Source organism: Abramis brama (assembly GCF_963993115.1).
Source record: "Abramis brama genome assembly, chromosome: 23".
NCBI classification, from domain to species: Eukaryota; Metazoa; Chordata; class Actinopteri; order Cypriniformes; family Leuciscidae; genus Abramis; species Abramis brama.
The window spans coordinates 27,800,121-27,944,299 of NC_139985.1; the positions used below are offsets into that span (position 1 = coordinate 27,800,121).

The 144,179-nt window shown below is 39.1% G+C and overlaps 4 protein-coding genes across 6 annotated transcripts; 1 reads left to right on the forward strand and 3 right to left on the reverse strand.

Annotated features, from left to right (window-relative positions):
- Positions 1-10,003: 10,003 nt before the first annotated feature.
- col2a1b (collagen, type II, alpha 1b) lies at positions 10,004-74,098 on the forward strand. The gene is made up of 54 exons (XM_084101216.1): positions 10,004-10,249; positions 14,634-14,840; positions 16,777-16,793; positions 17,483-17,515; positions 18,892-18,924; positions 19,002-19,055; positions 19,957-20,058; positions 20,909-20,986; positions 23,658-23,702; positions 24,914-24,967; positions 25,741-25,794; positions 26,992-27,045; positions 27,249-27,302; positions 29,476-29,529; positions 29,606-29,650; positions 30,635-30,688; positions 32,318-32,362; positions 32,473-32,526; positions 33,169-33,267; positions 35,980-36,024; positions 36,204-36,302; positions 38,212-38,265; positions 38,961-39,068; positions 39,233-39,286; positions 40,861-40,959; positions 41,047-41,100; positions 44,243-44,341; positions 44,749-44,802; positions 47,781-47,834; positions 47,925-47,978; positions 49,085-49,138; positions 49,239-49,283; positions 49,364-49,462; positions 51,245-51,352; positions 51,593-51,646; positions 53,174-53,227; positions 53,344-53,397; positions 55,568-55,621; positions 57,019-57,126; positions 57,504-57,557; positions 57,629-57,682; positions 59,141-59,302; positions 59,969-60,076; positions 60,538-60,645; positions 62,144-62,197; positions 62,281-62,388; positions 64,805-64,858; positions 65,048-65,155; positions 65,263-65,316; positions 66,323-66,430; positions 67,401-67,689; positions 68,734-68,921; positions 69,013-69,255; positions 72,268-74,098. Exons 1-54 carry the CDS (start codon positions 10,156-10,158, stop codon positions 72,412-72,414), a joined length of 4,473 nt encoding a protein of 1,490 aa, XP_083957342.1. The 5' UTR covers positions 10,004-10,155; the 3' UTR covers positions 72,415-74,098.
- Positions 74,099-77,048: 2,950 nt separating this feature from the next.
- Positions 77,049-89,582, reverse strand: myg1 (myg1 exonuclease). Its single transcript, XM_084101217.1, has 7 exons — positions 89,377-89,582; positions 87,522-87,634; positions 83,763-83,922; positions 82,760-82,909; positions 81,716-81,838; positions 79,658-79,839; positions 77,049-77,291 (listed from the first exon to the last, which is right to left on the reverse strand). Exons 1-7 carry the CDS (start codon positions 89,533-89,535, stop codon positions 77,108-77,110), a joined length of 1,071 nt encoding a protein of 356 aa, XP_083957343.1. The 5' UTR covers positions 89,536-89,582; the 3' UTR covers positions 77,049-77,107.
- A 6,149-nt stretch (positions 89,583-95,731) lies between these two features.
- prr13 (proline rich 13) lies at positions 95,732-103,332 on the reverse strand. 2 transcript variants are annotated; one of them, XM_084100125.1, is made up of 4 exons: positions 103,249-103,332; positions 100,902-100,937; positions 98,840-99,246; positions 95,732-96,585 (listed from the first exon to the last, which is right to left on the reverse strand). In XM_084100125.1, the coding sequence occupies exons 2-4, from the start codon at positions 100,915-100,917 to the stop codon at positions 96,544-96,546; spliced, it is 465 nt and encodes a 154-aa protein (XP_083956251.1). In that variant the 5' UTR covers positions 100,918-100,937; positions 103,249-103,332; the 3' UTR covers positions 95,732-96,543. The 2 variants fall into 2 exon arrangements, with proteins under 2 accessions (XP_083956251.1, XP_083956252.1); XM_084100126.1 differs by having other exon boundaries at positions 102,805-103,285.
- Positions 103,333-110,273: 6,941 nt separating this feature from the next.
- sp1 (sp1 transcription factor) lies at positions 110,274-131,285 on the reverse strand. Of its 2 annotated transcripts, XM_084100134.1 has the most exons (7): positions 131,185-131,285; positions 130,546-130,625; positions 125,748-125,792; positions 124,311-125,565; positions 120,705-120,846; positions 115,538-115,731; positions 110,274-111,879 (listed from the first exon to the last, which is right to left on the reverse strand). In XM_084100134.1, the coding sequence occupies exons 1-7, from the start codon at positions 131,234-131,236 to the stop codon at positions 111,572-111,574; spliced, it is 2,076 nt and encodes a 691-aa protein (XP_083956260.1). In that variant the 5' UTR covers positions 131,237-131,285; the 3' UTR covers positions 110,274-111,571. The 2 variants fall into 2 exon arrangements, with proteins under 2 accessions (XP_083956260.1, XP_083956261.1); XM_084100135.1 differs by lacking the exon at positions 125,748-125,792.
- Between the last annotated feature and the right edge of the window lie 12,894 nt (positions 131,286-144,179).

Consider the following 144,179-nt stretch of genomic DNA (forward strand, 5'->3'; position numbering starts at 1 on the left):
GCCTAACTCCGAGCTCGGAGCCCTCCCCCCGGACAGCACGCCAAATACGCATAAACTTATTGTACTAATTATATGTAGATGTGAACTCGTGAAATGACATTTAATGACTAGATGAATATTTTTTAACTGTCTTCATAGACTTTAACTCAACACACTATGGAAGTGGTATAAAAATAGTATTAAATAAAGAAATATTGGTAACACTTTACTTAAAGCCTTTATGTATGATGCATTATAAAGGTATTCATAATGTACGTTATTATGCATCATATCTTTTCATAAACAATTGTAACCAAATTTAAAATGCATTATAATATTTGCAGATTCCTTGAACTTGGTTGTTTGTCATGTGTTTTAATGCATTATACTTTCTAAAGCTGTAACAGTGAATAGATAAGTATTATAACTGTGGTCACAATTATTCATGAGAGCATACAATGCATTATAATGTGCATAATTAATGCATTAAAAATAATTTGATAATTTATTATATATTATTATATTATATACATTTTTTTTTTGACTGGAGTTTTTACAGTTTTATTTTCCATGACAGTTCTTGTGGATCTTAGAAGTTTAAAAATGAACTAAATTATTAAGGATAAGAAGTATTTGTCAGCAAATGCAGATCATGTGCAGCTGAACTGAAGATCCCATTGAATCTCTGCTGGATTTCAGAGATCTCAGCTTCATCTTCATCCATCGGTCCACAACAACATCGCGGTTCACTTGTGCACTAATGAGACCTGGAGTTGGTGTTTATGACCAGCTCAGATCCTCGCCCTGTGGAGAAGATAAGTGTTTAATGTTGTTTATATGTCTATGTGGTGTTTTTAATATGCTTTAAGACAAACCATGTGTAAATTCATAAGTCAACAGCATTAGTGAGTATTTTCCCTTTAAAACTGCAGTGAAGCAAACAGAGATTGACATTAGCAACACATTATTAGCTGTTTGATAATGTAGTCAAGCCAAAGGCTAATCATATTTACAGTCATGTGTCCGACGTTGCAATACATAAAACGCATTACCATTCTGATACATCGACTTCACTCTTTCTCTTCTTCTGAATCAGTTTCTGGTTCAAAGATATATGGCTGAATTAAACCAGTATTTCCACATGTCATCGTGTAGCGTTTACTACGGTAAAGTTGAGCGAGTGGATCGGGTAATTTGAGCTGCTGCAATTGAGAGGAGGCGGAGACTAATTTGCATATTAATGAATCCGCGTATACTAAATGAAGCAAGGGTGTCGAGTTACAGTCAAGCTTTTTGAGGGGATGCAAACTATTTTTAAAGGAAAAAATTGATGAGTAATAAAGATAAAATGATTGACTGCAGGAGGACTTTAATATAAAAACAACATTACTACTACTTTAATGCTACACCAGCAAATTCCTGACCATTACAACGTTTATTGCTTCAGTAAAATATTGCAAAAAACATAAAAAAGAGCAATGACACCACACAATGAATCTCTTTTTTCCCTTGTGTCTGCATGATCAGTACTCAGTACTACGGTATACTGAAGAAAGTATTGTTTTCACTTTATTTCATTTTATTTGTCCACTTTAGACATTCTACTAACTATAAGTTACTTTCCAACATGTCAATAGCAGTCATTAGAGTATTAATAGACTCTGTTTAATATCTGATAACGCTTCATTTTAATGTAAATCCTCAGCACACATTCTACTGACTAACTTTACAACTACGTCAACTCACCCGAAGCCGAACCTAACAGTCTACTAATACTCTAATGAGAGTTTGCTGACATGCAGTTGCAAATTAATGAGAGTTAGTTGAAGTAGTTGCACAGTTATTTAGACTATAGTAGAATGTCTAAAGTTAACTATAGAAATAAAGTGTAACCTATAATAATAATAATATAACTGTCTATAATGATGTGAGCGGCTCCAGCGATGGTTAAACACTCAATAATTCCTACTTATTTGCATCCAACATTAAGGGTTTGCTCCTTTACACACATCACATCATCTTTACAGCATCAGATGAGCTTCATTCCAGTAATACAGCGATCAGATCACACCCGAACACAACATGATGCACTGATTTATTGAGAGTGTCTTTCTGTTTGATGTTCATGATGTACATGATTCATGATTCATGATTGTCAGTAGATGTGCGAACTTCTGTCTCTCTTCCCGAGAGCCGACGATCAGCAGGAACTGATGTTTTCCTGATATCATTACTCAGTGTTTCGCAGTTCACCACCATTGCTTTTCCCCTGTGGACGAACTCACGACTGCAAGGAAAATGTGATTGAAACGGATGAATTTAGTGTTTCTAACAGCAATAACAGATAAGATTAAACATTAGAGCGAGTTTCCCAGCATTACTCCTGGATTATCCATCATTCTGAGAACAGATTCTCCTGCAAAGAGGACTCGGTTGAGACCACTACCATCATCATGAGCTGGTCACCAGTCAAACACTGATGGGCAACTGAAGTCAGGGCTGGGAAATAACCAAAGATCTGCTTCAGCTGAGGCCTGAGAGTGAAGTTAGCTAACAGAATCTTTATTAAAGATAAAGTTAAATTCAAAGGCATCCGTATAGGCAGTGTGTGAGCCAAGTAGTGTCTAAATTCACAGTACTCTCAGTATTCACAGTATTGAACTCTGGGCACATCAGATTGCAACATCGAGTTAAGAATGTTTACATAATACATTTCATTTGTATTTTCTGGGTAGTTTCAATAAAAAAAAAAAAGAATAAAAAAAAAAGTTTTCAACATTGCCTGACGGTGCAAACATGGTGTTCTACCAACATCTTTGCAACGTTGACTCAACAACATTACCATCTATCAGTTTTGTTAATTGTTTTTCAGTTAAACTGAGGGTGCAAAAGTCATTTTGAGTCAACATCATTTGCAACGCTGATTTAATGACATCGCTGATTTTCTGTTGTTGTTGAAATATCATTATTGTGAAAATATAGATCATAATAATAATGTTTTATGTTAATATTTTATAATTAAACACATTTTTTTTATAATACATGTGTTTTGCATTTATCACAGATAAATTAAACAGAGGCAATGCCTTCCAAACATCTTACCGTCTGTAGAGAAATATATAATTTATTAAATTATTCAGTTGCACCACAATGCATTTTGTTATGAAATGGCCAATTAGTCTTGAACAATTACACTTACGTAAATCATTGCATTTTTCTAATATTTGGAATGTCTGAGCAAAAGCTCCTAATCACAAAATCTGTGTTTTTGCACACCAGTGTACAGTAGTTTAATGTACAGTAGTTTAGTAGTTTAATGTCTAGCACACAGTAACTGAGAACATGTAATCTGGATTACATCATCAGATTCCAAAGCGCAAGTACTGTAATAGGATTTTATTTTGTTTTAAAATACTCGTAATACAGTTACTTTTTCTACAGTTACTCTTTTATTGATTACATGATTACATCTCACAATGGCAGTAAATTATTAATTATTCATAGGTTCTCCTTTTTATCTTTTACATTTTCCTTTCTAAAAAAGCTGCTTATATCTGTTCAGAAGCTCTTCCAGGTTTGTGGAATCACACACACACTCACACACTCATGCACACACAGACACACACACACACACACACACTCACTCACTCACACACACACACACACACACACAACACAAACTCACTCACTCACACACACTCACGCAGACACACACACGCACACAGACACACACACACGCACGTACAGACACACTCACACACACACTCACACACACACACACACTCACGCACACACAGACACACACACACTCACTCACTCACACACACACACACACAACACAAACTCACTCACACACACCTACGCAGACACACACACGCACACAGACACGCACGCACGTACAGACACACACTCACACACAGACACACACACACAGATACACACTCACTCACGCACACACAGACACGCACACACACACACAACACAAACTCACGCACACAGACACACACTCATGCAGACACACACGCACACAGACACGCACTCACACAGACACACACGCACGCACGTACAGACACACACTCACACACACTCACACACAGACACACACACACAGACACACACTCACGCGCACACACAACACAGACTCACTCACACACACACGCACACACAGACACACACACACTCACACACGCACGCACAGACACACACACACACACACACTCGTCACTGAAAACTGAGCAGATCACAGCACTGGATTTACACAAATCATTTAACTTTTAAAAGTGTTTTCTCAGCATTGCACATCAGATTCTCCTGATGAACACGAGTCATGACTGGACATTATCACTCATTCAACCACGCATTACTGTCTTTGTACGGCTTTGGTTTTAAACACGTTAAAATGTACAAATTCAAGTCATTTTATATTTACATGCAATACTCTTTGACCGAATATTTACTTCGAAGGACCTTCTAAGATTTTAAGTTAATAAGTTAAGTCAATGTTAAAATTAAGTCAATAATAATATATTAAGTTCATGGTCTCTGATGTCAGTTAATGGTCACATGACTTAAAATAGATAAAACATTTCTTTCTTTTTTTTTTTGTAAGTGTTTTATTTTGATTGTTTTTATTTTTAAATTAAATAGCTTCTCATTAAACTCATTAAACTGGGAAACCATGACATGTAATATTTAATGCACTTCATGTTTATACCATTATCCTATTCAAATCAAATGTGATAAATGAGTTAGGTCAAAAGTAATCTAAAAGATATATAAATAACCTTAAATGTGTAATGTAATATATACGTTACTGTCTGCATTTTCTATCGGAACCGACTGCATGTTTGTAAGTCGGTGTGATTTTCTCTGAAATCTTAGACTGGTCCCAGTTCCTGCTGGGATTGGGCGGAAGCGTGTTCCCCTCAAGCATTCCCTGAGCGCCGGATAACAAAGACACATCTTGTGTTCACCTCGCTCTCCAAACAACAACACTTATTCATTCATCCTTGCATTTCTTATACTTGTTTTCATCTGGATGCATGTCGTTCCCGTGGAACAGCTTTTCTTATAGAAATACAGCTTTCCTCTTTGACTAAATGCTGAGAGGTTCACATGGTTGTTAAATTAACAGTGATTTTAATGGATTTGGAGTCATCATTCAGTTTGGGTTGAATTCACTGGGTTTTGTCACATTTGTGTGTGGTGTTTCCAGTTATGATGCGCTCTAAAGCTGCTCCATGACATTTAAATTTTTTTATTCGGCAGATGCTTTTATAACCAGCCACTTACAAATGAGGAACATCACAAGTGATTTATCACACTGTAACAATTTTTTTCCTACATAAAAGGCTACATATTTTCCAGTTAATGCACACAAAGTTACAAATGCACACAAAATAGACAAACACAAATGGCTTGAAACTTCATAAAACCATCAGAGTGCATCCAAATGTTTTTACAATTATTCAAACACAAAGAATATCATAATGAACATAATTCCTGTATATTCCTAGCATGCATTGCAGCGTGAATAAATTCTGACTTTGTTTAAACTTTTTGTTGTTTTGCTTTAAGGACTTTTAGTTTGTATTTTCTTGTGTCCCTGTGTTCTGTTCCTGCTTCTTTTGTTCCCTAATGTAAGTTCCCAGAAGAGAAATCTAGACGCACGCTAGCGGCAGCAAATGTTACTTTGCAGCCAGTGTCGTCTAGCAACTCTCCGTTGGCTTACGAGCTGGAAAAACCAAACTCAAGTCAGGCCAATCACATCGTGTATAGAGTCGGTGGGCGATGATGGCGGCTGCTGCTGGCGAACAGCGGTCTTACAAATCGTCTTTGTCCGTGACTCTGGAGGACTTGGAGTTAAGCTTTTCTTTGAGAAAAGAACAAAGAACGGCACTGAAGTCATTCTTAAAAAAGGAAGATGTTTTAGGAGTTTTGCAGACCGGATACAGCAAAAGTTGAATCTATCAACTAATCTATCAACTCTGGTTGGTTGTAGCGATATCCTATTGCGTGCAGAGGGAATTTGAAAGACAGCCGTTTGTCCCGCCCCTCAGATTGAGCCGTGCCAATGGTGTGTTCCCAGACCCAACATCATGATGTGGGTCTGGCTTGTCAGGCTAGTAAGTTCCTGCTTCTTTCCCGTTTCCTATAGACGTTATGCACCAGAGAAACAAGCGCACAGCCATCTTTAGAATATTGTCTTTGAACTTCCGTTTTTGCAGTCGCTCTGTATATTTCTATGGCATTGCTGTCCAGGAGTAATTAGCTTTTGAAGTGGATTTACTTAATGTAAAGTTAACGAAAGTTATCATGAGGATTGTAATGTTTAAAGCAGATGTCTTAACAAATGTCAGTCGACCGGGAAGATTTTAAAACGAGCCGTTCATTCATAAATACGCAAGATCGCTGTGAAAATAAAACCGGAAGTCAAAAGACAACGAGCGCAGCGCTGAAAAGGAGCGGAGCTACATAAGGTCTATAGGTTACTGATTATGCCCTTGTTAGTTGCCATGGCTACTGATTGCTTTGTGTACCTGTTTCTTGTTCAGTTTGTTTTCTCATGTGTATTTTAGCTCTACTGTATTGTTTTTACTTTAGTGAAGCTGTGACATTGATTCCTGTCTTCTGGATTGCTGTCTAAACTGCTGTGATCGAGATCCTCTTCACTTGCCGGAACCATGACAGCTGTTTTGTCATTATTGTTAGTTATCTGTTGATTTATATTTGTTGATTGTCATTGTTAATGAGGTTTGTGCGTCGAGAGGTGAGGTCTGTGTACAAAAAATGTTAACAGTATTTCCCTCTGCTTTATAGGTTAATGGCTCCTTCAGAAAAAATATCACATAGTTCAGACTTAATTCAATTCAATTCAATTCAAATTTATTTGTATAGTGCTTTTCACAATACATTTTGTTTCAAAGCAGCTTTACAGAAACAAACCCTTTCTAGAACAAACCCTTTAAGTGCATTTACAGAAAGTGCATTTACATTTCTGAAATGCACTTTCTGTAAATGCACTTAAAGGGTTTGTTCTAGAGATGCGCGGATGGGCTATTATTTCATCCGCAACCGCATCACAAAACTCATCATCCGTCCGCCATCTATCCGCACCAACGTTTTTGACCAATTTTCAAAACCGCACCCGCCCGCCATCCGCTGATTGCTGTATACATAATATTTTTCATTTGATTGGTTCAACCGCCCGCCACCCGCCCGAATTGAATTAAAATATTATTTTTTGTCACGTCATCCGCCCGATCCGCGGTTTATCCACGGAGTCCGCGGCTGTAACCGCCAACCGCGCATCCCTAGTTTGTTCACCCAAAAAATTTAAATTGAGTAAATCGGGTCATAGTTCACTCTTTTGCTGGAACTAGACTCGCATATGGCAGTGATTATAGTTTATAAACTGGATAAAATGGGTAATTTTTGGATATTAATACAAACAATTTTTGGGCTTCAAAATCTCAGATACCATTCACTCCCATTATAAAGCTTGGAAGAGCCAGGATATTGTTTAATATAACTCTGATTGTGTTTGGCTGACAGAAGAAAGTCATATACACCTAAGATGACTTGAGGGTGAGTAAATTAAGGGATACTTTTCATTTTTGGGCGAACTATGCCTTTAAGAGTCCTAAAACAATATGCATGCTACCAAAATGCTAGAACATTTGTGTACATTTTCTTGCAATAATGGCAGCAGTAATTCATCAAAAGAGAAGGTTGTAAGAACCAAGGCAGTCACTGGCATCTCATTCCAAATGATATTTTATTTTTATTTATTGCAGACGTGTTAAACAGTGCAAATAAAGTTTCAGAGCTCCCAATAAATACCAGCCTGTTAATAAAAACCTCCAGTGCTCTGCTATATTAAAACTCCCCTGCATCAGCCAAGCATTCATTCCTCCATTCAAATAACGCCTAATTTAGGACATTTCCTAAAATCAAGGTTGACAACAGGTTACGCTTGCTAGAAACAACAAAACCCACATAGATACAAAACACATAATACAAAAGAACTGTATGAAGCCATGGTGATGATAAAAACACGTTAAACCACCAGCACTTTGATTTCGCCAGACCGTAGGATTTTAATATTTATGATTAGAGTTCACTAGACTTTTTTCATCAGTTTTTCTTTGTATCTGGTTTCTGAGTGTCTGAGGAGGTTATTGGTGAAGTGTGCAGCTGACTCCCTGTTTATGCTGTATTGGACGCCTTTATTGTCGATGTGTTGGTCTCTGGTCCCTGACCTGAATAAATGCCATTACATTTTCAAACACATTGCTTTAGGCATTTCTTTAGCATTTTATGATTGTTAAAGTGGTCTACTGGTACCACCTGGGCAAACAACTCGACAATACCAGAGTTAACATCTTTTGACCCTGTCTATCCCCTGTTCCAACAGTTCAGGCCATTCGTGACAAAAATATCCATCACAGCCCATTTCTTTCCCTGCACTTTGACCTTCTAAAACACCCTAAAGGAGCTTTACTCTTTACCACACACACACACACACACACACACTCCTGTCACTTCTTTGGGACCCTTTTGTTAACCAAATTGAATGATATGGCCTGTTTTCATCGGGGTGTCCAGTCCTGCAAGTGTCCTGAAGACCTTGGCTAGTTTGTTAATGTGTGTTTTAGTAGGGTTGGTGCTAAGTAGGGATAATCCATGGCTAGCTGTGCAATGTGCATTAAATCATTTTAATGTTTGTCGTGGAGGTAAATAACCACCCGATGCGAGTGATTTCAAATAGTTTAACGGCTAGCCGTGGATTGTCCAGCGTATACCATGGCCATTCGTCAGCATTGAGTTAAAGCTGTTATTGATGTTTGCAGCGCAATATTTGACCAGAAGTGTAAAGATTATGGTTGAGCTCGGTAAAGCCGTAGTTTCCTCCTAATCTCTAACTGTTTATCCTTTTTAGAATACAGCATTCTGTGCAGAATTCAAATGGGTCTGATACGTTTTCTGGTCTGCGGCGACTCGATCACATGATCCGTGTCTCTGGGCCGGAGCTGCGGCGGTTCACGTGAAACCAGACTTCATTTGCCCCAATGAAAAGCATATTTACACTCTCTGAATCATTCCCTGTGCACTATGGGCCATTCACTATGTAGAAAATAATAAACCTGTGAACAAGTGACCGATTTCAGCTGCAGCTTCAGCGTTTATTTATAATATAGGGGGCGGAGCTTCAGATTCTAGAGAGCATTTGATTGGACAGAAAATCTGTTGAGAAGCTGAAATGCAGAGTGATGTCATCAAAATCATCGATCCTAGGCGGAAGTGAGGGACTTGCAAGTTTTGAACACTAGCCTATCTTCTAAATATGAATTCTGTCATTTTTTTTGGAGCACTTGCTTATAGTTAACAGTCCCACTAACATATTCATACTAAAAGTAAAAAAAAACGTACATTTTGATTTCATGGGGACTTTGAAGCTTAATCAAAGTATTATTATACCGTGGTAAATGCTTTCTTGGTGTGTGTTAGTTGGCTCTGTGAGGGTCAAATGTTCTCAAACTGTGCACAATGAAACGTAGAATCGACAAAATAGCTTAAAACACATGCTAATGATGTCAAGTTTGATCAATAATCGTTAATGAATCATGTTCATATGACCACTGAAATCTCCAACAAATCAAGGTTCAATCCACATTATCATACTAGCCTATCTTTTTACATTTATTCATTATTATTTACATGTAGCTATTACATTTATTAATTAATCTATTAATAATCGATATGATAGCCTACATTAAAATGCACTCGAATAGGCTACAGCTTATTTTAAGGACTATGACTCGGCAGATTCAAGGTTTTTTTTTTCTGAAAGGATTATTTTTCTTGGCGTCGTTTCTCGGGAGGGCTCTTAAAGAATGGGTGCGAGAGGAGAGAGAAGGGCAACACTTCTCCAATTTCAGCTTCATGGGGGGTAAAGGGGTGGATTTTTATTTCCGAAAATACGGCTCTCCATTCAAAGCTGTATGGACTCAAACCCGCGGCCCCTGGATCAGTCCGCACGGAGAATCTGCAGGAGTTCGTGCTTCATCGTCTTCAATTCTGGACTAAATGCATCATTCCAGTCACTAGGAGAAACCAGTAAATCCCAGCGCTTTCTCTCCTGCTCCTGAAACGCCGCATGTCTGCAGTTTAGACATGATCCTGTCGGCGGATTCAAGGACTTTACTGCTATTTGTGGCAACACTAGTCGCATTTTTGGCCGTTGTCAAATGCCAAGACGAGAATGACCGTGAGTTTGCCCACCATTTTCTCATTTTACTCTCAAAAGTTTCAGAAAAGTGTTTTCTTAGACTTTAAACGCCAGTGCTTGAGTAAATAATGTATGGGCTTAATGAAAGGAAATACTGTACGCGCTGCCAGCTTTATTGAGATATTGTGGCAAATGTATTTGAAGTAGCCTAATAAAGCTTTTAATGCAAAACAAAGAAGCTAGAACAAGTGAATATTTTCAGGTAATATGAGTTTGAAAAAAAAAGAGAAAAGAATTTCTTCTCTTTTATTTAGCCTATTTTAGGGCATTTCTGAAGTGGAATCATTGTTGACTGGTCTGTGTTTATTCTGAGCCTGAAGGTATTCGGGGTATTTCATCCATCAGGTCACCTGCAGGACATTTCTAAAGCCTGCAAACACACACACACATGCACAGCACTGATTTATTTACTGAGTAAATGTTTTATTTGTGCAATTGTGCTGCTGTCTGTCTGAAGCCCTCCTGATGGCCCTGAGGCTCAGCTGGTCGGGCCCTAAAAGAGCACATTCCTCTGCTGTCAGGGGCCACCGGGGCAAATCCAGGCATGCACAAAACGCAGATGCTCCAAATGTCTTCGAATTGTCAGAATTCAGAGCTGGAGGGATTCAGAAAGCACTACTTTTACATTTCACTCATCCAGAGCGCAAGGATTCAGAGGTGCATCAGTAGTGGAGTTCAGAGACGGTGGGCCTCAGCCAGAGTTACTGTTACCCTTCCATACAGTTAAAGTGCTTCCATCTGTTTCCTAAATTACCCAGGGGCTACGATAGTCCAGGGAAAGAAGGAAAGACTGTCTGGCGAAAAGCTATTGGAAAAACATGAAAAGGACAGAAGCAGCTATTATAATTCAGCAAGGCACATTCCTTCGACCATATTTTTGAATTAAAGGGGAAATAAGCTCGCCAGTAAACAAATGAAAAGATATTTCAGTGAGTTTTGTTTTTAAAAGGCAGTAAAAAATGACAATAAAATACAGTTAAAACAAGGTTCATACAAAGTGCTTGAATAATTGAATTTAGCCCAGCACTTGAAGTCACTGTAAAAAAAAGGTTCTGTCTTAAAGTTTTAAGTGCAATCAACATCGATTTTTAAGTCATTTCAACTTAAATTGCAGTAAACTGACTTAAATGATTTGAATCTTGTATAACTATAATTTTTTTGGTTGAAAATTGCTCAACTTATCTTGATGAGTTAAAGCAATGTAAAAACATATGTTGTGATAACTTATTGATCATATAATTTTTTGCAGTTGGAAAACTCTTGAAAACAGCCATATTTATGAAAAATTACTTGAAAAGTGCTTGAATTATTGAAAGACAATATATGTTAAATTAGTGTTTAATTTTATTGATAAAACAATCTTTTCTCACAAAATGAACGCTGCAGCATGTCTGATGGATATAGAGCCATTTTGCATAGCTATGAGCTTGATATTGCTCTCATAAATATCCAAGATATATCTTTCATTCTTCAGCCCAATATATATTCATGGGAGAAAAATCAGTTTGAATAAGGAAAGCGATATCTTTATCATAGTATCCTTTCAATGGTTACATTTACCAGTCATTGCATGCGCTGCACCATTTTTTTATTAGTTTATTTTTATTTATCTATTAATTAGAATTTGATAGATAATAAATATATTGTATGAAAAGTGAGATTTCTGACTATAGTCCTTGAACCCCCCCCCCCCAAAAATAGCTTGAAAAGTCCTTGAAAGTCCTGGAATTTCATTTTATCTGTACGAACCCTGTTGAAAAGAAGCAATTATGCAGAGGAGAGAGAGAGAGAGAAATCTGAGCAAAAGCTAACAATTGGGTTATTGTAGCAGAGAGGCATATGAGTGTTTCCTCATAGAGAGCAGGTCATGGATCGGCTCGTCTGGGTCCATTTGTTAAACCATCAGTCATGGCATCGTTTTACATATTTCAGAGGTGTTCAGACGGCAGGCCTATGGGCTTCCTGACGTCATGACGTTAACCTGCACTAAGGTTTGAAAGAGAGAAAAGGAAAGACAACAATCCCTCCCCTCACCTGTGTCCAATTTGGAGTTGTCCTCCATTTTCCACTTCAAAAAAGAAAAAGGTGGCGCTAGAAAGAGAAAGGAAGGAAGGCTTTATTGAGGAAGGCCTGAAGCGTGTGTGTGTGTGTGTGTGTGTGTGTGTGTGTGAGTGAAAGCTGTCTGTTCTTCACTCTCTCTGGCATGTTTGAACTGGCAGCGGACAGAGCCTGCTGTTTAGATTAGGCGAAAGCTTGTGAATTGCTCAGTCTTTACTTTTCAGAAAGGCGTCATTCATCGCCATATGGGGTCTGTTGGAATTTACAGAAAATAAACAGCCTGTAAGGGAAACAAACAGCGCTTGTTTGATTACCCTCGGTCTCTCTCCATTGCGACATTTCCCCTGCAAATTCATGAGCTTGAGAGATTGACCTGCTACTGAAAGACTGAAAGAAAAGTCATTTCACTTTGAATTTGAGTTTACAAAGTGCTGTGTCGGATATAAAACGAACAGACTGCCTTTCATTTATTCTTTGAGTCGGTAGGTTTCATGTGGTATTTATGAGTAATCTGGACAGGTCACAGCGGGGGGGCAGAAGTCATCAGGACGGTTCGAACTGGATCAGATTTTGAAATGATTTTTAATTAGCCGGTTTCATTGATATCAGTTTTGTGCTGCCATCTTGTGGTTTGCATTTGAATGAGCTTGACGATGACAGCAAAGATGGATTATGCATTAATCCGGTGGTTCCTGTGCACAGAAAACCTCAAATTTAATGCTTTCTACTTGGGGTGGGCGATATCACCAAAACCTTTTATCACGATATGAGTATTTCTTTCAAATGTGTAAAAAACTGCATATGTTCACTGTGTAAATTAAATATACATTTATTATTTTCGAGCATTGAGATATTTTGAGATATCATAAAGGGTTAGTTCACCCAAAAATGAAAGCTCTGTCAGTAATTACTCTCCCTCATGTTGTTCCAACCCCGTAAGACTTTCGTTCATCTTCAGAACACAAATTAAGATATTTCTGATTAAATCTGAGAGCTGTCTCACTCCTCCATAGGCTTCTCTGTTATTGAAACTTGCCGGCCCAGAAAGTTAGTAAAGACATCATTAAAATAGTCCAAGTGACTACAGTGGCTCAACCTTAAGTTTATCAAGCGACGAGAATGCTTTTGTGCGGAAAACAAACAAAAATAACGACTTTATTCAACTCTTCATTTTCTTCTGTGTTTCTCTGAGTGAGTTCATGTAGTGTAACAGCGCAGCGCTTCTGGGTTGTACGTCAGAACGGAGGCTCGCTGTTACACTCTGTGAACTCGTTATTTTTGCGGGGTTTTGCACACAAAAAGTATTCTTGCCGCTTGATAAACTTAAGGTTGAGCCACTGTAGTCACTTGGACTATATTAACGAAGTCTTTACTAACTTTCTGGGCCGGCAAGTTTCAATAACAGAGAAGCCTATGGAGCAGTGAGCCAGCTCTCAGATTTAATCAGAAATATCTTCATTTGTGTTCTGAAGATGAACGAAAGTCTTACGGGGTTGGAACAACATGAGGGAGAGTAATTACTAACAGAACTTTCATTTTTGGGTGAACTAACCCTTTTAAGAAAATTTACTGGCCATAAATATATTTTACCAGCCATGAAACAGATTAATCCTTACTAAAATCACAAAAGTTATTCAGTCTAGAGCAGTGAGTGATTTTCTTTGTCTTTTGTTGTTTAATTAACATTAAGAACACAGACAGCAGCAACATTAGGCTGCTGTCACTTTAAGAGCTAATGCAATATACTGTTACACATGCGTTTCTTTCTCAACGGTTTACGTTCACTTAAAACATAACTGACTATGTTTACAAGGATATTTGCCAAGACTGGTTTGAATATGTCTGTTCAATCATAAGTAGACGTGAAAGAGAACTCAATTAAGTATCTGAGACGTGGATTTCACAAAACTTTCACTTTCAAAATGAGTTCTCTTTTTGCGTTTCAACAGTTTAAAATCACTTGTTTTTAAACTGCAATGCTTAAAAACGCATGCAAATGATATGCTTTCGTGACGGCACAGCACAGCAGCGTCACGTGAGCGTAACTGTGATAGAGACGAAAGACCAAAATCTCTACCGGTTGACACAGTTATACCCATTAATCGCGTCTACCGGTATATCGCCCACCCCTGCTTTCTACTGTATGCATCCCACTAATATGATTTATCATGTTACACTAATCATGAAGCATCTATGGCTTGGGATTTCAAATCCAAATCATAGAGTTTTAATGTCATTTTGACAGTATGAGCTTTAACTCCTCCACCTCCTGCTTCTCCTCTTCCTCTGCTCACGCTCCTCACAGAAGATCCAGGCAGCTGCACGCAGGACGGACAGTCCTATAGTGACAAGGACGTGTGGAAACCCGAGCCATGTCGCATTTGCGTGTGCGACACCGGCTCGGTCCTGTGCGACGAAATCATCTGCGAGGAGCTGAAAGACTGTTCCAAACCCGAGATCCCGTTCGGGGAGTGTTGTCCAGTCTGTGCCGCTGACCAGCCCTCCTCCCCTGGTCGTAATTTATTTATTTATCACTTTTATAAATAAATTACATGTGTATTCATATTTGTTTGATTAGATTTGGGTTTTTTAAAAGAAGCACCTTAAAATGTATGGATGCCTTTTTTAAAGTGAACCCAAACCAAACAATTTGAAAATGAGAGAAGACTAACAACTGAAGACTCAGGGCTCTATCACACACACGCCGCAATGCAGTGCCAGGCGCGACGCAAGTGTGTTTGGCTAGTTTCAGCCTGACACAGTTTTCATTTTCATGTCCTGTGCCACGTTGTTTAAATAGCAAATGTATCTATACCCATTTGTGCGCCCATGGGCGTGCTGGTCTGAGAACAAGTGTGTGTGTTCAGGCGCATTGTTGGAGCGTTGCTATTTTGAGGAACAGAAATAGACTGAGCCATTGACCAACTGAAACCTGGACTAACGTCAATGGCGCAGTATTTTTTTATTATTATTTAAAGAGCGCATTAGTAATGTGCGCCTATAGGCGGGTCCACAACGCGCTTATACACTCTGCTTATTACACACAGCGCAGCAGCACACAAATTTTTTTTATATATGAAAAATTATTTTCTTGCAAATTCCGCCATGTACAGTAAATAGCGAATCCACGCGAGCGCAACTGGCTTTTGAAGGGAATGGGAGATGAGACTCTGATTGGCTTATTGCACGTTACGCCCAAAACACACCCATTACTCATTAAGAGAATAGAGACGACCCTTTTAGACTATGCGCCGGGAGCGCCGACCATTTTTTCTAGCAAAAGTGTATTCGGACGCGCACTGAGTGCACTTGCGCTGTGTACTTTAGACCATGTGCTTAGATCGTTAAAATAGGGCTCCAAAAATGTATGGATGCCTTTTTTAAAGTCAGCCCAAACCAAACAATTTGAAAATGAGACTAACAACTAAAGATACAGTGTTGGCTTTGTCTGGAATGGATATCAGTGGCGGCAGGAGTGTGATGGACACATATGGGAATGATTAAGAGGGAAACTCACTTGAACAGAGACGGTATAGAGTTTCATCTCTGACTTAATGCCTCGAGAGGTTTCTCTTGCTCACCTTTACGAAAGTTTCACAAAGAAAGAAAACAACAAAGCGTATTTGTCTCCGTCGTCCTTCAGACGTTAGCATATGTGTTTCCCGAAAGCATCAGCTTAGACTGTTTGTGGGAAAGATCTGCTCTCTGAATACAGAAGCACGGAGCCGGTGCCTCAGCCTCCCGCCGCCGACATCTGCTTCAGATCAAAGCTCTCCGCGCGCGCAGTGTTTGCTAGCGTGTCCCGCGGTCAGATGTGAACGGCACACCAATCTCTGCCTGGCACGTTAGTGGCAAGTTGTAACTCGCCCTCAGTTCACATATGGGCAAACTGTGAACGATTTCGGATTATCTCTCGAATTAGATTTTTGATATATTAGTTTGTTCAGCATTATAATGTCAGATTTAATGTTTACGGCTGGACGCAGACAAGTGTACAAGACATATTTCAGATCTGTTATGAAATGCCATTAGGGTGAATGACAATCACATTTTATTTATGCTGAACCATTAACAAACATTACTTTACTGGATATCATTCATGTGCCTTGCAGACAGACTTTGTTTTTTTTTACATCAATACGTTTCTGACATCACAAAATGGACAAAGCTAAGCTCATAATAATCATTAAGTCATGCACAAATAATTGAACACACTCTTTTACTGTTGACTGTTGACCGAAATGAACAGGCCCAAAAAATGATGGAATGCCTGAATACACACATGGTGTTCAAGACTCTGCATGAAGATTCATTCGGATCTGAATGCACTGGATATGTGACCTGTAAAGTCATTTAGGCTCTGCCAACAAACACAGAGCTTAGGATTGCTTTCATGTGATGCTGTTTTAACACTCTGTTTTTTATCTTTCATGCCATGTTAATAACAGGCTTGCCAGGTGCCAAGGTGAGTCTGTGTTTAATGTCTGTTTGAAAATCTGACTGTGTTGTAGGTGATGATTAAGTGTCAGGTTCATCCTGTGTTTGGTCTGATATGTTAGTTAATGTGTGTATGAGTGTCAAGCAGACGTCAGTCACTCAAGGCATAATGTGTGTGTGCTGAACATGCCATTTACTGTGTAATGTGCCGGCTGTAGCATCCCAGATAACAGGGAACGTTCTCAGAACGTTCTGACAAGGTTCTCTCAAAGTTATAAACAAATGTTCATAATGTTTGTTCAAAGTATTCTGGACTTTAGCAAAGTTCTGAAAACATTACACATTTTCCTACTTAGTATTTTTGTCTTGTTTCCAGTCCAAATATCTCAAATTTCTTAAATCAAGAAGCATTTACTAGATAATTAAAATGACATAAGACAAAATAAATAAAATCATTGAGTTTTTGCTTAAAACAAGCAAAATTACTTGCCAAAGGGGTAAGAAAAATAATCTTGTTTTGAACATTCAGAATAACGTTCAGAATAACGTTTTCATTAATGTGAATGTTAGCAAAACATTCTTTGAACATCTTTTGTCAGCTTGCATAATCATTTAGAAGGAGTCAGTGTATGCTGTAGCCTTTTTCTTCTCTGTTAAGGAAATATTTGCTTTAATGTGTACTAATATCTTCTAATATTTCCCTCCATTGTGCAACAGGGACAAAAAGGGGAACCAGGAGACATAACAGATGTAAGCTTCAAACCATTATCATTGATGTCAGATTTGTGTGTGTGTGTCACCTTCAGGTGTGTGTCAGCTGCTTCACCCTGAGAGAGTGTGTGTCCACATTAGAGCTGCATGTTTCTGGATAAATTGAGAATCACATTTTTTTTTTTAAATTAGAGATTCTAATTTCTATTCGATTCTCCCACGATTATAAATAGACAACTAAACAAAACAGTCTATTTAAAAAAACAATATTTAGTTTGAATTATTATTTTTGAAATAATCTCTGTTTGAATGAATGATTCATTGACTCACTCGTAAAGACTTCACTTGTTTCATTACTGGATGAATCAGTGTTTTTGAACAAATCTCTTGAATGAATGATTCATTGACTCACTCGTAAAGACCTCGGCCTCGTCTGAAATCACATACTCTCTTGAGTAGGTACTTGTTTTGAATAAGTAAATACTTCACGACGGCTAAGAAAGCGTGTTCTATCTATATAGTTTGAATGTGTCTAGAATGAATGCGCACATACGCCATGTTGTCATCATCATGTGACCCACCAGCATCAGTTGCTTCACTGTCATTAATAAATCCTCTCCTGTGGCCTCATGGGATAGTAAAGTGTTCATCATATGCACACTTCAGAATCTCAGCGGAAGCAGTAGATCATCCGGGGACATGTTGCCTGCTCTTTTATGAGTACTGCTGAATTTGGACATACTTCTTTTGTCACACACTGTGTATGTGATTTCAGATGCAGCCTTCACTTGTTTCATGACTAGATGAATCAGCGTTTCTGAACAACTCTTTTTAATGAAAGATTCAATGACAAACACATTTTTTAATAGTCATTTGTCGCCACCTACTGGTGTAACAATGATTTTTATTTGAAGATTTAAGCATTAAAAGTCGATTTACTCGTTATTTCGTTCGCCACCGTAGACATCAGTGTTTATATCTGAACTATAAACTTTTATCCCAGTTCTTCTATGATTATCTGAATGATTGTAAGACAGAATTAATGAATCTGTGTGTTGAAAAGACAGTTGTGAAGCTGTTTCATGCCTAAACATGACAACTGCTCTCTCTGGATCAAAACACAGATCTGAACGTTTTCGCTGTGATCGTACTTTTTAAAGCTTTAATAGACATAGAGTCGATTCACTGACATTCAGGAATAAGATTGTATGGGTGTTTGAATCCAGATTGCCATATTTAATCATGCAGACCTAGTCCAGTTAAACACAACTGATGCAGTGATCCGGCAACATGGCACTAGTGAAGTCTGCCAGATTCTGTGTGGATTCTGTGCATCTTTATCTTCTTCTGCTGTTTGTTTGAAATGGTCAAGCCTCTCGCAGTCATTAACTGGCGCTCTGTTGATGTTCCCTCAGGTTGTGGGACCGAGGGGACCGAGCGGTCCGATGGTAGGAATACTTCTGGCATTCTTGGGATTCTCTGGTCTTGCTTGTTGCTTGTTAACTTCCCCTCCTTTACTACACAGGGACCACCAGGAGAACAAGGACCTCGTGGAGAGAGAGGAGAGAAGGGCGAGAAGGTGCGCATCACTTCCTGTCTGACTTCCTGTTGTGCTCCTGGCAGCCCATGTGATTGAAAGATACGATAACAAACAGAATAGGCTTGTACACGCAGACAAAAAGACATTTACAAGAGAAGAAACATATTTGTTATGCAAGTAATCTTCATGAATAAGTCTCAGGATCACAGTCTTCACTGCAAAAACAGATTTTCTTACTCAATATTTTTGTCTTGTTTTGCAGTAGAAATATCTAAACATTCTTGAATCAAGATACATTTACTTGAGAAGCAAAATAATATCTTGTTTTCTTAAAAAAGCATTAAATTGACGTGAGTTTAAAGACTTAAAACAAGAAAATATATCTGCCAATAGGTAAGAAAAATAAACTAAATTCAAAAGGAAAACAAGATGTTTTTCTTACTCTATTGGCAGATATTATTTTCATGTTTTAAGCATAGACTCACTCAATTTTGAGACATTAAGAAAACAATATCGTCTATCAATGTAAATGTATCTTGATTTAAAAATGTTTAGATATTTGTACTGGAAAACAAGACAAAAATACTTAGGAAGAACATCATTTTTTTGCAGTGCACAGAGTCCTACTATCACTTTAATTTGAGCAGGTAAATCAGGGTTTAAGTCAATTTTAATCAATGTTTATAGAATTGTAAAAAGAATTTCTTCTAAATTGTAAATAAATTGCATGCTTGCAAAAATGTTCAAAGTGGACCTGAAATCCCCTTTTATTATAGTCCTAAAAATAACACAGCAGTAATGTGTCATCTGACAGGCCATTTTGCTAATGGCCACGGCTAATGGGCCGTGAATGCATTATTATTGTTTGGCACACAGTTGGTACTGGATGTTCAGTGTTTCTTTCAGATGAATGACACTGACAAACACTACCCGTCTTTAGGGAAGTCCAGGTCCTCGTGGCAGAGATGGTGAGCCGGGAACCCCTGGAAACCCCGGCCCTCCGGGACCACCGGGCCCAAACGGACCCCCAGGCCTCGGTGGAGTAAGTGCTTTTAGCTTTACAGACACAGTCAGTCTCAGATATAAGACCTAAACACCCTAAATGAGACGCTACCGACTGAAATGCAATGAAGAAAAGAGAGAGATTGTTAGCTGTCAGATTGAGAGCGAGAGAAATGAAATGAAAACTAAAAGAGAGTGGAAACAGAAAGAGGAGTTTGTCGTTTACCTGCATTCAGCAGATCAGATCTCCAGAGCAAAGCTTTTCAAACTGTGTGGATTACAGATCTAAACACCCCTTTGCTATTTCTCTTATTATGCATATTAAAGAGGCCATATTATTTTTTACTAGAACAGGTTTTCCAGCTTGAATGTTGATTATTTTCCTCATATTCTCCATTGTTGCGGCTCCTCTCTTCCCAGTCTGTCAGTAACGCTCTGTTTAGTTCCTGTCTCTATGAAGCCCCTCCTTCTGAAAAGCACACTGTGCTCTGATTGGTCGGCTGGAGCAGTGTGTTGTGATTGGTCGAGAGCTTCGAGTGTGTTTGGGAAATGTCCCGCTCCTTCCCATAACCGCCAGTTTAACACACTACTAACTAACTCAACCAGGCCCCGCCCCTTTATTCTGCGCATTAATTCTGCGCATACGCGTTTTAGGAGTTCAGAAACACTGACTCTGATATAGAGAAGAACTGGAGCTTTTTCATGATCAACAGCAACATTACACACTAAACACAGATCAACATGGAGAAAAGCATGATAGGTGCTCTTTAAAGCGATCTCTGTCCAAGAGAACTCACGCAGACAGCAAGACAAATGTGTGTATTTTTCTCTCTCTCAAGGAATATGTGGACTGTATTGACGTTTTACAAGACGATTTTGCTCTTTTCCAGAACTTCGCCTCTCAGATGGCCGGTGGATTCGATGATAAAGCAGGAGGAGCTCAGATGGGAGTGATGCAAGGACCAATGGTGGGCGCTCCTCCTCACTTCATCATGTAGTGGAGATCTTGTGCGATTTAAAAGTGTCCAGAGCTGTGAATCTTCACTGGCCTCGTGTTTTCACTGCGTTTGCGTTTCAAAGTGTGACGATCTGATTCCAAAACCAGTGAAATGCAGCGATTCATGAAACCAGTTTCGATACCTTTATTTAAACTACTTAATTATATAGTACTTTTTAGGTTAATTACACAATAAAAATAAACAATTGTATACAGTATAGTTAAAAAATTTAACAAAATATAGCTTTGAAACTAGTCAATAATAAAGAAGAACAAATAAACACAATACAAGCAATAATCAAAGAATTTACACTGCAAAAAAAGAAAAAATTTTGTCTTGTTTTCCAGCACATAAAAATATTGTTTACTGAAAAATTGATCAATATTAAGTGACTTTTTTTGCTTAAAACAAGAACAAATAATCTTGTTTTCCCTTCAGTTTATTTTTATGACCCAATTAATAGATATTTGTTCTTATTTTAAGCATTAAGTCACTTTATTTTGTTGACTTTTTTCAGAGAAGAACTAGTCTTAATATCTTCAGTCATTTCACTTCTCCAGTTAATGTATCTTGATTTAAGATTGTTCAGATATTTGCACTGGTTTTCAGAAACAGAAACACTGAGGAAGAACATCATTTCTCTGCAGTGTAAGCGCAAAATCTGGCAAAAGTCCTGCTTTCTCACAGCAAATCCTGTGCAATAAAGCCCACGATTGCCCTAGTAATTTACTATATGTTAGTTTAAAGGGTTTTGTTGTGTGTGTGTGTGTGTGTGTGTGTGTGGAAGTGGCAGTTCAGAAGTTAAGCTAAATAATCAGTTCTGAGATCTTTAGAATTGATTGAGAATCTCTGAATGAAACAATTTTTCTATTAGTTGGTGATTTTCTGGTCATTAAAGTCATTAAAACTGATTTAATAACCACGTTCAACCTGTGAACCGTCACTCCTCTTTCTGAACACGGATCTGATCTTAAATAGTTGTAATCGATGAATGCTTTGGAATATAGACCTAATGCTGGTCTCTTTTTAAAGACGACACTCAGCAGATTATTGCAGAAAAGCACATGAAAGTCTACAAAAGAAAGTTTTTTTAAAGAAAGTTTAAGTTTACAGTGAGGCAAATGTGCTGAACTGAACATTTTTCTAATCATAGCCATGTGTCTAACCAAGCTGTGTTCCAGATTTTGAAGTTTATATTACACAAATTAATCACTCTAAAAGGATTAAAGGTACCGTTTTCATGTTAACCCAATGTCCAATTTCAAAACGATAATTTGTTAGTGTTTAAGCTTTCGAATGATACCTAATTTATGATTACTAAACAGTGACAGTTAACAGGCTAAAAATGGGTCAGTTTTTCAAATATTCAAGTAATTTACAAAGTGAAGTCAGGCTCTGGACTGAATCCAAATAGAGTGATTTGATGATCTTCAGCTAATCTAGATTTTCTTACAGTCCTGTTCCCCATGTACATACTGTATACCTATTATAGTAAGTAATTGTAATAACAGGGTAATAATTTTATACTACCCATAAACCGGTAACACAAAAAGGTTCATTAATTAACATTAGTTAACATGAGCTAAGAATGAACAATACTTCTTCAGCATTTATTAATCTTAGTTAATGTTAATTTCAACATTTACTAATACGTTATTAAAATCAAAGGTTGTATTTGTTAACATTAGTTAATGCACTGTGAACTAACATGAACTGTATTTTTATTAACTAACATTAACAAAGATTAATAAATACTGTAACAAATGTATTGCTCATTATTAGTTCATGTTAGGTAATACATTAATATTAACTAATGAACCTTACTGTAAAGTGTTACCCCTAAACCTAACCTTAACCCATGTAGTTACCTTATATTACGCAGTACTCACTTAGGCAAGTACACTATAAGTACACATACTGTAAAATCAAGTGCACCCTCATTTCCCCCAGCATGCAAACATCTGAAAGTATATATTTGTGTCCCGACTGACATGAGAAGACTCCACAAGCTCCTCGCAGGCTCAGTTATGTGACGTGCACGAACACATAGAGTGTTTTACCAGTTCTGGGAAACTCCCACTGCGCACACGTATATATCCGACTCTTTAAACACTAGGAGGCATTCAGGAGCTCGGACTCATTTCAGCACGCGTGGACCGTGGTTTTACTGTGGTTTTACTGTGGTGTCAGGAGATGATCCCTAAATATCCTACGTTTTCTTCACCTACCGCTCTTGTTAGTAACATGCGTCCAAATCGTTGTTTAAATAAAAGTCAACAGATATTACTAAAATGCAAAAGCACTGATTAATGTGGAAAATCAGTCAGGTTCAGAACCAGTATAATCATTACCTGTTTGAACACAGCTGATGTTTTATGATTATGATCGTGCGGTGGTTTAGGGCACCAGTTGTGGCTCTCAAACATTTAATTGCTGGTAAAGTCACACGGGTTCAAAGCGCTTACGCTGATGTGTGTGTGTGTGTGTGTGTGTGTGGAATCTCAGTGTTTCTGCTTCAGCGAGTCGCTCTGATGTCCTGAGGGAACGTTTCCCATGAAGACATTACCATATAACCCACAGCGTCTCATTATAGCCCTGTGAAGGCACTAATTGATTTCTGTTGTTATGTTTGTTCCTTCAGGGTCCGATGGGCCCACGAGGACCACCAGGCCCCAATGGATCTCCCGTGAGTGTATTCCTCAACAAACTCCTCATCTGTGTGACATATATATATATGTATATAATAAGTTATGATACGACTGTAATGTGAATGTGAAAGACAAGCAAAAATAGCATGTGTAAGATGATCCTTAGCTTCCTAAAGTTAATAATAACACCTCACACACACACACACACACACACACACACACACACACACACACACACACACACAGGTCAGCGAGTAGTCGTCATACTCTCTGTAAGCTGTACAATCTTAGAAAATACGGTTCTGTTTAGAGCTATAGGATTTTAAAGAACCCTTTATGCCAAAAAAAGTTCTATAAAAGGAGAAATTCCTAAAATTATTGCAAAATACTTTAATGTTTTCCAGGTTGTTTACATTTTTTTCTAGTGATAAAGTATGTTTGCGAGCTGTTTAATTCAATTAATATAATTAAAATTAAAATAAAAACTTATAATAATAAAATAAAATGATGGGAAAATATTCATAAAGTGTCTGATCGAACACTTTAAAGGTTCTACTGTATATAGTCTAATATATACTGACTAATTAGATGTGACGTGATAAAAGGATGTTAATGTTAATCAGAGTTTTTGTCCTAACCAGCCGTGACGGTGATACGCGACAATTCAGTTTTAGAAACTGTTTCTGGCAAACAGTGTTTCAGTCACTCAGTATGTATTTAATCATGTTAAAATGTAATATTTATGAATATGATTATGTACTTATCCATTTGGTTGTGAGTGCAGTGCACTTGCAGAGAGGCTCCGCCCACTCACTCTTCTGATTGGCTGTGATGTTTGATTGATTTTGTCGCATCTCATCTGATGTGGACAGACAAACAGCGTGTTGCTTGAATCTTATCACATCGTGCTCGGTTTGGACACGGTGTAAGAATGTAGGACTTCTTCCTACCATCACGCAAACAGATAATTAATCTCTTTCTTCTACACTGTTTTTCATATTCATTTCAAATTAAACGAAATAAAGTTTTCTTGTTAATAACTATACCATTTATATGAAGGGTTACGTTAAAACTAAGTGATATTCTTGGAAAAAGTAAGTCTCTATAGTAAACACACACGCGTCCTGTGTCCTCCGGCAGTCTAATAATACTTCTTCTCACTGTACACATACTGATCATATAAATATTGTTTCTGGCATGAGACTGGACTGAAAGTCTGTGATGTGAATTCAGTCTCTGTTTGCTGCAGGGTCCACAAGGATTTCAAGGCAACCACGGAGAAGCCGGAGAGCCCGGATCATCTGTACGTATCCAACAGAAAATCCCTCATTACTGACAATTACAGTCAAACTCCCAGTGTGCAAATGCCACTTCATTTAGCCGTAATGGTCCTAATCATAACAGAGATCTCGAGTTTAGGTCAGTGAGCTGGCTGAACGTTTATGAGCTTTTTTTGGTAACACTTTACAATAAGGTTCAATTTGTTAACATTAATTTTTATGCTTGAATGTTGAACAAACACATTATTTTCCCCATATTCTCCATTGTTGCGGCTCCTCTCTTCCCAGTCTGTCAGTAACGCTCTGTTTACTTCCTGTCTCTATGAAGCCCCTCCTTCTGAAAAGCACACTGTGCTCTGATTGGTCGGCTGGAGCAGTGTGTTGTGATTGGTCGAGCGCTTCGAGTGTGTTTGGGAAATGTCCCGCTCCTTCCCATAACCGCCAGTTTAACACACTACTAACTAACTCAACCAGGCCCCGCCCCTTTATTCTGCGCATTAATTATTATAATGAGGAATATTGTGACGTGTTCGTTCCCGGAAGAAACTCAAGACTACAATGGAGGCGTTTCAGGAGTTATTTTTAGCCAACTAACATTCACAAACATTAATAAACACTGTATTGAATGTATTGCTCATTGTTAGTTAATGCATTAAGACATTATTGTAAAGTGCTACCATTTTTTTAATGCACAAAGCACATATTAAGCACTGAATACATTGCTCTTAACAATCAGTGTTTTCACTCATATCTCAAATCGTTCACATAATTTCACATTTTTCTTCTCTCCTGATAGGGCCCGATGGGTCCCCGTGGCCCTCCTGGTCCCTCAGGAAAACCAGGAGATGATGTAAGTATTCTCACGGCAGCATTTGTAGGCGTCCTCATGAATAACCCGCTCACACTGTTACATGATTCGTCCTCGTATGTTCTGTGAAGACGCACGATCAAATCACCCACCGAACGTCACGTTAGGATTATTGTTCTGTGAACTTTCCCGAAGGTGTTTTTCTCAGTATTGCTGACTCCAGCTGTTCTTCTCTTCAGACTCCATTCCTTCCATTTCTCTTGCCCACATCACACACGACACACACACACACACACACACACACACACACACACACACACTGCACTGAAAGATCTCTGTGAACGCAACAGACACAGACAAGTGTCTTAAAGTCACTTGCGTCAGCAAATGTCTATTAAATGTGGTTTAAAAGTTAATATTCTGTAATATTGTTGATTTACTGCACTGACAGAATCTGAACAGACTTGAGCTTGATAAATGACGCTATTGTTTTCTGTAGAGCTGCTTTATTAGATCAAATTTAATTTGTTTTAATTGATTAATTTTGCAACAACGACACTTTTATTTTCCTGTTTATTACTGTGAAGCTGGTTTGTATGGAAGCTTGTATCCGCCACAGAGTGAAAAATAAATAAGGCATTTCTGACTTTATAACAAAAAAAAAATATATATATATATATATATATAAAAGTCTTTATTTCCTTAGAGTTGGACTTTATATCTTGCAATTCTGACTTTATAACACACAATTGCGAGTTATAAAGTCAGAATTGTGAGATAAAAATGCAATTCTGAAAAAAAGTCTTTATTTCCTTAGAGTTGGACTTTATATCTTGCAATTTGCGAGTTTATATCTCACAATTCTGACTTAATAACTCGCAATTCTGAAAAATAAAGATGTAAACTCGCAATTGTGAGATGAAAAGTCACAAATATCTTTTAAACTGTTTTATTCTGTGGCGGAAACAAGCTTTTCATAACTTTGGCTAAATCTTGTTGCATGAAGTGCTATAGATATAAATAAGTGTGAGAAATGTGTGTGTTGTCTGTAGGCTCCCAGTTAACTGCAGCTTTGATGTAGAAGCATGAATGCAAATCTTTCATTTCCCGCTGGGTTTGTAGTTCCAGTTTTCCTCCACAAGATGACATTTGAGCACAGAAGCGCTCGCTGGAAGAAGCGGCTGTCGTCAGTGTTCGACTCTAAGCTGAATGTATGAAATCACTGTTTTTCTGTTGCAGGGCGAACCTGGGAAACCTGGGAAAGGTGGTGAGCGTGGACCTCCCGGACCTCAGGTGAACCGTTTTAAACTGAACCAGCGTTAAAGTGTTTGATCCGTGTGAGAAGTGCAGAGATGTGGAGACTCAAGCTTTTGCCCAGATGTGAGACGCAGCTGTGGCCTTAGGCCAGAGAGAGAAAGAAGAGACGTCTGAATACTTCCATTCACCTCATACCTCTCTCTCTCTCTCTCTCTCTCTCTCTCTCTCTCTAAACACAGGGAGCTCGTGGATTTCCAGGAACACCAGGTCTACCTGGAATCAAGGGACACAGAGTTAGTGCACTTTTTCATCAGTGGTCAGTCTCTTTAAGGCAAGACACTACAGGTGAACAGGGTAGAAATAGGGCTTTACACACCTGAGATAGTTTACCCTGCGTCGTTCTTAACCCGGAATCCTGGGTCGTTTTGCTTCACGTTTGAATTAAACGTTTCACAATTAATCTTGGGGATTCATAAACTGCTGTTTCACACCCCTAAACCCTGGGTTAACGTTATTATTTACATATTTGTGACCCTGGATCACAAAACCAGTCACAAGTGCTGTAGCACGGGTATATTTGTGGCAATAGCCAACAATACATTGTATGGGTCAAAATTATCGATTTTTCCTACCGTGAATATAAAAACATTTATTTTTGTGAGTGAATGCAGCACAATCGCCAACATAAATGAACAACTTTAAAGGAGATTTTCTCAATGTTTCGATTTTTTTGCACCCTCAGATTCCAGATTTACAATAGTTGTATCTCAGCCAAATATTGTCCTATCCTAACAAAAGCATACATCAATGGAAAGCTTATTTATTCAGCTTTCAGATGATGTAAAAATCTCAATTTCAAAAAATTGACCCATGTGACTGGTTTTGTGGTCCACGATCACATTTGTGGTGTCAGTGTCATTGATTGGATGATGCAGCATGTGACCTGTTCACATAAAGGCTCTAGCAATGCACATCCTCAACTGTACTAGCAAGAATCCGGAATGGATTTTCAGACTGTAAACGGTCTCTTCTTCAGTCCAGTTGTCGCATTTTTGGTCACAATTTTGACTTTTTTCCTCTCAAATGCTGAAGCATACTTCTGTTTCAGTGTACTACTGTACAGTTTTTCTGAGACTGTGCAAAGCACATGAATTTAAGCATCTAATGTTTCACACTGCACACATTTGGCACTGCGATGCGGGGAATAATGCCACAAAAAAGTTCCAGAGCAGGGTTTCATAACCTCAGGTTAAACGTAGTGCTAACCCTGCTTTAAAATTACAAGAGTGAAATGTTGCTTTAACCCTGGGTTAAAAGCAGGGTTTAGAACGACTATAACCCGGATTTAAAGGGTTAGTTCCCCCAAAAATGATAGTATGGAAAAAAGTATGGAAGTCATTGGTTCCCCACAACTGTTTGATTTCAAGCAATCTTTAAAATATTCAATAAAGACATTCACACAGGTTTGGAACAACTTGACGGTGAGTTCACCCATTTTTGTGCGGTGTGAAAAGCACTATTGTTATTGTGTTTTGTATTTTTCTGAAGTATATTTAAATATGCAAATGAGGCATTACCTAATTTCCAGAACAGAAATCTGACTGTTGGATAAAGCCAGGTTCAAAATTCTTGTTACGTTTTGTTGACATATTAGAGTTAAAGGTTTTTACAGAGGGCTTTTACATTTTGTATATCCTATGTGAAGCGCTTTGAGTACCCAGACAAGCGCTATATAAATTTAACGAAGAATTATTAGTATTATTATCTCTTTTTATCACTCCATAAATCAGAAATTACGGAAGCTTGTTTCGACCACAGAATAAAAAATAAAAAAGGTAATTGCGACTTTTTATCTCACAATTCTGTTTTTTTCTTCTCAGAATTGTGATATAAACTTGCAATTGCGAGAAAAAGTCAGAATTATGAGTTATAAAGTTAGAATTGTGAGATATAACCTTGCAATTCAGACTTTATTTCTCCCAATTGCAAGTTTACAGTATATCACACAATTCTGACTTTAATAAGTGAGAATTGTGAGCTAAAAAGTCGCTATTATCTTTTAAACTGTTTTATTCCGTCGTTGAAACAAGCTTCCATAGAAAAGTCAACATCCAAAGAAAAAATTATATTAATAATCTTCAGGAATACAATTTTGTATAAATCAGGGTGAGTGATATATGAACAAAGCTTCAGAATATAAATAGGAATAAAATTCGCTGCCTTTAAAGACATGTGTTGGAATTGAAATCTACAGATGCAGTTAGATAAAGTGTATCAAATAAACAATTTTATTAAATGTGTATATTTTGTATGTTATTATTTTTTTTGAAGCAAAATAGACCTCGAAGCTGACCAGTGCATGAAGAAACAGTGGTTTTGCCTGTGGTGTCTCGCCTTAATGCTGTAATAATGCATGATTTAAGAGTAAACAGCGTGACTAAACGTGTTGATCTGTGGTGTGTGTAGGGTTATTCAGGTCTCGACGGGGCTAAAGGAGAGTCTGGAGCCGTTGGGGCAAAAGTATGACCTTCACACGTTACCTTTCACCATCACATATATGAGTGTTTCAGTGTCTGAGTCTGTCTGTTTCTGTCAGGGCGAGTCCGGCTCTCCTGGAGAAAGTGGCGCTCCTGGACCGATGGTAGGTTTGCGCTCGCCTGTTGTCCTGCTCAAATGAATTAAAATTCAATAAAGTTTCATTTCTAACAGATGCAGTGTGTTTATCAAACATCAGATGGAAACAAACATCAGTACACACATAGCAGAGTCTGTTCAAGCGCTCAATAAACTGACACAAGTTCAGAAAATCACATTTGTCAGCATATATGAGACAATAAAGTGCATAAATATGACATTACAAATATTGCTACCAAATTCCCAGATAGAAACACGCATACAATCTCTTAAGTTTTTCTCCTAGGCTGCAAAAAAATATTTTCTTTCTCAGTATTTTTGTCTGGTTTTCCCATTACTCAATCAAGATATATTTACTTGAGGACGCAACATGATTGAAGATATTAACTCTTGTTTAATGAAGAGTTAATCAAAATTAAGTGAGTTTTTTGCTTAAAACGAGAACAAATATCTGTCAATGGGGTCAGAAAAATAATCTTGTTTTCCCTTTGAATTCTGATTATTTTTCTGACCCTACTAGAAGATACTTGTGTATATTTTAAGCATAAACACACTTAATTTTGATGAGTTTTTCATAAAGCAAGCTTAATATCTTCAGTCATTTTGCTTCTCCAGGAAATGCATCTTGATTGAAGAATGTTTAGATATTTGTTCTGGAAAACAGGACAAAATACTGATGATTTTTTTGCAGTGTAGAGACAGCAATGAGATTAAAAGGCGAGGGAATGGAGATTTCCTCTGAAGTAATATCAGATGTGTCTTCTCTAGAGTGTCCGATCTCAGTGATGTCTCACAGATACCAAAGTCTTCAGGAGTCAGAGATCTCAGAACGAACTTGGTCAGATTGATCTGAGCATCCACATTCAGCTTTTGACTCGCTTTTATTTCTACAAAGGAATCTTTTGGGAAAACATTTGAGACTGTTAATATTCCCTTGACGAATGACTGTGTGTGTGTGTGTGTGTGTGTGTGTGTGTGTGTTGCTCCTCAGGGTCCCCGTGGTTTGCCTGGTGAAAGAGGGCGTCCAGGACCGTCTGGAGCTGCTGTAAGAATCACTCGCTTCTTCAGTAATCTTCATTCTATAAGGCTTTCCTCTGTTGCTCACTCTCAAATATGTAACGTTTTATAAATTAATTTCCATCTATGTCATTAGCTAATCAGTCACTGCTTGTCATGGTTGTCCTCCGTATGTGCGGTACCTCACTTTAATACGAAAAAATATTTTCTTATTTTGTATTTGTGTCTTGTTTTCCAGTACAAATATCTAAACATTCTTAAATCATGATACAAGAAAAATGATAGAATGCATTTTTGCTGTGAAAAGCGCGAGACGTTGTTTTTTTTAAAAGCTTAACCTCATTTATCTTGAGCGCCGTGTTTTTAGAGCGCTGTGTCTGAAGTCGCCTCTATCGTGTTAAATAGTGCACTATTTGAGGGAATAGCCATTTATATGTGTCTGTAACCATAGTGGACGTTATCAAGTGCACTCATTCAATCCCACAATGCACTGCAATAACGAGTGTACATCTGATGTACGCTCATCGGCTGGAGAATACCCATGATGCACTGCGAGAGTCGCGTCTGACCAGAAGATGGCGCTCACTGAATCAATCATCCATTTCCCAAACACTGATCCAGCGTAATATCACACAGGTTTACGCTCCTTTTTAATTGAGTCTGAAATTGTTTAATTATACATAGTTTCCACGACAGAGTTCAAGATAAATCTGTTCATCGCTACTGGAGCGGCTAGTTTGCTACGTTTCAAATGATTATTAAACCGCAAGCACAAACTATGGAAAAGCGGCACTCAGTGTCTGAACTCACTCGCTCGTCTTCATTCACTTCAAGTGGACTATCAGTGGAGGAAGAGAGGGAAGAGTGAATGGGGGTTTATGGGATATATTTCGAACACAGCCCGTGTCAAGAGACGCTGCAAAAGACTTAAGGTGTGAGCGCACCGGTTAAAGACGTCCATCTAGTGCTTTACATTGAAAAACAATACAAAAGTAGCGCAGTGGAATGGAAAACACAATCTGTGTGAACGACTCCTAAGACATTAAGTCTTGCTTTCTGAAAACAAGTATCAAATTAAAGTGAGTTAAGGCTTATTTTAATTTCTTAATTTTTTTTCATTTTTCTGACCCCGCTGGCAGATATTTGTTCTTATTTTAAGCATTTTACAGTAAACAGGACTTAATATCTTATGTTATTTTGCTTCTCCAGTAATGCATCTTGATTTAAGAATATTTAGATATTTGTCCTGGAAAACAAGACAAAAACTATTTTTTTGCAGTGTGGTTTGCCGGTTCCCTGTATCCATGTTATTTTCAGACTTGGGAAGTGAGCATAAGTGTTCATTTCATAATCATAAACAACAGTACAGCAACATGATATGCTAAAATCAGTCAAAATATGCAGTGATTTTCTAAAGTCTGCAGTAATTTGAATAGATTAGTCTTTCATTCTCCTCTTGCTGTTGTGTCTTTCTCATTCATAGTGCAGTAAACTGTGAATATATACGCTGTTTTCTGGTAATGATAATAATAATATGGTAAACAATATCACCAGCTTGCAAAACAACAGTATGTTAAGATTCTTAGTTCAGGGAGATGCTTGTGGAGTGTGTGAGGATGTCGGTTATGAAGTGTGTGTTGTGTCTGTGTTTGATCAGGGTGCTCGTGGGAATGATGGTTTACCCGGCGGTGCTGGTCCTCCTGTAGGTTTGAGGCTCCATCTTCTTCATCATCATCATCATCATTTGTTGTAGTGTGAGTCTGCTGTAAATGAATGCTCATTTTATTCACCTGACGCTGTTTGTGTTAACAGGGTCCAGTCGGTCCGGCTGGAGCTTCCGGTTTCCCAGGATCTCCCGGGTCTAAGGTTTGACAGCTCTTAATACTTAATTCCTCTTAATTCCTGTCATTATTAATGATGCACTAGTGAGTGTATGGCTACTTTGGTATTTTTATGCATGACTTGTAACCGGCTAAAGATACCAAAAACAGCAGGAATGTTAGATTTAAAGGGGAAAGTCTTGATTGTGTTTTTTCAGGCTCTACTAGAACAGGTTTTCCTGCTTGAATGTTGATTATTTTCCTCATATTCTCCATTGTTGCGGCTCCTCTCTTCCCAGTCTGTCAGTAACGCTCTGTTTACTTCCTGTCTCTATGAAGCCCCTCCTTCTGAAAAGCACACTGTGCTCTGATTGGTCGGCTGGAGCAGTGTGTTGTGATTGGTCGAGCGCTTCGAGTGTGTTTAGGAAATGTCCCGCCCCTTACCATAACCGCCAGTTTAACACACTACTAACTAATATTGTGATGTGTTCGTAACATCTGTTCAGAAACTCAACTTTCCTGCTATTAAGACTATTATTCAAACAACAAATTTTGTAATAATCTGCAGGTTTCTGAACACTTTTTAAAGAGTGAATGAATGCACAGCCCAGGCTCTGGAAATGACCTGTTCTTGATAAGAGATGAGTGAACAGTGAGTTTGTATCATGTTGTTTCTCCTCTTTCATAGGGAGAAGCAGGACCTACCGGAGCCCGTGGACCCGAAGGAGCTCAAGGACCCCGTGGAGAGTCTGGCGTCCCTGGATCTCCGGGACCCTCTGGAATGTCTGTGAGTAAAAAAAGGACTATTATTATGATAGAAAGCTCAGGTCTGGTAGATGAAAGGTTGTCGGTTTTCTCATTGTGGCCTTAAATGAGGCTCTCAAGCTCAGGTTACTTCAGAGGACCTGAAATAAGTGTACAACTACACCGTCCTGCTGTTAACATGTGCGGTGAAATGAATGTGTGACCCTGACAGATGCTGTAGATGAGGCCTGAAACATGACGGAAACACTTCAGGAACACCAGTCAGTTTTGTTCCCATTAAGTTATGAAAATGCTATTTCTAAATGTTCTCTGAACAATCAAAAAATTATGTTTTTTCTTGGTTATGCAAATGATAAGGCAACACTCCTTCTGGCAAACATTATTGGAATGTTACTTTTGAATGTGCTCTGAACATTCTGAAACAAGTTACATTTGTAACATCTGTAACATTTAAAAACGTTAGATGAAGGTCCAACTAAAGCCTAGTTCACACTACAGGATTTTAAGCCCGATTTGCACGTTAACGAGCTCGACGACAGGTCGGGCTGTAATCGCGTGCAAATCTGCGGGTGATCCGTGCTCGCCAGTCTCAATGTGTGAAATACTAAACAACGCATCAAAAACGCCCGTCAACACCTCGCCGAACCCAGACAAATATCTAGCATGCTAAATATCTGGAGCTGTCGGCCAACTCGATAGCCTGTGGTGTCACGTGACGCAACGAGAAACAGCCAATGAGAGAGCAAGGCATAGGTTGAGGTCACAAAAGAAAAACAGCAGCAGCACCAGCAATGGCTTCAAGAATAGTTTGGACCCAAAAAATCGAGCTTTTTCATTCTAAACATGTTTTACACACCTCCAACAATCCCCGCTGCCGCGCGTGCTTATCCATCCTTTCACCCACATTCTTTTTTTTCAGGGTTCTGAACAGATCATTGCGCAAACAACTTGCACCGCCAATTTTGTCCCGGCATCCATTTTCAAATAGACAACTCCTGTTTCGCGTCATTTCCCATTCCACTTCTCGCGTGTGTTTTCGTGACGCGCCGTGGTTTGGGGACCGGATAGAGTTGTTGTGTTGTCAGCTCGTGTAGTGTGTAACCCCCCTGTTGCAGATCTACGCAGTGTCACGTAGTGTGAACACCACAACGACTTCAAGACTCCAGAGCTAGTCATGTAGTCTGAACAGCACAGCGATCTGCCGGCGTTTAGAGTTGTGTAGTGTGAACTAGACATCAAATGTTGCAGGAAAAAAAAACAATTCGTGAAAGATTTATAGATGATGTTTTTTGTGCTATCATTTTGAGGACTTGAGGACCAGATAACTCTGAACAAACGTTCTATTAACGTTACTGGAAAAGAGCATGTTGGGAGGACACAACTTTTTGACTTAAAGGGAAGATTTGAAGTGGCACAAGATTTGGTTTTCTGGCAAAAGCTGGTTTTAGGTGGTCTAAAACCCCCAAACCCCAGACCAGGCCTACGAATTATGAACAAAAGTTCTTCCAGTAACGTTAATAGAACATTCGTTCGAAGTAATATGGTCTTTAATAATGTTCTCAAAACGTTAGCACCAAAAACTTTATGTATAAACTTTTTAGCTGGACGCTCATCTAATGTTTTTTTAAATGTTACTACTTGTTTTAAAACGTTCACAGAACATGCAAAAGTAATGTTTCAACAATGTTTGCAGAATGCAATGTTCCCTTAAAAAATGTCTTTTAAAACATTAAAAAAATGGACGTTTTTAACATTCAGTGATCACTCGTTAATAATGTTTTCATAACTTAATAGACCTTAGTCAGGGTAGCACCATATTTATTTTCTGACAGAAATGAAAATGAAGCTGTGAGGGATAGAATTACAGTGCGTTAAAAGGATTGTGTCGTTGTTTAACAACATACTGATTGTTTAACTGACAAGACGTCTTTCCGGAAAAAAAAGAAATTCAGTCGACAAAAGTTGCAAGTTGTGAACTGTATGTGTTTATACAGTGGATGCCATTGTAAAGACTCTCGTTTTCATCCGAGTTAAATGCAATGGCCTGTAACCTGACCACGGTCTATTGGGAATGTTAGCAAAATCTTTAGAAGATATTTCTGGTAGCCGGGTATAATCAGCAGAAACCTTCTGTGGACAGATTTCACTCTGCAGTCTCAATCCTGCATTAAGTTCCTGTTGGATGGTTTAAATGAGAAATGCATTATCATTTCGAGCTCAGATGATTGATTCCTGTCATAGCCTGCTTAGCAGTGAAGGAGACTGTCACAACACAAAGAAGACGAAGGTCTTTAATCGACCGACAGAAGCAGAGTGAACAGAGAGGAGCTAAATACATGATGATGGTGGTGACGAACTAAATGATGACCAGCTGTGATGAATAAATGTCCATGAATACCGATTAGTGGTGGGAAAATCAAACAAAGGAACACATGTGATGAATGAAAACAAACTGCCAGTCCATGAAAGTGAATCTAAAGGTGAATGAGTCCAGATGATTGTGACAGATACGCAGCATTAACAAGGAATGTGTGTTAGGTATTTGCATAAAAAAATGGTTACATGTTGCTGGACACCTATGATGTTTTATTATTCATTATTTCCTCATTTTTGTGAGGATTATTATTATATTTTTGCTTTTAAGTGGAACGTAGAGACCAAACCGCAACTGATGAAAGGATAACTGAGTGTTAGACGGTAACTCTCTGACTGTGTGCTCTCGCTCAATCTGCAGGGTAACCCTGGAACTGATGGCATCACCGGAGCTAAAGGATCAGGGGTACGTACATGCACGTGAACTTCCATGTGACTTTGTTATTTGTGAATGAGTTGTTTACTTCTATTGTTCATCTGAGCTTCACTCCTGTTTTGACATGATACACCGATCACTTGTGTGATCGCTTTGAATGACCCAAAGCTACACAATAGATGACATGAGGAGGCTGTTTCTTCCCGTAGGGTGCTCCTGGTATTGCTGGCGCTACTGGTTTCCCAGGCCCTCGTGGCCCTCCGGGACCTCAGGGAGCGACGGGTCCTCTGGGGCCCAAGGGACAGTCTGTGAGTTTCAGTTTTACTTTTAAATTTACCTCCTCGGCTGAGTAAGGAATAATCTTCTGTCAATTCAGGCGATCATGACCCTGATATGTGGTTTATTTAGCACTAATGACCAGCTGACTGTACATTACTAGCTATGTCCAGTAGAGTCAAGATTTGACTAGATTTTTTAAATAGAGATCATGATTCTCCCACAATTCTGAAAAGACAACTAAAGGTTCTAGCAAAATGTTAATTAATGCAATCTATTTTAAAATATTTTATTCATTTGATTTTTTTTTTTAAATCATCTTGAATAAATGGTTCAATGGCTCATTCAAAGACTTCATTGGTTTCATTACAGAATGAATCAGCGCTTTTAAACGAATCTCTTGAATGAATGATTCAATGACTCACTCATAAAGACTGTACTTGTTTTATTACTGGATGAATCAGTGTTTTTGAACAAATCTCTTGAATGAATGATTCAATGACTCACTCATAAAGACTGTACTTGTTTTATTACTGGATGAATCAGTGTTTTTGAACAAATCTCTTGAATGAATGATTCAATGACTCACTCATAAAGACTTCACTTGTTTCATTACTGGATGAATCAGCGTTTTTAAACAAATCTCTTGAATGAATGATTCAATGACTCACTCATAAAGACTTCACTGGTTTCATTACAGAATGAATCAGCGATTTTAAACGAATCTCTTGAATGAATGATTCAATGACTCACTCATAAAGACTTCACTGGTTTCATTACAGAATGAATCAGCGATTTTAAACGAATCTCTTGAATGAATGATTCAATGACTCTTTCATAAAGCCTTCACTGGTTTCATTACAGAATGAATCAGCAATTTTAAACAAATCTCTTGAATGAATGATTCAATGACTCACTCATAAAGACTTCACTGGTTTCATTACAGAATGAATCAGCGATTTTAAACAAATCTTTTGAATGAATGATTCAATGACTCACTCATAAAGACTGCACTTGTTTTATTATTGGATGAATCAGCGATTTTAAACGAATCTCTTGAATGAATGATTCAATGACTCACTCATAAAGACTGCACTTGTTTTATTACTGGATGAATCAGCGTTTTTAAACAAATCTCTAGAATGAATGATTCAATGACTCATACAAAGACTTAACAAAAGATAGCCAAATAGTTGTCATTTAAGAATAAGATCGCTTGGGTGTCTGAGTCGAGATCGCAATTTTTTAATGATTAATCGTGCAGCTCTAGTGTCCAATATATGAAAGTGAATAATGATATTAAGTAGTATCAGAAAACTTCTGTTCAGAAACACTGACACTGATATAGAGAATAACTGGAGCTTTTTCATAATCAAACGGCAACATTACACACTAAACACAGATGAACATGGGCAAATGCATGATACGTCCTCATTAAACAAGTAACATTATATCTAAACACACAGTAATGCTGCATGAGATATGAATTATTGGTTTTATTAAAAAAAACACAGGACCCTTCAAGTGCTGGCTGATATGTCAATATATAATGTAATGAAGATATAGATTTTTGATATGTATTATACAGTACATGTAGCTTTTAGTGGACAGGACTGTGTGAAGTTGATAGGTTAGAGGTTTAAAGACAAAAATGGAGAGTGGGACATGTTTGATAATGAAGTATTCAGAGCACAATGAGTCGTGATAGAGAACACAGTTCAGTACTCGCATGCTATTTGTGTAGTGTTTTGTACTTGAATAAAACTGTTAGACAACTCCTGTCGTGAGATAAGATTATGGTCACATCACCCACTCCTAGACCCTTCAATCCCATCATTCAGAGGATCTTCTGGTCTCATCTGATAGTGTTGATCTCAGATCAGATCACGCGCTTCATGATTTACAGTAACAGATCTGACCCTGATGTGTGCTTGTCTTCAGGGTGATCCGGGTCTCGCAGGGTTCAAGGGTGAGGCTGGTCCTAAAGGAGAAATTGTAAGTCCTTACATTCACACTAGAAGTCATTCAGTCTTCAGTCATTCAGTCATTCAAACTTCATAAATAATAACTTCATTATATGCAGCACTACAAACAAAGCTGAAATACAAGGACTGAATGAACTGTAAACATAAAGAATGTCACTAACACTTTACTTCAAGCCTTTATGTATGATGTATTATAAAGGTATTCATGATGTACATTATAATTCATTATATATTTTCATAAACAATTGTAACCAAAGTTAATATGTATTGTAATATGTGCAGATATTGTTATATCTGAAGTTGTTTGTCATGTGTTTTAATGCATTATATATTATAAAGGTGTGACAGTGAACAAATAAGTATTATATTATATCTGTGGTTACAATTATTCATGAGAGCATACAGTGCATTATAATGTGCAATAAAAGGCATAATTAATGCATTAAAATACTTTTATAATGCATTATATATAAAGGCTTTAAGTAAAGTGTTGCCAGGATGTTTACATAAAACAATGTTGCATTAAAATAATATTGATTTTGTTGCTGCTATACATAGATGCAAGCAAAAACACATGTGAGAAGTCAGTTTTTAGTATTTAAACCTTCTTTCAGTGTGTTTATGAGCTGTCTGTCAGAGGATGCAGTGTGTTTTACAGGACGTCAAATGAAAATGAATGTTTTAAATGAAGCGTGGTTTGTTCAGGGCAGCGCTGGTCTTCAGGGGTCCATCGGCCCCGCCGGAGAGGAGGGCAAGCGAGGACCCAGAGGAGAGCCTGGCGCCGCTGGACCCGTCGGCCCGCATGGAGAGAGAGTGAGACATGTCGCCTCATATCATATAACTTCATCTGCTCCTCTCGAGTCGTGTTTAACATTAACACGTGACCCATACGTGTATTGTGTCTCTAGCTCCTTTAGATGAAGCATTACACTGCATTCTGTAAATAACATTCATCAATGATAAGATGTTTTCTGCAGGGTGCTCCTGGCAATCGAGGTTTTCCTGGACAAGATGGTCTGGCTGGTCCGAAGGTGAGATCCATGCTCAAAATGCAAAATACAATAAACCCTTACTGGAATTTTATGCTGGATGTGATGCAACATTACTGGTAAATTGAACAAAGCCTTGGTCGACTAGTAGTCGCTCGTTTAAGCCATTAGTCGACTAGTCACGTTGTTCCACATGACAGAGAAATACTAAACCATAAAAGTGAACCTTGAAGATACAAATTAAGCGCTCAATTGTACGTATAAAGCGCACACACAAGTATTGATTATGAATGTTTTAGAAAAAACAGAAAGGAGACTGTCTGGGCATTTTAATAATTTCCCTAGTGATAAAAACCTATGCCAAAATGTATTTAAAATACACTATAAATCCATTAACATATTTTTGACATATTGCTTGAGACTTAATGATATAAATATTAAAATTACTTCTTTATTGCACAATGCACATTTCTTAATATTAAGCCTAAAATGTGTTGAATATCAGTATTAGTAAGGATAGTATGATCACTGTATAATTTAAATGCAAGATATTTAAAGTGTACCTAAAGTTTACTCGCAATAATTTCACTTCAGCACAATTAAATATACTTCAGTATATCTTTAGTTGGACCTCAGCACTATTTCTGGATAACTAAAGTACATGAAGTACAAAATTAGTTGTTCCAGTTTAGCAGACTTTAAGTATACCAGTTTAGTCTGCCAAAAGTACAATTGCAGGGTATTTATATTAAGTACATAAATATGTGAAAGTATTTGTGGTATACTTAGCATAAAATAAATGTATTTCTAATATATTTTAATGTATTTATTTTGACTAGGGTTATTAATAACCTAGTGTTTTCTGCAAACATGACTCTTATCTCATAGTATAGCGGATGCACCTATAGAGAGAGATGCACGTTAAGTTAAACGTTATACTAGTTTAGCTTTCAAACAAACACTTGGATATGTGCCTAATAATAGTGCACATTTATCTAGGTTAATGTTAACGTAACATAATTACCACATGGACCAGATGTCTTAAAGTCCCGCTGTGGTGAAAATCCAGCTTTTAATGTTGTTTATGTGTCTATGTGGTGTTTTTAATGTGCTTTAAGACAAACCATGTGTAAATTCATAAGTCGACACCATTACTGAGTATTTTCTCCTTAAAACTGCAGTGAACCAAAGACAGTCTCAAAAACACGCTTTGAAATCGCTGGTGTTTCTGACGTCACAAACTACCTTGTAACCAATCAGATCAACGTGTGATCATCGACGAGTGAACATTTTCAAGGAAAAAACGTTTAAATATGTCATTTTGGTGATCAAAGATGAGTTTTAATTAACTGAGTAGTTAAAATTTCATCGACTAAGCCTCTTCTCGTCGACTAACGTTTTGTCGACTATTAGGGGTCAGCCCTAGTGACTAAACTCAAAATGTGTCTGATATTGTTCTTTGGGAATGTAGCAGACACAGCTCCGTGTCCGTCAGTAAAGATTGCACTATTACATCGGAAACCAAACTATGACTTAGCAAATGGTTATGAAGATCATATCAGGTTTTACTTGACTGCAGCATGTGTTCAGTGTCGGTCATTCTCCGTGTGTTGCAGGGCGCTCCGGGTGAGCGTGGACCTGCGGGCGGATCGGGACCCAAGGGAGCCAGCGGAGACCCTGGACGGCCTGGGGAACCGGGTCTGCCTGGTGCACGGGTACGTCAGTCCATTGCTCTGCACTGCCGACAGATCTGATACTGATCACACATGTTTATCATAATCACTGGCATTCTCCTTTCACAGGGTCTGACGGGACGTCCGGGTGATGCCGGTCCACAGGGCAAAGTCGGTCCATCTGTGAGTAAACACAGCCAATATTTTGACTATATAGCCATATATATATAGCCTAACTTAGGTATAGGAACTACAGTATATAAAAAAGCATTAGGGTTTGCCGTGTGGTCAATGCTCAGTGTCGCTTGCTGAGCAGAAATACATAATCATGTTTCTCTTGGTCCCTTTAAAGTTGTGTTGGATTTTCTCTTTAGTGTAAAGGTTGAGAGGTCCATCTATCACTGTTTTAGATGTTCATAGAGTTAGTTTGTGGAGTAAATATAGGCTATAATCTGTGTGTGTACATGTTTTTTTATGGTGTTCGAGTGCGTTCGGCCAATCAGCGAACACTAACGTCACTGGTAGTTCCAATAGTGCTGGTTTAGACCCGACTCTGAAAAGGAGATAAATTAGTTCCTTCAAAAGGAGTTGCTAGAACTAAAATCGGTCCCCGTTCCTGCGGTGCGAACACACCAAAAGCTGGCACTTCTGCCAATAGTTATAGGAACTATGAAAAGGTTCCTTTGGCGCGAAAGCCCCTTATGATTAATAGTGAACCTTCCCATCACAAAGAGATTATTTAGTGAAGAAAATCAATTAATATTGCGCTTTAGATATCGAATTATAACACTCTGCTAAATTGTACTCAAATTACAAGGGGTACTGATCTAATGTATAAAAAAAATTAAAAAAACAGTGTATATAAATATTACAGATATGTATTTACACAAACAACATTGGACTAAAATAACAGTTTATATACTGTATATATTAGGGGTGTAATGGTACACAAACATGACGGCTCGGTTCGTACCTCGGTATTGAAGTCACTATCTTCAGTCAGTATCTTTTTAGATATAATAAACACTCAAATAAAAAAAAAAAAGTTCTTTAAATTGCACATAAGGCAGGTTTTGTATTAAAAATGCTTCTAAATCTAATTATAAAGTACATTTTCTACTCCAATTCATTTTTGAAAGACAATCATTTACGCAGTGGCTGTCATAACTTGTTTTCATGACAAATTTATTTAAACATACATTAAATAATCAAGACATTACTCACAGGTTAAGTAAATATAATGAATCGGCTAATATAGTGCGTATACGAAATGATTCTCTCTAGAGTTAATTTCTCTAGCGAACTAGTGTCTAGTGACACTAAATGCCTGAGGTAAGTGTAATGCTTCATGAGATATTATTTTCAAGCTGTTTTATTGTTTTATTTATCGTTCCGCAGTTGAAACACTGTTTGAGAGATATAAACAAACGGATCGTTCATCTCTTCTTCTTCTGAGCTTTTGAAACAGCATTGCGCCCCCTTCTGGATTGGAGTGTGGATCGCCTGTGACTGAATGTTTTCGTCTATACCGTACGGTTCGGGACGAATACATGTACCATTACACCCCTAATATGTATATAATATATACCGTCCCCTTTGCAGTCAGATGTGCGCCCTCAATAGACCTTATTCAGAGCAGCGCCATCACATGTTTTCAATGGCATTTGGTCTAAAGCTCTTAGATCACTTAGGCCTATAATGTTTCACAGCTCATATTGCCGGGAGTTTTATGTCTACTGAAGTTTCTTGGAAAGATATTTTGCTGTGTTTTGTCAGCAGAACAATACAAAAACACATTAAATAACAATACAAGCGATGCATGTCTATCCCTCACAGCCTCGCTTTCATTGCCGTTAAAAATCTAATATGGCGCTGCTGTGAATAAGGTCTATGCACACTTTTGCGGAAAGTCAAAGAGGCAAGACCCAGTCCAATTTTAGACACACACTTGCGAACTTCCCTAAGCACTTCCCCTCGGGGGAATCCCTGCCGCCATTTTGAAGTGCGTTCCACTTCGTGAAGTGGACGATGGAAGTTTATGTGGACAGACCCTCGTTCCCTCGATTTTGACCGAGGGAGCGAGTCTACTTCATATGTACACTTCAGGCACCTTTATGTCCCACAATGCAGTACGATTGTGACGTCACCACAGATCTCGTCTAACCACCACCACAACAAACAACTCTATGATATATTAATTATATATTTTTTTAATTTAAAACAACCCAAACACACCTATATACATTTGGATGCTGCATTAAACAAATTCTTAAAAGGAAAACAAAATAATAATAATAAATGAACTCCACAGCTGATTCCAAGTGATCAAGGGCTTAGGACGTACCAATTCAGCCCATTGCAGTTTCCACCAGTAGTGGGCACTCGTGCAACGTCAGCAATGACGTACATCTGAGTGAACGAGACGGAGGGAAGTTAGCGGCGAGTGAACGAGATGGAGGGAAGTTAGCGAGTGAACGAGGCGGAGGGAAGTTAGCGAGTGAACGAGGCGGAGGGAAGTTAGCGAGTGAACGAGGCGGAGGGAAGTTAGCGAGTGAACGAAACGGAGGGAAGTTAGCGAGTGAACGAGGCGGAGGGAAGTTAGCGAGTGAAGGGCATGACAATTTTGGACTGGAACGCAGCCCATAAGTGCATATGAAGTGTGCCATTTTGGACAGGGCCTTAGAGAGAATTATTCACTTCCTACTTCCTGTCATGTGATCTCTTACATGACAAGAAGTCTCAAAAAGGTGTGTCCAAATTTGCATACTAATCTACATTTTGAAGAGTAAATAGTGCCAATAAGAAAAAGTGCACTTCAAATGCCCGAATGGTGCACTTCAGTGAACTGAAAAACGTGTGTAATGTTGGAGACTCATCGGTCGCAGCTTTAGATATTTATTGGAGGGGGACGGGCTGGCAAAATAACCTTATGAAATTCATACACCACACAGTTAAGTACATGGCGTAAGTGCATAGTGTTTCATTTGGAGCACAACTATAATTTTTAAAGACAAACGCACACATGCTATAATCTGAGCTGTAGTAATGTGTTTGGATCCTTTTTTTATAATTACTTTTTTTTTATTGTAGGAATACATACAGAAATTGTACAAAATACACACATCGACAAAAAATAAAACGAAACACAGACAAACAACAATATAAGGATAGACAAAGAAAAAACTAAACAAACAAAAAAAAAAGGTAGAGAAAAGAAAGACTTTATAAATTGAAATATTTGTCCTTTGGGGGTGTTGAGTGTTTTAGGGTGTTCAGTAATTAAACATGTGTTTGGATCCTGAATAACGGAGTTGTTATCCCGTAGGGCGCTGCGGGCGAGGACGGTCGGCCGGGACCCCCGGGGCCTCAGGGTGTTCGTGGCCAGCCGGGAGTGATGGGATTCCCTGGACCCAAGGGTGGCAATGTAAACATGAACACTCTTATCATTACACGTCTGTTTGATTTGTGTGCATTTCGGCAACTTGAATGTGTACATTACTGGTCTTTTTTATTAATTATTACGCTAAACACTTTTTGGTAACACTTTATTTTACAGTGTCCTTGTTACATATGTTACATGTACTTACCATAGTAATAACAGTAAATTGTGCATAATTACATGCAATTAACCCTCAACCAAACCCTAATCCTACCCTAACCCTATAGTAAGCACATGTAGTTAATTAATATTACTCAGCACTTAAATATATAATTACACTGTAACAATGACACCTTAAAATAAAGTGTAACCCACTTTTTATAGTTAACATATAGTGCTCTGAATCTTAAAGCGTAATGCAGTTTATATCAGGCATGTTTCTCTCTCTGCAGGGTGAGGCTGGGAAGGCCGGAGAGAAGGGACTCGCTGGAGCTCCGGGTTTGCGTGTAAGTTTTGCTGTCCGATATCCTCAACTCATCCACACTGCTAAACAAAGTGGAAGCAGAACAGCTTGACTGATCTTCAGGCCGACTGAGCGCTGGTCCTTCTCATTAGCAGCGCTGAGCTCTCTTGGCAGCGTTTCTTAGCAGTTTCTGTCTCTCAGAGCTAAAACGGTCATGTGCTTTTAGGAAAACTGGACATTTGGATGCATTTCGGTGGCTCTCGTATATATTTCAGTCAACATCACTAAACATAGATTTGGGTAAATGGTAATTTACGAAGAGAAAAATAGTAAGTGTGATATTATCAAGAAAACATGCTGTTTCCAAAACTAGCTGTTATTTCCAAGCTTTATGGTCGTGTGCACATGATGGACCGAGTGAGATTCTTACATGGATGTTTCTTCAAGAGACTTGCACAAAATGCATTCAGTGACTTCCTTAAAATGACATGAATTATTTTCTCACACAAACATCAGCAAAACTATGATCCTACTGGACGATTTGCATGTTTACATGTTCTTTTCAAAACTGTTAAACTATAAGTTCAAAACTTGACATAATACAAAAATGAATAAGACAGCAATTTCATACAGAAAATACTGAAATATATTCTGAATCTGAAATGCTATCAAAACAATTGGATGTAGCTGAACACACACGTGTGTTACAGCTTTTTACAATCACTACGACCCATTTCTCAAAAGCAGTTCATTTCACATTCAAAATGCAAAATACCAAAACACTTCATTCATGTCTCAAATCAACTCGTTCTTCCAGAACACTAGCAAAGGTTTCACCCGACAATGACCTCAAAAACACCAACAACACTTTTGTAAAACTTCTTTACAAAACAAGAATGACACTCTCTCCTGTTTATTATCCACCACATGGTCCATGTTTACATTACAGTACAAACTTATTCCTAAATGGTTCCCCTTTTAGATCGTAATGAAACTGATAGACTAACACCTGTGTGTGTTCAGCTACTGTACATCTAATTGTGTTGATAGTATTTCATTTTTAAATCCAGAATATATTTCATTATGGTATTACTGTAGAAATGTTGCAAATTCCGGTCTTATTCATTATTGTATTATGTTATGTTTTGAAACGAGCATGTGAACATGAAAATTGTCCTGTAGGTTCAGTTTTGCTGGTGTTTGTGTCGAAGTGAGAAAAAAAATCATGTAATTTGAAAGATCCCAGCATTCAGCAAGCAATTTTGCGTTTAAAAGACGTCTAATAGCCGTCCAAACACTATGGAAGGCATTTTCTGCCAAATTTAAATAAATAAATTAAATGATTAAAATGAAAATTAAAACCAGATTAACGATTTCATTATAGAAAACAGTACGCAAAATATGTGACAAAATTGAGAATGAAATTAAATGATTTCATTTTCACAGCATTATCCCTGTCAAATTGAAAAATAAAATGCAATTGGTGATTTCACATTTCATTTTCACTACAGTCTCGAGGCAAGACTGCCAATATTAGTCTAACATCATAACTAGGTTATGAATTCTAGCTTTACAGAAGGCGTGTCTCAGCGCCGTTACTAGAATAAGCCACACCCACTTATTAACATAGAATTTTCATGCAGGTTGTCTTTGAAAATGAAAACGAAAATGAAAACTGTGAAATAAAAGAGGAATTAAAATGAAAACGAAAATTTACATTTGTATTTGAATTGTGTCACTATTATTGCGTGAGCGTTACTAAAGAGCATTGTAAAAACTGTATTTGCAGTTTCTTTTTCACGTTTGGCTTTTCATTTTAATATTGGCAGTCTTGCCTCGAGACTGTAGTGAAAATGAAATGTGAAATAACCAATTGCATTTTATTTTTCAATTTGACAGGGATAATGCTGTGAAAATGAAATCATTTAATTTCATTCTCAATTTTGTCACATTTTTTTGCATACAGTTTTCTGTAATGAAATCGTTAATCTGGTTTTTATTTTTATTTTAATCATTTAATTTATTTATTTAAATTTGGCAGAAAATGCCTTCCATAAAACATAGCCCAGACGTCTGGCTAAAACAAGGAACATTTGGACTGTCATTGAAAATTAAATAGACGATTAAACCATCGCACGAGAATAGATAGATACCATCGGTCAAATAGAGACTAGTCATCAATTAGATAACAAATAAATGAAATGAGTGAAGAAATGAAATCAAACAGCTTGTAATCACTGTTGACTTTGCTTTCATGATGGAGTATCATACATCTCATCTCGCAAGTTATTTTGGCAAAAACGACATGTAACCAAATTCAAGGTTATTTTGTCTAGAAGTGTGTTACTCATAGCCGGACTATATCGGGTCTATAGTTAACCTAGACGGAGAAATGACGGCTATTGCTTGCTGAGATATAGTCATTGAGTACATTTTGTACAAAAGCAAAGATAAATGATGCACAGTTGTGAAGAGTTTTGAAAAAGTGCCCCAAGTATTGACATTATAAAACAAAAATCTGTAATAGCAGGTGTAAACTGCCTAAAGCTGTTAGCTGTTACGTGCATTACGTGCTAACGGAAGTGACGTCGACGTCCGGGTTAGCGTTAGCATTAGCCGTCTGGCAAGTGTTATTTTAATAAACTCCTGATGTACTTACAAACTTTCCAATGCCTCGTTTTATGAGTACAGAACCTATTTGTACTACTGTAGAAGTTTGGTGCCATTCTGGGCATTATTAGCGGGGTAATTTACCAGATACATCCTTGGATCCATTAGCGCCTGCACTAAACCATCCGGCTGATATCTCTAAATAAGCTCTAACTTTAATAATGTTCAACCAAGGGGAAAAAGGCTTCTGGGGGGTGTTTGGCTCGAGGTCATGGTGCAAAGGACCCTAGGTTGATTTTACTCCGAACCATCCCTTTAAGAAACTAGAAGAGTTTGTCAGCAAATACGACGCACCCTTTCACACCTCAGCTTCACCTCATACAGCGCTGACGAACGTCTTGTCCTCTGCAGGGTCTGCCTGGTAAAGACGGAGAGACGGGCGCCGCTGGACCCCCTGGACCTGCTGTGAGTGTGTCTCTGTGTGTGTGTGTGTCCACGTCACGTGCTAATGCAAGATTAAGCAGAATGAGCGCTGAGATGATGTGATGTTCACAGGGTCCTGCAGGAGAGAGAGGAGAGCAGGGTCAGCCAGGACCATCGGGCTTCCAGGTGAGTGTGTGAACGCTGCAGATCACTGTTGCTGTGCTTTATATTAGAGCTGCACGATTCTGGATAAACTGAACATCATGATTTTTTTGTTTATAATAGAGATCACAATTCTCTTCTTTAAAAAAAAAAAAAAAAAACGGTTTGAATTGATGATATAATGACTCACTCATAAACACTTCACTTGTTTCATTACTGGATGAATCAGCATTTTTTTAAACGAATCTCTTGAATAAATCATTCAATGACTCACTCACAAAGACTTCATTTGTTTCAGTACTGGATGAATCAGCGTTTTTAGATGAATATCTTGAACAAATGATTCAGTGACAAATACATTTATAACAGTCAATTATGTAATTGAAACAATCATTATTTGAAGTGTCAAGTTACTTTCAAAAGGTGATTTACTCTATTTTGATCACTACCTTAGGCATCAGTGTTTATAACTGAATTATAAACTTTTATCCCAGTACTTCTGTGATAATCTGAGCAATTGTAAAACAGAATTAATGATACTGTGTGTTGAAAAGACACAAAGAGTTTTTGAGTTTTAACCTATAGGGTTAGAGTAGGATTAGGTTTGTTGTAGGCTTAGTTGCATGTAATTATGCATAATTTACTGTTATTACTATAGTAACTACATTCAACATGTAACAAGGACACTAGTGTGGTAACACTTTATTTTACAGTGTCCTTGTTACATATGTTACATGTACTTACATTATGTGTTACATTTTACTGACTATAAGTAACTTTACAAGTACGTTTATAAGTTTATAAGTTTATAAAAGTTTATTGTTAAATTTATAAGTTTATTAGTTTATAAGTAACTTTACAAGTACGTCAACTTCTACTAACCCGAACTCGACCCTTAAAGAGTTACTAGTTACTTGTAAAATTAATGAGAGCTAGTTGACATGCAGTTACTTACAGTGTGTCGAATGTCTAAAGTGGACTATCAAAATAAAGTAACATTAATTGAAATAGTAGTTATAAACACTTAATATAAAATGGGACCATTTATTTTAATAACATGTTTGGATATGGTTATATTTGTTAGAGAGCATAACAGATCAGAAAACGTCTGATGTTTGTGATGTTCATAGGGTCTGCCCGGACCCCCCGGTCCCCCTGGTGAAGGAGGGAAACCCGGTGATCAGGTAAGAGTCCCTGAATCCCACGAGGAATCTTTACTTGTTTTTCTGTTGGCCACACATAGATGTGTAATAAAGCCGTGCGTGTGTGTCTTTGCTCATCCAGGGTGTTCCAGGAGAAGCTGGAGCCGCAGGGGTCACTGGACCCCGAGTGAGTCTCAAACCCTCGCTTTCTCTTTGCTTTGTAAGTACGTTGTATTCCGTGTGTTAAAGTTCCCGTGTCTTGCTCAGGGTGAGCGCGGTTTCCCAGGAGAGAGAGGAGGTGCGGGGCCGCAGGGCCTCCAGGGGCCTCGAGGTTTACCAGGAACTCCGGGAACCGACGGACCCAAGGTAAGGGATCAATCAGACAGAGATTACCATCAACAACTCATGATTTCTTCTTCTAGAGTGTGTCAACCTAAGCATTACAATGTCATAATGACTGTGGCTTAAACCTGTTCAGGAGTATATGTGTGGATGTGTAAGGTTTTGTTCGTTGATTATGTGCATACACTTGATATCTGGTCAAAATTTCTAAACTGTTAAAGGGTTAGTTCACCCAAAAATGAAGATTCTGTCAGTAATTTCTCTCCCTCATGTTGTTCCAACCCCGTAAGACTTTCGTTCATCTTCAGAACACAAATGAAGATAATCTGAGAGCTGGCTCACTCCTCCATAGGCTTCTCTGTTATTGAAACTTGCCAGCCCAGAAAGTTAGTAAAGACTTAGTTAAAATAGTCCAAGTGACTACAGTGGCTCAACCTTAAGTTTATCAAGCGACGAGAATACTTTTTGTGCGCAAAAACAACAACAAAAATACCGACTTTATTCAACTCTTCATTTTCTTCTGTGTTTCTCTGAGTGAGTTCACGTAGTGTAACAGCGCAGCGCTTCTGGGTTGTACGTCAGAACGGAGGCTCACTATTGGCCGACGCTGGTCATGTGTGTGATGCGTGTGATGCTGGCCAATAGTGAGCCTCCGTTCTGACGTACAACCCAGAAGCGCTGCGCTGTTACACTACGTTACACACTTAGGGCCCTATCTTGCACCCAGCGCAATTGACTTTGTACACCGACGCATGTATCATTCCTATTTTGCACCCGCGCACAGCGGACTTTTCCCTCCACAGACGCACGTCGGTAAATTAGGGAATGAACTTGCGCTCCCGGGGGCGGTTCAGCGAAAAGAGGAGGTGTGTTCCGGCGCAAACGTTCCCTGGTGCTATTATGCAGTTTCAGAAAACAATTCCGCCACAGACCAGGAGAAACCTCGTCTAAAGTCAGTGGCGCGTTATTCAGATGCTATTTTAAGGGCGCATGCTTGGCCATAATGTAGCGTGAGCACAACACACATACACTTTGCTTCTCTCATCTACACAGACGCAGCAGTTCACATTTTACAAACCATACATTATTACAAGGAACAATATTACACGAGGGAAATCATTGTTGTGTCCATGAAGATGTGAAAAAATAGGCATAAATCTAGCTTACACATTTACCCAAATTATCATACGCCTGTTTAACCAAAGCTAATTTGGGTGTGTTTCTCCATCCCCAATGTCACTTCTCTGTGTTTTACGGCCCTGACGAGAACGTCGGTCTCCTCGGCTGTGAACCGCTCCTGGCAAATCCGCCATTATAATAGCAATCCGCCATGGAAAAAGCGCGCCTGCTCTTAAAGGGAATGTGAGATGACGCTCTGATTGTTTTTTTTCACGTTATGCCCAAACCACACCTATGAATAATGAAGCTACTTCATACCAACACATTTTAGATTTGCGTCGGGCGCAAGAGTCATTTATCCCGCCGGTATAATAGCAACAGCGCCGAGACCCGCCCACAAAATTACTTGCGTTTCGCGCTTGATACTTGCGTTTCAGATCGTTAAAATAGGGCCCAAAGTCTTACGGGGTTGGAACAATATAAGTGTGAGTAATTACTGACAGAATTTATATATAAGGGGAAATATATTTTCACTATTCTCCTGTATCTGTATCCTGGTATTATTGTAAAAGTTCAATAAACAGATAAAAACCCTCCTGACTGGTTTCTGTCCAGTGAAGCAGCATTCACTATGTGTGTGGCTCTAACTGTGTGTGTGTGTGTGTGTGTGTGTGTGTGTGTGTGCAGGGTGGCGTCGGCCCCGCAGGAACTCCTGGAGCTCAGGGGCCTCCGGGATTACAGGGAATGCCTGGAGAGAGAGGGACCTCTGGGATTCCTGGACCAAAGGGGGACAGAGTGAGTGCAACAACTAAACATCTCTGAGATTTATTCAGATCCGCTCTCTGTGAGAACAGCTTGATTAGAAAGTTCTTCTGCACATAGACTGGTGTGTGTGTGTGTGTGTAGAAAATGGTTCTTGGTTTATGTAGTTAATGGTAGATAGGAAGGAATGGTTTCAAAGATAATTGAAAACATTTGCAATAAAGGTGCTGTAATAGATATCGGTTATAAGATATGACTGTGTGTGTGTCTCAGGGTGATAACGGTGAGAAAGGACCTGAAGGAGCTCCTGGGAAAGACGGCGCAAGAGTAAGATGATCAATCGTCTCTTTCTTCCAGTAGATACTAACATCTTCAGAACTTTTGATATTCACTTTGTGTTGATTTTTTTTACATTTGTGGTTGGCTGTTGCTTTTCAAGCACAGATGAAAATACTAACATCTAGTGAGTGTGTGGGTGTGTGGGTGTGTGAGTGAGTGAGTGAGTGAGTGGGTGAGTGAGTGAGTGTGTGAGTGAGTGTGTGAGTGAGTGAGTGAGTGAGTGAGTGTGAGTGAGTGTGTGAGTAAGAATGTGTGAGTGAGTGTGTGAGTGTGTGAGTGAGTGAGTGAGTGTGTGAGAGTGTGAGTGAGTGACTGTGTGAGTGAGTGAGTGAGTGAGTGAGTGTGTGAGTGAGTGAGTGAGTGAGTGAGGTGTAGTGAGTGTGTGAGTGTGAGTGTGAGTGTGAGTGTGAGTGTGAGTGTGAGCGTGAGTGTGAGCGTGAGTGTGAGCGTGAGTGTGAGTGTGAGTGTGAGTGTGAGTGTGAGTGTGTGTGTGTGCGTGAGAGTGAGAGTGAGTGTGAGTGAGTGTGAGTGAGTGAGTATGTGAGTGAGTGAGAGTGAGAGTGAGAGTGAGTGTGAGTGCGAGTGAGAGTGAGTGAATTACAACGCACAGTGCTTTTATGTGAAGATTCAGTTCTATTTTGCGCCTTTTTGCACTTTTAATATTTATTTTTAATATCAATCACATCATTCATCCATGCTTCGTTATTAATAACTTCAAATAAAATCGTCAACTGAAAGCTGCGTGGATTATCATAAATGTTTCATAAACGTGTATAGGACATAAAAGGTTTCTGCATTAAAAGCAAAAGTACTCAGTGAAATGTTTCAAAATGTCTCTTTGTATCTTTGATACAAATGTTTTATGTTTCAGTCCCGTCACTTTTTTTTTATATAGCCTACTTTTAAATTTTCGCTGCTGTTCTAAAAATAGTTTTCGGCATTACCACAAACAAGCTACGAAACTGCTTGAATCTGAGCGGAGGAGCTCTAGGACTGCTGTCGTGACACTCGCGAAGAAGCACTGATCACTGTGACCGGTACAACTTGAAATATATTATTCTAAACTTTTCTTTTCATTACCTTCAGTAGGTAACAAAGGATTTTTAATTGGTTGCTTTTTCTACAGAAAGCTGATCTCTATTGATGTGTCCAATTTTTTATCGATCATTTATTGGTAAAGAGTGTGAGACCTGTGTTCCCGACCGCTGATCTAGTGTGTGTGTGTGTGTGCCTGTGTGCCTGTGTGTGCAATGTTGATCTAAAAGATGCTTCTCAAACTACCAGTAAACAGTGAACTGTATGTCTGCAATATTTACAAACGGCAATAAGATAATGAATGTAAAATTAAATACCACAACAAATAGGTCACAACAAATGTCCATTCACTGTATTTCCAGCTGAGAGACTCTCAGTGACGCACGGGTTTAATGGGACACTTTAGCCGTGTGTCCGACGACACTTGCACAGAGAATTCACTCTTTCATGTTTATGAACAGAATTCTTGTGTCTTTACAGGGTTTAACGGGTCCAATCGGTCCTCCAGGTCCTGGGGGACCCAACGGTGAAAAGGTACTAAAGTTACCTGTTTGTTATTAGTTAATTTCTTTGTTGAATGTCTAATATTAACCACTGCATCACACATTAATTCATAATTGAGCCTGATCCATTGCTCATTCATTCCTCAGGGAGAATCTGGACCCATGGGACCGTCTGGAGCTGCTGGTACTCGCGGTGTTCCTGTGAGTCTCTCACAAACTACATCAGTCTTCACGAACCTGTGCTCATATTAGTGTCATTTATCAACTTTACATACATTTTACATCTACAGCAACATATTTTTGCACTTGTGATCTTCTGTTGTTTAGAAATGACATGAAACTTCATCCTGGTCTGACTTCTTCATACCTCATGTAATGACATGATAGGACATGCAGTAATGGACAAGAGTGATGTCCGGAGGGGATATTTGTTTTTAATGACCGTAAAAGTTTGATTAAACCATCAAAATAGAAGGAAAATATTTTAGATTTTTAAAATAATTTAAATATGAGGGAAGAACAAAACACTAAACTTGGTATTTATATGACAAAATGATCCAAAAAAAATCATGAATTATTTTTATTATGCAAAAATACACTCACCTAAAGGATTATTAGGAACACCTGTTCAATTTCTCATTAATGCAATTATCTAATCAACCAATCACATGGCAGTTGCTTCAATGCATTTAGGGGTGTGGTCCTGGTCAAGACAATCTCCTGAACTCCAAACTGAATGTCAGAATGGGAAAGAAAGGTGATTTAAGCAATTTTGAGCGTGGCATGGTTGTTGGTGCCAGACGGGCCGGTCTGAGTATTTCACAATCTGCTCAGTTACTGGGATTTTCACGCACAACCATTTCTAGGGTTTACAAAGATTGGTGTGAAAAGGGAAAAACATCCAGTATGCGGCAGTCCTGTGGGCGAAAATGCCTTGTTGATGCTAGAGGTCAGAGGAGAATGGGCCGACTGATTCAAGCTGATAGAAGAGCAACTTTGACTGAAATAACCACTCGTTACAACCGAGGTATGCAGCAAAGCATTTGTGAAGCCACAACACGCACAACCTTGAGGCGGATGGGCTACAACAGCAGAAGACCCCACCGGGTACCACTCATCTCCACTACAAATAGGAAAAAGAGGCTACAATTTGCACGAGCTCACCAAAATTGGACAGTTGAAGACTGGAAAAATGTTGCCTGGTCTGATGAGTCTCGATTTCTGTTGAGACATTCAGATGGTAGAGTCAGAATTTGGCGTAAACAGAATGAGAACATGGATCCATCATGCCTTGTTACCACTGTGCAGGCTGGTGGTGGTGGTGTAATGGTGTGGGGGATGTTTTCTTGGCACACTTTAGGCCCCTTAGTGCCAATTGGGCATCATTTAAATGCCACGGCCTACCTGAGCATTGTTTCTGACCATGTCCATCTCTTTATGACCACCATGTACCCATCCTCTGATGGCTACTTCCAGCAGGATAATGCACCATGTCACAAAGCTCGAATCATTTCAAATTGGTTTCTTGAACATGACAATGAGTTCACTGTACTAAAATGGCCCCCACAGTCACCAGATCTCAACCCAATAGAGCATCTTTGGGATGTGGTGGAACGGGAGCTTCGTGCCCTGGATGTGCATCCCACAAATCTCCATCAACTGCAAGATGCTATCCTATCAATATGGGCCAACATTTCTAAAGAATGTTTTCAGCACCTTGTTGAATCAATGCCACGTAGAATTAAGGCAGTTCTGAAGGCGAAAGGGGGTCAAACACAGTATTAGTATGGTGTTCCTAATACAGGTGTACAGTTTAATCCAAGCACAGCTATGCAATATGCTTACAAAATATTTAACACTGTTAATAATATTTAAATAAAGGGTGAAGATGTCAGTTTTCTAGGCCGGACATCACTTTTGGACACCCTATATGCCAGATCTTCTCATCGTGATCATTTGGATCTTCGAACACATTTTTGGATTAAAATCTGGCTAAGTTCTTGTGTTCACTGGAAAGGGCGGATGTTTCAACTGTGATCAATGCAATGCAGCGATTGGCTGGCAGCAAGACAGCAAAATAATGACATAATACAGTTAGAAAACAACATTATATCAACACACACATATAGATGGACAGATGAATGGATGAAATCATTAAATTTAGATAACTTAGTAATCCATGTACAAAGGTTATATATAGATGCTTTATACATATTGCGTCGTACATTCTAGGAAAAGAACATAACACGAACAAGCTGTTCAGACTAAAACACGGATCTGTTTGAGCTGATGGAATGGCATCATTAGTGTACATACAGTATAAGAATGAACAAGTACACATATACTAAAACTGAGGCTTTATCTTTGACAGGGTGACAGAGGAGAGACCGGTCCTCATGGTCCTGCTGGTTTCGCTGGTCCACCTGTAAGTACAGCAATGTAATCTTAATAGCTGCTGTTTTTTATTTATTTCTCATACATTACCATCAAACTACAGGAATAGCTGTTTCTCAGTGCACAAATAAACATTTCTTTGACCTAGAGGTTACCCAACTAATAGTGAAACTCATTTTCTCATTTTTGCAGAAAATAAAGTGAAGTTGGAAAGTCAATGCTTATAATTGCTTGATTGTATATTTATTTGATAAAGTAAGCACTGAGATGACAGTATTCAGAATAAGAGAAGGCAGATGAGTGTCCTGTCAAATCAGAAATGACGTAATTACATCAGCTCATTACCCAGAACATAGTTTATATGATTTGTTTCTGCTTCTGCTCTCTGTTTGTCTGTTGTCTCTACATCCATACCGGTATGTTGTGTGAAGTATGTCATATTAGACGTTTAAAACTGTTACTGCAACCGTATAGCAGTTTCGTAGCGTGAAAATAGATGTGAGAGGACTGTACTAAATAACTTAGATTAACTTAAAGCTTTAAATCCTTCTAAAAGATCTAAAGTGGTCAAGCTGATTCACGAGCTGGAGCTGTGAGAAGGTTTGATAATGTTTTTTCAGCATTGTGGACTCTTATTGAGACATATTTAAAGAAATGTAGTGGAGGAACAAGAAATCAGTTTTATTAAAATTCAAAATCAAGAACTGTAGTTCATTCAGAAATTAATAGACCTGATTTTAATAAAACGCCATAATCAGGAACATTTAAAAGTAACATTATAAATGATGAATTAACAGTTGTGTCTGAATAATGGCACAAAGGGCGTTTTCAAGCACTAAGAGTTCATTATTATTAAAGAGGCCATATTAGGCCCTTTTACAGTCTTGATGTTGTTTCAGGCTCTACTAGAACAGGTTTTCCTGCTTGAATGTTGATTATTTTCCCCATATTCTCCATTGTTGCGGCTCCTCTCTTCCCAGTCTGTCAGTAACGCTCTGTTTAGTTCCTGCCTCTATGAAGCCCTTCCTCCTGAAAAGCACACTGTGCTCTGATTGGTCGGCTGGATCAGTGTGTTGTGATTGGTTGAGCGTTTCGAGTGTGTTTGGGAAATGTCCCGCCTCTTACCATAACCGCCAGTTTAACACACTACTAACTAACTCAACCAGGCCCATGCAGCCCCTTTATTCTGCATATGAATTATTATAATGAGGAATATTGTGACGTGTTCGTTCCCGGAAGAAACTCAAGACTACAATGGAGGCGTTTCAGGAGTTCAGAAACACTGACACTGATATAGAGAATAACTGGAGCTTTTTCATCATCTAACAGCAACATTACACACTAAACACAGATGAACATGGAAACAAGCAGAATAGGTGCTCTTTAATATTGCCATTGATTGTTAAATGTGTTATTTGGGTGTGTTAGGGTGCAGATGGACAGCCTGGGCTTAAAGGAGAGCAGGGTGAAGGTGGACAGAAGGGTGATGCTGGTGCCCCGGGCCCTCAGGGGCCTTCTGGATCTCCAGGTCCTCAGGTAACATAGGCCAATTTCATTTGCTTTAATACAGTTCTGTTGTTCGATAGTATTTCTATTTCAATTCATTTTCAAAAAATGTCTAAAGACACATCTTTTTCGTCAGCACCTGACCAATTAATACTAGCAGTTACCTTTTCTATTCTATACTATACTATTTGTTTTGTTTTTCTGATAAAAAAAAAAAAAAAAACATGCTATGTGAGCTGTGCTAGACTAACTGAGACTTGTTACAGCATTCGTAAACTGTTGCCTTCTTGTTGGTCTGATTGCTTCTGTTGTTCTCATTTGTAAGTCGCTTTGGATAAAAGCGTCTGCTAAATGATTAAATGTAAATGTAAATTTCTTCATATTGTTTATTCCTGCTTTGGTTATAGGGACCAACTGGTGTGTCTGGACCGAAAGGGGCTCGTGGTGCTCAAGGACCTCCTGTAAGTGCAAACCAAAGGGTGTTCTTTGTGAATGTAGATCATGAATCTAATTTTTTTAATGCTTTTTGCAGGGTGCCACCGGTTTCCCTGGAGCCGCCGGTAGAGTCGGACCTCCTGGACCCAATGTAAGTAAATCAATGGACCTGTTCACTAAGAGATAAAAATAGTTCACTGTACAACATTTGGGCTTCGTCTACATTAATCCAGATACATTTGAAAACCGCGTGAAAAACGCTCTATGTCCACACTAGCGTTTTCAGGCATTTCAGTGCGGATGAGAAACTTCTGAAAAACGCCTGAAAACGCATAATTCCCCTTTACAGCACATGTGTAAACCCTCACTAAAGCTCACTGAGACGATACAGACAGAAATAAATAATAAAGTTATCGCTCAATTCCTCTGACAGGATCATTTTATTTATCAGAATATCTCCTCATTCACTGATGGTCCAGGTCGCTCTCACTCACTATTATATGTTTGGTCTAAAACGCTAAAACTGCTCATGTTTCACCGCAGGACAGCAAATGTGAGTGTATTCTGTCATCTCTGCAGGACTGTGATATGAAGAGTGTGTGAAGTCACATATTTTAGCAACAGTGTTAAAGTGAATCGCACATAACAGGCACAATATCGCTATAAACATCAATATCTATTGATACAATATGTGTCACATGACTAAACTTACGTCATTGTTTTTAAATGCCTTCATTTTCACATTCCACACTACAACACGAAAACGGCGTTTTCAAATTTATCCACTTTGGAGAGCGTCTCAAAAAAGCTATCAGTATATCAGTGTCTCAAAAAAGCTTTGTTTTCATTAATAAAAACGCCGTCTCAGTGTGAACGGAAGGCCAAAACTGAAAGAAAAAAAGATGCATTTTCAAACGAAAACGTATTAGTGTGGACAAGGCCTTGATTAGTGTAATCGATGCTCTGACAAGCATGCATCAGCACAAACTATCAATGGTCAAGCTGAAGCCTCTCTGTCCATCATGTCCCCCAGTGTGTTTACTAACAGTTTCTTCATGAGAACATGTTAAAGGTGCTCTACTAAAGCGTAAAAATAACATAATACACTGAAAAAAATGATTCGTTGAATTAATTTTTTTTTTTTTTTATGGTAAGTGGTTGCACACAATTGATTTTAGCTACATTTAAACAAATGCATTAAGTTGAACTTAATTTTAGTTCAACTTAATGCATTTGTTTAAATGTAGCTAAAATCAATTGTGTGCAACCACTTACCATAAAAGAAAAATATTAAATTCAACGAATAATTTTTTTCAGTGTATGTTTGCAGATATTTAGGAAACATGCTAAGTTCACATACTCATTTCTCTGAAAAACACTTCTACAGCCAGATATTTTATTTATTATTTTACACGTTCCGTGTTATCAGTCGTTTTTTTCTTTTGGTCTGTGAGACTCCGCCCACTGCCAGTTCATCCAGTAGTATTGCGACACCCCGGGATGCCAGTTGGCGGGAAACAATCTCTGATACTTTTCATTTGAACTGCAGTACCTGTTTCGACCACTAGCTGTCATTCTTACAGACTGCACCTTTAATGTCCGTTCTCAGGGAAACCCGGGTCCCTCTGGTCCTGCTGGTCCTCCTGGTAAAGATGGTCCGAAGGGTGTTCGTGGAGACGGCGGTCCTCCTGGAAGACCCGGAGACGCTGGGTTACGTGGATCGGCTGGTCCTCCTGGTGAGAAGGGAGATCCTGGAGAAGACGGTCCTCACGTATGTAGCTTTGCTGGATCTCATTAAACGTGGCTGTTTTTCTCAACTTTGACCTCAGTAATAACTCACACATGACTGCAACCTGACATTATAACCAACCAATAACTCAACCAATCACCAAGCAATGCTTCATTTTGTTCAGTCTGTGTGTAAAAAGAGCATTAGCAATTAAAGAAAAAACACTTCAGCAAAACATGATCAGGTCAAAGTGTCGGAATCATTTTTGATCCCAAATGTTTATAAATTTAACTGGTAGTCACTGAATGAAGAATTTCTGGGTATAATATGTCACAGTTTACTTTATTTAGCTCTCCTCACTTACATAAATAAACTATAGTGTCCTGCACACACTAGTAAAAAAATATCAAAAAATATATCTGGTGTCTGAATAATTTTTGGTTTGACTGTATATTCCCAGTTTTAGGTTTGATAGTCCCCCCCCAAAAAAAAATATATTTATTGGCATTTGCTTGAACATTAAAACAATAAAATAAAACAAAATAATGAATGAATATAAAAAAATAATAATACTTAACACATTACAGAAAATCTAGATCAAGACTAAAACATAAAATAAAATAAGAAATATACATTTTGATACAGTTCACAGCCTTTGATTGTGAGTTGCGATGTATGATTGTGTGTTTCACTTCTGTCCCGTTCCAGGGTCCGGATGGGCCGGCAGGTCCTCAGGGTTTGGCTGGTCAGCGTGGGATTGTTGGACTCCCGGGACAGCGTGGAGAAAGAGGTTTTCCTGGCCTTCCTGGACCCTCTGTGAGTCCCACAGAAACACACTGACATTTACTGTCCTAATGATGAAAATACATCAACATTTATGATGGAAAAGTGACAGGGGAATCCGTGTCAGTCATCAGCTTTTTATCAGATTTTACTTTCAGGTGGACTTTATGTAATCATACTTTGCCAGCTGTTGAGTTTCCAGTGAAAATGACAAACTGATAATATGATCAGAAAGCTTTTCATGTTTGATGATCAGCCAGTGAAAACCATGCCTTTGCAGTGAATGCATTATAAAACCCACAGCTGCAAGATATGGACGCACTTTTTCTGCCAAAAAATGTCAATGGCAGGGAAGCATTCCGCCATAAATAATGGAAAATTCCGCAATAGCGGGGAAAGAATTAATACATATCAAAGGACAAATGTTATATGGGCAAATGCAAAGCTAACATTGGTAAAAGTAACTAAATGGCATTCATGAATGCCCATCACAGGGTGAGCCTGGGAAACAAGGAGCTCCTGGTGGATCTGGAGACCGCGGGCCGCCTGGACCTGTGGGATCACCGGGACTGACCGGAGCCGCTGGAGAACCCGGGAGAGAGGTATGGTACAACCCTGGGGATTTACTCCGACACCACCATTAAAATCAACCAGTTAAATAAAAAATCCCACTGATTTACTCCGACCATTTACAGTTTTAAATAAAAACTGCTAAGAGTTATGCTTCAATCTTTGATCTTATTGATCCGTTTCTGAAATTAGAAACCAACAGAAAGAGTTGCATGATAATTTGGGACATGACCAACAATACCAGTTATTTTACACCAGATCAAGTGGCCCAGTTTTGAATGTTCCGTTTCCATCATCTACAGTTGCTGCCACAGCGAGTTTACTTATTTATATAGCACTTTATACAGTACAAAAGCAGCTGGTTCAGCCCACATCTGGATCCCACTCGAATGCCCACTGTTAAAATCCTTACAATAAATCCTTAATACAATGAAGTCCTTTAAAACCCCAATCCATTTTTTTATCTTATCATGAATAATTCGTCTATGCATTTATAATTTCGCTCAGTTTTTGGACCTTGTAATCTTTAATCAAACCTGTATGTAAGGCCATGCTGCACTTCAGCCAATCACATTCAGATCGGCCTCCATTCTGTGCTCACAATGCTCACTTTCACAACCGACTGGAGTAAATCTGCTGTACTTTTTGTTCAGAGGCACTTCAGAAGAGTCCGCACACTCCACAAAAAACGAAAGATGTCAAAAAGCGAGATAAAGTCAAGTGCTTTAACTGAGAAAAAAGAAGGCGGCACATGCAACCTTTCTCAATGCCAAACTTACAATGCTAAGTGCAGGAGCCATTTTAACTATTGAAGTCACATGGTTACATAGATCACATGATCAAGCCAAGACCAGTTAATGATCCAGACATAGTGTTGGACAGCATGCTATGAGAAGGAAGAAGAAAAAAAACATTCCCTTTTTGTTCAAAAATGTGAAAACTAATGCAGGAATTGCTAAGCCAGGCGTTCCTAGGCGTTCAGTGATCCCCAACAGCGCTGCCTCTTGCATGTCCACGCATCCCTTCTCCACATGGAGACTTGGTGCGCAAAAGCTACTGTTTTGTAATGCGCTCCCAATTCTTCACATAAAATGTGGAAAAAATACCATTAAGAGCCAGTTTTTACGTGATTGACAGGCCTGTGCTGCAGTTCTTTGGATGTCCATGCTGGTCACATGACTGAACAATATGAATGCTTTTGAGGAGGTTAATCAATTTCCCAACATTGTCAAGGACATGCCGAAGATCATGTGGCATCTTTTGCCAGTCAAGGCTTGTCTATGAATTGTACAGTAGATCCACGTGGATCTCGGAGCATCCTCTATAACCGTCATTGATTTTGTATAATCACTGAATTTTCCCAGTTTATATTGTACTCTCTCACAGATTTGTTCAGTTTATTGAAGATTCTTTACTGAAAGAAAACAACAAATTGAGATTAGGCAAATGCATTGATTTGTATTGATAGCATAAACAATACATACTGTACAAGAGCTCACGATGAGTTTAATATTATATATTGTTTTTCAGGGCAACCCTGGATCTGATGGTCCTCCTGGCCGAGATGGTTCTGCAGGAATAAAGGTGTGAGATGTAGTGTTCATGCATCACAGAGTGTTTTCCGGTGTGTGTTGCGCTCTCTGACTGGCTGTGGATGCTCTGTTCAGGGTGACCGAGGTGACACTGGTCCTGCTGGCGCTCCCGGTGCTCCGGGCGGTTCTGGGGCTCCTGGTCCGGTCGGACCCACTGGAAAACAGGGAGACCGAGGAGAGGCTGTAAGTACAGATTCCTAGAGCTCTTTTATTTGTGTTGAAGAAATGACCAAACATTAGCTTATTAGTCTGGAACATTGTGTCGAGAAAAGGCTTTGTTTTATTGAAGAGTACACGTCAAAGGATTGGCTGATATCATCTGATACGTACAAAATTAGTCCTGAAATAGTTTTTTACCAACAATGTAGGCTAATACATAACAGGGTGGAATTTTGTTAAAGGTGCCATAGAATGTGAAATTGAATTTATCTTGGCATAGTTAAATAACAAGAGTTCAGTACATGGACATGACATACAGTGAGTCTCAAACACCATAGTTTTCTCTTTCTTATTTAAATCTCGTTTTTGAAAAACACCCCTGAAAAACGGGCGAATCTCCACATAACACCAACTGTGACGAAACCGATGGGATCATTAATATGTACGCCTCTAAAAATTTGCATATGCCAGCCCATGCTCAGTGCCAGGCGGAACTGCACAGCCGAATCATCAGAAGTTCTGCAGGTGAAGAAACAAGCAGGAGGAGGATCATAGGGAAAATGGCAGATCTATCTATAATCTATCTATCTATAATCGGATACCGCTACAGTTTAATTCGAAGTTGTTTAGTTGCTCTGCCCATTTCACCACGGACTGTTACAACAATATCAAGCAGCCAGGCTTCTCTCGGCGTCTCAAACGGACGAAGGGGGCAATTTCAACTAACGTTATATTCCCGCAAGCGGCAAGTAGGGATTTTATTAACGATAATTTACATTGTGTTATCTAGATCCAGCGCGATATTGTTTTTTCCTCGAGAGACATCATGGCTTGCAAACGAGCGAACGAAGCATGGCAGTTGCTCAGTGTTTGGTTGTACAAATGAACACAAAAATATTTTTTTGCTCCTTCATCCGAGCCTCTGGAGAACCAGTGGGTTATGTGAATTTCTGATGTGTAATTGTTCAAATTCAGACAGATAATCTTTCTTTCAAAGTCGTTCAACACTGTTTATGCATCAGTATATCGCGTTGCAGTGATAAGATCTTCATTCACGCGATCAACAGGCTGTCATCTGCTCAGTGCTCATCACTGAAACCTTTTATGTGATGGGAATAGATCTAAATACTTTAAAAAAAACTTCTCATGATTCGTTAATCCCGATAGCTGTAATAGTAAAAACATATAAAAGCTGTAATAGTAAAAGTTTTCCAGATAGCTCTACATGTAATGCCAGATATTTCATATGCAAGCATGTCAGCCAATCACAGCAGTGGGCAACAACACTGAAGTCTCACAGCAGACACGCCCCTTCAAACAGAGTGTTCAAATCAATGGATGAAATCAGGCTAGGAAATATGCCTTTTATTTCTAAATTATAACAAATTTTGATCTAAAAAACATACTAACATTATAAGGGCACCCCAGGAAACATTATAAAATAATAAAATAATCCATTCTATGGCACCTTTAAATGTTCTCAGCTTGAAATTAATAAAAAAAAATTTTTTTTTAAATGTATCACTTGATTAAACCAGTTAACAGGCTAGAATTTTCTAAGCCAAATTAGCCATAAATCAGTGATTTTGTGTACTAGTTTAAGGGTCGACCTTGAGATTCTGTTCAGCACCGATACCCATGTATTTTTTCTCAACTCAGTGGAATGTGTGTGAGTGGCTTTAATGCACTATAAACGCTATAAAACATAAATCAAAATGAGTCTTGAGACATTCCAAGCTTTCTTAGTTGAATTTCCCTTTAAATGTGATGTTGCATCTGGAAAGTTGTATAGCTGGATGTGATAATGTATTAAAGTCCCCCTGTAGTCAATCATTTTATCTCTTAGAAACTCATCTTTGATCACCAAAATGACATATTTAAGCATTTTTCCCTTTAAAAAAATGTCTTCATGCCTTAAAACAGCTTGACTGTAACTCGACACCCTTGCCTCATTTATTATACGCGGTTCTATGAATATGCAAATGAGCCCCGCCTCCACTCACTCACTCACTCACTCACTCACTCGGCTCAGAGATCCACTGGTTGACGATCACACGTTGATCTGATTGGTTACAAGGTAGGTTACGTCAGAAACACCAGCGATTTCAAAGCGTGTTTTTGAGACTGTCTTTGGTTCACTGCAGTTTTAAGGAGAAAATACTCAGCAATGGAGTCGACTTATGAATTTACACATGGTTTGTCTTAAAGCATATTAAACACACCACATAGACATATAAACAACATTAAAAGCTTGATTTTCACCACAGGGAGACTTTAAAGCTGCTGTTAATACATACTAAAAGGCTGTAAAGCATAGGTCTTGCACTGTCCAGTGTAGTGCTGGAAAATAATAAGGAAAAAAAAGGATTTATGACTTTAAAAAGATGATTTTAAGCCAAAAGATGAAGATGCTTGACACACTAATTACATTTTACTGCAGGGACCTAAAGGACCTTCTGGACCTCCGGGGCCCGCTGGAGCTCGGGGAATGCCTGTAAGTACTTTTCTTGTCACACGTTAATAACACTTTGGACTTTTCCTTGCTTTATTTATTTTGCGCCAGTTATAAAAATTCAAGTGCTGAAACTCAACTTCTGCTTTCAGGAGGCAATGTGTCAATGTATACATAAAATTCAATGTAGAATTAATGTGCGGTTGCAATGCCCATGTCCATTACTCACAGGGACCACAAGGACCGCGTGGAGATAAGGGAGAAGGCGGAGATTCAGGTGAGAGAGGACAGAAAGGACACCGAGGTTTCACCGGTCTTCAAGGTCTGCCTGGGCCTCCTGTAAGTTGATATTTATTTGTGACATTTGAACTAAAGCATTCTGCATACAAATACTGTGGTAAGATGTGATACGATAACTCAAAGACATCTGTACAATCCACACACAGGGTCAACCTGGTGACCAAGGTGCTTCTGGACCTTCTGGACCCGGTGGAGCAAGAGTATGTACCCAGGAACAAAAATATATGGGAATATTCTGCAAAATATATACTTTAGCACCCAGGAACCCTAACGGAACAAAAATATATGGGAATATTCTGCAAAATATATACTTTAGCGCCCAGGAACCCTAACGGAACAGAAATATATGGGAATATACTGCAAAATATATACTTTAGCGCCCAGGAACCCTAACGGAACAGAAATATATGGGAATATACTGCAAAATATATACTTTAGCGCCCAGGAACCCTAACGGAACAGAAATATATGGGAATATTCTGCAAAATATATACTTTAGCGCCCAGGAACCCTAACGGAACAGAAATATATGGGAATATACTGCAAAATATATACTTTAGCGCCCAGGAACCCTAACGGAACAGAAATATATGGGAATATACTGCAAAATATATACTTTAGTACATCCAGGTGTGCTAGTGCTTATGTTAACTAGCTTGAAAATATGAAACATTTATAATGTAAATGATTAAAAAATATATTACATTTATATATTTCTTATATGTGTTTATGCTGCATGAGTAAATATATCTGCAATATATTACAAATGCAGTATCATATCTGATCACACATCTATACATTATGAAGTGTATTACTAAATATAAAATTACATACATTATGATATATTATTAAATATATTGTCACGTATTTTCAATATATGAAAAGTGCCAATTCCTTATGTTTTATTCAATATATTGTAATATATTAACACAATATATTATTTTGTGTATTTTCAAATATACTGTTAAACCATTTAGTATATTGATCATTCATATATAGGGAAATAAATCTTCTTTTCATAAGGGAATATACCATGTACCCAGAGTTTAGCTCCAACCTCAAACACACCTGAACCAACGGATCAAGGTCTTGGTTGGAGGAGGTTGGACCTAAACTCTGGAGATCAGCAGGATCAGGATTAGAAACATTTGGTTGATGCAAACTGGTGACGCTGTGCTGAGACTCAGGCTTTCGGTCTCATTCCAGGGACCGCCAGGCCCTGTTGGTCCCGCTGGAAAAGATGGAGCAAATGGTTTGCCTGGACCTATCGGACCCCCCGGACCTCGTGGTCGTTCTGGAGAGACTGGGCCATCCGTGAGTACCAAAGCGAACACTAGATTTACACATTGGTTCCCAACCTTCCTGGAGTATTCGGGAAGTACATCCAACACTTCACATTTGGGTTGCCTCCCTAGTTAAAAACACTAGATATGGGGCACTCCCAAAATGTGTGCTGTTGGGAATATTCCAGGACCATGGTTGGGAAATGCTGGTCTTAAAATGCCCCTATTATGCTCTTTTACAGGTATTGGCATCTCTTAAAATAGGTTTACATTACATTCATTCAAGGAAAAAAAAAAAAAACACTTTTAATTTCCTCATAATCTCCACTGCAGCATCAGTTGTTTTCTCTGCGTCTGAAACGCTTCGATCAAAGATTCAGTTTCTCTAAACCCCGCCGTTCTGAGAGCTGCTCTGCTCTAATTGGTCAGATGACCCAGTCTGTTGTGATTGGGTGGCCATGTCAGAAACCAAAAGCTCATTAGCATATCTGAATCTCAGCTCTTGACACTCAGTGATACGAACAGTAACGATGGCGTCGGTTTTACCGTATCAATCTCATCAAAGTGGATTTGCTCTGTCAGCAGAAAACAGCGTCTTCTCCACATGAACAACACGAACCAAACTCTTCCAGTCTCAGATAAACTACAGTGTTTGAGGGTCAAAGTAGACGTTGTTCACGGCAGCCAATGAAGAACATAGACTGGCATTGTGCAAATCTGTTACAAACCTACGCAGATTCAGCAGGAAGTGAGACTGGAATTACTGACGACTCGTTTCAGTTCAGAATCACTTCTTTCTTTTGAGAGACCAAAACTCAATTTATCTGAACTTTGAAACCTTCCAGACCTTTTACATTCACAAACAGCTCTATTACACACTCCATGAAAGGGAATATCAGAAAAAGCATAATAGGGGCACTTTAAATATTCTGGTTAAAAGTCTGCTTATAATTAAGGTCACATAACAGTAAGTGTCTGTAAAATACAATGCTTCTCCAAAGGGCCCGCCTGGAAATCCTGGACCCCCCGGTCTCCCTGGCCCACCGGGACCTGGCATCGACATGTCTGCGTTTGCTGGTCTGTCTCACCCTGAAAAGGGTCCTGATCCCTTGAGGTACATGAGGGCAGACCAGGCCGCCGACGGCAACCATCAGCACGATGCCGAGGTGGATGCCACTCTGAAATCCCTGAACAACCAGGTCGAGGACATTCGTAGCCCGGACGGGACTAAAAAGAGCCCGGCCCGGACCTGCCGAGACCTGAAGCTCTGCCACCCGGACTGGAAGAGCGGTGAGTGAGCGTCAGAGGCGTGTGTGGTTAACGCCAGACACTAAAGCCGCTTTTACACTACATGGTTCAAGTGACCCAATTGATTTTTTTCCTCCCATGTGGCACAGATTGGATATGACCCACGAACGTGCAAGCAGGAAAAAAAGCTCATGGATTCTGATATTCTCAGATCGGTTTCAGGCCTCATTCATATGAGGAAATAAATCAGATATGAATCGGATACGTGCATTTGACCTACCGTGTAATCGGACAGATCGGATATTCCCCTGTCAATGCGAATCGTACGTCATTGTAAAAAGTGATTTTTGAAACATTTCGCAGAACAGATATATCTATAACAAATTAAACATCTCTAGTTGTCTAGCAGAGTATTAATTTCATTGGTTTGTGTTAAATCAGAGGCGATCTGGGGCTGAAATGTGTCGAGTTTGAAATCATCCTGAGTGCTCGACGGCTCATGCTTCAGTCCTGTTGAGGAGACTCTCTATTCGTTCCAGTGAAATCACAAAATAAAATGCACACAAACATGTCCCTGCTCTTGATATACAATCTCTGATGAAAACATTTGGTTTTAATGAAGAAAAATAACCTAAACGAGGGCAGATTCGAACCCAGAACCTCTGACATGCTTAACAAAAGCTCTACCACGTGACCGTTTTATAGCGGATCTGTGAACATAATCACTGTCTTGAAGAATTTGTACTATAATGATTTTGATAAGGATATAACTATTGCATTAAAAATGTTTCTATGAATTCCATGTCTATAAATTAAACTCATGTACTATTGAAATTGATTTCTTGATATCATAATGTTATTTTTTGTTTGTTTCGCCAAGTGTAGTGTAAATGATAGATATCATTATTATAAAAGATATCAGATACACTTTTAAAAGATGTAAGTGGGTCATCAAAAAAATTGGATATAGTCAATTGGGCATCAAGACCTGCAGTGTAAATGCGGCCTAACAGTGGAGTTCATGTGGGAGGCCTAGTAAAGTATGGGTAAAATGTGTGGTGTTAAGAAAGTTTACTCTCTCTTTAGGGGAATACTGGATTGATCCTAACCAGGGCTGCACCGTTGATGCTATCAAGGTGTTCTGCAACATGGAGACCGGCGAGACTTGCGTCTATCCAAAACCCACTAACATCCCACGCAAGAACTGGTGGACTACCAAGGGTTCTGAACGCAAACACGTTTGGTTTGGAGAAGCCATGAATGGTGGATTCCATGTGAGTTTCTTGAGGACCGTTTTCAGAACAATCCTTTAGGATTTAGATCATCTCTGGCTAATGAACTCTCTTTTCTTTTTCACTGCCACAGTTTGGCTATGGAGACGACAATCTGGCTCCTAATACAGCAAGTATTCAGATGACGTTCCTGAGACTGCTGTCCACAGAGGCCTCGCAGAACCTCACATACCACTGCAAGAACAGCATTGCCTATATGGACGAGGCCACTGGAAACCTGAAGAAAGCTCTTCTGCTCCAGGGATCCAATGATGTGGAAATCCGAGCGGAGGGCAACAGTCGCTTCACATACAGTGTTCTTGAGGATGGTTGCAAGGTGAGGAATCGCTTTTGACCTCTTTTGAATAGGCTTGGGAATCAAGAATTTAAAGAAAATACTGGAATTGAATGTAACCTGTAAAAGTTGATGTGCAAAATTATACAAAGGGAGTAAGTAGATAATGCACCTCAGGCCCTGTTTACACCTGGTATTAAGTTGCGTTTTGGTCGATTGGATCACAAGTAAATGAGTAGGTAGTCTTTTGTGGCTGTTCGAACACATTCGACCACATGAGCGTTTACATTACGAAAGAAATCCGCTCGAATGCGTTTTTGACTACCTCTGGAAGTGGTCAAAAGTGGACAAGCTCAAATCATTTTAGATCCCGTTTACCCTGTATCTATCGTCGTCCACTTGTGATGGGATTAACCAAAACACATCTTAATACCGGGTGTAAACAGGGCCTCAGTGTTGTTGTCCTCACTGGTTGTGCTTTCATTGCAGTGTGATTCACAAACTCAGGAAATATTGGTTTACTTGACGCTTAAAGGATTAGTTCACTTTCAAAACATTTTTTGCTGATAATTTACTCAATGTAATCCAAGATATCCATGTCTTTCTTTCATTAGTCGGAAAGAAATTAAGGTTTTTGAGGAAAACATTCCGGGGTTTTTCTACACAGAATGGACTTCAATGGCAACCAACTATACCAATGTTCAGAGAAGGTTCAAATGTCCGTCTCAATGCAGCTTCAAAGTCTCGACACGATCCCAGTCGAGAAATAAGAGTCTTATCTCGCGAAACGATCATACTTTTAACCACAAATGCTCGTTGTGTACCATCTCTGAGACGCGCCACGCTTTGCGTCATCACGTTGGAAACGTCACGCCTCACGTCATCTATCTAAGTCATTTGTCTGTGTACTCCGGTTCAGAAAGGTAGGGAAGGGCGAAAAATTCCACCTCATTTTCTCCTCCAACTTCAAAATCACCCGACATCTTTGTTTTAATTTATTTATTTTTTTATTTTTTTTCGTGACCTTTCCAATGTGATGACGTAATACGTGGCGCATCTCAGAGATGGTACAAGACGAGCATTTGTGGTTAAAAAGTACATAATTGTTTTGTTTTTTTAGAAAATGACCGATCGTTTCGCTAGATAAGACCCTTATTTCTCGACTGGAATCATGTCGAGACTTTGAAGCTGCATTGAGACATTTGAACCTTCTGTGAACATTGGTATAGTTGGTTGCCATTGAAGTCCATTCTGTGTAGAAAAATCCTGGAATGTTTTCCTCAAAAACCTTAATTTCTTTCCGACTGAAGAAAGAAAGACATGGATATCTTGGATGACATCAGAGTGAGTAAATTATCAGCAACATTTTTTTGAAAGTGAACTAATCCTTTAATGCGCTGACACACCATGGTTGGGCCGTTGTTAAGTGTCAGTCATCCCAGTTTTTGCACGTGTTCTGCACTGTCGGCACTTGTCAGAGCCCGTCGGGGGATATTTTGGCCGATTAAGGATGTTGAATCAGCATCTGTTGGCGTTTAGGGAAATCTGATTGGCTGTTCAGCATTGCAAACAAGTCAATGCACGACTATAAGAGCGAAAGTGATGAAAGCGAACAAAGCAGTCAAGACGGTACAGAAAGCTGTTCTAGTTTAACGTCATCTTACCTGAGCTTATCTTTCAATGCTCGAGTATTTTCATAACAACATGAGCCGCCTGGAATGAAGAAAGCGATCAGGTTTATATATACGCAGTTCTAGTTTAGGTTTCCCTTTTTGAATGCAGAATTTGGACTATTAATACCTGCTGATATAGACAGTTATTTCATTACACAGAGTCGTAAAACGCACATTAGTTGACAGTTGCCTTTAATCCTTTTGGTGTGTTCAAGCATAGCTTTTTAACTGAGACGCAGGTGACGCGAGGCCACAACACAGTCAGTTTTTATCACCACTAGTTCTTTGACGTCAGCTTGGTGTGTCACGGCCTTTAAATGACTTGAATCAATGTAATTACTGACTATTATTAAGTGACATTGGCTTTGTTTACAGCTGGTATTAAGATGAGTTTTGGTCGATCAGATCACAAATAGACGAGGGAGACACATTCCCGTATACACCTGGTGTTTTAATTAGTCCACGATTGACCACTTCTGTCCTGATTTCTTCGAGGGGAGGGTCTATGGGCGGGTAAATGTGAGTGTTTCCGATCTTTCGATCTAATGGGCAAAATAAGCTTGTGCAATTTACATATAAACGTGACCGGAGACGACGGAAAAACGTACCGAGAGCATCAGCTTTAGTTTCTGCTCTGACAGCTGCAAGATCACGCTGAGTGTGTGTTAGAAATTCGGAAAGTTGAGAGAACATTGTGCTTGGTACGTTTTTCGTCTTCACTTGCGTCTTCAGCCGACAAAGTTTAAATCCCGTCTGGCTTGTGCGCTTCCCATAATGTTCCAGATTAGGTCAGTAGGCGGAGAGTAGCGTCTATTGTCAGTAGCACCTCAATGCAGTCCACAAGGTCCAGGGGGTGGGGTTGGATCCACATCTAAGGGGTGGAGATTGGTAGGTTTAGGGGTGGGTTTAGGGATCAGGGGGTGGAGATGGGTAGGTTTAGGTATATGTAAGGTGGGAGGAGTTGGATCTGGATCCAACTCCTCCCCCTGGACTTCGTGTTCTGCAGTGAGGACCATCTCTCTATTGTGGCTGTTTGAACACATTCGACCACATGAGCGTTTACACTACGAAAGCAATTCGGTCGAATGCATTTTCGATGACCTCTGGAAGTGGTCAAAAGTGGACAAGCTCTAAACTTTTCAGACCCCGTTTACAGTCCACTTGTGATCCAATCATCCAAAACACATCTTAACACCAGGTGTGAACAGGGTCATTGTACAAGAAGAGATACACATTCTCAAACAGAGATCTGATGTATTAACTGGCAACTAAAATGTGAGAAGGTTTATCTTGCGTTTTCCTAGAGGCCATTCACACAGAATGCGTTTTTGCTTTGGAATGAAAACAGTCCCTTTACCGTTGAGGTCTTTTGTCCCTACAGAAACACACAGGACAATGGAGCAAGACGGTCATCGAGTACAAATCACAGAAGACTTCACGCCTACCCATTGTGGACATTGCACCTATGGATATTGGAGGAGCAAATCAGGAGTTTGGAGTGGACGTGGGCGCCGTCTGTTTCTTGTAAAGACGAAACCTGGATGCAGAACGAATGAGAGAGACAACACACACTCGAGAGCGAGGAACAAAGAAAGAGAGGAACTAAAGAACTAGACATTTTTTAAGTGGGACATCTTTTTATGACTAGAAGAAAAAGTGCTTCCGAAAGATTTTTTTTAATAGGATATGCACTGATAGGCACTAGCAGTTCATCTGTGACTGACCGGCAGACAATCTCCCATCCCAACCCTCAGCCCTCCGGGAAAATCTCACAATCCAGCCGAACGGTACATAAGGGAGTATGCCAGCGAAAAAGACAGAAGTAGAAGTGTGTCTTGGTTTTATTTATTTATTGTTAAGGTGCTACACCTCCCCCCCCCCCCCCACCCCACCCCTCCCCTCCCGTGCATTTGGATCAAGCGTTGTACATCAGTGTAGAATGTTAGCATTTTCATCTACGATTATTCTATGATTTTACAACACCCTGAACTTTGAGAACCACATGCAAGTGTTCGTCTTTCTTGTCGCCACAGTGTATGTAAATTGCTGTGCATTAAAACATAATCAATGGTGCTAATCTTATTAAACACCCTGCATTTTTTTCCAACGACCAGATATATAATAGACATTTGTTTGTTTGTGTATGTGCGCGCACGCTGAAGTTAGGTTTTCTTTCTACAGTCTTCTCACCTCAGTATTACATGTACTTCTAAAGGAGACCTTTCACATAAGTGGTCTGAAGCCAAGTTTTGAATTTTTATTTTTAAGCTACCTCACGCTAGACAGAACAATTACAGAGAAAGTAATGCCTTACTATTTTGTAAAGTCAGCATAAAGCTAGAATCCAAAGTCAAGTCAAGTCACCTTCATTTATAGAGCGCTTTTTACAATATAGACTGTTTCAGAGCTGCTTTACGGTGATAATAGGACATTACAGTAACAGAGATTGTTTTGGCTTTACAGCAGCTCTAGAATAAAGTTATTGTCCAGCTAAAGTTAGTTTTTGATTTATTCACTTCCGTTGCAAAGATCATTAGTTTTTACTTTTACCTCCTCCATCCTACTCTTTATAAAATCGCTTTATCGATCGGCCCCAAGCACATTTGATAAATTGACCTTCAACCGGTCTCCTGTCCTTTGAGAACCTATATACAGTATGTGATGGTGGAAAAGCTAATAGCTGTCTTAATATTGCTTTTATTTTCTTGTGTTATGGTTTTAATGAATGCAAATGTTAGAAATGTACAACTTTTTTTTCTTCCTTTGGTTTTAGATGCACTCTTAGATAAAGGGTAAGAGCTACTCAAGCGCATCAACCCATCTTGCTTACAGTATGTGCGTTGTGTTGCTTTAAGTTGCTGTTTTTGCTCAAATAAAAGGATAGTACATCTTTGTTCGGTTATATAGTATGGGTTACATTGGTGGGTTGATCTATTTTGCCTGTTTGTTTTTTTATTTTTTTGAAAATAAAGAAAAAATATAGCATCACAGCTTAAGTTAAATAGTTCCTTATGACGGTCATTCATATTTCAGATAATATGTACAAATAATACAGTGTGCAATAGCACACAGAGTAGGATCTGTCAGTCTGGTTAGTGTATTTATGTAAAGTAAATTTCAACTTGTACATGTGTGCTGTTTTTCTATGACTTTTTACCTTAGCAATAACAGATAGAAATCATTTCTATGAAATAAATAGAATAATGATGGTATATCTTCTATGGTTTTTCTTATGGCATGGCTTTGTGTTTCAGTGAGGATATTAGAGTGAAAAGTAATGTCATTTATGCGGCTCTCGGGTGCCAGACACCACCAGCAGTTTTGATTATTTATATAAAAATGTCATGGCCCCCAGAATATTTTGTTGTTTGAATATCTGAATATGCAACTTATCAAAAGAAAGAACAAAGCCTCTGCTTTTAAACTACAACAAAAAACTGTTTTATTGTAGTTTCATGCATTCATTTTCTTATCAACACTTGACTGTGGGTAAGGTCCTCTTCATGGGTTCATTCATTAAGGCAATTTTACAGATTACATGTGCGTAAGCAATGCTTCTGTCGCTTGTTTCTGCTTTTTCTTCCCATGTGTTTTGATCAGGAGATTCTGTACTCTTTCAGAAGAAGTAGTGCCTACCGTATAAAAGTGAAAACATGGATTGCTGGAAAATGTAGTCAGTGGTAGGGAAAGAGTTAAGGATGAAAACAATGTGTATTTCTGTGTGGGGTCAGAAAAGAGCTTGTGACTGCTGCTGTTTGTCCAGTGTGATACGGGAGACTTACAAGCAAATAATAATATCAAATGTGAGTAGCCTAGGCCACAATTAATAAACATGGTGTCACATTTACCAGAGATTAACTGCTGGGAAAGGCTATAATGGTCATATTTATTTGTTCATTTATTTTTAATCGTTTAACCTCAGTGACATTCGGGAAAACAATCCAGAAGAGCATAGAGGAATTGGACACATGAAGACTTGCTGGACTTATTGATAGAGTCGGAGAAGAGAAATCCTGACACCTTCTGGAATTTCTTTGAAGAGCAGCTGAAAGTGACATTACAGAAGAGACGTGTGTGTGAGTGTGTCACATCGTGCCCATCATAAAGAATAAACGCAATGAGATTACCTTCATCGTACCCGGGACAAATGAACATGGCACTCGGGCAGTGCTAAAGGAAACCAAAACTTCCATCCAAACATCAAATGGCCCTCCAGGGCCTCATTTATAAAATGTTGAAGAAACCGTCCTACATTTGATCGATCATTTCTCCAATACGTGATTCAGAGAACGAACGTTTTCCACCCGTCTTCCAGAAGAGAAATGTCTGCTTGTTTCCGCCACTGAATAACAAATAAATAAATAAACAAGCTTCCATAGAATTCTGTAAATTGCAAATTATCTAGAATGTGCGCAGGCGCAGTTGAATGCATGTTTCAGATCTCCGCCTTGTAAACATCTACATTTACATGCATTTACAAGCATAGATATCATATATAAACGCTAGATGTCTTATGGCGCAGTCACTTCCGGCATCACCGTTCGGCCATCTTGTCACAGTGAAGCTGTGAATTAAGGTGAGTGATCAGCACGCACACAAATCCTCTTATCTCGCTGAAATCTTGACGGATTTACAAACGGTTTGGTTTCTTACAAACGTTATTAACGTGGCTATAATTCCGAATGCTTAAACATGTATGTTATAATTATTCATATGTATGCAGTGTATGTATGCAGTGCCATAACTACATCTCTGACGTTTATAACAAAACAAACCGTTTGAAAATCGGTAGAAAATTGAGCAAGTTATGGTTATTTAAAAGTACATGCACCATTAAACAAGTGAGCGAGCACACTGTGGCAAGATGGCCGCCACGTGCGGACGTCGACCTCCATTGGTCAACAGCGCGCACGAGACATCTAGCCTTTATATATGATATCTATGCTTGTAAATGCCTCCTAATGTCAGAACATCACCAGTGAAGGCCAGAGGCTTTACCTGAGAATAGCGAGCGGCAAGATTTGTTTAGATTTCCAAATACCTGCTCTCGGACTCTCAGCTGCCACAAGGTTGAAGAAAAAGTGGATTATGCACTAGCAGTACCGATTTTAGTGTATGCACACTAAACAGTAAAATATGGGGTATTTTTTCATGACATCGTTGTACTAAAAACGTTTTTCACGTACAGAAGACAACATTGTCAAAACGAACCCCGTTCACTTCACACTGATCCGTGAAAACGAAAAAAAAAAAAAAACGATTCTATGTCGTTTAAAAGGCCCTGAACGTTCAATTCTGTGTGTGCACACGTTTTATAAACGAGGCCCCAGGAGTCTTCAGGAAAAGCAGTGACAGAAAAAGTACACTTTTGCCAAAAAACAAATCCAGGACACAGTAAAAACAGTGAGTAGTCTGGTTCAACCCAGTACAAACGCTATGTTTAAAGTTTAAGAGTACTTTAGTAACACATAAATCATTCTTAGAGGTTTCAGTTTAAGCACAGCAAGGAGTAAAGATGATTATTACAATATTGGCCCAAAGTTATGTCCAGCCTAGGGAAATCTTTACCCTTTATTCAGTTATGCATCAAAGATTTTGCAATAATTTTGCATAGTTGTGCTAAGAGTCAAATGTCTTGTTTGGGCCAGGCTGTTATACAAAGAAATTATGAACACATGCAAAAACCAGAGAACCAGTCAAATATTAATTACTGATTATGCTGTAGTCAATGTGTGCTTTTTCCTGTGAGCTTTTTGTTTTACTATGCATTTTTTTGCATTGTAAATTAAAACCTGTAACTGTTATTTGCCAAATCATTTCGCCAGATAAATACCTTAACCAAGTTTAGTGTTTCGTTCTTCCCTTATATTTAAAAAAAAAACATTTTCCTCATATTTTGATGGTTTAATGTAATTTGTAGGGTCACTGAAAAAAACAAATATCCCTTTGCAACTTCTGTATGACTGTTAACTGTTAATTTATTAGGCCAAGAACAAGGTCAGTATTTTCATTATCTGTATAAACTCTGTTACGCAGATCACTGTATAAGTCTAGGCTGCTGAAATTCATTCCGTCCAACAGGATGCAGAAATAATATATATTGTGAATAATCCATGATCATTTTTCATAGTGAATACAAACAAGAAAATAAATACACGCTAATAAGATTTTGCATTTATTGGTTTTCACGAGAGCTGTGATGTGACAGTGAATGACAGGTGTCACTTGTTGGGTAAAGGTTTGGGTGCCGTTTGAAGCGTTCTTTTGGCCATTTCCAGAGCGCCCTCCTTCGTCTTGTTCCCTCCAATGAAACCACTGGCATGGACGAAGATGCAGCCAGGAATCCCACTGAGATCGGACAGTGCTTCGTCTCGGACACCTCGCCATTCCTCCAAAATACTCAACCTAGAGAACCAACAAATTTACAATCGATTAGTGATGCACGATATATCGGATAAGATCGGTATCTGCCGATATATGTTCCTTTGAAATGTTATCGAAAAATGGAAAAAAATGTATAAGAAATTTGGCAGATATTTTAAAGCTGATATATATAACGGATTATTTCCTTCAACTGAGACACTTCAGATGCGCACTGTTTGAATTGCTTGAAATATGATTGGAATCACTTTTAAAAAAAAGAAAAGAAAATAATAAGTAGTAATAAAATGCCCTGGTCATTTCTAGGCTTGACCACTGCAATGCTCTTCTGGCTGGACTTCCACCATGTGCAACTAAACCTCTACAAATGATCCAGAACGCTGCAGCTCGTCTCGTCTTCAACGAGCCCAAGAGGGCCCACGTCACTCCTCTGTTCATCTCTCTGCTCTGGCTACCACTCGCTGCTCGGATCAAGTTCAAGGCATTGAAACTGATTTACCACAGGCTTAGCTCCCTCCTACTTTCACTCACTCCTACGAGTCTACATCCCTGCCAGAACCCTACGATCGGTCAACGAGCGATGGCTCGTGGTTCCATCACAGAGAGCCACACAATCACTTTCCAGAACCTTCTCATTCACGGTTCCATGCTGGTGATGCTCTCCCCACCCTCATCCGGGATGCAGAATCCCTGACAACATTCAACAGTCAACTGAAAACCCATCTCGTCTGGCTTATGCTACTCTGAGCAATGCCTGACCTTTGTATTTTGAGCACTTCTTGCGTTGTTTTTGCCTATTCACGATGACTTGCTTGCTTTAGTCCTCATTTGTAAGTCAGTTTGGACAAAGGCGGCTGCTAAATCAGGGGTCCTCTACCGGTCCGTGGGACATTTGGTACCGGGCCGCACAGAAATAATAAATAACTTAACGTATTTTCCGGACTATAAGTCGCTCCGGAGTACAAGTCGCATCAGTCAAAAAATGCGTCATGAAGAACTATATAGTCTTCTCTAAGTCTATAAGTCGCATTTATTTAGACATTTATTTCACACACACACAAAAAAAATGTTACAGACGGGACAGTTCTCCGTTACGGACGTGAGCGCTCTGAAAGCGCCACTAAAAGACTGCTTTAAAACTTGCACAGAGACCTCAAACAGAAAGCACAAAGCCTGTCTTTAAATTTAATTTCATTTTGTATTAATTGTATCTTAATTTTAATCAATGTTTCATAAACCAATTGCCTGGATTTAATAAATAAGAAGTTAATATATTAGAAAATATTTAATCACGACACGGAGGCGCCGGCGCGTGAACTGGAGCTTGTCTCATAAATGAACCGAAACTCACAGACCTGAGACATCTATATAAAGCTTGAAATGTGTACTTTTAAACAGAACAATTTAAAATGAAAGAAAACAGACTGTTCTCTGCTTATATAATTCGTATGAAATGTGCATTTCTCTCTGGCGCGTTCACCACTGCGAAGATCACGAGTCAGCATCATCAACTTCATCTTTGCAGCCGACACTAACACAGAAAACACTTATTAGTAAACAATTAAAATGTCTCCTGCTATATTGTACATATTCATAATCATTCATTTTGCCGGTTCTTTGTGACAGCTTTTAGGTGCTTTATTGGCAGCGCCACCCTTACATGTTACATGAACGCATCAGCACCGCATCAGCACCGAAAACATGGAGATTTTTTTGGGGGGGGGGGGCCTTTTGTTTGTGTTCAGGCTTTCTCAGTTGTCTTTAGACGCGATGTTACGAGGACGCTGCTAATAAAGTTATAGTAATAAAGTAGGCCTACACATTGGATTCACGTTTATTATTATATTTCAAAAATACCCCAGTTTTTATGCCGGTCGTATCATTTTATTTTGTTGTATTTATCCTCCACACCTTAAAGGCCGGTCTGTGAAAATATTGTCTGATATTAAACCGGTCTGTGGCGCAAAAAAGGTTGGGGACCGCTGTGCTAAATGACTAAATGTAAAGTGCAACAGTTAAGTCTGTCATATCAGCTACATAAAATTATAATGAGAACATTATAATTGTGTGTTTGGGTCATGGCTTTTAATGATGACACTTGTTTTTGTAATAAAATTATATAAAAATTTGGATTTAGATTTATTGGCCAATTTATCGGTTATCGGCTTTCAAATATAAAGAATTATCGGTTATCGCCCAAAATGTTCATATCGGTGCATCTCTACAATCAATGCAAATCCAGATTAACTCATTTATAACCAGTAACAGTGAACGCAATAAGGCAGCCGTGAAGCCTTCAGTTATTACACATTATTCAGTCTTACGTCACTCTTGAAAAACAAGGCAACAGAAGCGGAGTCTGGGAATGAAGACGGCAGGAAAAGCCACACCTGTTCTGAAAGGTGTTCAGTCCGGCCGGGACACACTGGACTCTCCAGTGTTCGTTCTGATCCGTGTACAGCACAAACTTAATGGGCACTTTCACCTCCATCTCCTTCTCCAGGGAAAACAGATGCTCTTTCCAGGGACAGCCGCCCTGAGCCAGCAACACGATCTCCCCGCTCGGATCCACCTGCGGGAACAACCCCACCATGACCATTACTTTCTCATTCTGGGTTTGTGTCATAAACTGAGTCTGTTGGGTAGTTTATTTATTTGAACACATTATAAAGGACTGTTGAGCTGAGGTGCGTTTTCCGAAAGCTTCGTTATCAGCAGTTCAACGAGTCGGTGTTTCCCGAAACCATTGTTCCAACGAACATTCGCAAACAGCATCGCAGAGTTGTGTGTTTGGAGCGACAGCTCTCGACCTGTGGTTAGAAGCAGAGTTTCCTGTTTACATGACATGTGGACTCAATAAATCCTGATCTTGAGCAAAATAAGCAAGCTGACATTTAGTGCAATCTGTATCTTTTATTTAGAATACATACAAATGTAATTTGCGTCTTTTAGTTTGTCAAGAGATTTAAAGCACCGTTTTTGAAGAGTGCGCATGTGTGAACGTGCTCGACTATGTAAGAACGAGTCTATGATTGAATCTGGAAATAAAGCAAAATAACTGAGAAAAATGAGAAATAGTCGTCAGACTCCATGTCCGTAATTTATAGCAAAACATCTAGCATTAATTTGATATCAAACAGATTCATTAACAGTAGTTATCACTCTACCACATACGTGACATCATTAACCAACGCGGTTGAATGACCAATTTGCGACAATACAGTTTCAGGAAACTGAAGTCGTGATTAGCTAGTGGATTTCTTCAATGATGCATCTCACTACGGTAGTGAAGCGGCGAGTTTCGTCGTTGTACGGGAAACACACCCCTGATCAGTTTTTTTTAGTTGTTAAGACAAAAATAAAGCATATTTTCAAAAAATCTTGCAAACGTCCCTTTTGCTCAAATCAAACATCACAATCACAACTCTTACAGGTGCTCACAAAGACAACAGGTGAATGTAGGCTACTCTCGATAACAGGAGCAACATGAGGAACACTGTCAGCTGTGTGTCATGAGTATTGCTTTACTTTCAATTACTAACAAAGTAAAGTACTAAGCAATGAATAACTGCTGCGGTCACAGCGAAGATGCCATTTTTTTCAGGTCACTCTACTCACACAAACTCTTTACTAAAAATTATTTTTGTCCCTGAAGTCTATATATCATGATTTTTTTTTTATTTGTACATCTGGGACCGGTTTCACAAAGCTATTTTAGACCGGTCTATAGTGTTAGACAAGTCTAAAATTTTCTCATAGACTAGTCTAATGCAAGTTAGACTGTTTCACAAAAATAAAGACTGACTTAATTTAGACCATAAAAATTAGACACCTTACCCCCAGACTAACCTAGGTTTAAGACTCTCTGTTACCTTGGCAACCAGCAGTAACAATCAGTTACATTACAAACAGCCAAAAGAAAATGGAAAATGGCTCATAATTTAAACATTTCTTATTGTTACTACATTCTCCGCTAAATTTCCCAAGTAAAATGTCCTTGTAACTGTTATACTCCTCCAACAAACACATATTTTCCGCTGGGGTAAACTGCACTGGGCGGTTGAATGCGCTTATGCTCATGCACATCCGCCATGTTTTTTGTTTTGAAAAGTGTCTTATTTTACCCAGAATGCATTGCAGTGTAGTCCTACTTAAGATAGTCATAGTCTTAAGAGCTTTGTGCAACGGTCTGATTTAGATGTCTATCTGAAGTCTGACTATCTACTATATCTAAGCCATAGTCAAAGTCTATCTTTGTGAAACCGGCCCCAGATAGTGTGAAATCATTCTCTCATGACACACACACACCTGACCTGTGCTTGTGCTGAAGCAACAATGAAATGATCTCAGTTTGATCATGCAGTGCTCTGGCAGAGCAGGCGAGACAGACACTCGAGTACAGTCGTGCATCAGTGAATCCAGCTTGAAAACGCTCAGATGTGAATTACCAGATATCTCGTCTGAACCGCTTGTTGCACGACCTCTCTCGCCGGGAGCCAGGCGTTCGTGTAGTAATCCAAACGGTCCTGGAATTCGGCTCCTACAAGAGCCAGGGCTTTATGGAAACCCTCCTGTGATGTAAAAGTGATATTGTTAATATGATTATAAAAATGTATGATATTCACTAGAACTTCAGAGCCCTGACCTAAACTATTGTAATGGACTGAATTGTGAAAATCGGATGTGTAACTATATCTGTGCATTCATTCTCCCTTTTTTTAATATCAAAAATAAAAATGTTCTGCCTTGCTTTAATACAGAAGACTGTGTGTAATGATTGTAGTCAGCTTAAAGTGCATTTGTTTTATAATGTTGGTTTGACTAAAATGGGAAGAAAAACTAAAATTCCAAGGTTCACATTTAATTCAGCAGGATTTTTTCCCCTTCTATCTCTATTAAACTGTCAATCACTGTCAACTAAGAGAAGTGACAGAAAACAGTAAACTGCAATCAAATCTGTGCACCAGGGTTCCCACACCTCGGTTAACTTCAAATTCAAGGACCTTTCAAGGACTTTCCAGGTCCAATACCCTCCCATTCAAGGACTTGATGGGGAACACATTTATTGTGTCCAGCAAAAAACGTTGAGGTTCCATCACAGTAATTTCGAGTGCACGTGAACGTCACGTCAAAGTACAACACAAAGTACCAAAACAAGAGCAAAAAGCGGGTAAGCGTAAGAAGTAAGCGGGAAATACTTAACGTAACGCGTAAATGCGCGTAACTAACGTAAATCAAGCAAGCTAGTGTGCATAGGCCACGAAGTGTTGGCGAAATAACACGTTAGCGGACCGGAGGGAATAATATGGAATTTTTTTCTTGCACAAAATAAATTCAAGCACTTTTTTTTTCCCGATTAACAAACTTTCAAGGATTTCAAGGACCCATGGGAACCCTGATGCACATATTGAATCGAATCGTGACCTCAAGAATCGTGAGGTACCAAAAGATCCCCCCCGCCCATGAAACACGTGTGTGTGCTCTCAGTGAACCTCGGTGTCCTGGTCTTTGCTGTTCCAGTGTGGGTTGAGATGGCCGACGCGAGCGCTGAGGGTCGTGGAGATCGAGTAACGTGCCTCTCCGTCACACTGACAGATCCCATTATCCACTGCGTCCACTTCCTCCACAAAGTTCTCATACATCTGAAACAGAAGACTTCAGTGTCGGACGCTGGAACATCTGAGTTCTGCTTTAAAGGGTTAGTTCACCCAACAATTAAAGTTCTGTCAGTAATCACTCTCCCTCATGTTGTTCAACCCTGTAAGGCTTTCGTTCATCTTCAGAACACAAATGAAGATATTTCTGATTAAATCTGAGAGCTGGCTCACTCCTCCATAGGCTTCTCTGTTATTGAAACTTGCCGCCCCAGAAAGTTAGTAAAGACAATGTTTAAAATAGTCCAAGTGACTACAGTGGCTCAACCTTAAGTTTATCAAGCGGCGAGAATACTAAATACTGACTTTATTCAACTCTTGATTTTCTTCTGTGTTTCTGAGAGAGTTCACGTAGTGTAACAGCGCAGCGCTTCTGGGTTGTACGTCAGCACGGAGGCTCACTATTGGCCGACGCTGGTCATGTGTGTGATGTGTGTGTGTCTCAGTTCTGACGTACAACCCAGAAGTGCTGCGCTATTACACTACGTGAACTCTCTCAGAAACACAGAAGAAAATCAAGAGTTGAATAACGTTGTTATTTTTGTTGTTTTTGCGCACAAAAAGTATTCTCGTCACCTGATAAACTTAAGGTTGAGCCACTGTAGTCACTTGGACTATTTTAACAAAGTCTTTACTAACTTTCTGGGCCAGCAAGTTTCAATAACAGAAATGCCTATGGAGGAGTGAGCCAGCTCTCAGATTTAATCAAAAATATCTTCATTTGTGTTCTGAAGATGAACGAAAGTCTTACGGGGTTGGAACAACATGAGGGAGAGAAATTACTGACAGAACTTTCATCTTTGGGTGAACTAACCCTTTAAAGCGTTCAGGTTAAACTGACCTTGTCATAAAGGACCTCCAGCCGCGTGTCGTCCTCCTTCATCTGTGTCAGCGCGGACAGAACTCGTTTGCCAAAATGAAGGTAAACCAAACCTGCCGAGCTCAACTTCGTCACCCACGGCTTCTCTGGATGCAAGCTATGGAAGTTTTCTGCAAAAGATCTGTTGAAAAGAAACAGTCAGGTTCACACACTCACTGATCAATAATTCACCGAATCCTCACTCGCGTCTCTCAGGCGAACCAAAAGATCATTATCTTTCCGTTTCACTAAAACGTCCTTAAAAGTTCACTCTAAAATAAAATTGTCATTGAAGGATTAGTTCACTTTCAAATGAGAATTAGCCCATGATTTACTCACCATACAGTGATCATAGGTGTATATGACATTGTTCTTTCAGACGAATACAATCAGAGTTATATCAAAAACTGTCCTGGCTCTTCCAAGCTTTATAATGGCAGTGGATTGCAACCAACAGATTGAAGCTCAAAAACTTGATTCATCCGTCATAAGCGAACTTCACGAGTTCTGTCGGGTTAATAAAGGCCTTGAAGCAAAACAATGAGTTTGTGTAAGAAAAATATTGATATTTAACACGTTACAAAGTAAAATTCAAGCTTCTGTCCAAAAGGCCATACTATGGAGCTTATAATATGACAAAATGATTTGAATTTGAATTGTGTAAATTTGAATTATTTGCAAGTGTAATCTAACAAAATTTAATTTTAGGTGGTAGTTTAAATAGTTCTGAATTTGATTTTTTTTAAACGAATATTGAACATTTGAAATTTAACAAATTGAAATGTTTTTATGGCTGAATTTTATAGACATGTATTTTCAAACAGCTAGTTTTTTTGTTCTGAATTCGTATACTGCAAATATTCAGTTTAAAAAAATACAGATTCAAGTTTTCAAGATGAAGAAATTTGGAACTTCAAATTCAGTTTTCTAAAGTTCAATCTCAAAAATTCAAGTTCAAAAATTCAGATCTTACAGAAAGTAGGTCACAGGTCATCCACAGTCGAACAGAGCATTTTGGCTGCACTGCAGTAGTTTTCTGCCGCAAACGCGGTGGTGGTTCAAGAGAATCCGTGTATCTTTTGTTCAGTCGTTTTTTTATTTAATATTAAGAGTAGAAAAATGAGAAAACAGCTTGAGTATTAGATTTCTAATATTCTAGTAATAATAGTCCGCTGCAGCAGTTGCACGGAGCTTACAAAACGCGTGTATTGCAACTATAGGCTACATTTAATTTTCTCATCAAACAACTAGACTAACGAATGGCTCGGTACAACAGAAGAGCCTAGAAAGGGCTTTTTCTCTGTGTAGACCAGCAGTTGGTCTGAATTTGCTATAACCTAAAGCCTATTTTCTGGACTGTATAGGCTAAGTCACGTTTTATCATGAAACACGCTGTGATTTATTCCAAAGTGACTCAGGCATATATAATGCATTTAACGTTAAATAATCTAAATGTTGACTTTCAAAAGTAGGCGCGCCAAGAAGGCTATTCTCTGTATTTTGGTTCATTTTTGGTGAGCGCCAGAAAGATCTAAAGAGACCGAGACGCGCTAAAGCAGCGCATCATGTTGTTTTATTTATTATCACCAAAAATGAACCAAAATACAAAGAATAGCCTTCTTGGCGCGCCTACTTTTGAAAGTCAACATTTAGATTATTTAACGTTAAATGCATTATATATGCCTGAGTCACTTTGGAATAAATCACAACGTGTTTCATGATAAAACGTGACTTAGCCTATACAGTCCAGAAAATAGGCTATAGGTTATAGCAAATTCAGACCAACTGCTGGTCTACACAGAGAAAAAGCCCTTTCTAGGCTCTTCTGTTGTACCGAGCCATTCGTTAGTCTAGTTGTTTGATGAGAAAATTAAATGTAGCCTATAGTTGCAATACACGCGTTTTGTAAGCTCCGTGCAACTGCTGCAGCGGACTATTCTTCTACTCTTAATATTAAATAAAAAAACGACTGAACGAAAGATACACGGATTCTCTTGAACCACCACCGCGTTTGCGGCAGAAAACTACTGCAGTGCAGCCAAAATGCTCTGTTCGACTTATCTGAGATCCTTTACTCTTCCCTGTGGATGACCTGTGACCTACTTTCTGTAAGATCTGAATTTTTGAGATTGAATTTTAAAAAACTGAATTTGAAGTTCTGAATTTCTTCTTCTTGAAAACTTGAATCTGTATTTTTTTTAAACTGAATATTTGCAGTATACGAATTCAGAACAAAAAAACTAGCTGTTTGAAAATACATGTCTATAAAATTCAGCCATAAAAACATTTCAATTTGTTAAATTTCAAATGTTCAATATTCGTTTAAAAAAAATCAAATTCAGAACTATTTAAACTACCACCTAAAATTCAATTTTGTTAGATTACACTTGCAAATAATTCAAATTTACACAATTCAAATTCAAATCATTTTGTCATATTATAAGCTCCATACCATACGCAGTCTCTACTCACACCTAATGCACAACTTACGAAATGTATGATGTCAGGAATAGTGTAAATATCAGCCGTCGCATTACTCGCATTACTCACGCTTTACTCACGCTTTACACTTAAGTGGAATCCGTATGTTCGTTTATGTTGTAGTTATTTTACTTTATAAAGTTTTAAATATGAATATTTTTACAAAAACTCATTGTTTTGCTTCAGAAGGCCTTTATTAACCCGCCAGAGCTCGTGAAGTTCGCTTATGACGGATGAATGCACGTTTTGAGCTTCAATCTACTGCCATTATAAAGCTCAGAAGAGCCAGGATGTTTTTTATTATAACTCAGATTGTATTCGTCTGACAGAAGAATGTCATATATACCTAGGATGACTTGAGGGCGAGTAAATCATGGGCTAATTCTCATTTGAAAGTGAACTAATCCTTTAATCACTCACCCTCATGTCGTTCCAAACCCGTAAGACATTTTGATCATCTTCGTAACACAAATGAAGATATTTTTGATGAAATCTGAGAGCTTTCATAAAACTAATCCATATGACGATGGTTCTTCCAGAAGCTCAAACGTTCTGCGTAACGTTAGTTCTCGCACGTCAGGCAAACATGCTTTGTTTATCTCTTTATTAACTTTTTGAAACGTCAGTGGTAGATGCGTAGCTGTCAATAGAGGGACAGAAAGCTCTCAGATTTCATCAAAAATGATCTTCATTTGTGTTCTGAAGATGAACGAAAATCTTACGTGTTTGGAACGACATGAGGGCGAGTATTTAAGGACAGAATTTTTATTTTTGGGTGAACTATCCCTTTAATATCACTGCATGTGACACATATATGAACAATAAAATATTCATGACTGTTGCCCACATGTAATAACAATGCTTATTACATGGCTTGGTTGAATTCGAATGCAGAATGCGGTGTGTTATTTCTTGATAACAGACCGCTGCCAAGTATAACACACCGTTGCCATGAAAAACAGAGCGTTGCTATGGACACAGGATTCTAACCGTAGAGACGGAACGGACTATTTTCTTTAGCGGAAGCAATACAATCGTTTTTAAATCAATAAACTCCTTTTTAAATCAATATTTTGTGTCAAATTATTGATTTATTTGGTAGGTAGTCATGTAATAAGTGGGATAATGTATAGCGAGGCGGTTGTTATAGCGAATACAACCCCGACAGGCTGATCAGGACCCCGACACCCTTTCTTATAGTGTGCACAGCTCAATGTATGTCCAAAAAATACAACAAAAATCAGTGACTGAAACATGTACCTCTGGTGATGATCGTAGCGCTGACGACTGGGATCAAACTCTCCTCCAACATCCACCACCACATCACAGTCTGCCAGAACAGAGGAGTCTCTGCTGCGGACGATCTCTGCATCCTGAGCATGAGGAGAGACGACCGTATGATCAGGGTCAATTGAGATAGCACACGTACGTCTGTTAGATCACTTGATCTGGTAAGCATCTGCTGTTTACTAACATCTGATAGACATCAGTTTAACATACATTCTAAATCATTACATCTTAAAGACATCTTCTAAACGTCTATTTGACATCTGACAGGAAACGTCCTATAGACGTATTGCAGATGAGCAAACACTACGTGAAAAAAATACGTCTTCCAGATGTAAACACGCACATCAAATAGACGTCTCCGTGATGTACGTGTGCTGTTTGGAATGAATGATGGATGATGTTGCAGCAGTTCTCTATCGTCTCCCGTAGGAGAAATGTGTCTTAGATGAGAGAGAACTGCTGCAACATCATCCATCATTCATTCCACATAAAACATTCTGCCCTAAACTACTACTTCTTCTTTGGGCTTATTGGCGGTTCGCATTCTTAAAAAGAGCATTACCGCCATCTACTGTAGGTAATAGATCAGAGACAATATATCACAACTCCCAGAACAATCAGAGCTTGTGCTTTCAATGTTGCTCCTCCATCTACAGCCAAAGTCCATCATATTCCAGAGAGGGATACTGATACTAAAAATACTAATAGCCTATCTATATTCTATAGATCAAATTTGTTCTATTTAAAAACTGTATTATTAACCTACCCCCTTCAACTGAGTTTAAAATCATCTTTAATGTTAATTGTTGATTACCTTTCATCTGAAATTCTTCAATTATCTTACTTCTTTCCTCAGAATATTTATTACACTTAATAAGTACATGCTCCACTGTTTCTCTGATTCCACACAATCCTGTAGGATGTGTTCCTATTATTTGCATTGTTGAATTAAGTCCTGTATGTCCCAGTCTTAATCTAGAAATAATAGTCTTCCTTCCTTCTCCCACTTGAATTCCTTCCTCTACCTACCAATGGTTGTATTAAATGTAAATGTCTACCCTTTTTCTCATTATCCCAATACGATTGCCAATTTTTATTTATCTCCCTTTTAATTATTGATTTGATTTCTAATTTGCCTAATTAGCATATCTATAGTTTCCTTTGCCATAGCCTGTTTTGCTAATTTATCTGCTGCTTCATTTCCAGACACTCCAGTATGTGCCGGAACCCATACAAACTGAACTATCTTATTTGTCTGTTGCATCATGAACAATATCTGTAAGATTTCCAAAACGATATCCTGTCTAGTATCTGACTTTTGAGCTTCCAGGCACATCAAGGCTGAACTTGAATCTGAGCATATTAAAGTTTTACTTAGCCCCATTTCATTTATTTTATTAATTGCTACCATAATTGCTAGTAACTCTCCTGTAAACACAGAGACATGATCTGATACTCTTTCCCCTCTTTTTTTTAAAGAAAATAAAAAGATAAATTACCTAAAAAGCAAGCAACTCCTGTATTTATATGACCTCTAATCCGCCAACAATATGCAGTTGTGTCACTCCTTACTGGAGCTGTTTTTAATCAGTTTTGTCGACAATGGAACAAACTAATGTTTGTAGCGACTATGCTTGCATAAGTTATGCATATACTCTGAACACAACACATGTGAAGGGTCCGATATAATCTTATCGGCATGCTGTATCATAGGCATCTCAAAAACATCTTGTATTGAGTGTCTGTATTCAAGCTCCTCCGGATGAGGAGTCACACAGCAGAGTCAGTGAGTGAATGGAGTGTTTATCGTGAATGTACACCTGACCTTATACTCTGGCAGCTGTCGCAGAAAGAAACACGCCAGAACTTCATCACAGTGAAAGGTGCCGTTATGCGTCCCGATCCTCATCTTCTTCATCAGATGCTCTGTATTTATTAACACGTGACTGACGGCTCTCTTGACTGTCCGGCGGATCGCGTTCATCAAGAGAAGACACTTCTTCTTCTTCTTCTTCTTCCTATAGTTGCTTTTCTTTTTTTAGCGCTTAGCGAACCAGCATTACCGCCACCAACCGGACAGGCGTGAGAAGCGTCTTCTTCTTCTTCCTCTTTTTTTTCTTTTTCTTTTTTTTTTAGTGCTTTTTTATGCTTTATGTGAACATTCAGTTTACAATGTGAAATAACAGAATGAGAACACAGCAATAATTATTAAGAATAACAAAAAATATAAAAATAGTGAAAGAAAACACTTCAACAATATCATCGCACAAAACAAAAAACAGTTAGACAGTGATGTAAACAAAATAAAAAACAAAAACAAGACAAAAAAGAAAGACAGAGGGCATTACTTAAAGGACAAATCCAGTGAAAAATGAACCTGGGGTTAATTAACACATGGTTACCGAGTCGATCGTTCCCTGCGATGCGTTTTCATGAAAATCGAATGTAAAGAGTTTTATCTTTAAAAACAGATTAGCTTATAACACTAGTATAATGGGGCACAGAGTAAGTAAAAGTAAATCGCTAGTTAATACCACTAACAAGGCTCAAAATAGCCTCACACTAACACGGTAGCATAATGAGGGTCCCTACATGCAAACCGAAGCATTGAGAACTTTGTAAGTGTACAGACAGTTTAATAAGAAGATACTTTATAAAGACAGTACATTACGCGTTTACATGCAGGAGCCATCTTGGAAAACAGTCTCAACTAATCGAGTCACGAACGCTGTGCTACGTTAGATTTCACAAACGTAATTCCTATCAACAAGCTCACGTAGCACGCCGTTCGTGACTCGATTAGTCGAGACTGTTTTCCAAGATGGCTCCTGCATGTAAACGCGTAATGTACTGTCTTTATAAAGTATCTTCTTATTAAACTGTCTGTACACTTACAAAGTTCTCAATGCTTCGGTTTGCATGTAGGGACCCTCATTATGCTACCGTGTTAGTGTGAGGCTATTTTGAGCCTTGTTAGTGGTATTAACTAGCGATTTACTTTTACTTACTCTGTGCCCCATATACTAGTGTTATGAGCTAATCTGTTTTTAAAGATAAAACTCTTTACATTCGATTTTCATGAAAACGCATCGCAGGGAACGATCGACTCGGTAACCATGTGTTAATTAACCCCAGGTTCATTTTTCACTGGATTTGTCCTTTAAATGAAAAGATATCTAAACATTTATTACGGTAAAATGTTTGTAGGTCTGAGCGGTCTGAGCATAGATATCATATATAAACGCTAGATGTCTTATGGCGCAGTCACTTCCGGCATCACCGTTCGGCCATCTTGTCACAGGCAGGCTTAATGTAAGGTGAGTGATCAGCACGCACACAAATCCTCTTATCTCGCTGAAATCTTGACGGATTTACAAACGGTTTGGTTTCTTACAAATGTTATTAACGTGGCTATAATTCCGAATGCTTGAACATGTATGTTATAATTATTCATATGTATGCAGTGTATGTATGCAGTGTCATAACTACATCTCTGACGTTTATAACAAACCAAACCGTTTGAAAATCGGTAGAAAATTGAGCAAGTAATGGTTATTTAAAACTTTTAAATAACCATTACTTGCTCAATTTTTAAAACTTTTAAATAACCATTACTTGCTCAATTTTTAAATTAAAAGTACATGCACCATTAAACGAGTGAGCGAGCTGTCTGTGGCAAGATGGCCGCCACGTGCGGACGTCGACCTCCATTGGTCAGCAGCGCGCACGAGACATCTAGCGTTTATATATGATATCTATGGTTCTGAGTGCTTTTCTCCTCTTCTTCTTTGGGTTTTAACGACAGCTTGCATCCTTGATGTTGCATTACTGCCGTCTTCTGGCTCTAGTTATTCCCCATATACTTTAGTCCTCATATTCTTGTCATTAGTCCCATTTTAGACAGAAAGCAAATATTTAATTCCTTGTTCACTCTTACTGCAGTCCATTATACTCTTTACTCCATGTCCTATTAGTCATATTTTCTCCATGTCTTTTATCATATCTATCCTCTGTAATTCATATTTTGAACAATTAATAAGCACATGTTCTACAGTCTCAGGTATTTGGCACTGATCACAAAACCCAGTTTATTTATTTTATGATGCCCTATTCTTAATCTGGTTACAATAGTCTCTTCTCTCCTGTTTCCTCTCTTATTTTCCAGTGTCAACTCTTTTTTTAATTGAGTATAAATGTCTTCCTTTTAATTCTTGGTCCCACCTTTGTTGTCATTCTTTAGTAATGTTTCCCCACACTGTACTCTTTCCTTCTGATCTTGAAAGGCTGGTGACTGCTTCTATACTCTCTTTTTGCAGTGCTTTTTTGGCTATTTTCGTGTGAAGCGTCGGAAGAAAACGAAGCTTTTAGATTAGAATCAATTGAACCACTCGCTTCGCCAAATGACTCACTGGTTCGAATCGCTCGAAACGCCACTCGCTGGCGCCCCCTGCTGGCCAGAACAGCGGAGCTCACGCTGGCGCCCCCTGCTGGCCAGAACAGCGGAACTCCAGTCGCTGGCGCCCCCTGCTGGCGCCCCCTGCTGGCCAGAACAGCAGAACTCAGCCAAAACATGCACAAACCAACTGAAAATGTTTTATTGAAAGTGTAATCTATTACATGCCATGAACACATCATCGAATACCATTGAATAATAGATGTGTCTGTAGGCTATATGTTATTTTATTAAATGGCTTGTTACGTTTGTTTAATGGAAAGCTTGACCAATCAGACCAAGAGACTATTAACTACAAATCCTTTTATTGTTCAAATGTGTCATTAAACCTCTAGAAAGTTGATCAGAGATCAGGTAAAAACAATCAAAAAAAAAAAAAAAAAAAAGTAAAAGCCATTGGTTCATCAAATTTGCATATCCAGTATATTGTTAATCTGTTCATGGTACATTTTTTATTCACAAATGTAAATTCTTGGGTAAGATCCCGATACTGTAATTTTTCTGGTAGACTATAATTCATATGTTTTGTCCTTGATGGGCATTGAAAAGTCAAAGATTACTTTCAATGTTTAACTTTGTATAATTTTATTTATCTATTTGTTCTTTCTTCGCCTCTGGCTATGTTATTTTATTTGTATTGTTTTCGTGACGCATGTCTTGGGTTTTATTGTTACTGTTGTATTTGTTACATTTTCTTTCTTTTGGCATTAATAATAATTAAAAAATATAGCTGCGAGCAGTGATTGCGGGCCCAAGCCGGTGACACCGCCAACCTGGTGCCTTTAGTTACACTAAAGCCACCGGGGTGGCGGTGTCACCGGCTTGGGCCCTCCATCGCTGCTCGCAGCTATATTTATATATATATATATATATATATATATATATATATAATAAATGTAACAAAAAAAAATATATACATTATATATATGTAATAACAATTATTAAATTGAAAAAAAAAGAATAAAATGGGTTTAGTTCTGATATTTGTATAATTTTATATAGAAATAAATGGTGTATAATTACATTTTTAGAAGATAGGAGGTTTTTAGTGTTTCCTTTTTTGACATTAATCCCTCGCCATAGCAAAACCGTTTGAGATATTTATTATCTGTTTACAATTTAGCATTTTTAATGTTTTTTTTATCATGTTGAAAAAGTTTGGTGGGAATAAAATAAACCACTTAAGAGGAGTGGGTAAAAATGCAGAGGCTGATTTTGCAAATAAATCCACATTCAAACCAAAATATCTGACTTCCTGTTGCTCGGAGCTAATGACTGTAAATTAGAAAGTTGTCTGGCTCGATGAGACCAATATACGTACTGATTTTTGTAGCTGTTGGTAAAACTAACCCCCCCACTTTTGACAAAAGCATTTTGAAAGTGACACACTTCCTGCTGCCAGTTGGTGGCGCTATAACTTTGACTCACAATAGTTACATCCATCTGATCGGCCTCTTACCACGAACACACTGCTGAAGTTTCATCAAGATCAGTTAACGTATGCAGAAGTTATATCACTTCGTGTTTCTCTTTTCTCGCCATAAATTCGTTTCCTCGCCACGGCCAAACCGTTCGAGATATCAGAAATCCATCCGCAATTTAGCATCCTCAGTGTCTTTACTTTATGCACACCGAGATTGGTAGGGATCGGATTAATTTTCTAGGAGGAGTATTTCACATTCCACAGCAAGCGTTTTCCAAACAACCCATAATAGCCGACTTCCTGTTGGGCTGGCGTAAAACTTGACCAGGGGAAAGTTGTTTGGCCTGATGAGATCTATATGTGTACCGAGTTTCATATTAATTCATGCAAGCTAGTTTGATCTATGGACCAAGTTTTCGGACCCCATTCAAGGGGGCGCTGTTGAGCCCCCTGCCACGCCCGGGTACCAGCTTCAGCCGGCCCTGATGGCCGCAGGTTCTGACCTGTGTGCAAAGTTTCAAGAGTTTTCGAGCACGTTAAGGGCCCCAACAACCCCTGAAACCTTGAAAAACAATTATAAAAGCAAATCTCTCCTAACAGACAAATCCCCCACACCCCACACACACAGAGACACAGATACAGAGAGAGAGAGAGAGAGAAAGAGAGAGAATTCTCCAAAAAAATCACATTCAAACCAAAATATCTGACTTCCTGTTGGTGGGAGTTAATAACTGTAAATTAGAAAGTTGTCCGGCTCGATGAGAACAATATACATACCGATTTTTGTGATTCTAGGAAAAACTAAGCCCCCATTTTTGACTAAAGGTGGCGCTACTGAGCCCCTCACCACGCCCGTTTCTGAAACTTAAAATAATTTAAAAAAAATTAAAAAAAAGAAAGAATCCTTACGAAAACAATAGGGCCTTCGCCCTTTCAGGGCTTGGGCCCTAAAAAATGGTTCATGGGTTTACAGAGATCACCACTGGATAAACTTTTACAAAATGTATAAATGTATTCTGATATAATTCTTATTAATATTTATATATGTAAAGTGTAATTAATGTAAAATACTAAACTAACTCTTATTTAGTTGAATATTTGAATAACCGATGACAGAAAAATCACCAGTAAAATAGTTTTATCTGAAAGGTAAAATTGTTCTATGACTTATATAGCCTACAGGCATATGAATATTTACATATTTACTTTCCCATATTTTAATTGAAGATGCGTCATTAAAGAAACACGGTGAAATCAAATTGAATGATTTCGCTCAATTAACCTATACGTTTTAATGAAAGCAAAGATGTCTGGAATGTACATCTAATTCATAGAAATATTATTTAAAAATAACACTAGTAACAACATGCCACTTTGGGCCCTTCTGTGCCAATTCTGGTGGCCCATCTTACCCCAAGGGTCTAATTTTAATTTTTTTACTTCAAAATAAAACTTTTACTCCACAAATCCCTTACAAACGCACACAAAAACCTTTGATATTCAACATATTATAATGTCATATATCACTATTTTCCAGAGAGACAAAATAAAATCAATTAACCTCAAAACTGTTTCGGCTGACTAAATCTCACAAATGTTGATATTCAGATGAAATAACAAAATTAAAAATAGCGTAGAGTGCAGAGATTACCTCCAACTCTGATCAGCCTGAAGCTCTCTGGTAAGACCTTGATCAGGCGTGTTTAATCAGAGTTAGAAAGTGGATCCTGAGGGCCAGAGTTACAGTCTCTTTATGTTCACAGTATGTCCAGAGATGCCTTGCAAATCTTATGACTTGTTGACAAATTGCATTCTGTTATTAAAAGACATTATTAGCACACAAAAATGAATAAAACTGGTAGGTGTTCCAAGCTTTTTCTTAAAATCCTCCATGTAGTCAATACTTGTATCCCTTAAAACTCATCTTTGATCACCAAAATTACATATTTAAAAGTTTTTTTCCATGAAATAAATTCTTCAAGCCTTAAGATATCTTGAATGTAACTCGACACCCTTGCCTCGTTTAGTATTCGCGGTTGTATGAATATGCAAATGAGCCCCGCCTCCACTCACTCAGCTCAGAGATCCACTGGTTGACGATCACACGTTAATCTGATTGGTTACAAGGTAGTTTGTGACATCAGAAACACCAGCGATTTCAAAGCGTGTTTTTGAGACCGTCTTTGGTTCACTGCAGTTTTAAGGAGGAAATACTCAGCAATGGTTTCGACTTATGAATTTACACATGGTTTGTCTTAAAGCATATTAAAAACACCACATAGACACATAAACAACATTAAAAGCTTGATTTTTACCACAGGGAGACTTTAATATATTTTTTATATATTTAATATGTTTTATTATTGAAACACTTTAAGTGGCTCATTATAAACCAACAGCAATTATGCAGTTCAACAATGATTTCTAATACACACTTTAGAGAGTTTACAGTCTGAAATGCATCACATGACTTTATCACTCATGGATATGTTAACAAGACCTACTTCAGCTTCATAAATACCTGATCAACTTTGATCAACACACGTCGATTGCTTAGACTAGTAAAAAGCACAAAGAAATGTCCAAAAAAATCATTAAATTATGGGTGTTGTTTCAAAATCTTAAACATACCCCGGCAAAAGCATTATTGAGTGAAACTATTACAAAACAAAATGTTAACTTTTTAACCATTTTTTTCTAAATTGATGAAATCAAGAAGCATTTAAAGTAACTTTGATTTGAGTCAAGTTTGTCAGTAAAAGGTTAATAACTAAAACATGCTGAGTGATGTCAAAGTAGTTGTGTTAACTGACGAGACTTCTCTTCACAAGGAGTCAGATGCTCAATCACATTTCACAGTTAAATAAATGGTTGCAGATTCATGCCTGGAAGCATTATGTGATTTGTTTGCCTTGTAAAAAGTAATTGATTGAGAAAAGCATTCAGACTCACAGAAACACACAGGTATATTTAAATTTAATGTGATTATCTATTTTATGGCTCCTGGAGATTGTGTCTGTCGTTTGCCCAGACACTGGAAATTAGACATGGTTTTCTTTAGGAAAAGAGGCATTAGGTTGTGTATTAGTGCATGAATGATGTTGTGGATGAGATCTTCAGTCAGAGCTGCTGCTGCTGCTGCTACTGCTGGACGAATGCTGGAACAGGACAAAACAACATGCATTTCAGACGGAGAACACTGCATCACTGCAGACAACTGACCAGCTTTCATGATGAACTGTGTTTCAGAAGTTTTAAAGGATTAGTTCACTTTTAAAAAAACTTTTGCTGATAATTTACTCACCCCCATGTCATCCAAGATGTCCATGTCTTTCTTTCTTCAGTCGAAAAGAAATGAAGGTTTTTGATGAAAACATTTCTCCATATAATGGACTTCAATGGGCCCCAAACGGTTCAAGGTCCAAATGACAGTTTCAGTGCAGCTTCAAAGGGCTTTAAACGATACCAGACGATGAATAAGGGTCTTATCTAGCGAAACGATCGGTCATTTCAAAAATAAATAAAAAAGTTTAACAGAACAGAGCAAGGCGAGCATTTGTGCTTATAAAACTTAAACTTTTTTATTTATTTTTGAAATGACCGATCGTTTCGCTAGATAAGACCCTTAGGCCATCCTTAAAAATATTTTGGTTTGCAGTAACAGCAAAAAAAAAGAAAAAAAGGGTCGGTAGGTAGGTATATTTTTTTTTATATATAAAAAAAATAATATAAAAAAGTATATTTTTTTTATAAAAAAAAAAAAAATCGGGGTCGGGGGGGGGGGGGGAGAGAGAACATTTTTCACCGATGTCTATGAGGCTGTTTACACCAGGCCACTTCATGCGTTTTCTCAGATCGGATTGCAATCTGATTTATCAAAACGATTCCATTTACACCTGGTTACATAGGCTAAATGTGTGTGTTTTTTTGCGGATATAAATCCGATCTTCAATTCCCGCTATATGCAGATTTAGGAGTGCACGTCACCGAAAGCAACAGTTATGAGACGCATTATTTTATTGATCATCAGCTAAAATTTCTGAATCAAAGCCCGCAATAAGAGAAAGCGGAAACAGCCCTGGTAAGATCATTTTGTTTCTTTACATTTAATGAAGATGATTGTGTGTTAAGCGTCTGCGACTTACTTTCACTTTGATTTGCGATAGCACGTTGATGCTCAGCTTCTCATCTGCGGCGATGCGTGTTGCAGTAGCGTCGTCATATCTGACAATAATATGACATATAGCCTATAACACGCTCTCACATGTTTATTTTTTAATAAACCATATTCAACAACATATAAAAATGAAATAATCTTTAGAGTAAAGCCGCAGCCATCATTACCAAGCGCGAACCATTGACAGTGAATGAAACGAAGCGAACTTAGCCTACAGGCCGTATGTGATGCGTAAACCAATGGTGTAAACATAATCATAGATGACGCGCCACGGGTTTTTATTTAAAAGAAAGAACGTAGCTTATGTTTGTATGTAGGTCTAGGCAATTTATATTCACAATACTTAATAACTATTATTTTATTGCATTTGTATTAGTTGTTTGAAGAGTTAAAAAAAAATCGGTCGGTTTTAACGCAAGTTTACAACCGGCAAGTCGGTCGGACTAAAAGGGGAAAAAAATAAATAATTGGGTCGGTGCTAAATTGACAGGGTCGGTCGGGTTACGGCAAACAAGAATATTTTTAAGGATGGCCTTATTCATCGTCTGGTATCGTTTAAAGCCCTTTGAAGCTGCACTGAAACTGTCATTTGGACCTTGAACCGTTTGGGGCCCATTGAAGTCCATTATATGGAGAAATGTTTTCATCAAAAACCTTAATTTCTTTTCAACTGAAGAAAGAAAGACATGGACATCTTGGATGACATGGGGGTGAGTAAATTATCAGCAAAAGTTTTTTTTAAAGTGAACTAATCCTTTAACACACTGGCCGTCTGTTTGAATACTGACACAACAGATATCATTACTCCAGTCTTCAGTGTCACATGATCCTTCAGAAATCATTCTAATATGATGATTTGATGCTCAAGAAACGTTTATGATTATCAATGTTGAAAACAATTGTGCTGCTTGATACATTTTAATTTTTCTGTATTCTTTGATGAATAGAAAGTTCAAAAGAACAGCATTTATTTGAAATATAATCTTTTGTAACATTATAAAAGGGATTTACTGTGATTTCAATTTGTCGCTTGCTTTTCATTCTTTAAAAATATAAAAAATCTTGCTGACCCCAAATTTTTGAAAAGTAGTGAGATATATATATATGTATATATAGGCTATTGATCATATTTTGGCAAAAAATATTTTGCATGAAATTATCGAAGAAGGGTTTAGACATCACTGGTGTAATAATGTCACGTAACATTTATATCCACTGAACATTCTGTCTCTTACCTTGCCATGTTTCATATGTTTATGTTCCTTGTTAGCTTTATGGGCTTTATGCCCTTTCTTCATCTTTTTCATCTTTTTGTGTTTCTTATGACCAGGTACACCCATTCCAGCCGGCTGGCCGCCAATCTGTGGGATGGGGCACGGATGCCCAGCTCCCGGATACGGGCCGGGGTATTGTTGTCCCGCTCCAGGATACGGGCCGGGGTACGGTTGCCCCGCTCCGGGATACGGGCCATGCGGGCCGGGAGCACCAGGAGGGAAAGGCTGTTGAGGCTGGTTCATGTACGGGATGGTGTTGGGCTGGTTCATGCCGGGCGGATAGACAGGGTTCTGTCCGGGGTGTGATGGGATAGGCATGGCTGGATATCCAGGGTTTGGAGGTCCCGGAAAGGCAGGATTGGGCGGTCCTGTGTGTCACAGCAAGCCAGATATGAGATAAGCGTGCAAGTATTGACAGTCGATACATGAATCTTCCATGAAACACAACAGGAGTATGAGGCAGGCTTGTTCATACAGTGATAATGGATGATTTTAAAGAATAAGCTCAGAAAGAGAGTATCATAACGGTGGTCAATATGATACGTTGCATTGGCATTTAAAATCACCATCCACTTTCACTGCATGCAAAACCGCCATTCTATAAACAATATTGTGTTTTACGGAAAAAAAGAAAAAACTGTACAGTAAAACAGTGATGGAACAGCAAATGGTTTCTTTAAATATAAAGTTTTCAAAGGACTGTAAAGCTAATGCATTTAGTATCAACTGGTTTTGGGAAACAAGGAATCGTTCAACTATTCTGGTAATGATGGAACTTGTGGCCATAGTTGGCTAACAACGTTTTTGGGAAACACACCCCAGTGTTACTGATAGACTGGGAAGAGAGGAGCTATAACAATGTAAAATATGGGGAAAATAATGTTTTTTGAACATTCAAGCATGAAAATCTGTTCTAGTAGAGACTCAAGAATGTAAAGGGCCTAATATGGCCTCTTTAATACAAAACTCTGTGTTTTCTGTGTGATGTAAGGCAGGCACCACTAGAGGAATCCTGCTAATCTCACCACATTAGTGAAAACACAGCGTCTGCCTTTTTGGGATCATGAAGGTCTTCACTGTTGCTCAATACAACATTAACTATCCCTGCATGGCGAACCTGTATGAGATCACAAACTGCACCGATCAGCTGTGAGCAACAGGACAAATCTGACACAATATGTCACTGTATGCTCTATTTAAATTAAAATAATCTTATTGACTGACAAAATTACCTTGTTTTATGGATGATTAGTTATTATATTAGTATGTATTATTTATGTAACGGTATTATATAATTATATAAGACCATTTCAGGCATTTTCCAGTTGTTTTGTCTCTCCTCTTTTACTCTTTTTGGCTAGAAAACAAGTTCTCCATTAAATAGCCGGAAAAAAATGGATTACACTGACCATCAGTCTCTTAACTGTGACTGTGACCCGGATTGAGGTGCAACATAGACATGAATGTTGGGTTGAGAAATTGTTTAAGTCCCGCTGTGGTGAAAATCCAGCTTTTAATGTTGTTTATGTGTCTATGTGGTGTGTTTAATATGCTTTAAGACAAACCATGTGTAAATTCATAAGTCGACACCATTGCTGAGTATTTTCTCGTTAAAACTGCAGTGAACCAAAGACAGTCTCAAAAACACGCTTTGAAATCGCTGGTGTTTCTGACGTCACAAACTACCTTGTAACCAAGCAGATCAACGTGTGATCGTCAACCAGTGGATCTCTGAGCTGAGTGAGTGCGTGAGCGAGTGTCCCATTGACTTCCATAGTATTTTTTTTCCTACTATGGAAGTCAATGGGACCAGTTAAATGTTTGGTTACTGACATTCTTCAAAATATTTTCCTTTGTGTTCAGCAGAAGAAAGAAATTCATACAGGTTTGAAACAACTTGAGGGTGAGTATATGATGACAGAATTTTCATTTTAAAGTGAACTATCCCTTTAAGGGATAAAAAAATTGACTACAGGAGGACTTTAATGAATGCATTCAGAGAAAAAGTAAAACCAAAAATCACCTTGATTCGGCCACATGTTTGTCTCTTCCAACTGATCTGCAACAAATAAAAGAAAGACAGACTTTAAATGTGAACCTTCAATAATTCATTTATGCATGTATAGCCAACACTAGATTTACCCCTTTCATTCCAAAACCATAAAGCACTGAATAAAGGTGATTGGATGTAAAGGTACAAGCAGTTTTTAATCAAGTTCAGATAAACAGATGCAACTCTGTGTTTGATGTAAAGCTTATTACTATAGTTGCCCTGAAGTGCAAATGAAATGTATGCCTCAATACAATGCACATGAGGAACTGTGTCAGTGTCACCATGGATTGTATCTGTCTAGTCAACATGCTTTCTTTTAGCATAATTTTCGGCATTATATGGATGGAAGTACAGATAATCTTTTCCTCCCTATGAAACGGCTTCTGAAACAATAAATAATGTAGGGCGGGACTTGATTTTGTCTGTGGGGAATTGATTGGACGTTTGGGGTTTGCTATTGGTGGATCTCATGTCAGTGACAGGTTGCCCCGCCCTCGCACCAGTAAACACGTCATCAGAGAAGACAATAGGCTTGTTTGAGATGCGCCTTGCCTCGCCTGAAATGTATGCAAGAGTAGGCGGCTGCAGTGAGAGGAGGAGTGAAAAAAGCGCAGGCAAGCCGGACAGATCTCTCTTCTCGCAGTGGCATCTGACACCTGTGAGATCAAAGATGGATATCGCGGGATTCACGCTCGTGCACAGTGTTGCTAATAAACTGGATGTAATTCAAGTTCTGTTGCTTTTATATGAAAATAAATAAAATGAACAAGACACCCAAAGTAGGCCTACTTGTTATTTAATTCCATTCCAAATACATATTTATCAATATTTTTTTTTCTTTACAGACATATGTGTTTTTATTTATTTATTTATTTTTATAAAAATTAAATTGCATAACCAAAAAAGATCGCACTGTCAGATAGTTTGGGAATATTCACACATACATATAAAACATGATATTAGAGTTTCAAAATCAAAACATTTTAAAAGAGAACAATACATAACAGTTGTTTAAGACAATGAGCATTAAGCTGTGTCGTCAGCAAGTCGTTTCCCATCATGCTTTTGATCAGCGCAGTCGGTGGAGAGCAACTGCGCTCGACTGCAGAATCCGACACGTGCGCCTTGCGCTCGCGAGAGTTTTTTGACATACGTCAGCATAACATCAGAGCAAGGCGGACCGCACTCGGACACATTTCTAACCGGCATGCATCTCGCGCTGATCACCGGTGATCGGTTCTGCGCAGATTTTGCTCATCTCAAACAAGCCTATTCTGATTCAAGATGACCAGGCATATTCATTAAAATAATGCGCACTGATAAATCATTTAGGCTATAATAAACACTGCAATATTACATTCTAAGATTTGTCAATTTTGATTACATATTGACTTTATTAAGTGCGGAGCCCCGCAAATGACATGTAAGAAATTTGTTACTAATTTGTTCCATTGATTTGCTAAATAGTGTGGACCATTTAGGATACTAATTTGTTCCTTCGATTTATAAATCGTGCGCACGATATAGCAAATCAAGGGAATGTCATAGTAAATCGTGCGCAGGATTTAGCCAACTATTTTTTCTGCATGACATGTGCGGGGCTCCGTAATTAAACTGCCGACTGCCCTTTCCATCTTATATTTTGCCGTTGTGTTTTGTTATTTGTTAATTTAATTTGCAACTCAGGGTCACCATTTGCAGTTTAATGATGTTAAGAGGAATCCTGCCAATCTCCCAGTTTAAAAAAAAAAAAAAAAAGCAATGGGAAATAAGAAAAAGATGTAAAACATTAATTTTCTTAATTGTTTTACTACGTAAAATAAGTTTCAAATCAAATAATAATTAAATAAATTAAAAATACATGTTAGGCTACTTTGTTAATTCGTATTAATCATCTTTAGTTTGCGTAAGATCAGTCACGATTCCTTTGCTTCCTCGAAACTGCGCACTCCATGTTCTCCACATCCGGGACAGAAGGAGCACTTCATCTCTGCTGGAAAACGCCCTGGGCAAACAACAACTCTCTCTTCTCCCACATTCTGCTGTGTCTTTACTCAACAAAGCTTAAACCGTCCTGAGCACACAGGGACTGTCAGCAGCACTTCAGAGGTCAAGAAGCCCAGAAACACAAACTCCGCTTACATGAACGCGTTGAACAGACAGTGGCATGAAACTGCTTATTATTAATAATATTGTAATAGGCTAATAACAAACTCTGGACCGCATTGAAAGATCCTTCTTTTAGGATCTGCAAGCCGATTTCCTGAATCTACTTCATGTATTTAGTATATCCAAATAACACGCTTAGACCACATACCTTGTTCCTCGGGAAACTTTAGTGCACTGACTGACGCGCGCTTCCGCGTTCCGCCGCGCGCTCATCGATCACCGGCGTGACGTCACTCGAGAGCGGACTCTGACCTCACCTGTCACCTGTCTGATGATCAGCCACTAATGTTCTGCCTTTTTATCATGGTAGGCTACTTGATTTTCACATCTAACTTTTCACCACAAGTATTATATACGGAACAATAAGGATATATTATATAAAAAGTTTTTGAAATATTGTTTTGATAATGGCATCATATTGGTGGATCAGATATTTAATTTAAATGGTTTTCTTTTCACTTACAGTGAGTTTTTGGAACATTATAAGATTCCTGTAACACCAGGGGACTATGCAAAAGTTTTTGATGCAATATCTCCTGAAATCTGCTATTTAGACATCAGAAAATAATCAATATTCAACAATTCACAAAACAGATCCATAAGAGCGTTTAAAAAACAAAAACAAAACAATGTGTCTCTGCCTTATATACTCATATTGGAATCAGTTGACAGACAATACTGTGTGGGAAAAGGTTACCTAATCAATATTTAATAACAAACAAAGCTTCAAAATTATACATAGAATTTACTCAGAATTTACTCAGAATTTTCACAAACATTACTTTGTGAAAATTATAAAGCAATATTGATTTTAATTGAACTTTTTGCGACAGTTGCCCTGAAACTGTGGTTGATTTATTTTGGCACTGCCCATTTGTAAGAATATTCTGGCTAAATGTTTGTGATTTTATCACAAAGAACATTGATGGCCAATTTGTGTTGTTTTGGAAATATATAATACATTTTTTCTTTTTCTTGTTCACAAATGTAAATTTTCCTGTAAACACCCCCCCCCCCCCTGTTTTACATCATTTAAGAAAAAAAAAATTGAGCTTTATATTGACTAACGTTGCAAAACGTTAAGCAAATGTTTCGATTTCTTAATGTAGATCTACAATAATCTCCCTAGTGTGCAACTCTGTTACATTTGTTGTATTTTCTTGTATACTGTATTTGTAATATTTTTGTTCAGTTTAGTTGAACCCTGGGTTTTAGGCACCATGAAAGTGGTTTGGCTTTTAGCGTGTTCATCGCCATAGTAACTCCCGCTCCAGGGCTAACCTGGTCCAGGTCAGGTGATGTTCCAGGTGAGAGGTTGCAAACTGATCTTGGACCAATCAGCTGTGAGCAAAGTGTCACATGTCTGATGCGATAAAGTCACTCCACCTGTTTCTACTCCACATTAAAGATCACTACACAGCAAATGATTTTTAATAATGCTTTTAGTAATGCTTATTTAGAATAATAATTTTGTATGATTTAGATATTATTTATGTAATTATTAATCGATCACACGTACAATTTTAGTTTATCAATTATTTTTACGCAGTTTAAATTAATAAATATATAAAGGTAATATATACGCTTTAGAATCAACAGATTAAGCTATAAAATGACTACATGTGAGCTTAAATGTTCAATTCTCTCTATACCGTTCACAACTTTTACTTGCACTGATATAGCAAGGCTTTTTCTTTTAGTTGTCCTCTTTCATAGACAGCTATTTTCTTCTTGCTGTGTAAATTTGCTTAAATTCTTAATGTATTTTTGTAATCTCATAATATTCTGCAGAAGAGAGAAGTGAATCTCAGCCTGTGATTGGCTGTTCGCTGCTGATGTCACACTAAACTCCTAAACTCAGAATAAAGCCTGAGTTGACAGAGAGAGTTGATGATCATGGTACCAACAAAGCGTGGTTAGACTGGTTTGGTTTTGTCCACTCTAAACTAATCCTGCAACCCTGAGTTTGTTCATCTACCATCATGGTACAGGCCCCTGATCCTGTATGTGTGTGTGCATTCTGCAATACATGACAACAACAAAGTTTTCATGAGAAGTGTGTGTCAACCGTGTGATCTAATATTCAGTGGTTCTTCAGGTGTTTACACAATGTTTGTTATTATCGTCATTTCATCCTGTTTGGGTTTCTTTTATCCAGTGCTTGTCTGTGTGTAAATACATGGATAATAAATGTAATGATTCATAATGATTCATAACACCTTCAGGAGGTGCCAATTTTTAGGAAATTATGTGGGTTCCTATGCACATACTAGTCTAGGCCATTTAGAGTATAAATAGTGATTAGTGTGTTTAGACTGGTGTTTAGAGAAAAACGTGCACTTTAAAGGTGCATTGCGCAAGTCTCTGAGTTTTTGCAGAACTATGCCCCCTCTGGCGACAAGCGAAACTGCAACCAGAGGTGTGCACGCTCATGGACCACACGCTCACGCACGCTTGCACGAGCACGAGCTGTTCATAACCAAAGGAGCATCAGCCGCACAAATCTTTTGTTTACAGTCATAATGTCTTCAGAGGTAATAAAGTTATAAATCTGCAAGTCATTTTAAATATGTGAAAGGAAAGGCATTTGAGTAAATTACACACTTATGTGTGAGGGGAAAACGGGGGTAGTAGAAAACTTCGGTTTTTGTTTCCATCTATCTCCATGTTGAACTGTTCTATGTGTTTACTGTATCCACTTATGATTGTATTATTATGGAAACACGTTCATGAACAATATAAGTTATTACTTTGTTATTACTTTGTAAAAGCTCAAAATAATAATCATACCATACACAGTTGGTCAACAAAGTACACTCAAATGTCTCAAGGTAATATTCATAGATTATTACATCATTTGTTGTCATAGATTTGCCATATCAGACATTAGAGACTGGGCTATATCTTACCGTTTTATCAAGAAAAAAGCCAACTGAGGATCCCGTTTTAGCCCTAGAGCAGACCGGAGATTCCAACGAACAGTATTTATATCGTTTTTACCTTTTGTACACAGCCACGTCCAAGTGATCTGAGGGCGCGGGCGCTTCCTAGTGTGTGCAGACCGGAGATCTCTCCATTTGTTGAAAGCCTTCCCGATGTTGACTCTCGTCTTATTCCGACGCCTGTGGCACTAGACAAAAGTTTTATTTTCTTTGTCTTACGTGGAGTTTGCGTTGGGGTTTGGAATGAACTACAAGCCGGTCTCTTTGAATCCATCTTCTACTTTTGTCGAAAGTTGACTAAAGTTTTGTCGCTCGAGTTGTCTTCGCTGATACGGAGAATGGCGGCGAATACACAAACCTGCCTGCCAGACATTACCAGGTGAGCGTGAACGCGCATGACGTCACGCCCAGTCTCAAATTCCGTCCCGAATCCCTCTTATTTATTTTACTGTACAGGATTATAGAGTCAATCGCAGTGATCAGAGAAGGGCTCATTCAGCCCATCAGGCAATTGTTTAAGCATGTATGGGTTAGAAAAACGGGTATTTTTAACATGAAATGTTGCGCAATGCACCTTTAAATACCCGGATGATGCACTTAAAGGGACAGTTCACCCAAAAATGAAAATGTTGTCATCATTTACTCACCCTCAAGTTGTTCCAAACCTGTCTGAATTTCTTACTACTGTTGAAGACAAAAGATATTTTAAAGAATGTTGGTAATTAAACAGTTGACGATAGCCTTTGACTTCCACGGAAAAAAAAAGTCAATGGTTACTGTCAACTCTCAGGTTACCAATTTTTTTTTAATAGCTATCTTCTTTTATCTTTAGCAGAAGAAAGACACTTTAGGGTGTACCATCCCTTTAATTAACTGCAAGAAATTCAGCTCAGAATTGTGACTTTTATAACTCGCAAAGAAAAAAGTCTGAATTGTGAGCTGATTTTTTTGTGTGGCAAAGTCACAATTCTGAGAAAAATTTCAGAATTGAGATAGAAACTTGCAATTGCGAGTTATAAAAGTCACAATTCTGAGAAAAACTCAGATTTGGAAGATATACACTCACAATTCAGATTTTTTTCTTGCAATTGCGAGTTTATATCCCACAATCCTGACATTTTCCCCCCTCAGAATTGAGATAGAAACTTGCAATTGTGAGTTATAAAGTCAGAGTTACGAAATATAAACTCGCAATTGTGAGCAACGAGAATTGTGAGATAAAAAGTCGCAATTATTTTTTACAGAAACAATTTAATTACAGAAACAAACTTCCATAGGGACCAAATAACCTCATAACTGATGCGCTAGACAGCCGAGTGTATAGTGCCTCATTTGGGACACAGTTTATGCGTGTACATTGTATTTTTGTAATGGATGTCAACAAAACATTCAAGTTTTGTCTCTCTGCTAGTTAAAACAGCATAAATGTAGAAATATGGTAGTAGCTGTTGACCGAGACTGTGCTTCATTACGACTTTATATCACCAGCACAAAGGTTAGCTGGGAAAGGGAGCAACTAACAGACTTTGTACTGGGAGGATTTTCTAATGGAGAATGCAGTTAGAGCTTCAACAAACTCAATGGCATTGAGCTTCTCCAGTTCTGACGTGAAGTGCCATCAGGTCAGAACACTTCCGCATGAAGAAGAGAACAGAGCTCGTCTCAGCCAAGTCCAAGTCGGCTTCATTTCATCAAGGCTTCTCAATCCTGTTCCTGCAGAGTTCATTTCCAATCCTCCTTCAACACAGTTATAAGCACAACTATACCTATTATGCAAAATTCACTTTTATGTGGTGTTTGAACATAAATGTGTCGGCAGGGTGTGTACACAATCACCCTATAATGGTAAACATCCACCCACTTTTTTTTTATCCCCATAAATCATAAGCGTCTCAGAATAAGCCGTTTGCAGTGTCTATGCAATGTGATGTCACACTGTTTAGGCCCCGCCCACGACTGCTGACAGATTCCGCCCTATTAGCATAGACTCCGCCCCTCAGTGAGCTGAACACAGTCCGCCATGTTTATCTCCTCGCCGGAGCATTTAACAGCAGCGTTCAAGTAGGTAATGTATTCTCATTAAAGCTACTAAAGTTATTCATTACTTTCCCTGCCGTTTACGTTCACAGACATAACCGACTGTGTTTATGTGAACTTTGTGTGTTTTTGACAGTTTAAGTGCAATAAGATGTGAAAGAGAACTTAGTTTAATGCTCTCGGGACACTCCGTCTGACATCCAGCTTTCTGTGTGCGTGCTTCGGGTGTGTGATTCACTCAGAAAACCACATATCAGAAGTTTAGACTGATATGGTTTTTAAACACATGCAGATAATAAACTTTCATGATGATGAACTGCAATGTCACGTGAGCGTGATTGCGATAGAGATGATAATCGAAACCAATGTTTTCGTTTTTGTCAGAGTATCCGAGGCTCGAGCTGTAAAGGCTCCGCCCTCTTCTGGAAAGGGGGCGGGGAGCAGCAGCTCATTTGCATTTAAAGATACATGCACGAAAACAGCTTTCCTTCCACCCAAAAATAATCTGTGGGGTATTTTGAGCTGAAACTTCACAGACACATTCTGGGGACGCCTGAGACTTACATTACATCTTGTAAAAAGGGGAATAATAGGTCCCCTTTAAGCTAACTTTAATAGTTTATTGTATTGTTATTTTCGTTTGTGTGATTTTTTATATTTTCTTCAACAGCCCATGCATTCATACAGGCCTATAGAATTGAGCATAAAACAAATTCATAAGGAAAAAAACTGTAAGTAATAAATCAGCTCCATTGCGGATTCCAAGGGCGTTCCATTTAAACACATTTCAAGGTTCAACATCAGCAATGACGTACATCCGAGTGAACGAGACGGAGGGAAGTTGGTGAGGGAAGGGCATGAAAGATTGGACTTAAACGCAGCCCTAGATGAGCCGCTTCAGGTGTGTGTGATCAGGATTGGAGCTGAATTTATGGATGGTAGAGGTACAGTAGTGAACACCAATTATCCAAGTTTCACTTTAGTTTATGCTAATAACTTTTGAACTGTAAAGGCTAGAAACGACATTATTTTTGAATTTTCCAAAAAACCTACCTTTTTTGATCTTTTCCTAGGCCATTGCTCCAATTTTAACCAAAATTAAACCAGATCATCTTCAGACCATGCAGACAAAAAGTTATGGAATTAAAGTTGATCCGTCAAACCGTTCTTGAATAACGCACAAATGAATTAGATGAAGAGCACGCTAAAATGGACGTGAGACTATATCTCCCAACGCTTTACCATATTCTGACCAAACGTCGTGTGTTATGACAACCATGAGGGTAGCCTACCTGCACAGTTTCGGCACAGTGCCACCTTGTGGTCAGGAGAAATGAAAAATTTTGCTTATAACTCATGAACATTTTTGCCAAAAATCACAAAACTGGTCTCTTTAGATTCAGTGCAGCATGCAGAGTCAAACCGTATCCAATTTTCCCATATCGGCCACTGCTATATTTTACAAATGCATTGACATATCGTTACGAAACTCGTTAAGTATCATCGGCACCATGCCCTGAAGGTACCCACATTTTCAAGACTGATGCAAGTAGGTGCTGTTACAAGTAGTACCTTTCATTCTATTAGGTGGCAAATAAACAGATTTTTGCACAGAAGTACAGTTTAATTTGTCATAACTTTGGGGTAACAGATTACATTGGGGGTAACAGAGAGTAACAACTTAGATTAATAATGGGAATGCTGCTACTTTTTACCTGTAGTCTGAATCCATGATTTTGAACAATGTGAACATTAATGGTGAAATGTCACATTAAACGGTGTCAAAGTAGGGATTAGTAAGCAATAAGGTACTCGAGGCTAGAGATGTATTGTGAACAAGTGACTTATTCACTATTTAGCACTAGCCTTGAGTACCTTATTGCTTTTATAAAACGGTTACCAGACAATATGTATATTAAAGCCAAAAAAAATATGTATCAATGCAACTTTCATTAAGTAAAATCACTAAAAGCCTTCCTTCCGCTGGAAAAAATAGTCCCTGACAGTCAACTGCAACTTATTACACCATTAGATGGCGGCAAAGATCGTCTTTATCAGTGAGTCTCTCAGTAGCAAAGACTTTTTATATAGAAAGGACTGAAACTTGTTGTGAACACGGACAACTGACAAATGCTTTGACTAGCGCTGTGAGGCACGGGAAACCCCTTAACTGTTAAAAGGACAATATATCGCAGCCATTCAAATGGATTTTTTTATTATGCAAATAGGACTCACCTGAAGGAAAATGCTACATTTAAATGCAGGTAATAAACTCGCTCACTTGATCTCTCTCTCACACAATACAGTAAGCTTCAATGAACAACATCAATGTGAACAAACATAGGTTTACGTTGCTAAGAGTGGTTGCTAGGGGTGTTGTGTAGTGATACACAGAACCAGTGGGTGAAGCGGTTATAGCTGTGTTTTATCATGAATAAAACAGCTATGGACCAATCAGAATCAAGGACTGGAACCGTTTAATAAGCAAGCATAAAAAACTGCTAGGAGTCTTTCTGAAGTTCATCTTAATTTAATAATTATGAATGCTTAACACCAAAAGAGTAACATTCACCTGAGTTAACATGTAATGGAAAGTGAAGAGCTTTGGCTTGAACTCCAACTCATAAAAGAGCCCTCTCTTAATAAAGGGTTTAAGGCATTTGTATTTTAACTAGTTAACATTTTCCCTATAAACAAAGCATGACTGTTTAAGACCACAGTGACCAAGAAAACTGGGACAATTAGCATTAAGCAACTCAACTGCATGTATTTACTGTAACTTAAATGTGTTTTGTATATCAAGACAAAAGAACTAAAGCAATAAAAACAAAAACAAAAAAAAACGTTATGGAACACCTACATAATATAAAAATGCTGACATTTATGACTGCATAATTCATACATTCACGAAACAAAGGTAATTTCAGAATATGCAGTTTTCCATACTTAGAAAAAATATAACTTATGTACAAAAAGCATCAAATCTTTTTGTTTCATCTCATTTATGGTGATTAATACACGGAAGCATGATGGCTTGTAAGTAAGGTATTACAGATTAAAAACATGACTATGATATCACTTTCACACAGTTTGTTTTTTTAATCTTTCCGTTTGTGTTGTTGCGTCGTAACCCAATATATCCAGACATCAAGTGGACCACTGAGTGATGCTTACCGTGACGCACCACAATTTCAGTTCGGGGAATCGGTAAAAGAGGGGAAAAGAAAGAAAACTGAAAAAAACTTGGATTCAGAATATACATGGGAGGGATGCAAAAAAGGCTGAAGTCTCAAAGAGGACGAGGTAAACGAGCACCTTTAAGGCGCACTATCACACCTCTTTCAGTCCCCTGTGAAACCATTTGTCATGGCTGTCGCTCACCGGAGGCTCCGCGCCTGAACCGCCGTTTTGATGCCTACAAACTGCAGTGCATTCATTCTTCCCAGTCAGATCTCTCAAAATGCTCACTGCACTCTCGCCACCCAAAGTGCATTAATAGCCATTGCTATTCAGATTAATGGAGTGCAGATCTGTGACTTGCATGACGTTGATGCCACTGGGCTCTAACCGCGTGAACCCTTCAGATGACAGCGTGCCCATAGTAACTAGCGTCTGCTGGTCGGTGGTCATGTCGGCCGTGGCACAGGTGTCGGCCGAGCTCGCGGTCGTGACGGTGGTGTCAGCGGCGCTCACTGTGCCGGCGGATCCTTTCTTATTCATATGGGTCTTGATGTGCTTGGACAAGTGGTCGCTGCGCATGAACCGCTTGGGACACTCTGGGCACGAGAACTTCTTTTCACCTGTGAACAGACAAAGGGCAAGTTTAACCGTTTTGAATCAACTTGTTCATAATAAGAACCAGTGCAACGCCATGTTTTGTTTTGTGAAATAAAAGCATTAAAGGGGTCAGGAATATACAGTCAAACCAAAATCTATTCAGACACCTTCAACATTTCGCTATAGTTTAGAAAATGGTAATAAAATATGAGCAGAACTCAGAGTTATGAACTCAGTGGATATTTGACTGGTTTTGTCCGTCCTTCTGTTAGACTGTCTCACACATGAATTATGTTGAATATCTGTCAGCTGTTAAATTTAACTACACAATTAGATAATACCAGTTTAGCTCAACCAATCACCAAGCAATGCTTCATTGTGTTCAGTCTGTGGTGTAAAAAGCAATTAAATAAAAAACACTTCAGCAAAACATGATCAGCTCAAAGTGTCCGAATCATTTCTGGTCCCAAATGTTTATAAATTTTACTGGTAGTCACTGTATGAAGATATTTTGGGCATAATATGTCACAGTTAACTTTATTTTGCTAAGTTAGTATGTTTTACAAGCCACTAGTAAAACATATAAAAAAAATAATAAAAATTAACTGAATAATTTTTGGTTTGACTGTCTATATGCATTTATATTAGAGGTCATTTTGCTATAAAAAAAAATACTGTAAGTTTCAGAACTCAAAAGTTCCTTGATAGTATTTAAAATCATCTTTTATTGATACCAAGCTGCCAAACGACTCGTTATACACTTTTGGGTTTTTATTACCTGATGTCAGTTCACCTTTTAGTGCTTAATCCTGTTCTGTACACACAAAGTTCAGTCATTTACAGGAGTGACAACCGCACTCTACACCCGAATTAACTCCTGAACAACTCAGGTAGTGACAAACACATTTACAAAAATACCATTAGATGTCCACAGCTCTAAACTGAACAACTAGTTGTTAATGACGTATTTGTTAATGTGCATATCAGGGACTCGTCTCTGTTGTGTATGCGTGCGGTGTGGGAAAACCAGGAGGAAAGAGGTACAAGCCTCGGCTCGTTCATGTTGCTAGATCTTCCTAGAAAAAACAAGCTAACAAGCCCATAATAAACCAAGATAAATGCAAATGCTTTATATTGAAAACAAGACCAAAATATCACGATCCACACCTGCTTACTCAATTAACTGGATAAACTGGATCGCTTCATGAGCCAAGCTCAAACAATAAGCCGCAAAACACATTTAACAATTTTAAATAATGACAGAATTTTTTTGGGAGAACTAACCCTTTAAAGGTCCCGTATTATGCCCCTTTTCACAAGATGTAAAATAAGTCTCTGATGTCCCCAGAGTGTGTATGTGAAGTTTCAGCTCAAAATACCCAACAGATCATTTTTTACAGCATGTTTAAATTGTCATTTTTTGGGGCACAGAAAAACGCGCTGTTTTAGTGTGTGCCCTTTAAATGCAAATAAGCTGCTGCTGGACGACCCAGGGGGCGGAGCTTCATGAGCTCGCGCTCAGTCTCTCAGGACAATTTCATCTCACGAAATGATGATAATATCAGAAACTCTCAGTAACGGTGTTCATTTCGAGTCGGACAATAATGCCTACAGAGTCAGAGTGCTGTATAGAGATGAAACAGGTAGTTTAGTAGTTTAATTACGGTTATTATAACGTTTTTGTCATCTGCTTGTATGTATCCATTATTTATTAATAGCCTACAAGTCTGCTGTCTGAATGATGATCAAACATATACTGATGAGTTTAATAAAGTTTATTGTACATCACAGTCACACAAAAGATGAAGCGTCAGTTTTACTTCAGAAAATCACCGTAAGAGCTGAGTAAGTTATAAGAAGTGCGCAAGTACATAAACGAATTTCGGTAGAGTTGAGGGAGCATTCCTGTGGGCGGAGGTTAGTCAAAAAACGGTTCTAGTGACGTCATTAAAGAAGGAAGTAGAGGGATGTAGTCCAAACGGGCCGTTCGATGTAGGCGACTTCTGTTAAATAAAATATCTTGGCATTGAACTTTGAGCTTTATAATTTTACAGATATTATTTATGCTCTAACAGCAACATTACACACTAACTAAAGTTTGAAACATGAGATCACGAAGAACGGGACCTTTAAATTGTCATAATATTTCAAAGTATTACTGTTTTTACTGTATTTTTGAAGAAATGCAGCATAGGGGAGAAGAGACTTCTTTCAAAAACATAAAAACAATATTTTAAATATTCCAAAATGACTACATTTACAGCTATTCAGCATTTCCATGTTAAGAATGCACAGATCCAAAAATTATGACTTTTTTTTATTTTAACCTAATAAAGACTTTATAACTGACTGTTTATTTGAATACTCATCAAGATGGACATTGATAATATTGTGTGTATTTGACCGTTCAGGCAGCCGGGTTATCAAGAACACATATGCCTGTCAGACAGCGTGCAAGTACAGAAACGATGATTTTTTTAAATACTATTTTTAATATTAAGCACATCCCTTGTTTCTTTATTGCACTAATGCATAAAAATGTAGGTGTCCTGCAAGCTTCAAGGCTATATTTACATACAATAACAAAAAACACAGAGACGTTCGTCTGTTATAGGACAACTTAGTTTGAACAAAATTAATATTTGTGTAGTGTTCAATGTTGTTATCAATAGAGATACGCGGATGGGGTATTAGTTCATCCGCAACCGCATCACAAAACTCATCATTCCGCACCAACGTTTTTTTGACCAGATTTCCAAGCCGCACCCGCCCGCCATCCGCTGATTGTTTTGCTGTCTATGGACGATGCAGTGCTCTGCTGATGCGAGCCGCAAGAAAGCCCTTGTCTGTTCTAGAAAGGATGCAGCAAAGATATTTAATGCTAATGTATGAGGCATAGGCCTACGCTGAGTTTCATTCATTTACGATGAGATGCACTCTAGTTCAACTTCACAATGCAATGCAAGTGAACGCGGCACATCGGAGCCTCAATGTCACGGTTATTATATTGTCTCCTATATTGCTTTTTATTTATTAAATACATGCAATTGGTTGATGAAACATTTATTAAAATTAAGATGCAATTTGTACAAAACGAAATTCGCTTTAAAGAAAGGCTGCAAAACTTAATGAAGTGGTAAAAATCATATCTGACGATTTACAAAACAAAACTTCATTAAGTGGTAAAAACCATGTCTCCCGATTGCAAATGTTCATTGCTAACGTTTATTATTGCAAATGTTTTTCATTTGTTTAATAAATCTCATAATGATGGCACATTATTAAATTAGTATTTAAACATTCTCTATGATAAAAAATGTTTGTAAAAAATATTTTAATAACACGGTTTTGGCGGTTATAGAGTTCTAATGAAGGTGTTCAACTATAACCGTCGGTCTCACGGTTATATACTAACCGTCACACCCCTAATATTAACACAACAAAATATTCTAAGGGCTATGAAAGTTTTCGGAGATCAAAAAATACTGGCGGGCACTTTTTTAGTAAACGTTGGTGTGAAAGTTAATTGACACAATATATATTGTAGATCGATATATATTGTCATACTGTCCAGCCTTCCACGCTCAGTTAAACATTCAAAACTGGGCTTGAACCGAAACGCACAGCAAACTTTAAACTTGATGAGATCACACACCTGCTGTCAGGCTCATGTAAACTCACCTGTGTGTGTCCTCTTGTGTCTCTGCAGCTCATCAGAGCGTGTGAAGCGTTTCCCACAGAAGGACCAGGAACAAACGAAGGGTCTCTCTCCTGTGTGCCAGCGTAAGTGTGCCCGTAGATGAGATGTTTTCCCATAAACCTTGCCACAGCCAGGAATATGGCAGATGTGCTGTTTCTTCTTAGTGGGGTCATTGCTGCAACAAGAGAAGAAAAAAGGACACGTTTAGAAACTCAGCTGTAGTTTAAAGCTGCATTTAAAGCTATGGTCTACAATTTCAAAGATTGTTCATTATTAATAACCTCGTTTAGATGCTGGTTATGGTTCTACAGTACAATCCTAACAATATGAAGAGAAAAAAGAATGAAAAAAATCCATTCACTCTATTGGGTGTACAGCTGCAGAGAAGTTGACCAATGTAAGCTGTCCGGCTGGACAGCTTACATTGGTCAACTGCTCTCATCCAATCCCCCGCTCCACTTGAAACTCCACGTGGCGCTCACGTCTCCACCCCACCGCACCCCACCCCGCCCCCCTCCTGCGACATGAAATTTCGTGGGCAAGCAGCTGACACTCTATGGTAGCTAGCAAAGTAGCATCAGCTCAGCAGTGGAGATTTGGGACTGAAAACCGACGCTGACACGGCTGACTTTTTGTTGAGCAGGTAAGCATTTATTTATACTTTTATGGTGTGAGGTGTTACATAAATAGCTTTTTATCAGTCTGACAACATGCTCATGCTGCCGGTCGGCATTGGAATGTTAGCCGTTTAGCATCGCCTATCACGGGTCAAAGTAATTATATTTCTTGAAGTGCTTGAATATATTTCAGTAGGCCTAGCGGGTTTCTGTTCGAGCCGATCGGAATTTGAACAAGATGCGCTGTTTACTACCGGTGATCACAGCTTGACTGAGTGACGTTGTTCAGGTCGTTTCCCGGTGGGAGGGATCAGGTAGCACAGAGGGGAGGGGTGTGTGTGTGGAGGGGCGGGATGAGTTTTTTAAAACTTCCCAACCGTCTCAGGCTTTCTCGACCGATTTTCAACATCGTAGACTACAGCTTTAAGGGATAATGTACAGTCAGGTCATTTAGTGAAGTCTTGTTTATTTATATAGAGCTTTATTTGTCTAGTTACTGTTGCCTTTCTATCAGCTGAACCAGTCTGGCCATTTTCCTCTGACCTCTGGCATCAACAAGGTATTTTTACTCACTGGATTATTTTCTCTTTTTCAGACTATTCTCTGTAAACCCTAGAGATGGTTGTGCGTGAAAATCCCAGTAGATCAGCAGTTTCTGAAATACTCAGACCAGCCCGTCTGGCACCAACAACCCTGCGACGTTCAAAGTCTCTTAAATCATCTTTTTTCCCCAGTCTGACGCTCAGTTTGAAGTTCAGCAGATCATCTTGACCATGCCTGAGGCCTGTTTACACCTGGCCACTTCATGCGTTTTCTGTGACCGGATGGCTATCGGATCGTGAAAAGACCAGGTGTAAATGCCCTCCGAAACGCAATTAAACCTTCGCAGGGAGTTTGACTGACAGGCGATCTGACCAATCATAATCCGCTATCCACCCAATTCGCCATTTTTGAGGCGGAGGAGGACGAAAAGTGCCATCATTGCAGCCTCCGCATATGCTTCAGTTATTGTGTGCGAGAGAGATCTCAGGACTGGTGGGTACATTTTTTTTTTCTGGGTAAATTTTGCCTTTAATGAGAAGCAGGGGGTCCGAAATTTTAGGATGAGCAAGCCAACCTTTGATATGTTGTGTCAACGTGTGTCCACATTCCACTCCTATGACGACACAATGTTTCGGGAGGCCATTCCTTCCCTTTGCAGAGGCGAGTCGGGGTTTCTTTCATCATTAAACCGTGGAGACGTTGCCTAATGCCTCAGAAAATCCGATCCGTCTGTTCACATGACAGTCGCATTGGCACATGTCTGATTTATATCTGATTTATTTCCACATATGAATGAGGCCTGAAACCGATCTGGAAATATCCGGTTTTTTTCCTGTTTACACCGTCATAGAACACATCTGATCTGTGTCAAATATAGTGCTGGGCGGTGTACCGGTTCATACCGAATACCGGTGTTTATTTTTGTTATGATATGAATTTTTAAAATACCGCAATACCGGTGTATGTCGCTTTAATAACGATCGGAACGCGGCGCGGCACTGTTTGAGAGGGTCCTTTCACTGTTGCACTGTGGTGACACACGTGTTACTAAGGGGCTGTTTACACCTGGCCACTTCATGCGTTTTCTCAGATCGGATAGCTATCTGATTTATCAAAACGATTCCATTTACACCTGGTCACATAAATGTGTTTTTGCGAAACAGATTTAAAGCAACACTAAGTAACTTTTGCTCTCGGGCTCCCCCTACAGTTGGGAAACAGTATTGTCTTCTACTACTGTCGTAAAATCTGTCATGGTTACATGGTTAACACGTGCATTTGTTGACAAGCCGTTACCCAAACTCTGCAGAAGGAGTTCTCACGTCTTGGGCAGACAGCCTGCGTTGCGTGTGAAATGTCTTCAACCCAGGTACAGTGGCATATATTTCAGCATGTCATATGAATATAATTTCATGGGTTTTATTTTTTTCAAGCGCCAAAAGATCGCGTAGCTCACGTTTACAAGCCAGCGTCATTATAGTAGCCTATTGGCTACTGTTTTACAGAATTCTAATTCAATTCAATGTTTGTGTGGTAGGTAATAGCCATATATCGTCAACATTATAATATCAAGCTACCATAGATGAATCTGCAAAGTTGAAAAATCAATTTGCATTATAGCCTGAGGCAAGACACTTTCATCAGAAAAATAAATAAACAAACATGACTATCAGCCTGCAGTCATTAGGCTAGTTAGCCTACTTCTGACTTTTTTTTTTGTCCGTTGCTGCTTTGGCCATGGGGCTGTTTACACCTGGCCACTTCATGCGTTTTCTCAGATCGGATAGCTATCTGATATATCAAAACGATTCCATTTACACCTGGTCACATAAATGTGTTTTTGCGAAACGGATTTAAATCCGATCTTCAATTCCCGTGATATATATGCATGTTTATTGGAGTGCACGTCACTGAAAGCAACAGATACGAGCGGCATTTTATTGATCATCAGCTAAATTTTCAAAATCAGAGACCGCAATAAGACAGAGCAGCAACAGCCCTGGAAGATCATTTCATTTATTTACTTTTAATGATGATGATTGTGTGTTAAGCGTCTGCGACTTACTTTCACTTTGATTTGCGATAGTTTGCACGTTGGCTTGATGAATACATAACTTACTCAGCTGCTCATCTGCAGTGATTCCAGTAGCGTCGTCATATCTGGCTATCACATTACATATAGCCTATAACGCGTGTATTTATTTATTTTTTTAGCATTTTTGGGAGGAGTACAATTTACATATGTGGTTTCAACAACCAGATGCATTTTTACACTTGTCCAGTTTCATCTGGAATGCGTCTCAGACCTCCTCCTGAAGTGGTTTTGAGCGATCGGTTTCAAATCCGTCTTGAATGCGTTTCGGAGGACATTTACACCTGGTCTTTTCACGATCGGATAGCTATCCGAATTGAGAAAACGCATGAAGTGGCCAGGTGTAAACACCCCCAAAAACATACGCATGAAAGCCGGAAAAACAAACGCTGGTTGGCCTCTCGCGTCCAAATTTGACGAAGTGGTGGGGGAAGTGACGTATGCCGTAAAGCAGTCGAATTTTGTAGTTCTTTTTGTGCTCGGGTAACTACCCGAACCCCGAAGTTACATAGTGCCAGTAAAAGCGATACAGACCCCGTCAGGCTATGGCAGACGTGTCATTCAACCTATTTTAAGTCCATGTATCATCACAAGGGTTTTGGAAATATATTATGAAGGTCGAAAAGTTACATAGTGTTGCTTTAAATCCGATCTTCAATTCCCGCGCTATATATGCAGATTTAATGGAGTGCACGTCACCGAAAGCAACAGATATGAGCTGCATTTTATTGATCATCAGCTAAAATTTCAAAATCAAAGACTGCAATAAGAGAGCGGCAACAGCCCTGGTAAGATCATTTCATTTCTTTACTTTTAATGATGATGATTGTGTGTTAAGCGTCTCACTTTCACTTTTCTTTTGATTGGCGATAGTTTGCACGTTGGCTTAATGAATATATGCTCATTATGATGCGTGTTCCAGTACCGTCGTCATAACTGGCTATAACATTACATATAACCTATAACACGCTTTCACACGTTTATTTTTTTAGCATTTTTGGGAGGAGTACAATTTACATATGTGGTTTCAACAACCAGATGCATTTACACTTTTCCAGTTTCGTCTTTAATGCGTCTCAGTCCTCCTCCTGAAGCGGTTTGAGCGATCGGATTCAAATCCGTCTGGAATGCGTTTCGGAGGGCATTTACACCTGGTCTTTTCACGATCGGATAGCTATCCGGTCACAGAAAACGCATGAAGTGGCCAGGTGTAAACAGCCCCTAAGCGTGACTTTGAAGATGGCTAGGTTAAACTATAATTGATAGCTGTCAAATTCAGTGTTTCCAATACATTGGTTCACAATATCAACACAGCCTTTTGGAAAATCTGTTTGTGGTTGGCATTGACATCGTTGAATAAACATGAGCACTGCACGTTTCAAAATCAAAAGGCGGCGTGGGTGTTTTTATATGAATGTATCTGAAGTGAACTGACGGTCTTTAGAAAAGCTTCTTTGTTATTACGATTGAATCTTTCTTTATCTTTCCTGATAAAGCAGCGTTTATGAGCGTTGCTGCTTTGTGTACAGCCGTTACCTGGGAAACCGCTATTTCTGCCGCTCCTAAAGCGCCTCTTACACCCAGTCATGCTTAGGGAAAAAAAACGTCTTAAACCGTGAAACCGGTGTAATTTAGAAAAATACCGTGATGTGGATTTTTGGTCATACCGCCCAGCACTAGTCACATATGAGCAAAAAATCGGAATTGGGTCACATTTCACTTGTCATGTTACCACAAACAATGATAAAAGTGAGGAGTTAAGAGTCTGACATTGCTGTGTGCGTGTGTGGTATTTTTTGTTTGTATTTCTTGGGTAAGTTGTGTCAAAAGGGAGGCCCACTGTCTTAGACTTTGAAAACCCCTGTTATAAAAGTATTGTGTTAGCTTGAGTCGTACCGTCCCTCTCCGTCTTTGCAGTACGGGCAGGTGCAGGCTTCCCTGCGTGTGCGTCTGCTGGTGGTGGTCGGGCTGCTCTCCACATTCTCATCCATCACACTGTTGTCCTCCAGACCGTCTCCACCCGCAGCACTCACTTCACCTGCGGAACAAACGCTACACATCACACCTCTACACGTCAAACACACATTCAAATACAGCAACGACACGCCAGGAAAATTACAGACAATTAACAAGACAAACGTAAGGGAACGGCTGCTGACAGTGAACAAACATTTGCTGGAACGTTGGTGCTGCAACTAGTAGTAAAGAGCAGATCGGTTCACGAGCCGCTTGACCTGGCACTACAGCGACCCGTCACGCCACACTCGCACCAAAACCACATTTATTGTTTAAATTTTATAATAAAGAGAATTTGAAAGCTCAGACTTTGTTTCATACCACAAATAATAATTGGGGAACTGTTCCCGCAAGAATACAGGACAGACTAAAAAATTGATTTTGGGATTTTAGACTCGATATAGGTTTATCAAAATGAAGATAAATTAAGTGCAAAGAGGTGTAGTTTGTTATAACTAGGGATCAGAGGTCACGTTAACCGGAAATTTTTAGCAGTGACAGAAATATCTGAAACCCGCCCGTCATTTTGATATTGTACACGTGATCTGATTGTAACTTACAACTGTAATTCTCACCCCGTCCACTTGGTGGTGAGCGCACTTTTGCTGTCAAGTTAGTGGTCAACGAATGGCTTTTCTGAGTTACATGACATTGTTGACACGCTATTTATTGACGTCTTTCTGCGGCTGAAACACTGATTGAGCGATTACACGAGAGACATGATACTGATTTCGGTAAGTTCATCTTCAGCGTATTTTCTGATGTTCATTCATGTTTTTTTGTTCTGTAACGTAGTAAAGAGGAAAGGATACTCGCGTTCTGCTTCACTTGAACTGAAGCGCTAAAGTGATCTCTCGCGCCATATTACCGCCAAAACGCTATATATAGTTTGAATTTTGTGATAAAATTGACAGAATTTGAAAGCTGAGACTTTGTTTCATACCAAAAGTAACAAAAAAATGATTGCAATTATTGGACAAACATTCATAATGGAACCTGAAAAGTGACCCCCAGTCTCTGTTCAACTTTAATAATCTTAATAAATAAATAAATGCATAATATTACCCTATTGTCCTGTAAGTTCCGAGAATAAAAATGAAAATGTGAACAAAAACAGAGGCTATTAAATGGAAATTAAAATGAGGGGTAATAATAGATTACGTCAAAATGACGGACAATGCGGACGTCTAGCACGACCTCTGCTAGGGATGCACCCCTAAATGAAAGTTCTGGGTCGAAACCGAAAATTCTGGATGCACTCGGCTGAAAACCGAAAGCACATTTTAAAAATTATTTATTTATTATTTTAAATGAGCATTTTTATAATTGTATATTAGACTTTTTAATGAAATTCAATCATTTTAATGATACTGAGCCAATAAAATAACCACACTTTTATCGAAAGTAACACACTAAAATTGAACAGAAAATATGTAAATTTTAAATATCAATATATTATTCTTTATTCAGATCTATGCAATAGAATCAGATTTAACAGATTTATTTTTTGACAAATTATCCAAAACATAATAGTCCTACAAAACAATTATCATCAAAGCGTGAGCAGAGCTAGAGGCTAGCGTCATTATACCAGCGTTTTACAAGCACGGCTATTAGGGGTGTAACGATATTCAAACCGAACCGAAAAACCGCGATACACCACCCGCGATACGTATCGCGATACTCTCATGGCGTACCGAGGACGCCCCGCCCCCTGCTGTCCCGCCCCCTGCTGCCCCGGCTCAATGGACCTCATGTCTTATGTGTACACAACGAACACAGTGTTATAGCCTAACCACCATTAACACCCTATAATAGCAAGCTCCGTATTTTGTTACTTTCGATAATAGGCAAGGTGTAATCTTTCAAATTCTGTCTATTTGATCACGAAATTCAAACAATAAATGCCGTTTTGGCGCTCTTTGATGTGGCGTGACAGATCACTGTACTAGCTCCTCATTTAAAGCGGCAGCGCGGAGCGCGAGTAAACGCGATTCTCTTCCTCAGAATGGACACCTGAAGGTATGTTAAAAGATACAGTATACTAACTGAAAGGCATCATAACTTGTGTAATCAATCGATCAGTGTTTCAGCAGCGGAAAGACGCCAATAAAACATCTTAGTTTGTCACATAGCCTTATATTTACCTCAGGCAAGTCATTCAGTGCCCACAGCTTGTTGGTTCCTAAATGAACTCTTGCACTAAATAAATGCACTGTATTAGCCTATATAATATATTTTACTTAACATGTTAATGATTGATAACTTGATTATTTAATGTAGCCTATGTTTTAAATATCTTTCATGAAAATGACAGCAACTGTGTAAATATTTATATTTCAATAACAAGTTAGAGCAGAAAACATAAGTTAATGAGAAAACTGCCTTATGTGTAGTTTACATGTTTTCATACAATGTGTTGAGTGTTGATTATTATATCTTAAAATAAATAGTATCTGAAATAAGGCTAAAAGTCTAGGCTCCGTTGTTAACCTTTAAGATTATAGTAATGAGTTACAAAAAGTTTAATTGTAATTTAATTAATTTAAAGACAAAGACAGAATTTGTTCATTAAACCACTGTAAAAAAAAAGAAGCAGCAATTTTAGCTTTCTAAACCCCCCACCCTACTGAACCGAACCGAACCGAACCGAGATGTCAAAACCGTGGGGCGTACCGAACCGTCAGTTTTGTGTATCGTTACACCCCTAACGGCTATACACACCATGTGACAGCACAGTAGAGCTATTGCAAACAGAAACGTGTCTACTAATACATAGGAATTCAATGCTGGCACGTTATTTGAGCCGGCTTTGCTTTCCCGATGAGCATGAGCGGTACATGAGTGGAGCGTTCCTGTATCCTAAAATTAGAACAGCACAAATGTTCATAAGAATTAGGGCTGCACGATTAATCGCAATTTAACATGAATCATCGCGCTTAAACCGATTTGGTTTATTGTGATTATGAAATTGCAAAGGCTGTGATTATTTTGTATGCTCAGCTTGTCAGTGACGTACGGCTCTGTAAACGCTGCTCCATCTGAAACCACTGCGAGTTTGAGTCGCTTATAACGTGCATTTGAAAAAGCAACATGCATCAAACATCTTTCTAAACACAAGAAGCATTTATGAGCCTCTAGTCCAACAAAAGACAACATTTAATAAATCAATCAAAGCATTTGGCGTGTGTGTGTGACGCCCTCTGGTGTTCAGATGATTTGGCGTGTGTGAGACGCCCTCTGGTGTTCAGATGATTTGGCGTGTGTGTGAGACACCTTCTGGTGTTCAGATGATTTGGCGTGTGTGTGTGTGAGTGTGAGACACCCTCTGGCGTTCAGGAGGAGCAGCATTTACGACCGATCAGCTGTACTTCACTGACAAGCTGCACATAAAATAAATCGCAGCCTTTGCCAAATCGCGTGCGGTTTCATTGCGATTAATCATGCAGCCCTAAAAAGAATAGAATAAAAGCAAAGCAGACTAACCTGTTGTATTGGAGATGGTGATGGGAACCCCCTGCAGCTGATGCATCAGTCCTGCGCTGCCAAGCGTGTTCAAGTTGATGGTCTGAAGGCCAGAGAGCTGCATGGTTCCTGGTGTCCCCGCCTGAGCCAGTGTGATCTGGGCGTTAGCGGGGCTCTGCAGCTGTAGGGTCTGCCAGCTGACCTGGCCATTCGGACCCACGGTACGGATCAGGATGGGGCTTCCGTTCGCGATGGTCTGGATCTGAACATTTTGCACTCCATCCTGAGACAAAGTCTGTGTTGCGAACATCTGACCTCCGGCCGAGACCGAGCCGGGCTGAATGGTCTGCAGGACCTGCTGTGGCTGAATGAGAATCTGTGCTTGACACTGTTTCTGCCCGTCTCGATTATCAGACGCGACGGACATGTTCTGGAAGGGCTTTCCCGTGTCTCCTTTGCTACTCTGGGTTAGTGTTACAATGCCTGATGTGGCCGTTCGCGTGCTGGTAGAAGTAGTGCAATACTCCACTGGAGTTGTAGACGACGTGCACTGGAGAAGCTGTTGAGATGTTCCTAAATTTCCTCCAGCGTTCGGATCACTTCCGGGTCCGACGGGCGTACCAGAGCTAACTGGGAGAAGAGTGATGTTAGCATTCAGAGGAACAGGCATGTTGGTGAGGAACTGCGTCTGACTGGGAAGCACAGTGCCACCCAGACTGATGTTCTGCAGAGGTATTGCTTGCTGGAAAAGGCCTGGGACGGTTAAGATGTTTCCAGCACCAGTACCTCGGTTAGCGGGGGCAGCGATGAGCTGCTGGTTTCCATTAGGCGAGGACACGAGCTGAAACTGCCCAGATGCTGTGTTTGACGCATCCTGAGCCGTCTGAGCAAACTGGAGCTGCTGTCCATCTACAGTCTGAAACTGTGGGATCACCTGATACTGGATATTTGGCATCACACCAGAGAGGGCAGTGAGCACCTGTTGACTTTGTAGGTTTTGTGAGGACGCCATCACATACTGGGGTTGCAGCACAGCTCCAGTCTGTCTGCTTTTGTCCTCCGAGGGAGAGGTTGCGCTAGTGGAGCTGGTGGCAGCCTGAGAGCTTGTGGGTATGATGTGCCAGCCGTTGGAGGCATGTGACAGATGAGGGTGCTGGAGCTCGATCTGTGTGTCCTGTGCCTGGCTTTGCCGTGTCTGTTGTTCCACAGTGTCGTTTTCATCAATCCGACTGCAGGTGGCTGCTAACAGCGCTAAAGGTGAAGGCTGCTGCGAGTCCTGGGGAGGTAAACGTGCTTTTGAGCCATTTAGGAGATCATTGTTATTGCACGTTTAAAAAAATAAAATAAAAATTAAAGTCACCTAGTTCAGTTTATTTATACATTTACAATACATTTATCAAATCAAGCATTTTTCTTTTAATGACAGAACTTCAATAATTACAAATAAAATGTTGTAACCATGTATGTAGAGCTGGGCGGTATGAAGGTATATATCATTTGCATCTATAATTTTTGACAAAGAGAAACAAAAAGCAAAAAAACAAGTGTTAAGGTTGTAAGTTCAGAGGTAGAATGTTCTGCACACACATTAAGTCTTCTGAAAACATGTTATTGTTGTTTCTTTTACTTGTAAATGTAAAAGAATCGTTATTATCATGACATTCAAACAAGAAGAATTCAAGGTAAAATTGAGGTCCAACAAAGAATATTTAAATACATGTTTTTGTAAAACTTGTTTGCATGAAGTCAGAATCCACTCAAAACGCTGGAGTTTCCCTTACCCCTTTTAGAGAAGGGCGTGTTAGAACTAAACTGATGGTTTGCTCAAGGCTGTTGATCTGCTGAATTTCAAACAATTATATAACTTCTTGTTTTCCTGTATTCTGCTTCAGTTTAGTCTAGTTGTTAAAATCTTGTTCATGTCACACGTAAAGTTGTCCGTGTCTCAAGCTCATACTGGAGTCCCTAATCATGCAGATTTTGACGACTTGCTCTCAGTAGTACTGTACAGTAAGAAAGACATTTCCCATACCCCGGAAATGTACATTTCTTAGAATTAATAAACAATTAACACTGAGGGCCCTATTTTAACGATCTGAAACGCAAGTATCAAGTGCAAAACGCAAGTAACTTTGTGGGCGGATCTCGGGCGCTGTTGCTATTATACCGGCGGGATAAATGACTCTTGAGCCCGACGCAAATCTAAAATGTGTTGGTCTGAAGTCGCTTCATTACTCATGGGTGTGGTTTGGGCGTAACGTGAAATAAACCAATCAGAGCGTCATCTCACATTCCCTTTAAGAGCGGGCGTGCTTGTTCCATGGCGGATTGCTGTTATAACGGCGGATTTGCCAGGAGCGGTTCACAGCCGAGGAGACCGACTTCTCGTCAGGGCCGTAAAACACAGAGAAGTGACATTGGGGATGGAGAAACACACCCAAATTAGCTTCGCTTAAACAGGTGTATAATAATTTGGGTAAATGTGTCAGCTAGATTTATGCCTATTTTTCACATCTTCATGGACACAACGATTTCCCTCGTGTGTTAATATTTTTCCTTGTAATAATGTATGATTTGCAAAAATGAGAACTGCTGCATCTGTGTAGATGAGAGAATCAAAGTGTGTGTGCGTTGTGCACACGCTACATTATAGCATCTGAATAACGCACCACTGACTTTAGACTAGGTTTCTCCTGGTCTGTGGCGGAATTGTTTTCTGAAACTGCAAAATAGCACCAGGGAACGTTTGCGCCGGAACACGCCTCATCTTTTCGCTGAACCGCCCCCGGGAGCGCAAGTTCATTCCCTAATTTAATGACGTGTGTCTGTGGAGGGAAAAGTCCGCTGTGTGTCGGGTGCAAAATAGGAATGATACATGCGTCGGTGTACAAAGTCAATTGCGCTGGGTGCAAGATAGGGCCCTGAGTGTTCACGTGACAAACAGGTTAATTTATTGTAATATTAATTTACAACATTAAGTTTATTCTATTAACTGATACAAATATTCATAATCAATGATAACAAGATATGATTGATTATTTTTATTTCTTTAGAGCTAATTTGCTACACAAATACAACAAACAATATAGTTACTTTTTTTTACCATGGTAGTGAGGTGCCATGGATGGTTTTAACTGTGGTTATCATGATCCAAATTCTATGGAAGACCAATGGTTAATTTTAATCCTAACTCAAACAGTCAGAATATTTATATTTTACCCTATAAAAATGAGGTTGATACAATTTTTACAGATGTTACCGATTTTAATACAGAACAAATTTAATTCTGCATCCCAACTCAAGCTACTGCTACACTGAAAAAAAAAAAGATTTGTTGAATTTAATAAAAAATTTTATGGTAAGTGGTTGCACACAATTGATTTTAGCTACATTTAAACAAATGCATTAAGTTTAATCAATTTTAAATGTAGCTAAAATTGTGTGCAACCACTTACCATAAATTTATTTATTAAATTCAACCAATCATTTTTTTCAGTGTACCGTCACTCAGCACAAGCTACTATCAAATGTGCATTTCTAAGAAACAAAACATGTTTGTCATGTTTGGCAAGTGTTGTCATGCTCTGATCAAGAATAGTCTGATGATAGATATAAAACCACAATTAACTGCCTGGTTTACATTCACTCTGCCTTTTTAAACTTGTAAGAAATATAGATTTAACATTTATTGTGATAATTATCAATCTCGACTGATATGAAAATTGATGGTGATCTTTTTTTGCCCATATCACCCAGCCCTATTCAGACTAACTCCTTGCTTAGCAACACTGTCTTCAAGCTGTTGCTCTGCCATGACAGTTGTTGACCTGAAAGAGAAAACTGACCATTAAAAGACGACAAATCCCTCCACATAGCACTGCGCATCAACTCTGGGAACTTGCACTGCATGAATTACGGTGCGACGCATTTTTAAAGTGCAACGCCGCACAAAATCGAGCTCTGGTAAGTAGCTGGAAACATCTGCATTCACATGCTTTCATAAATTGTGTGTGAGTGTAACTGATGACTGCGCTTCTCAAAAGCATCGTAAGCCCAGATCATAGAACCACTGGGTCTCTAAGGCTAAATTCACACTGCGAGCTTTAGTGCTCAATTCTGATTTATTGCTCAGATTTTTTTTTTTTATGTATATCTGTTCACATTGTAGTTTTACAGTTTTTTTACAATCACTTTGTTACTATTTTCAGAACCTTGATGTCATTTTTCACAACTCTAGACACAAAACTCACAACCAATGATCAAAATGCACATTTTTCAAAACTCTAACCCTTTTCTCAATTGCTTGGATACAATACACATAAAACTTAGATCATTTGTTCATTCAACAAAAATCACCTGTTCAATATGACACAACTTAACATCAAAGTACTACTATTTCAAAAGGCAATTCACACATTACAGTTCAAATGAGTGTCTATTCATTTCCTTACAATGATCTAACTATCAATTGAAACAACTGCTCAAAATGATAAGTAACTGTTGCATTAGGCTACTTTTAATGCATAGTTGTATGGAAACAGACAAACAATCTTCCATGTTTACTGTAAATCATGAAAGTTTCAAGATAACGAGATTCATTGTCACCAATTAGCGTGGAGCATGAACCAATTAGACTACAATATCCATGGATGTGGCCTAATATTTTATCATAATGCTTCATCAGACACTGTGTCTATGGTCCCAAATACTGTACCACCTTTTCAGACTATTTACAGTATTGACAGTATAGATAATCACTCCTGTTTTGTTTCTTACAGTACAAGCAAGCAAGTTGAGGAACACTGCATTTGATGTTTTACAGTACTGTCTTTTCTTTTCTATTTCATAGCTAATTATTTTTGCTTTGATTCAAATAAACCTATGTTGTGATTGTACTGTAGTGTTTTGCATCAATATATTACAAACTTTGTTCAAAGATTCCACTGTGTCTGTAGTATTCTCTCTACTACTGCAGTACATTTACAGAGATGTATTTACTGTACATGTAGTACCATAATGAAACCTGTATCACCTATTTTGTTCTACAATATTTAATGATTGTACGAACAATGACACAGTGAAACTATCGGTTGCTTGTGTGTGGGTGATCTATAGTTATGTTTCAATGGTATTTCAATTTGTATTTCAATGGTTCAATTTGTTTTTTGAACCAATGATTGTGTAACTGCAAGATTTCTTTAAAGATGTGAATGCACAATGCAGTGTTTTGAACATTAGACAGCCTGTGTTACAAGTGATAACCGTTTTGAGTTTTGTGTCTAGAGTTTTAAAAAAATGACATCAAGGTTCTGAAAATAGTAGCAAAGTGATTGTAAAAAACTGTAAATGTGGCCAATATCAGATTCCAGTGCAAACAGATCATGGCCCTGAACAATAAAAACAATAAAAAGTCATACAGAAGAAAACACGGAGGACATTGTGATTACGCGTTTATTTATAGTGTGATCTGCGCCAGCGAATTTATGCGCAGGCAATATAAAAAACAAAAAGACGAGGATGCGAAAAAAGAGAGCAGAGTTTTTAAACATTTATGATACGAGCCCTCATGTTTGGCTTGTACATATAGAGCTGTCACTGTAATACTAATGAGCTCTGACACATCACTGTCCTTTCACAACGGTCTTGATAACGTCAGGTATGTAAAATCTTTGAAGTGACTCCCATGAGAACAGGATTTTGATAATTGAGTGACGTAAAATTCGCATGAATTGCAACATGTCTGTTCAGACTGAGGTGGCATTGGAAATCAGACCAACATATGGACATATGCACAAACCAGAACTGAAAAGATCAGATTCCATGTGGTTTGTGCTGTTCACAAGGTCAGGAGAGACACAGATCTGAGTCACACGTGAGCACAAAAAATCGGATTGTGTCACATTTGCCTGCCGTCTGAAAGATCAACTTGGCTCACAATGCTTTTGAGAAACACAGCCCTGATCTCACCTCCAATCACAGAGCAGACGCATTGCTTTTGTTTTACTTTCAATGACAGTTTTAAAAGTAGATTCTCCTTCCTGATCCACCCATTTCCCTCCCACAATCCACCGTGAACCTTCACAGCAGGAAGTGGCAGATATTCATTACTTCACAATCAGACCTGCCTACATTTACAAACTCACAACTGCATAATATAGAGGACAGACACAGTTATTACAAGCGAGCAAACACAGCTAACTCCAAAGTGAACAGTTATAATGCTGTGAAACACACGAGAGCAAACTTGAGCACTTACTTGAGGCGTGCTGGAGTTTCTCTTCTGAATGAAGCTCGTGTCGTTCTCCACCAGCGCGGCCATTTGATTCTGCTGTTGATCTGACACACAGTCAACATAAACAAACTCAGTGCAAACTCATCAAAGCTGCATGTGTCTTTATCGAGTGTGTTCACGGATCATCCGAGGACTTAGCCGAAGAGTCCTGACACGCGTCCAGAGGCCATATTCCTTTACTAAAACAACTTTAATACTCATTCGCCAAACCGTCATCATAATCGCTGACGTACATTCGCTAGCTTTCGTGATCTTATAAGCGTTGTTTATCATCGCTCGTGTTATATAACTCAATGTAGGTCGCTGTAATGATCAACTCAACTTCCAAACTTAGCAAACAAGCTGAAGATTACGGTCACTCACTCTAGAAAAAAACTAAAATCAACCAAATTCACGACGAACTCATTCAGATGGCTCGTATTAGCTATTACGAGGTGACCGTTGCTGTTTACGATCACTTGCGAACAACATGATTTAGTGTTTTGGGCGAATCGATGTCAGTGTTTGACAACATACATATCGCATTAAAATCCATCAAGTACAGTTGTCCTTCATGATGATTAAAGCTGATGAACACACTCAGATAGTATAAAATGAACTCACCGCTCATAATGTGTGAAGGCGCGAGTTTTTCACGCTTCTTTAAGTCTGTCATGAACTCTCAAACAACTCAACCAAACTTGATGAACAGAAAGGACTGAGTCAGTCAAAGCGGCGGGGGCGATGGACCAATCAAGAAACGATTCGATTTCTCTCGGCCAATAGGATTCTTTGCTTTAACCGTTGTCGTTTTGACGTTTAGAGATACTTTCTTATCATCTCGCTTCTGTGCAAGTATGTATGAGACAGTTCTATGAGCTACCACAAAACAATTACAACAGAGCTATAGCGGATAGCAAAGAGTAGCCCAGGCAGGCTTAAAACAAATATAAGATACCGTATTCATAAATTATTAAGGGGAGAAGGTAAAAAATAAATTAACTAATAATAACAACAACAATCAACAGTATCAAATAACAAAAAGATAAATATAAAAAAATAATGATAATTACAACAATGGTAATAAAATAATCATAACAAAAATAATTACAATAAGTAAAAAAACATTATAAAGATAATACAGATACTTATGTAGGCTTTGTTTTTCTTTCTTTTTTGTCATCTAGTAATACTTTCTCAATTTCAGACATGCCATCATCATCATCAGTATATATGGAATATTATTTTTTGCCAGTAAAATCACTGGACTGAAAATATCTTTGTCTATGTGTGTCAAGTGTTGTTATCTGGGCATTGCATCCAGCAGATATAGATCCCATTACAGTACCTAACAGCATACAAGAATTTGGTCATGATCTAATAGATTTGAACTAGGACCTCATTATCTGCAGTCAAACACTCTACCACTGAGGTATACTCCTATAGCCTACCTACAATGACTGTTCAATACCTCTTAAACCTTTTTTTGTGAAAAATATAATAAAATTAACTCCCTTGTTTCCTTAACTAAAGCTGGGTGCACAATGTGCGATTCATAATAGTCCTTTACAATTGTTCCTTGTTAGACTGAACGAACATGATTCCCGGTGTAAGCCATGTCACACTGTAAGATCTCAGTCATTAATGTCAGACTGTATGACAGTCAAGACACGTTAAAATGGACGCACTCAAGAAAACTTGTCCGGAGTTTTACATTATCAATCAATGATATTGATACATACGTTCACAGTGAGCTGCTTTACACGCAGGATTGAAATGGTGGCTATATTTCTCGTTAATTTTGGTCATGGCTTGTCTTGAAAAACAAAGACAATTTGATGGTCATCAGAATAATTCACACTGCAGGACTGTGAGTCAAATCTTCTGAAAGAACAGAAGATTAACAAATGACCAGAATTTCGTCAGAGGTCAGATTTTATTACAACGGTCAATAATCGGCAAACATGTCAAACTAACGATCAAAGACTTCAGATTTTAGACTATAGGATCAGAGGAATCTTTTGGGATTTGCAAAATTGGTTTCAGACGGCAAAGTTGTACAGTTTGAACTTGGCTTAAGAAGTGTTTAATTTGATAGAAACTAGGATAACAGTACCAAAGATGAAAATCAGATTGGGACACTATAAAGGGGGCACTCGGATTTGAACCGGGGACCTCTTGAACTGCAGTCAAATGCTCTACCACTGAGCTATACCCCCTTTCAGAAAACCCTTTTCAAAGTAAAAAAAAAATCCCAGTAATTTTCTTAAATGCATCTGTAGAAGATAAAAAAAAACAAAGTGTTTGGCTTGATTGACACTATAGCATAACAGTACCCATGAAGATCGCATTCAGATTTGGTCATGATAAAGGGGGCACTCGGATTTGAACCGGGGACCTCTTGATCTGCAGTCAAATGCTCTACCACTGAGCTATACCCCCTTTCAGAGAGACTTTTTCAAAGTAAAAAAAAAAATTAGAGTAATTTTCTTAAATTCGTCTGTAGAAGGTAAAATAAAGTGTTTGGCTTGTTGTGAACTAGGATAACAGTACCAAAGATCACATTCAGATTGGGACATGATAAAGGGGGCACTCGGATTTGAACCGGGGACCTCTTGATCTGCAGTCAAATGCTCTACCACTGAGCTATACCCCCTTTCAGAGAGACTTTTTCAAAGTAAAAAAAATCCCAGTAATTTTCTTAAATGCATCTGTAGCAGGTAAAAAATTGAAGTGTTTGGCTTATTGTGAACTAGGATAACAGTACCAAAGAAAACATTCAGATTGGAATATGATAAAGACGAATTCCCAAAAAGTCGGTGTGTTCCTTTAAAACCTCTGTCTCTCTTACCCCCATATTTAATGCCATTTGTTCTTAAATATACTGTTGAATGGAGTTTGCAGTACTTCCGGAACGAAAGGCTAAAAGAGCAGGCAGCAGAGAAGAAAGAGATGGAGGAAAAGAAAATAGAACTAATACAGTTGTTTAAGAAAATGGCACAGTCAGAGTTTACTATCTTAAAGCAACGGGCAGAGATTTTGAGAGCTTTTGTGCTGAAGTAGAAAAATGGGTAAATACACACAAACACATTTACATATAAAGACAAACTGATGTCACTGTGTCTTCTGTACAGTTCTGTCTCAGAAGATTACAGACTAATCATGTGTTCTACAGGAAATGGAATCAAGTGAAGATTCACAAGAGGAGCTCCAGTACTCTCATTTGAAGGCCTGGGTCCAAAGAATATTCGACAGGGTCACAGACGGTCTCTATCAAAAGAGCTTCTCCCAGTTTAAGGACCCCATCAAGCAGGTGGAAGTGGTAATAATGCACAAATACTTCTGGCAATCTTGAAATAATCTGTATTTGTTGTTGAAATGTTTTTTTTAAATGAAAATGAGCTACAGTAAAGATTTAAAGTCGGCACACAGCAATGTGTGATAAAATGCAACACGCAAGCTGATGTTTTTTTCACAACTGCTTTAATCAATAACTTTTTTTGTTTGTTGTTGTTTTCCCTCCAGGTTCGGGACTTTTTTCGGCTTGCGAGAGTCCAACATTCTGACAAAGCCGAGATGAACCCACAACAAGATTAAGAGCCAGAAGTGCCTAGAAAAACGATAAATAAAAATCATCAAATGACCCGCTTTTGACTGGATGGTGTTCTGGGGTGGGAAGGACAACAGGGATATATTTATATTTATATGTGTGAGGGACCAAGCAGTCAATGAATGAGGGCCATAGAAATATGTTCCAAAAAATATATATTTTTACTAAATTCAAAAAATCATATACAAAGTCCGAATAATCAAAACAAATATTTAGGCCTATAAAAGAGATCAACAGAACAAACTAAACTCAAACAACTGAGTATGTGTAAAGACAAACTGAACTGATCTGATTTGTTAAACATCAGGGACACATTTATACAAACGGACTAGTCCACATTAACACAGAAGGGAAGACAAAAACAACAACTTCACTAATACAACAACAAAATCAATATCAAGACCAGTTAAATAATTACACTTATTAAGTACATATTTTTAAACACAGATAATAAATCTAGGAAAAAGAACAAACAATTAGAAAAGAAAATACCAACACAAACATTCAAGAACCCCCCCCACAGTTCATCTGCTGGTTGGTAGCGGCAAGCAGAAACTGAAACAGCAGTGGAAGCGGCATGCCGGCCCTTAATTCGCGCGGACCACAACCGGAACTAGCCGATCACCACCCGAAGCTCCAGTCATCCACTCCTCAGCAACACAGCGGTAACTTAAACTCAAAGAAAGCAATATTAATAAGTGTGTACTGCACAACACCAACTTGATTGTGTGCACTTCAACCAGTCAGTGATGTACTGCTACTCAAATAAATATCTTAATGAGAAATAAACAATGTCTGAGTCTTATTGACAAATAAATGAACAAAACTATTGAGAGAACAAACCGAAATACTAAAGAATGTGCAGGATAGATTACAAGAATGTATGAGTAATGTGCGTTTGTATGTTTGTGCGTGCGCAACATCACCGCTCACTGATGTGTGGCTGCATCGGGGCCATCACATACTCCTCCCCTTCACAGATGTCACTGGCACTGCGGGAAAGGTAGTCCGCCGTTAAGTTCTCCTTGCCAGGGACATGTTGAATAGAGAAACGGAAGGGCTGCATGGCCAGGTACCAACGTGTTATTCGGCTATTGGTGTCTTTCATTTGTTGAAGCCATTTCAGAGCCTTGTGGTCCGTCTCCAGGACAAATTCCCTTCCCAACAGGTAATATTTCAGGGAGTCCAAAGCCCATTTCACAGCCAAACATTCCTTCTCCACGATAGAATAACGGACTTCCCTAGGGAAGAGTTTGCGACTGAGGAACGCAATAGGCCGTCGAGCCTCAGGAGCTCCCTGCAATAAGACAGCCCCCAGGCCTCTATCCGAAGCATCCGTCTGGAGAATGAAAGGTTGGTTGAAGTTAGGATTATGCAAGGAAGAACTCCTGCTTAAGGCGGTTCGGATGTCTTGAAACGCTGCTTCCGCTTCTTCCGTCCATCTGATCTGATTTGGACATTTTGAACCGACCATATCAGTCAAAGCGGCAGCTCTGCTAAAGAAATTGGGGATAAGTAGTCCGCCGTTAAGTTCTCCTTGCCAGGGACATGTTGAATAGAGAAACGGAAGGGCTGCATGGCCAGGTACCAACGTGTTATTCGGCTATTGGTGTCTTTCCTTTGTTGAAGCCATTTCAGAGCCTTGTGGTCCGTCTCCAGGACAAATTCCCTTCCCAACAGGTAATATTTCAGGGAGTCCAAAGCCCATTTCACAGCCAAACATTCCTTCTCCACGATAGAATAACGGACTTCCCTAGGGAAGAGTTTGCGACTGAGGAACGCAATAGGCCGTCGAGCCTCAGGAGCTCCCTGCAATAAGACAGCCCCCAGGCCTCTATCCGAAGCATCCGTCTGGAGAATGAAAGGTTGGTTGAAGTTAGGATTATGCAAGGAAGAACTCCTGCTTAAGGCGGTTCGGATGTCTTGAAACGCTGATTCCGCTTCTTCCGTCCATCTGATCTGATTTGGACATTTTGAACCGACCATATCAGTCAAAGCGGCAGCTCTGCTAAAGAAATTGGGGATAAATTTGTTATAAAATCCAGCCATGCCCAGGAACGATCGCAACTCCTTGCGAGTCTGTGGCTGAGGGCACATTTCAATGGCACGGACCTTTTCCACCTGAGGCCTGATCACCCCACCACCAATGACAAATCCCAGGTATTCAGTCTCGGTCTTTGCAACAGCACATTTGTGTGGGTTCACGGTCAGCCCAGCTCTCTGAAGACGTTGCATAACCTCCTGGATGTGTTGCAGATGTTGCTCCCACGTGTCGCTGTAAATCACAATGTCATCCAGATAAGCAGCTGTAAAGGTTAACCCTCGTAATACCTGGTCCATGAGTCTTTGGAAACTGGCAGGTGCCCCGTGCAATCCAAAAGGTAAGACCTTAAAATGGAATAACCCCAATGGGGACTTGAACGCGGTGAGCTCTCGGGACCGGCGAGTCAACGGTATCTGCCAGTAACCTTTTGAAAGGTCGATGGTCGTCAGAAATTTGGAGTTACCCAGGCGATCTGTAAGGTCACCTATACGTGGAGTGGGGTAGGCATCAAATTTTGTCACAGAATTGAGGTAACGGAAGTCTATACAAAATCTAATTGTGCAATCCTTTTTTGGAACGAGGACCACAGGATGACACCACTCACTCTTGAATGGCTCTATGATCCCCAGCCTCAGCATCAAATCCACTTCCTTCTTCAGTGATTCTTGTAGACGCTCTGGGACCCTATAGCTCATTCTCCTCACAACAGCATCAGGCTTCAACTCAATGTCATGTTCAATTACATTTGTGAATCCAGGATATTCTGAGAACACCTCAGGTAAGCAAAGGGCCCTCACCTCAAGTTGCCGTTGGGGTGACAAGTGATTCAGACTAACATCTCCTAGAGCTGGCTGGGGTAAGTATTGGTCATCCAGTTCCTCTTCTTCCTCCACCTGCCTAATCATCAGGCTCTGATCAGGACGAGGAACCCATTGTTTAAGGAGGTTAATATGCAGAATTCTTCCCGGACCGTCTTTGCCTGACTTGGCAATTTCATAGGTGGTTGGCCCAAGTTTCCTTCTGACTTCAAACGGGCCTTGCCATCTCGCCAACAGTTTACTCTCAGTACTGGGCAGCATAACCAGTACCTTCTGACCCGGGTCAAAATTTCGCTCCCGCGCAGATTTATCATACCAGGTTTTCTGGCGTGTTTGCGCCTCAGCCAGGTGAGATTGGGCCAATTCGGTCATCCTCGCCAAGCGCTCTCGCATCTGCACCACATAGGACACAATGTTCATTGACTCATCCCTTCTCTGGTCTCCCTCCCATATTTCTCGAAGCAGTGCAAGAGGCCCTCTCACCTCATGTCCATATAAGAGTTCAAATGGGGCAAAGCCAGTAGATGATTGTGGTACCTCTCTATAGGCGAACAGAAGGTAGGGGAGCCATTGGTCCCAATCGTTACCCGACTCAGATACAAACTTGCGAAGCATCTGCTTAAGGGTCTGGTTAAATCTTTCTGTCAGCCCATCTGTCTGAGGATGGTACAGGGTTGTTCTTAGACTCTTAATGCCCAGTAGTTTGTATACCTGTTTCAAAAGGGTAGACATAAAGTTAGTCCCTTGATCAGTCAAGATCTCACAAGGAAACCCAACTCTAGAGAACAATTGCACAAGACAGGTTGCCACATACTTTGCTTTGATGGACCTCAAGGGGAACACTTCTGGATATCGGGTAGCGTAGTCAGTTACAACGAGCATAAACCGGTTACCTGAGCGACTTCTTTCAACAGGTCCAACCACATCCATTCCCAGTCTTCAAATGGAGTGCCTATGATGGGAAGCGGTTGAAGAGGAACCCGACATGGGCCACGTGCTGAGACCTTTTGACATTCGGGGCAACTTCTACAATATTGGGTTACCTCAGGTTTCAGGCCAGGCCAGTAAAAGTGTCTTCTAATCCGAGCAAGAGTCTTACCTTTCCCCAGGTGGCCAGCCCAGGGAATCGAATGGCCCAGGATCAGAATAACTTCACGGACACTCTGTGGCACCACCAGCTGTGTCGTCACACCAAACCGACGATAGAGTATCCCCTGCTGAAGATAAAAGCTTTCCTTTGTGAGGTTACCTTCAATCTTCTCCACATCCTCTTGCTCTGCCCGCTCCAGGTAAGGAACTAGACTTGCATCCTCCTGTTGTAACTGAGCAATGTTAGTTGGTAATTTAAAGTCTGGGGAAAAATCTGAGAAAGAGTCAACTGGCATCTTAGAGGCATTATATTGAACTTTTCCCAACCGTCTCTGTCGACGAGATTTCCTAGGCTTTGCAGAGTCAACAGTGTCTACTGCATGGTCAAAGAACGGGAGGGCCCTAAGCAACTGTTCCTCTTCCCCTTTGCTCGCTTTAGCTCGGGTGACAACAACATTACATGAGGGTACTGGCTGCAACAAGTCCCAGAGCACTGGCAGGTCATGGCCCAAAACCACCGGAAATGGTAAGTTGTCTGCTACGCCCACATCCAGAAGGTAAGTTTGTCCTCTCACTTTGATATATACATTGGAGGTAGGAAGCAGTTTTTCATCACCGTGAACACAGCGAATGGCTTTCTTTTCACTGAAGTTCAGTAGAGCCGGTGGGACATACCTGTGATGTACCAGAGTCTGATCACTCCCAGTGTCCACCAGGGCCTGCAATTCCCTTCCATTCACCTCCACTGTTACCGTCCGTGGGACCCACTCAGCGTTTACTTGTGAACTCAGATGACCCCTGGGCACATAACATAAGTGAGTAGTCTTGGCTGTGTTTTTAGGGCACATCGGTTTTGTGTGGCCCTCCTGACCGCATAGACAACAGATTGGCACCTTCCTAGGATTCTTTAGAGGAGTTGCAAAAGCAGGTCCTCCAAGAGACTGACCGGCACTGGGAAGATTTCTCTGGCTTTGTTGGGGAAGATTTAGTCGGCGATCATCCCTACTGGCTTTCCAGGCCCACTGACTCCTCTTCCGTGCAGCCACGAACACATCGGCCAGTGTCGCTGCCTGTGCAGCGGTCTTAGCATCATGTTCCCGGATCCAAACCTGGAGCTCAGGAGAAAGCATCCTCAAATATTGTTCAAGAATCAAGATTTCACCAACTTCCTCCACTGATCTACATTTTGGCTGAATCCACTTCCCATAAAGTTCCCTTAACCGCACATATAATTCTTTAGGGCTCTCATTGGGTTCAACATCCAGAGAACGAAACTGTTGCCTGTACGTTTCTTGGTTGATGTCATACTTCTTTAAAATAGCCGACTTAACCTCCTCATACTCAAGAGAATCTTCAACATCCATATGAACGTAAGCAGCTCTGGCCTTACCCGTCAAAAGGGGAATTAAACGAAAGGCCCAATCCTCCTTCGGCCACCGGCAAACAGCTGCGATTCTTTCAAAAGTGATTAGGAAGTGTTCAATGTCATCAGATTCAGATAATTTCTCAAGTCTTGGCTCTTTAAACTGACCTGCACCTTGGGTTTCTGAGAGATTTCTCCGACCGGTAGTAGACGGAGACAACGGACGGCCCAAGACAGCTTCCTCATCATCTGGGACTTCCAAGGGGTCCCCAGCAGTCAGCAGAGGATTTGGGGTTGGAGTTGTGCGAGCCTGCACCTCCAGCTGCAACAGACTAAACTGATGTTGAAGGCCTTTAAAGCGCCGCTCCTGCTGGACATATTCTTGGTTTCTGTGACTTTCTTGAGCATCCATCTTTGCCATGTGTGCTCAGAACAGGTTTGTCAAGTCTGCCAGAGTGGGCTCTCTGCTTCCAGGCTCCATATCCTCCATCTCTCTTACTTCCTGCGTCACTCCATCCTCCACCAGCTCCTGGAATACTTCTCCACTTCGCTCTGCTAGAGCAGGCTTTGAGGCTGTTTTCCTTCCTCCCCGGCTCATGGCATACAGAGTATCTCCATCTCAGGAACAAGAGGGGAGAGAAAAAAAAAAAATTATATATTTTTGGAAAACTATGCCCCCTACTGGCTTTATCCCACCGCTGCCACCACTTGTGAGGGACCAAGCAGTCAATGAATGAGGGCCATAGAAATATGTTCCAAAAAATATATATTTTTACTAAATTCAAAAAATCATATACAAAGTTTCAAAAAAAAGGAAAACAAAGTCCGAATAATCAAAACAAATATTTAGGCCTATAAAAGAGATCAACAGAACAAACTAAACTCAAACAACTGAGTATGTGTAAAGACAAACTGAACTGATCTGATTTGTTAAACATCAGGGACACATTTATACAAACGGACTAGTCCACATTAACACAGAAGGGAAGACAAAAACAACAACTTCACTAATACAACAACAAAATCAATATCAAGACCAGTTAAATAATTACACTTATTAAGTACATATTTTTAAACACAGATAATAAATCTAGGAAAAAGAACAAACAATTAGAAAAGAAAATACCAACACAAACATTCAAGAACCCCCCCACAGTTCATCTGCTGGTTGGTAGCGGCAAGCGGAAACTTAAACAGCAGTGGAAGCGGCATGCCGGCCCTTAATTCGCGCGGACCACAACCGGAACTAGCCGATCACCAACCAGGCGGTCAGGGTTTCATATTATTTTGAAGGTACCCCCGGGAGCCGCCATTGGCTAACAAGCCTTCACCTGCTGTTAGCATCCCATTGACTCCCATTCATTTTGGCGTCACTTTGACAGCGAATAACTTTACATCTGAGGCGTTTAAAGACTCCATTTGTCCATGGTTTATTTCTAAAGAAACACGACAATTTATAAAAGGCTCCATTACCTTGTATCGTACGTTATGGCCCCGTAGAATCAGTTTTTGTAAAAGTAGGCTAACGATTGCGTCATAACCACGCGACTCTCTGGAAATTACCGTAGAGACAGGAAGAGAAGCTCGCAGTCAATCGGGGGAACGTGGAGGCATAAAGTCCGATAAAGTCAAGGGAGAAGCCCATAGAGAGTCATGACGTTGCTCCTGCTCCTAGCTCATGGACAGATCCTACTCACGCTTTCCGTCTCTGCAAGATTCGGAAGGGAATGGTTCAGATTTCGTTTGGCACAGCTACTAGAAAACTTACAACTGTCAGGCAGGCTGCTCACGTCACATCCACGTCGTCAAGCTCAGTTTGAGTCTGCGCAGTACGCTCGGCAATCAGGAAATGAGGGCTTCTAATGTGCTTCACTTCTCTCCGTTGAAACCTATGAGGTCGCTGTGTCCAGTTTATATACTGTCTATGTCACCACCCGAAGCTCCAGTCATCCACTCCTCAGCAACACAGCGGTAACTTAAACTCAAAGAAAGCAATATTAATAAGTGTGTACTGCACAACACCAACTTGATTGTGTGCACTTCAACCAGTCAGTGATGTACTGCTACTCAAATAAATATCTTAATGAGAAATAAACAATGTCTGAGTCTTATTGACAAATAAATGAACAAAACTATTGAGAGAACAAACCGAAATACTAAAGAATGTGCAGGATAGATTACAAGAATGTATGAGTAATGTGCGTTTGTATGTTTGTGCGTGCGCAACATCACCGCTCACTGATGTGTGGCTGCATCGGGGCCATCACAATATGTATATTTTAATATATTTGTTTCCATGTAGCCATGGTGTTTTTTAAGTTGTTATATTTCACTATAATTGATTGCCTCAATCTGGATATATTTTTATAAATCAACTACTTTTTTGTTTTCATTTCTTCATAGTGGCAAAAACTGGAGAACTATACCTTGGTGACCGAAGATGCTGTGCTGGGAACTACGTTTGTCTTTAAAGGCACAATATGTAATTTTTTGCTTTAAAAATAGCAAAAATCACTATATCTATGTTATATATTTTTTTTAGTTGTGTACTTACATTATCCCGACTGTTTCCAACAACTTTCAAACCAGGAGAAATTTTAATTTAATTCGAAGACACGGGACGTTTCTTTATTTCCGTTTTGTCGCAGTCAATGGCGTCATATCCGCGTTGTCCCTGGTTTCCGCTCGTGCTGCCATGGTAACCAGAGTTATGAACCAGAGCCCTCTGATAGTAACCAAGACGACAGACGTGGACCACTGTAGTTCGCAATGTCTATCTGCACGCTGTTGTTGTTTCGTTCAAACATTATGGACCATGGCAAGCAGACTTTGGATAAAAAAGGAGAACTAAAACGAGAATCAATATCAGCGCGGTGTTTTCGAGATGCCGAGAGCTCCCATAGACAGTATAAACGAGAGCTCCACGTCCGAGACTTCAACCGCTTCTACATGTACTTTATTAAACAGGTGAGCACATTTACATAAAACGAATCAATGTTATATAGTTCAACAATGATAAAATGTCAGAATATGATCTGTATGTTATTCTAATGTTGATCTAGTTTACTGCTAGTCTCATACAGACAGACTAACACATACATTTCAACACATTCAAATGCAGTTTAGTGTGCTAGTGTAATGTTAGACCAAGTGAAACAGCGCTGCGTTACCTCACAAGTTTAATTTGTCTAATAAACTGACCTGTGAGTAGTAATTCTGCGTGTAGTTCGGTAGAATGAAATGTCCATATTCCTTTTATATCCGCGGGACTCGCGTCGCGTGTGGAGCTGATAGCTGTCTCTAGTCTTAGCAATCCCGAACTGCTTCATATCACAGTCATGATAAAAGCATCGATGTATTCAGTCATCCATAAACATTATTAGATCGGTCGGCTTGACGTTGACGACAAGATCCATAATTCTTAGCAAATGTTGCGTCATCAAACTACGCCTTTGTTATTGTAAATAGGTTAGCGACCCCTAGTGGAGAAAAAATCCCATACTGTACGTTTAACTGAACAGCTTCGGAGTCATTGGAATGGTTATATTACCAGAGAATGTCTAATAGGAAGAGAATTGGCACTCTCTGCTTACTTCCGGGTTCTGGATTGTTGCAGTAACACGTCTCTATCCATGCGGGGGCGCTCGCGAGCGAGTGCAGAATGAATGGAGGTCTATGGCGAAATACCCCTCAAAACCCACTTTTCTCAGGATATAATTTTTTGTCTAGTAATTTGAATGTTGTATTCGAAAGGAGATGCAAAGAAATTACACATTGCTGGGTGTTAGATTTTTTAGAGTCACTTATTTGCTTTAAAAAGTCTTTTAAAATGTCAATGACGTCACACACATCGTACGACCAGAGATACTGCTTCACGGCAATCCTTCACTCACTCTGGTGAGTTCGCGCTCTGCACTTTCTTTTCTCTCGAGGCATCGACAACACAGCTGACACAGGTAAATACACGTGCTAGAAGAGTTTTTGTTTTGTTTGTTTCTGGTCCCGCTTCGGATGCCACGATGCCATCAAGCGGTATCTCTGGTCGTAATCAGTCCTTCACTGACCAATCAGCATTCATTAGCAGAATGCTAGCGTGTTATGGGCAACAACAACTCAACCTGTAAGAAATCGAAAGGACATAAGTACTCGTTCATTCAACTTTCGACCTATAACCCATGTTGAACTTGCAAAGCCTACAATAAAATCTGAGATTTCTCAACGGCAATCGGGTGAAAGACTGAGACACATTTAGCCGTATAGCCCCATTGACTCCCATTCAGTCTGCACTCGCTCGCGATCACCCCCAGTGGAATTCTAATGGAACTGCAACCAAAATCAATACAATGGGGCTGAATAGGGAGTGCCAAGGCTCTCCGTAGACGGGCTCTGATATTACTTACTTCGGGTTGAATGGTGGTCGTTTCGCACCCCCCTGGTGCCCGTGAGCGGAAAATACGCACTTGCAACTTTGAGCCGGCGGGCCGCCGCGTCAGGAAGTCTCGCGTGATATCAGGTCTCGCGATGTAAACAATTGCTTTACGGCCAAAAGAAATCTGCTAAAATGCTGTCATTATTGCGCTCCCTCACGCTGTTCGAACCCGAATGAAGAAGACGTTTTAAAGAATGTCCCATCTGCTTTGATGTCGTTGATCTATAGCCTCTGTCTGAGAATCACCAACGAGTTTTTACAACAGT

Excerpts from the sequence above, each read along its gene's own strand:
- col2a1b (XM_084101216.1), top strand. The coding sequence starts at position 10,156 with ATGATCCTGTCGGCGGATTCAAGGACTTTACTGCTATTTGTGGCAACA. Across the intron at positions 41,101-44,242 it reads AGGGCAAAGTCGGTCCATCT|GGCGCTGCGGGCGAGGACGG; the intron begins GTGAGTAAACAC and ends GTTATCCCGTAG. Across the intron at positions 51,353-51,592 it reads CTGGACCAAAGGGGGACAGA|GGTGATAACGGTGAGAAAGG; the intron begins GTGAGTGCAACA and ends TGTGTGTCTCAG.
- myg1 (XM_084101217.1), bottom strand. The coding sequence starts at position 89,535 with ATGAACGCGATCCGCCGGACAGTCAAGAGAGCCGTCAGTCACGTGTTA. Across the intron at positions 87,635-89,376 it reads GACAGCTGCCAGAGTATAAG|GATGCAGAGATCGTCCGCAG; the intron begins GTCAGGTGTACA and ends CCTCATGCTCAG. Across the intron at positions 81,839-82,759 it reads GCAAAGACCAGGACACCGAG|GAGGGTTTCCATAAAGCCCT; the intron begins GTTCACTGAGAG and ends TTTACATCACAG.
- prr13 (XM_084100125.1), bottom strand. Across the intron at positions 96,586-98,839 it reads AACATATGAAACATGGCAAG|CATTCGTCCAGCAGTAGCAG; the intron begins GTAAGAGACAGA and ends GTCCTGTTCCAG.
- sp1 (XM_084100134.1), bottom strand. The coding sequence starts at position 131,236 with ATGACAGACTTAAAGAAGCGTGAAAAACTCGCGCCTTCACACATTATG. Across the intron at positions 125,793-130,545 it reads GAAACTCCAGCACGCCTCAA|ATGCAAATGATATATACCTT; the intron begins GTAAGTGCTCAA and ends CAAAAATTATAG. Across the intron at positions 125,566-125,747 it reads CGCCCAGCTCTACATACATG|GACTCGCAGCAGCCTTCACC; the intron begins GTTACAACATTT and ends TTACCTCCCCAG.